The 110,122-nt window shown below is 39.1% G+C and overlaps 4 protein-coding genes across 6 annotated transcripts; 2 read left to right on the top strand and 2 right to left on the bottom strand.

Moving 5' to 3' along the window:
- The first annotated feature begins 35,887 nt into the window (after positions 1 to 35,887).
- Positions 35,888 to 48,448, top strand: LOC307119801 (uncharacterized protein). Its single transcript, XM_079806352.1, has 7 exons — positions 35,888 to 36,249; positions 37,312 to 37,356; positions 38,013 to 38,231; positions 38,309 to 38,581; positions 41,088 to 41,369; positions 45,748 to 45,987; positions 46,496 to 48,448. Exons 1-7 carry the CDS (start codon positions 36,219 to 36,221, stop codon positions 47,056 to 47,058), a joined length of 1,653 nt encoding a protein of 550 aa, XP_079662478.1. The 5' UTR covers positions 35,888 to 36,218; the 3' UTR covers positions 47,059 to 48,448.
- Positions 48,449 to 50,690: 2,242 nt separating this feature from the next.
- LOC307119806 (high affinity immunoglobulin gamma Fc receptor I-like) lies at positions 50,691 to 76,690 on the top strand. 2 transcript variants are annotated; one of them, XM_079806359.1, is made up of 8 exons: positions 50,691 to 51,386; positions 52,910 to 52,971; positions 53,654 to 53,698; positions 54,070 to 54,288; positions 54,366 to 54,635; positions 65,095 to 65,376; positions 72,448 to 72,690; positions 74,024 to 76,690. In XM_079806359.1, the coding sequence occupies exons 2-8, from the start codon at positions 52,947 to 52,949 to the stop codon at positions 74,158 to 74,160; spliced, it is 1,221 nt and encodes a 406-aa protein (XP_079662485.1). In that variant the 5' UTR covers positions 50,691 to 51,386; positions 52,910 to 52,946; the 3' UTR covers positions 74,161 to 76,690. The 2 variants fall into 2 exon arrangements, with proteins under 2 accessions (XP_079662485.1, XP_079662486.1); XM_079806360.1 differs by having other exon boundaries at positions 51,206 to 51,386; positions 72,448 to 72,687.
- LOC307119808 (uncharacterized protein) lies at positions 65,664 to 69,613 on the bottom strand. Of its 2 annotated transcripts, XM_079806364.1 has the most exons (3): positions 67,304 to 69,613; positions 66,922 to 67,065; positions 65,664 to 66,434 (listed from the first exon to the last, which is right to left on the bottom strand). In XM_079806364.1, exons 1-3 carry the CDS (start codon positions 67,853 to 67,855, stop codon positions 66,426 to 66,428), a joined length of 705 nt encoding a protein of 234 aa, XP_079662490.1. In that variant the 5' UTR covers positions 67,856 to 69,613; the 3' UTR covers positions 65,664 to 66,425. The 2 variants fall into 2 exon arrangements, with proteins under 2 accessions (XP_079662490.1, XP_079662489.1); XM_079806363.1 differs by lacking the exon at positions 65,664 to 66,434 and having other exon boundaries at positions 66,665 to 67,065.
- Positions 76,691 to 84,965: 8,275 nt separating the features above from the next.
- slc17a7b (solute carrier family 17 member 7b) lies at positions 84,966 to 105,919 on the bottom strand. The gene is made up of 13 exons (XM_079806351.1): positions 105,440 to 105,919; positions 96,634 to 96,886; positions 95,130 to 95,248; positions 94,927 to 95,041; positions 93,630 to 93,717; positions 93,233 to 93,319; positions 91,887 to 92,029; positions 91,639 to 91,788; positions 91,264 to 91,396; positions 90,988 to 91,098; positions 89,773 to 89,900; positions 88,124 to 88,193; positions 84,966 to 87,100 (listed from the first exon to the last, which is right to left on the bottom strand). Exons 1-13 carry the CDS (start codon positions 105,499 to 105,501, stop codon positions 86,802 to 86,804), a joined length of 1,758 nt encoding a protein of 585 aa, XP_079662477.1. The 5' UTR covers positions 105,502 to 105,919; the 3' UTR covers positions 84,966 to 86,801.
- Between the last annotated feature and the right edge of the window lie 4,203 nt (positions 105,920 to 110,122).

The following is a 110,122-nucleotide window of genomic DNA, read 5'->3' as shown; positions in this document are numbered from 1 at the left end:
TAACGGAAAAGTAAATATTTCGCATGTCGCGACACGAATTTGCGCCGTCAGAGCTCCAACTTTCCAAAACATTCACGGTGACAGCTGAGAAAACATGGACACTTCCTCATCCTGTGAAGACGAGCTTTTCATTTTCTTTGAAAGACCGAAAAGAAGGTTTTGGGTGCACCCAGTCTTAGGGTGTGTTCACACTTGTCATGTTTGGTTGGATTAAAAACTAACCCTGGTGCGATTGCTCGGTTAGTGCGGTTAAAGGGTTAGTTCACCCAAAAATGAAAATTCTGTCATTAATTACTCACCCTCATGTCGTTGGACACCCGTAAGTCCTCCGTTCATATTCGGAACACAAATGGAGATATTTTAGTTGAAAGCTGATGCTGAGAAAGGCTTCAATCAGGCCTCCATTGGCATTCAGTACATTGACACTTCCAAGATCCATGAAAGGCACTTAAAACGTTGTTACAAAGTCTATCTCACCACAGTGGCTCTACAATAATCTTACGATGCGACGACAATAGTTTTTGTGCGCAAAAAAAAATCAAAATAACACCTTTATCCAACTTGTTCTCGACTTCCGTGTGTGCCTCCACGACGCATGCGCGAGAATATGACGCAGATCCGGCGTTCGGACATATGACCCAGAAGCGATTTGTTTACGAGCAGAGGAAGACGCGCATGTCTAAGCTGTTGGATTCTACATTGATCGTGCTTTAGGTCTCGGCGTAGTGCTCAAAATGGGGTTAGAGTGTGCATTTCATGGATTCCCGAACGCCGGCGCTACGTCATATTCTCACGCATGCGTCATGGATGCACACACGGAAGGCAATAACAAGTTGGATAAAGGTGTTATTTTGATTTTTTTTTGCGCACAAAAACTATTGTCGTCGCATCGTAAGATTATTGTAGAGCCACTGTGGTGAGATGGACTTTGTAACGACGTTTTAAGTGCCTTTTATGGGTCTTGGAAGTGTCAATGTACTGAATGCCAATGGAGGCCTGTGTGAAGCCTTTCTCAGCATCAGCTTTCAACTAAAATATCTTCATTTGTGTTCCGAATATGAACGGAGGTCTTACGGGTGTCCAACGACATGAGGGTGAGTAATTAATGACAGAATTTTCATTTTTGGGTGAACTAACCCTTTAATTTGAACATATGTGAACGCTGCCATCTGAACCCTGGTGCACACCAAACAAGCGGACCGAGACGCTAAAAAGATGGGTCTCGGTCCGCTTCCAAACCAACTCTGGTACGGTTCGATTGATATACGAACGCAACACAGACCAAAACATGTAAACCAACCAAAAACAGGACGTGATGACACAAGATGCGACGCTACAAGTCAGCTGATTTGTCGACGCGGAAAGATCGGTGTATCCAAAATGAGTAGAGGGCAAACGTGGAGCAACGAGGAGGTAAAGTGCCTCATCAATATATGCAGATCTTCGTTTCTGGAGGAAATCCTGCTGCTGTTCTGAATGTTTTGAACATTTGATGAGCTCTTCGTGAGTTCTCAGCTGGTAAAAATAAAACCATATGTACACGCTTAAAATGATGGAGTTTAATCCAACACACAGCATTGTTTTGAATGTTCGGTAAGCAGCTCCGTCGCAAATTATACGTCACAAAAGCCGACCAATCAGGTTGTGACCGTATCCCTATGCCTTTGGTTCGGTAACTTTAGGTTCGCTGTTAAAAATGCCAGTGTGAACGCTAAGCGGACCAGGACTATATGTTTTGTTTTTGTTTTTTGGTCCGGACCAAACGAACCGAACTACAAGTGTGAACGCACCCTTAAAGAACAGTCTGAAGGGGAGTATGCTAATCTTGTACAGGAGCTAAAATTTTATCATGGCCGGTTCCGCACTTACTTTCAAATGTCCGTGAGACAATTTGAGGAGCTCCTCCAGAGACAGTACCACTGCATTTGTAAGACCCCTGAATTCGTTCCAATGACGGTAACGATAGCGATTTGGCATTTTCAACTGGGTAGAAGGGATTATTTCTAATTTATCTTTATCTGACTCCATTTTATCATAATCTCGAATTTAGGATAGAATGCCACTTCTCATTTATATTTATAGCTAGTCACACATTTAATCATTCCGTTTAACCCTTTGTTGCCATAATCTACTAGAGAATCTATTATAGAGTAAGTCAGAATAGATCGAAAATGTAACAATTTATTAACAGTCAGGTAAATGTATAATGCCAATTTCAGATTCAAAGATAGTCCATACATCACATCAAATACTCTGTAGCAAAGAATAAGATATTGATACCTGACTTCTGTATATAACATATCGCAGAGACGTGTTATGGGCTACACTGATTACAGTATCGAGCCCCTAAACCTTTTGTCACATTTACCAAGACAGAAATCTCTTTCAAATAGAAAGACAAAATCTGGTTATGGTTAAACTTAAAATAGTTATAAAATAGATGTATGAGATGTAAAAAAACTTAAACCCTTAATTGAACTCAGCATGTATAGAATGTTACCTGAGAGAGAGAGAAAAGGGAGAGAGAGAGAGAGAGAGAGAGAGAGAGAGAGAGAGAGCCAAAGAGAAGGCCCTAAACAGAGAAAGCCAGAGAAACAAAGAGAGCCCGAGCTACTGTTGTGATCTTCTTTTATCCTTTTCCCTGATGTTAACAAACTCAAACATGACCCATTCAAAACGAAACAATCAGACCAAACTTGAGACGTTCAAACTAACCAATCAGACCAAGCTTCCCCCACTGTACTAAAGGTGGGATCTCTTTGTCTTTAGGAACCTCTTTGTCTTTCCAAATGGCTCTCTGATAAAGTTAAGGTGGGGATTGACAACAGTAAAGCAAATGTCTTTGTTCAATTTCAAATATCAAACATCTTTGATTATTTTTAACCTTACACATTGCATCTGATGAGACAAACACACACTTCAGGGACCAATCGATCCGGAGCTGCTGTGTTTCCAGTTGAGTCAATGTAAACATTTTGTGCCACAGTCGTACTGACGGCAACATGTTCACTTTACAATAGTCGCAGACACAAGGTTTAGAAAAAAATAAACGAGTTTTAACTCAAAAGGTGATGTTCTCGTTGTCTGTAGCCTACAGTGGGCAAGCACAGCTGTAACTACAACTAGAGCTGTATTCTCATCAGAAATGCCATACCTGGCAAAGGTTAATGTTGATTGAATAGCTAGTGACATCAACTGGACATTTTGTGACCTTTGTCTCCGTGTATGTGGTTGGTTGAAGCCTTTTCTGTCGCTGCAAGATAAAGCGGAAGCGGAAAAAATAAACATAGTTTTTTCGCAACAGCACATTCACGTTCAGTGTGGAAGCGCTCATTACACAAACAGCTGATCAAAAAATAAAAACATCACGCAAATTATTCGCACGTCAAAATCGCGTCCAGTTTGAAAGGACCTTAAGTCCAAAACCAGCCCAGCAATCGACTCATTGTGGAATGTGCCTGTCATAGATCGGTGAAAGAGCACCTCTGCAGAAGAAGATCAACGCCGCCTTCATCATTGCAAATTTGGCCCCGCCCACTGGAGTGTTAGTGAGATGATGAGGAGAGAAGAGCGATGCACTAAAAATGGACCTTCCAAAGATCATAATGCTAGGAATGTGCTTTTTTTCAACTATGTGAATGTCTGAGCATTATTTATTTGTATTCGGTACATTTCACTGTGGATTATTTGGTAAATCAGTCACAATTTCGGCGCAGGATTTGCAAACAGACTTTTACAATATGGACTCGACAGTAATGCCACAACATATAAGTAACGGTGTTTATTCTAATGCCTGATCTGAGACCAGTGATTTCTGATATGATTCATGTACAGTCAGATGTTCTTTGTCTGTGTGTCAGTAAATCAAACCAGTGACTAAACGCTCAACCTCAACATTGTTTGTCTTAGTAGGATGAAAATAAACTGTGATTAAAGTTTATATAGAAAGCGATCAAATAACCTTGCAATCACTTGAGCGGTCAATCAAACAGCACAAGTTTATCAGTGACAGTTCTGGATTTGCACCAAAACTCCCATTATAAATCAACAATTCTCTTATTTACATTGTGTTTGCACTGTTAGTTATGATGAAAGCATTTGTTAGTGTGCAGAAGTCGAGTTGCAATGACGAGATCACAGCATTCATGAGCTCAACATGTCTGTGATCTAAATATAACACTATAATCAACACTTTCCACGATTAGTTGAGAGCTGTAATAGTAAAAACGTGCTAAACATTTTCGAGAGAATTAAACGTGTAATATTTAGCTATTTCATATGCAAAGATGTCAGCCAATCACAGCAGTGGGTGTTTCAACTGAAGTCTCACAGCAGCCAATCACAGCAGTGGGCGTTACCACTGAAGTCTCACAGCAGCCAATCACAGCAGTGGGCGTTTACACTGAAGTCTCACAGAAGCCAATCACAGCAGTGGGCGTTTACACTGAAGTCTCACAGCAGCCAATCACAGCAGTGGGCGTTTACACTGATGTCTCACAGCAGCCAATCACAGCAGTGGGCGTTTACACTGATGTCTCACAGCAGCCAATCACAGCAGTGGGTGTTTCCACTGAAGTCTCACAGCAGCCAATCACAGCAGTGGGTGTTTCCACTGATGTCTCACAGCAGCCAATCACAGCAGTGGGTGTTTACACTGAAGTCTCACAGAAGCCAATCACAGCAGTGGGCGTTTCCACTGAAGTCTCACAGAAGCCAATCACAGCAGTGGGCGTTTACACTGAAGTCTCACAGCAGCCAATCACAGCAGTGGGCGTTTACACTGAAGTCTCACAGAAGCCAATCACAGCAGTGGGCGTTTACACTGATGTCTCACAGCAGCCAATCACAGCAGTGGGCGTTTACACTGAAGTCTCACAGAAGCCAATCACAACAGTGGGCGTTACCACTGAAGTCTCACAGCAGCCAATCACAGCAGTGGGCGTTACCACTGAAGTCTCACAGCAGCCAATCACAGCAGTGGGCGTTTACACTGAAGTCTCACAGCAGCCAATCACAGCAGTGGGCGTTTACACTGATGTCTCACAGCAGCCAATCACAGCAGTGGGCGTTTACACTGAAGTCTCACAGCAGCCAATCACAGCAGTGGGCGTTTACACTGAAGTCTCACAGCAGCCAATCACAGCAGTGGGCGTAACCACTGAAGTCTCACAGAAGCCAATCACAGCAGTGGGCGTTTACACTGAAGTCTCACAGCAGCCAATCACAGCAGTGGGCGTTTACACTGAAGTCTCACAGCAGCCAATCACAGCAGTGGGCGTTTACACTGATGTCTCACAGCAGCCAATCACAGCAGTGGGCGTTACCACTGAAGTCTCACAGCAGCCAATCACAGCAGTGGGCGTTTACACTGATGTCTCACAGCAGCCAATCACAGCAGTGGGCGTTTACACTGATGTCTCACAGCAGCCAATCACAGCAGTGGGCGTTTACACTGAAGTCTCACAGCAGCCAATCACAGCAGTGGGCGTTTACACTGATGTCTCACAGCAGCCAATCACAGCAGTGGGCGTTACCACTGAAGTCTCACAGCAGCCAATCACAGCAGTGGGCATTTACACTGAAGTCTCACAGCAGCCAATCACAGCAGTGGGCGTTTACACTGATGTCTCACAGCAGCCAATCACAGCAGTGGGTGTTTCCACTGATGTCTCACAGCAGCCAATCACAGCAGTGGGCGTTACCACTGAAGTCTCACAGCAGCCAATCACAGCAGTGGGCGTTTACACTGATGTCTCACAGCAGCCAATTACAGCAGTGGGATGTTTACACTGTAGTCTCACAGAAGCCAATCACAGCAGTGGGCGTTTACACTGAAGTCTCACAGCAGCCAATCACAGCAGTGGGCGTAACCACTGAAGTCTCACAGAAGCCAATCACAGCAGTGGGCGTTTACACTGAAGTCTCACAGCAGCCAATCACAGCAGTGGGCGTTTACACTGATGTCTCACAGCAGCCAATCACAGCAGTGGGTGTTTCCACTGATGTCTCACAGCAGCCAATCACAGCAGTGGGCGTTTACACTGATGTCTCACAGCAGCCAATCACAGCAGTGGGCGTTTACACTGATGTCTCACAGCAGCCAATCACAGCAGTGGGCGTTTACACTGAAGTCTCACAGCAGCCAATCACAGCAGTGGGCGTTTACACTGTAGTCTCACAGAAGCCAATCACAGCAGTGGGCGTTTACACTGAAGTCTCACAGCAGCCAATCACAGCAGTGGGCGTTACCACTGAAGTCTCACAGCAGCCAATCACAGCAGTGGGTGTTTCCACTGATGTCTCACAGAAGCCAATCACAGCAGTGGGCGTTACCACTGAAGTCTCACAGCAGCCAATCACAGCAGTGGGTGTTTCCACTGATGTCTCACAGAAGCCAATCACAGCAGTGGGCGTTACCACTGAAGTCTCACAGCAGCCAATCACAGCAGTGGGCGTTTACACTGAAGTCTCACAGCAGCCAATCACAGCAGTGGGCGTTTACACTGATGTCTCACAGCAGCCAATCACAGCAGTGGGCGTTTACACTGAAGTCTCACAGCAGCCAATCACAGCAGTGGGCGTTTACACTGAAGTCTCACAGCAGCCAATCACAGCAGTGGGCGTTTACACTGAAGTCTCACAGCAGCCAATCACAGCAGTGGGCGTTTACACTGAAGTCTCACAGCAGCCAATCACAGCAGTGGGTGTTTCCACTGAAGTCTCACAGCAGCCAATCACAGCAGTGGGTGTTTCCACTGAAGTCTCACAGAAGCCAATCACAGCAGTGGGCGTTTACACTGAAGTCTCACAGCAGCCAATCACAGCAGTGGGCGTTTACACTGAAGTCACACAGCAGCCAATCACAGCAGTGGGCGTTTACACTGAAGTCTCACAGCAGCCAATCACAGCAGTGGGTGTTTCCACTGAAGTCTCACAGAAGCCAATCACAGCAGTGGGCGTTTACACTGAATTCTCAGAGACAAGCCCCTTCAAACAGAGCATTCAAATGAAAGGCTAAAATCAGGGTAGGAAAAATGCCTTTTATTTCTAAATTATGACCATTTTTGATGTAAAAATGATACTAACACTATAAGTGCACCACAAGAAACATTTTAAAACAATAAAACAATGTAGTTCATGAACCCTTTAATACTAAATTACTGAATATCTCCAGTTAGTTATCAGGAATAAACAGAGTTTAAGTGGGACCAAAAGGGTATAAAACAGGTTAAATCCTGTTCACTAAAATATATTGATTAGTAATCAAAAATAGTTACTTCAATGAAATAATGCTCATTGCCTATCTTAAAGATTCAAATTTTCAATTTAATCAGCTTTTATTGCGAATGCTCAAACTTCATAGTCATTGTAGAATGTGTTAAACTGTCTGTCAAGCATGTTAACTTTTACCCACAAACACTTTTTTTAACCTTACATTTTAATTCAAACACTCCAGAACTTTAGACAGTGAAACAAACAACTACATTCAAGAAAGAAAAAAGCGTTAAACCACAAAGTTCTTCAGTGATGGAAGATGTTTAGCGCTCTGTGAAATCTGCTATACAAATGCCTTGGCTTGCAGATTGCACTGAGCGTGTGATTCAGGTCATTGACGTGTAATTGTGAAGCATCAGCTCGCTGCATTTGCTGATTGTATTGTTGTTTAATTGCACACAGAGGGACACTGACTCACTGAATTTGTTTTTATCATCTTTCAGTCAGCATAATTGGTCTCTGCTTTACATTACTAAAGAACATAACTGCGGACACATCTCCACCTCGGTCTCAATGCCTGTCATCTGGACAGTAAACGCTGTAAATATAAAACTGACTTCCACATTAAGAAACTGTCCTGTAAACCTCCAGAGACCTCCGTCGTCACCTCATTACTGCTTCACCCGTTCACAGCTTTAGATGGTTATTTACTTTAAATATCACAACCTGTTTGTAGTTCATCAAGTGCTCATACTGCAGTAGCTCCTCTTGTTATTGGAGTACTATTTATGAATCAGCCCGGTATTTTGACCTCTCTATTTGCAATGAGCATTTTACTAATGCCTATTATCACTCTATTTGGGTTTTTAATAATTTGGTTTTGGACTGTTTGATTAATCTTCATATTTTAGATTTTATTGATCGTTTCTTTAAAAAATGATAAACACACCACATGCTTCATATTCTTTGAAAAGCCAGAAAATGCATGAATTTTCACTTCCCTCTGTTTTTAATGTGTGATTTATCTGAAATAGATCTCCCACAATAATAGACTACGGATGCAACGATATGAACATTTTGGCTGCTAACAGTTCATTCTTTATTTTTGAAAGCAGATTACCGATATATGGGTTGATAAATCTAAATCAACTTTGAGAGCCTGATTACAAAAAAAAGGCTCATCATTAAAAGCCATGTCCCAAAAACTTGTCAACAAAAATCAAACATATACAATACAACAGCCTAGTTTGAACCAGTGTAAGATTCCTTAACTTTTAAAGTTAATTTTACACTCCTATGTCTAACTTACTTTAATACAAAACAAAACACTTTACATTAAGGCTTCATTTTTTGTTAGCATTAGTTAACATGAACCAACTAAGGATGAACAATACTTCTACAGGATTTATTAATCTTAGGTCACGTTAATCTCATGATCCAAAGTTGCATCTTTTAACATTATGTAATTCACTGTGAACTAACATGAACACAAAAATTTTATTACAAACATAACCAAAGTTATGCAATAAAATAAGGTTATTGCTCTCGGATAGTTCATGTTAGTTAAATGCATTAATAAATGAGACCTCATTGTAAAGTGTTACCAAAAATGATATTGCCTAAAAAAAATAATAATAATACATATACATATACAATAATAATAATAAAAATAATAAAGTCATTGGACAACATTACTTATTGTTGATGAAAATAATAAAAGAACAATAAAAGTGCTAGTTATTAATAATAACACTTCAACATTTTTGAAAAAAAGAACCATGTTTAATATTACTGTAATAGTAAAAATCTTTAATATTAGGCTATTGTTTCAAATGAAATCACTGCTGTTAGAGCAGCTGAAGCTGAAGAGAATGAACAGTGCTTAGAACGAAATGCATCATATATGAGAATAATCAGATATTTATAATATCTTGAATATATCCGCCAAATTTTCTTATCGGATCGATAACATAAAAAATGAGCATTTATTGGCTGATAATGATAATTGGCCGATATATCGTGCATCCCTATAATAGACTAGTGTCGTGAAATGGAACCGTAAATTATGCCTTGGCTGTTTCTATGAACGGTTATACAAAAAACACCACAAAATAAGCAAAACTCTGAATATCTTGCAAAGATTTGATGCCATTAACCTGGTAAACGTTGGCAAATCCAGTGATAATTCATCCTCAAAAGCACCTGATAAATCAACCCCAGAACCTTGTAAACACAACTTTCTTTCTGATTAAAAATATTATATACATCAGACGGTCAGCAAGAGACGTCTAATGACATTGAGACTAATATCATATCGACTGTTTAAAACAGGCTGTTAGGAAACTTGACTAGTTACACGGGTGCCAATTCAAGGGTGAACCAGGCCAATAAGACACAGATGGTCTCGTTCACAAACCCTCCAAATCAATTGCTCATTTCATTTCTAAAAATACAGTGATGTCAAAATCAAGTTGAGTTTTTAATAGGCTTTGGATGGATGGATGGATGGATGGATGGATGGATGGATTGAATTCCATATGGATCGAAATATCAGTAATTCCATATGTATATGTGGAATTAATGAGAAAAAATGTTATTAAAATATTTTAAAATGTATTTAAAAAAATTTAAAAAGACACTGCGAGAGCTTGACAAAATACTAACAAAGTTTATAGACGATTAAAAAAATCTAGAAATAAATGGAAGCTAGTTTCTGTCTCACATTGTAAGATTAAAAGATTAAAAGTCACAGTTGTGAAAATTAATCTCAATTACAAGAGTTTAAAAAGTTAATTGTGACTTTCTCAACTGCATCTTTATAGCACAACAATTAAAAAAAATTACAGGTTTCGCTAGAAAGAATATTGACTAAAAGGAAACAAAATAGACTAATTTGCTAAAGATATTTTTTGTCAAATCACAAAAACGATTTAACAAAACTAAACAAAACTAAACAAAACCACAGTATCCAAAATACAACACGCTGGTCTTTCCAGCAGCGTTTGTCTTTAATGCATGTAGAAATCCAGCTGTGCTTTGTTGTACTGGACTATTTTGCACATCCACATATGACACGTAATGGCCCGTTCACACCAAGAACGGTAACAATAAAAATAACCATATCAGAACCTGATTTCACCAAATGTAAAATGTTCAAAGATCAACATTTGTTGATCCTCTAACAACATTTCTATCAACCAATCAGATTTGAGTGACAAGTTTACGCTTAAAACTAGGCTTAGGTGCTTCAACATCAGTGTGATTCACCTATCATTTCCCTCTGATTTTAGGGATAACTTATGGGTAGGGTTAGGTTTAGAGGTATGGATATGGTTAGAATAAGATTTTCAGACAGGAACGTTGTCCCAGGATCAACAAAATGTTGACTCACAAACATGTATAACTCTGCACTATTTTTATTCTAAGCACCCGCTGCAGTTTATGTCGTCTGTTGCTTAAACCCCTTACCTGTCACCCCCCTTTATGAGAATACACTATCCAAACTTAAAGGGCTGTAATTCAAGAATGCTTTGGAATATAGACCTAAGTTTGGTCTTGTTTTAAAGCAGATTATTCCTGAAGTGAAAGCAATTCAAAATATGAAAGTAATGGAAGTTTAAATGTACTGTAAATAAAAAATACTGTATTAAATATTTTTTATTTTATATAATATATATTTCATAAAAATGTTTTACTATAAAATTACTATAAAATCAAAGCCATATGTCTAACCAAGTTGTGTTCCAAATTTGAAGTTGATACCACAAAAATTAAAGTACCCATGAGATTTTGTTTAGGCGCTATACCAAAAATAGCCACCGCGTGTCATTCAAATTCCTCTGATAGTTTTTTTGATGCATTTTCCTGTAAATTTCTGTTGACATATCAATTCCATCACAAAACAGTCACCAAATATGGAACCTTGAGACTAAGACCTTTCCGACGATATGTGTTTTGTCAAGATTAGAAAAGATTTTAATTATGAAGTATTTAAAATAAAATTTGTAATATGAAACCGCCCACTAGGGGAGGAGCATGCTAGAAGAATTTAGAGTACCGTTTCCATGGTAATGCAACGTCCAGTTTTCACAGAATGAATTTTGAGTTTGTAAGCTTTCGAATGATACCTAATTTATGATGATTACTAAAAGATACGATACGAAAAAAAGGTGAGAAAAAAAGAGCGCCAGATATAGGTGACAGATAAAGGGTTAAATGCTCGGGCCCTTTAAATTGATTGGTCTGCCGATTTTATCGGCTGATCTGTGATATGAGCCTGTCGCAGATATATCTGCATTGGCATATACGCCACAGATATGATAACAGCGCACGAATATTCACAAACAATTATGTCAAAATGCCTGTCTATCAGGACCACTATCGTCAAAGATGATTGGCAGTTAGCATATAATTTGGATTGGCGGTATGGTTCTGTTCTGGACAGCCTAGCATGGATAAGAGCAGGGATAGCAGCTATAAACCCCCCTTAGAGTAAACAGAACAGAACAAACAATGTATGCAGATTTCATTAATATCAATATTAAAAGTACAACATCATTTGGGAATTTAGTCTGATTCAAGGGGAATCAGAATACCAAATCCTGACTGGACGAGAGGAGGAGCTGGGGAATGAGGAGGGTAAATGAGCTCCGGAGAACGCGATCGCTGCTGATATACTGAAGGAGCTTATATATGTATGCTGCGATAGACGTGGTATTCCTATATGTACACGTGATCAGCTGACTAAGCTTGACTAACATGACCTGTCAGAACTAATGCTACGCTTGATTCAGTTATGTCAGTGTAAGTGAACGTAACCATAAAATTTCATCACCTACGCTTTTTATATCAAAAGAATATATCTGTCCTATTCTAGCTTCATGCATTCTTTTTTCCAGTAACATTAGAATGTGGGTACGTTTCATGAAACAAGCAACTGAGCAAAAAGCTGAAATAAAATTTTTTGACTACATACAGACCCCCAAAGCTTCACAGCATCTGCTTATAGGAGATCGCTCGTTTCTGCGTCTTCTTCGCCTGTGTTTTGATCAGAAGATTCTGCACTCGTTCAGGAGATGTGTTTGTCTGTCTATATCACCAGACCAAGCTAAATTTAAGATTGAACATTGGTCTGGGGAGTATGCCCTGTATTTTCTACTGCAGAAGAGGCGTGATAAACGAGCATAATTCAAATGACTCTGCACGCAATTGGTCTTAGTCTTTCAACCAATCAGACCACAAGAGGCGTGATCAACGGGCATCGATCCATCGCTTCTCTATCCGTCGTTGAGTTAACCCCGCCAATAGCGTGCCAGGTGGATAAGCCAGTCTGTGATTGGTTCCCGCAAAAGTGTGACAGAAGCAGTAGAAATGAATGTAATCGCCGGCAGATCAGGCTGGGTTTACCCAGTTTAGAGATGTGTAATAGCGCCCCCAACTGTATAACAGCGAAAACATGGAAAGCCGGAAAGTCTCGTCAATGGTTCTCTCATAAAAGACGAGATAACAAAAGACTGAATAACTTTAATAAGGGTTAATCTATTTATACAGTGAAGACTATAAAGTCATATTTGATCACTATTTGGTTTAGACCTATGAAAAACCTGAAAAGAACTGTTTTACATTTGTATGTTTGTTCGGTTGTATGTACAGTATATTATGTATATACTGTATTATATATACAGTACCAGTCAAAAGTTTGGACACACCAATGGGAAAGTGTGTCCAAACTTTTGACTGGTACTGTACAATAATATACACAAAGAATAATCGGCCAATATTTCGATATATTTTTTAACTCCCTAATATCAGTATCGGCCCCCAAAAACCCATATCATTCGGGCTCTAGTTTTTATCCGTTATCAGCTGGAAAACGTTTTGAAAGTGATTCCAACAATTTAGTTCCTCTTTGCATTCATCTTTATAGTGGATTCTGCTATTCTTTTAGTTAGAACCATATCTTTATCATTATCGTTACAGTATACAGTTAGTGTGAACATGCATTTAGAAATACACATCGAACACATGCATGAATCCTCTCTGCTAATAAAACAGGACCAATGAGAATGCAGAGAAGTGTTTCTCCCTCGTCTGATTAGCTCTCCGCCGTATAATTGGCAGTTGACTGGGGCAGGTGGGGAAAAATAGAGCACTGGCCTCATTTCGCTCTCTAGAGAGAGTAACGCAGGCGCCACACAGAAACCAGCAGCCCAAGGACAAAGCAAGAAGAGCGCTGCTATGAGACCAGGTCATGAAAACGGCAAAAAAGCCTGCAGAAACCAGTCTGTCAGGACACCGGACTTGAGACAAGCCCTGTTAAACGACCCTAGAATCACAGAGGAACAGATGCAATTTAGTTAGCAGTCCAATAAAACCAGTATTGGGTCACATAAATAACTAAATGCAGCACCTACAAGGCTTTTCCGCTTGCGCTTCCACACTTAATCCATCACGTCCGAGTGTCCATTCAGCTCGCTCAGTTTTTGCATGAAGAAACCCTTTTACACACACCTCCTATCGTATTGTACTTCATTCTCTCACATGCATAGCGCACCACCCCCCTCCTATGTAGGACAGGGTGAATATAGATATATTTCCAGTGAATCGGTCCCCAGAAACTTTAATTGGAGAACTGCCATGGAACAGACTGTCCCACTTTTATAACCCGTTAAAAAGAAGTGGAGCAACCAGGTCCGGCATTGGTTCCTTCCTCTCGCTCACGCTCTTTGTGTCTCTCGCCGGCCATCGCTCCATTCGAAAAGAATGACAGCGCAGATAACGGACAATTAAACCGTGTTGGTGTTTCCCTGGAGCTCAGAGGGAGATTGTGCCATTGAGAAAAGCACAAAACCACTTTCTGTTTCCATAATGAACCTGCTAGTGTTCATGGTGCAATGATGCTTTAAAACTCCAGGGATCACGAATGAGTGACGAAGAGTTTGCAGGTGATAGAAGCGTTACATGGGAGATCATAAGAGATTTACTATGAATAATAGGGAGTTGGGAAACAACCGAACAATATACACCTCCATTCAAAGTCGGAAAGAAGTCTCTTCTGCTCACCAAGCCTGCATTTATTTGATGAAAAATACTGTATAATGTAAAACAGCTGTTTTCTATGTGAATATGTATCAAATGTAATTTATTCCTGTGATCAAAGCTGAATTTATCATCATTACTCCAGTCTTCAGTGTCACATGATCCTTCAGAAATCATTCTAATATGATTTGATGCTCAAGAAACATTTGTGATTATTATCAATGTTCAAAAATTGGGTTTTTTTGTGGAAACTATGATATATTTGTTTTTTTAGGATTGTTTGCTGAATAAAAAAGTTTAAAAGAACAGCCTGTGTTGACGTTTTATTGTCACTTTTGATCAATTTAATGCATCCTTGCTGAATAAAATCTTACTTACTTACCAGTAATGAATACTATATCCTAATTTACATATTAACGAAAGGAACTATTTAAACTAGGAGTTTATATTTCCACTCATTCCATTTTCATTTATAAGCAAACCTCTTGTCTATTCAAAAAAGCCAAATAATCCTAATAAACTACTAGGGATGGGCACTTTTGTCAATTTCTCATTTCGATCATCGATAGGTCTCAAAAACGAGTACTCGAGTACTCGGGGGCGGGGCATGTGCAGGGGGCGTGGCATGTCCGTCATTGAGATAATGAAAATACTGTTATGAAAATGGTTGTTGACAAATACAAACGTGACATGAAAACAGGTATATGAAAACATGAACATTTAAAACAAAAAATAACTGCTAGATTATGATGCATAAATGTCTTTGAAAAAGAAACATCTTTATAAAATGACCGTCTCAAATAACCAAGTCAATAATATCGAGCATTGCCTTTGAGCTGAAACTGTGAAATAACACCACCCTGTAGAGCTTGCTAGCTGGTTAATAAACTCAACCAAACGCACCCTATATCAATATTAATATGAAGATTAATATGAACCTACAACTTAAATCAACACAAAAGGACGTGAATGCGCACGTGAACTTCAGCGTGCTAGATTTTACAGGCGAAGGGTTTGAAACGGAACATTTTGAATGCGCTCTTCCCTTAACAACGCTGATACACGGACAACAAAAGCACACAAAAACATCATTTTATTAAACTCCTGTTCTCATTATAATGCTTTGACAGATTGACTCTGCACATCATGCACTTAATTTTATTATTCATGATCGAAGTGTTTACAGACATCACTGCGCGTTTTCGAACTCATAACGAAAAACAACTTTAAATAAACTAGGTCTACTGTTAAAAAATACGAGAACAGCATAGGCGTCGATTTCGGGGGGGACGGGGGGGACGCGTACCCACCAGATTTCGTCATGAGTCCTTTTGTACCCACCACTTTTTTTTTTTTTTTTTTTAAACCTCGAGTTCAATTTTGCGGTGAAGCATTGCTGACACACACATATTTTTTCCACTCAATTGTGTCGTAATAACGATATCTTATGTCGTTTTAACTACATCTTTTCTCATAATAACGAGATCTTATGTAGTTTTAACGACATCTTTTGTTGTAAAAACGTTTGAAAAGCAGAAGCAAGCTCCGTAAAATAGGCTCTTCCGCTGCCTGTATCAGTGGCAGTGCCCATAACACGAAATTGTTGTAATGGATTGATGTAGCCTATACAGTTCTTAACAGCCATGGGTAGCAGGTGCCATGGACCGCTCATGATTTAGCGTAATGACGGACCCCGGTGCAGCCACAAATATCATAATTATCTATAGGCTAGGCCTACTGTAATTGAGACATTCAAGAAATGTATTAAAAAGAAAGACGCTTTCAGCCTTACTCAAAGTAGAGCCCTACATTTCTGCCCGAGCCCGACGGGCCCCAACTTTTTTACGCCCTAGGGCCGGGCTTCGGGCCAATTTTCCAGTCATAGCCTACCTCAGACGCGGACCGGGCTTCGAGCTTTTTTAGGCTATAGGACGGCGCTATGCAACACGCATCGCCGCAAATGAGTAAAGCAAGCCAACACGCAAACTGCCACAAGTGAAACTGAAAATAAGCTAAGTTTTAGATGCTCAAAAGCACAATCATCTTCATTAAAATTAATGAGACTAAATGCTCTTACCAGTGTTTAGGTCGCTCGTTCTCATAATGCGGTCTTTGATGTTGAAAAGAGCTGATGAATAAAATACTCATATCGGTTGATTTCGTTGACATGAACTCCGTTAAATGTGCATATAGCACGGGAATTGAAGATCGGATATATATTCATTTCACGGAGAGGTGTAGCCTAAGGTAAGACAACCAGCATGTTTTTTATTTTTAATTATTTGTTTAGATTGTGTAGCCCGTTTTGTTTGCGCGCGCCGTTGCGATCTGCCTGCCTCATCTTGTCAAAAATGCCTTTTTACTGTGATGGTGGTGATAATAGGCTAAACGTTTAAACGATGCTTTAAGTGTTTTTTATGGATTTAATAAGCAAGACAAGTCAAGTGTTGATTTCAGAGGCTAAAGTGTTGGGTTAACTCACTGTCGGCCGCTGGCCGCTTGGTCGTCACTTTAAAAAGCAAAAACTTTAGTTTAACAAACATTAAATGCTTTAAACATTTTTCTAAATTAACTTAATAAAGAAACAAAACGAAATATATCTACTTTGACATTAAAAACAAAACTGAACTATTTTAATGGCTGTAACTAATGTGTAATAGGGAGGATAAAAAAAACACGGGCTCCAGTGGGACTCTGATAATGAAGTGGTAAAAAAAATTGCAAAAATGAAAAATATTAAAGAATTCGCGGGGCGCTTTCGTCGGCATGAGTAAGATAGGCTATAAGACCCGCAATATGTCTCTCATCTGACATTTTTATTTATTTACATTAGTAAGCTGCAGGACATAGTCTTTCAAAACATGACCTGCGCGAAAGAGAAAAAAAAATGTACCCAGCACTTCTGAAAATGCACTTCTGAATGCGTCTCTGTCCCCAGCACATTTCAAACCAAACTGACGCCCATGGAGAACAGTATAGCACTGCTGCATTACTAATGTCAATGATTGTGAGAAAGAAATAGCCTATCTAAAAAGAATATGACTGTCTCTAAACCATCATGTCGAGCATTAATGCGTTTGAGCTGAAACTGAAGAGAATGAACAACAGCTGGTATAACGGCAGCGCTTTGCTAGCTTATTAAGCTCAACCAAACGCTTCTTATATTAGATTAATCAGATAGAGACAAGATAAAAGTAATCTTACAACGTGCATCTGCAGAAAAGGACGCAAATGGGCACATGAACTTCACGCGCTAGTCTGAGTGTTCTCGCTAGTTTCTCTGTGGATCAGCTGATACACGGGGAACTAAGCACAGAGAATTTACAGCTTTCTATTTCCATCGTGTTCTCATTATAATGCTATATAGGCTATGACAGATTAGCGCTGCACATCTTGCACTAAACATTTCATGATCACAGTGATTCCAGACATCACTGCAGGCAGGCCTCAGTTTCACTTTATTTCGCTGTGGTCTGGAGGTGTGCTGTATAACGCTAACCAATCAGACCTCCGGTACCGCGCAAAATGACGCAATAACCAATAAAAAAGAGAGATATATATATATTTTTTAAAGTCAGGGCGATCATCGTTCTCATGATCGATGATCGCTGTCACGTTCGAGTACGATTACTCGACCACTGTTGCCCATCCCTATAAACTACGTCACATTCAGGAACAGCCTTTACAGAGCTGTGTGTCGTTGCAGAATCGTCATCAGCCACCATCTTACGCCCAGTAATTTAGTGTAAAACATCTCCCGCTGCTATAACCAAAGTCAGACTTTAAATTTGTCAAAACAAGAGGACGTGAGGACGCATATCAGAAAAATACAGGTGCATGTTACAGTATTTATCAACCTGAACAGAAAGGCACTAAAGAGACCAGTGTTGCTAAAATTAACACACCATGTTGTCCTACAAAAACCACACCAGCACATGTGAATCAGATAGATCTCCTGCAGTGAGCAAATATACATTCTCTACTGTATGTAAGAGGACAATCATGAAAAGGCTTTTCCAAGTTACCCTGGCTCATGAAGCTCTGATTCAGAGTTAGTTAGGCCTGCTTTAAGAGTATTCAAGCAACACACAACCAAACATTAACCATTAACGCTTACTGAATCATTGCTTATGACGTATTTATGCTCTGTTTAGTTTCAGCACCAAACAAATCATAATTAAAAACAACGGGTCAACTCTCCAGCGTGCATTTCCTTCTATTTTTTGAGAACCAAAGATAACTAGAGTGGATTTACATGCCAAAATGTAAATGTAAAACTACTATATCATGTATTATATCATATATTAATGTTTAAACATCCTAAAACGAGCAACAAAAAATGATAATGTTATGTCAGGGATTATGAAACTACAGTGTAAAACCTCAAAACTGGCAATGAATGATTAACCCAGATGAATGTATGAACAGTCTGAAACTGGTACTAGATAACCCAGAGTGATGTTGACATGGGGAAATACGTGTGAACAGCCCAGATAATGAGCAGAAGCTTTACAGAAGAAACCAAACGGGGAGGAAACCCACAGCCGTGACCTCGTTCAACAACATTCTGGAGGTCAGCGCTCTAGAAGAGAGGAGGAGTACGAGAGAAAACTGGGACGAGGAGAGACAGAATGCAAAAAAACGAGTGTAAGAGCTGGAGGAGAAAAAAAAAACACCAAACCAAGAGAAACTCCACTAAAACACAACAATTAGTCTGTCCTCAGCTCATAAACGTCACAGACTGAGGATGCTGCTCTCATACAGAAAGCAAAACGAACAAACTAGAACAAACGAGCAAAGGATAGATAGAACAAATGAACGATAGATAGAACAAGCAAATGAACAAACGATAGAAATAATGAACGAATGATAGATAGAACAAGCAAATGAACAAACGATAGAAAGAATGAACAAACGATAGATAGAACAAGCAAACGGTAGAAAGAATGAACGAACGATAAAACTAACAAGCGAATGAACAAACGATAGAAAGAATGAACGAACGATAGAACGAACAAGTGAATGAACAAACGATAGAAAGAATGAACAAACGATAGAATGAACAAATGATAGAATGAACAAACGATAGTGAATGAAACAAACAAATAATAGAACGAACAAACTAACAAACAAATGAACGAACGATAGAACGAAACAAAAGAACGATAGATCAAACGAACAAACAATAGAGTGAACGAAACAAACAAATGATAGAACAAACAAATGAACAAACGATAGAACGAACAAAAGAGCGATAGATAAAACGAACAAACGATAAAGCGAATGAACAAACAACAGAACGAACAAATGAACAATAGAACAAACTAATTATATAACGAACAAACGATAGTGAACGAAAAAAAAATGATAGAATGAACAAACTAACAAACGAACAAACGATAGAACGAACAAAAGAAGGAAAGATAAAATGAACAAACGATAAAACGAATGATAGAACGAACGAAAAAATTAACAATAGAACAAACAAATGATAGAACGAACAAACGACAGAGTGAACTAAACAAAAGATAGAATGAACAAACAAATAAACGAATGATAGAACGAACAAAAGAACGATAGATAAAACGAACAAAATATAAAACGAATGAACGAACGATAGAATGAACGAACAAATGAACAAACAAATAATAGAATTAACAAACGATAGAGTGAACGACACAAACACTATGATAGAACGAACAAACGAACAAACAAACGATAGAACGATAGATGAAACGAACAAACGATAAAACAAATGAACGAACGATAGAACGAAGGAACAAATTAACAATAGAACAAACAAATTATAGAATGAACAAACGATAGAGTGAACCAAACAAACACTATGATAGAACGAACAAACGAACAAACAAATGAACGAACGATAGAACGAACAAAAGAACGATAGATGAAACGAACAAACGAATGAACCAACGATAGAACGAACAAACCAACGATAGAACTAACAAACAAACTATAGGTAGATAGAACGAACAAAAGGCAGAACGAACAAGCGATAGAACGGACAAACGATAGAACAAATGACCGATAGAATGAACAAACAAATAGAACTAAACAAACTAACGATAGAATGAAACAAACAAACTAAACAAACTAAAACGATAGAACGAACGAAACAAACAAACGATAGAACAAACAATAGAATGAACCAAACAAATGATAGTACAAACAAAACACAAATAAAAGAACAAACGATAGAACGAACGAACGAACAATATATAGAGCAGATGGACGGACAGATGTGCTGTTTTATGACCACGTGACAAAGAGGGATGATCTTCCAAAATGAAACCAGGTTTTGACCATAAAAATAATGTCTTTCCAATATCATACGACTTCCATTTGACTTCTGAAGCCATGACGCTTTGCAAGAGAAGCAGACCAGAGAGATTATTACTGAACACATGTGGGTTTGTTCCTCACACAGCGCTATCAGATGACGTGCAATTGGAAAGTAGCCATGGACTACTTAACAGCTGCTTTTGGATCTCAACAGTCGCAGCTTCTTTAAGAAACAAAAAGCATGAACGTAATGAATATACACAGCAAGAACGCACATCATACACAGCTCGAGATCACAACGCACGGCGCGCTCACACAAAACACAGTTAAATCGAACAGATAACGCTTTAAACACACAGATTCTCTCTCACTATATAGATTTCCTAGATAAGTGTTTGAGTGCATAATTATGCTCTCTGCGTGCAGTGACCTACCTTTGCTCTCAGCAGGCCTCTCACACCAGGAAAACAGCACACACACACACACACACACACATACTCACCCACTCGCTACCAGCGCAATTTAGAGCAAAAGTCAAAAGTGCTGCATTCGCAACTACTGCAGTTCAACTGCATGTGCGCAAAGCAACACTTTCTCAAAAGTCATCTATCGAGCATCCCGGGAGTCACATGCATGCACTACTATATCTCTAAGCATCATAACCTATGCACTATCCAAGTGGGAATTCATACCTGAAGGTCCAGCCCGAGCTTCCTCATTCCAGCCCAGAAGAGCGGCTTTGCTCCAGAGACGTGGTCAGAACAGGGTCCAGCGCAAACAGCCACAAAAACGGCACATCCAGGCGTCGCGTCCACGCAGGATCACCTCCAGCGCTGGAACAATCTCTCTTCTGAGATCTCTCCCATCCCGCTGTCATGCACTCAAACACTCCTCCCTCCAGCCTCGCTCTCCACACACATACACACACACGGCCTCTCGGATGCTAAGAGCAGATCAAACTGGCTCGCATCTGAGGCTTGGGTTTCGTCCGGATCTTCTGTGGCTTTGTGGGAAGAAGTCGTCTGTTGCGTTCTGAAACCCACACAGGAAAACATACAGTTTCACATGTATAAAGCAAGACGTAAGCATGTGTGAGTGTGTGAGCTAATGACATACTGTGACACTCGCACACACTCTTGAACATAAGTGGGTCATGGACGGAGAAATGAAAGGAGAAATTAGCCTGACTGCATGAGGCGAATTAGAGAACGGATCACCTGTCCTCATCACGCTGAGATCAATCGCCGTCTCTCTCGCCCACAAGCTCTCTCACTCAAGAAACACCTAACACACAAAAGCAGTTCGACAGAATGCCTGGCCTTCATCAGACAGAATAAATGAAGAAACCTGACACAGAAGAGCTTCAGAAGAGACCGTCTGTGCACTTTTAAATTCTTATTAGTGGCGTTTACTTAGTCAAGCATCACTAGTACTGTCCTCGTCACTATTGTAGTGTCCTGCAGAGTTTGTGCTCCTATCACTATTTTAGCATTATTTATACACTGTAACATGCATTTATCAATATTTAGTATTACAATTTTTGTAATTTTATGTGCTTTTATCTATGTATACACTCACCTAAAGGATTATTAGGAACGCCTGTTCAGTTTCTCATTAATGCAATTATCTAATCAACCAATCACATGGCAGTTGCTTCAATGCATTTAGGGGTGTGGTCCTGGTCAAGACAATCTCCTGAACTCCAAACTGAATGTCCGAATGGGAAAGAAAGGTGATTTAAGCAATTTTGAGCGTGGCATGGTTGTTGGTGCCAGACGGGCCGGTCTGAGTATTTCACAATCTGCTCAGTTACTGGGATTTTCACGCACAACCATTTCTAGGGTTTACAAAGAATGGTGTGAAAAGGGAAAAACGTCCAGTATGCGGCAGTCCTGTGGGCAAAATGCCTTGTTGATGCTAGAGGTCAGAGGAGAATGGGCCGACTGATTCAAGCTGATAGAAGAGCAACTTTGACTGAAATAACCACTCGTTACAACTGAGGTATGCAGCAAAGCATTTGTGAAGCCACAACACGCACAACCTTGAGGCGGATGGGCTACAACAGCAGAAGACCCCACCGGGTACCACTCATCTCCACTACAAATAGGAAAAAGAGGCTACAATTTGCACAAGCTCATAAAAATTGGACAGTTGAAGACTGGAAAAATGTTGCCTGGTCTGATGAGTCTCGATTTCTGTTGAGATATTCAGATGGTAGAGTCAGAATTTGGCGTAAACAGAATGAGAACATGGATCCATCATGCCTTGTTACCACTGTGCAGGCTGGTGGTGGTGGTGTAATGGTGTGGGGGATGTTTTCTTGACACACTTCAGGCCCCTTAGTGCCAATTGGGCAATGTTTAAATGCCACGGCATACCTGAGCATTGTTTCTGACCATGTCCATGTCCTTTATGACCAGCATGTCCCCATCCTCTGATGGCTACTTTCAGCAGGATAATGCTCCATGTCACACACACAAAGCTCCAATCATTTCAAATTGGAACCTGACTATACTGGTTTCACGGATCAGACACACTGTCTTCACCTGCTGGACCATTAAAACAGTGAAAAACGATGGACCTGAACAACATCTACCACACATAGCAACACCCTGGCAACCACCCACTTTAGAGTGCAACAGTGCCCGCCCCCTTTTTCAGCAGAGCATGGCTGAATCCAAAATCGCCCCCTAAACCCTCAATCACTATTCCCTACGTTATTCCACTAATATAGTTCACTTGAAGGAGTGAATGAAAACGAGTGAGTGAAGTTGGACAGCCGTTGTGTGTACATCGGTGGTGCATTGTGGGATTGAATGAGTGCATTCAACAACGTCCACTATGGTTTCGGACACCCCTAAAAATGGATGTCCCCTCAAATAATGCCCTATTGGCCTATGGTGATTTTGAATCCAGCCCTAGTTCCGAATTTTTTTTTTTTTTTCATGAATTTTTCCCATAAGTATTTTAAAATAGTCTTTGTTTAAGAGTTGTAGGGTGGGTTGCACCAACAAGGATTAAATTAAACTCAGTTTAGAGCTAATCTAGGATTTGTTGATCTAGGCTTTATTTTAAATCGAGTTGTGTTGCACCCCTTAATTTTAAACCCAGATTAACAAATCGGTGATTAGAATTTAACCTACAATTAAAACCTCCATTCACGATTAATTTCCGCCGCCATGATGGATTCGCCATTGACAGCAACAATACTAATAATCAATTTCCTTCTTTATTGACCACCAGAAACTCTCCCTCTGACATAAGTAGCCTAGAGAGACTTTCACACTTTAACGGCTCAATTCGCTTTATTTTTCATTTTTAGTAATAAACACCTCTCTGAGACCTGACAACACACCCACCGTTTCTACATCTGTTCATTCATCGGCATAGTTTAATTGTAGGTGCACTTTACTTTATTTAAACCTCCTCACATGCAAGTTAATAAAATTAAGTTGCGAGGTGGGGCCTCCACGGATCGGATTTATTTGTTCAGGGCTGCTTTTCCCGATAACGTTGTCTCTTATGGTGTGTTCACAACGGATTCGAATGAAGCGTTTCGCGCGAGTGATTTACATGTTAAGTCAATGCAAAGACACGAATAGACATTCTGCGGCGCGATTCGCACCAATGACACTGCGCGAATTGAGCGTTTGACGCGTGATTCGCGCGAATGACGTGAAATCGCCAGAGTTGAAAAATCTGAACTTTGCCGGAAATTCGCGCCGCATTAACCAATCAGGAGCTTGCTCTAGTAGTGACAACAATGAGGAGAAAATCTGGTTTATATTAATCATATATGAATATCTGGTTCAGACAAGTGTGCATATCCTATCACTGTGATAACATTAAATGACATGAAACACAACCCAATCTCTTTTTGTTTATTGCAAGTTTATGTATGATCAATAATACAAAAGTATAAGTAAAAGGTATAATAAGCTATACATGAAATAAAGCAAACAATTCAGTCAAACATTCAAAGTCAGTGCTAGTCGGCTACAACTGTAACGTAAAGTTATAGCCTAAAAATAAAAAAGTAATGAAACTTCCCTTTGCCCTCAGCCTAAACGATTTGCCAGGGAACAAATTATAAATCCATGAGACCAAAGATCGGCTGTTACATCTACACAAGACGAATTATAGCTCGAGACACACCACAGAGACATCAGAGCCAGCGGCAAATGTCAGAAGGACTGGCCGAGGAAAGGCTGCTCTCGCCGGGGTAAACGAGCGCCGCTGATCCACTGGAGCTCACAACTCTGAAAACGCCAGATCAAATGTTCAAATAGGCGCTCCATTTATAAATAAACCACAGTTTTGAGCTTTAAACAACTACATTATTGCCTGAAAAAGTCTTAAAACTAAGTTGTCACACATTAACAGTAGTATTTTTCAAAAAAGAAACACAAACACAGCCCATGTCAGCCATTTCTCAACGAGATGAGCCGGCTGGCAGAAGTCCCTCCCATGACACGAATTCACATCCGTTGTGAAGTGAATGTCATGTGCAAATGAAGTGAGTAAACTCAAAATGTTAAAGTGCCCAACTTCGCACCCGGTGTGAACGCACCATTAGCGTGCTACGAAGACTCTAAAGGTATAACTTAACTAAAGGTACACCATTTCTAGGCGTGTTCCCCGAACTATACCTTAGGAGGTTGCTTAAAGGACAACTCTGGTGAAAAATGAACCTAGGGGTAATGAACACATGGTTACCGAGTAGATCGTTCTCTGGGATGCATTTTCATGAAAATTGAATGTAAAGAGTTTTATCTCTAAAAACAGATTAGCTTATAACGCTAGTATATGGGGCATAGAATAAGTCAAATTAAATCGCTAGTTAATACCACTAACAAGGCTCAAAATAGTCTCACACTAACATGGTAGCATAATGAGGGTGCCTACATGCAAACCGAAGCATTGAGAAGTTTAATACAGTTTAATAAGAAGATACTTTATAGAGACAGTACATTACGCGTACACAGACAGGAGCCATCTTGGAAAACAGTCTCGACAAGTCGAGCCATGAACGCGGTGTTAAGTGATGAACTCTGACTTGGAATCTCATATGGTCCGTTGTTTCCAGAAGAAAACACTGAACGCAACAGAGATTTTTTTTTTTAGCAAAAAAAAGTGCTTCCAAAGGATACACACTAAAGAGACGGCGGATTATTCAACCGTGGCTCGACTTGTCCAGACTGTTTTCCAAGATGGCTCCTGTCTGTATACGCGTAATGTTAGTGTGAGGCTATTTTGAGCCTTGTTAGTGGTATTAACTAGCGATTTAATTTTACTTATTCTATGCCCCATATACTAGCGTTATAAGCTAATCTGTTTTTAGAGATAAAACTCTTTACATTCGATTTTCACCGGCAGCAGCTGAATTTCGGGGCGCTCTTGACAAAGTCGTACTTACAAGATCTAAAAGCTGCTGAATTTGCTGCCGTGGCAGACATTATTTATTTTGAATCGCAGCTTCTGACATGGCAGCCAGGGGACTAAAGTTTTCACAGATGAAATAGTGCACATAGAAATGTCTCTGCGGACGGCACCATCTTTTATTTAGCACAACTATTCGCTGTCTCGCTGCCATAGTTTGACCAAACTCCCACAATCATTCCCTTTAAATACACTCCATAATGGTTCGACAGGACAAAACGTTCACTTGCTGCCTAATATAGCCTATCCCACCCACTAACAGGTGATGAAGAGATAATCAGTGTTATTCACTTGTCCTGTCAGTGGTCACAATGTTATGCCCGATTGGTGCATATATATATATATATATATATATATATATATATATATATATATATATATATATATATATATATATATATATATATATATATATATATATATATATATATATATATATATATATATATATATATATATATATATATATATATATATATATATATATATATATATTGGGCATAACATTGTGACCACTGACATGTACACATACACAGACACGCACAAACACACACACAGACATATGATATATATTAATTTACACATACTAATGTAAACACAAACTTTTATGTTAGATGTGATTAATGGATTTGATCTATCTATCATTCCTGTCTGTCTTTCTCTGGGCATGAATAGTTTTGGTGAATTGGTTTACGGAGTCCTCGAGTACTTCTCTATTTTCAGGCGTCTGTAAGTAGGTCTGACACAGTGTTGGAGTCACACACTAACAGTCCTGCTGCCTAATTACTAATATATGTTTTTCTTCAGTCACCCCCTTCCAAACAGAGCTGATCGTGGCCCGTTTGCACCCAGCGTTAGGCTGTGTGTTGCTCCCCACCGCTGTCCTGTTTTCTGACCTTTCAAAACGGACCCAAGTCCCACCCCGTCCTCTCACTGTAACATCAAAGCTCAGCGTCCTTCAATTAGAACCACGATGAAGCCGATAAACACATCAGTCCTAGTGTATGCATTACGATCAAATGAGCTGACGACGTGTGTGTTTGAATTTGCTTTACTAAGACAGTAGAGCTTAAACCACTTACATACGGGTCTAGTTTACGGTCAATGTTTTGCTTGATTAGCAAAATCAAGATCGTGTGCAACCAAAACAGCAACATCTTGAGTATAAATTAATCACATTATCCATAAGGATACATCATTTATTCATGTCATTCTCAAAGCTGTATTGCACTTATCTGGTCGTCCAATTACTGTGCCTTTATGCTTAATTCAATGTAAATCTGTGGGATTTAATGCAAGTTTAATGCCCATTTTAATGTCCAACAGGCAAAAAATCATAACCAACACGCCTCAAGACGACACACGATTTAGGAATTATTCATGTGGAGCACAAACGCTGCTGGACATCACTAACTATAAGCTATAGTAATAGTGATACTTCATTTAAGCCTATACTAGTCAGCAAAAACAAAACCCCTACTAAGGTTCGGACTGTTTTAACATTAAATTCATATTACTGAAATGATGAAGCATATAATGACTTTTAGAGAAGACCTGTACTCTGTTCTTCTTAGAGACGAATGCAAATAACCTCAAATTCCCGACATGACTGTCCCTCGGACCGTAATGTACTATATTACTCTTTCATTAGATATTAGTCATTCATGCCATTTTTATTCCAGGGCTGATCATCTGTAAAAAGCAACATAAAGAAAAACACTTTCAGTTTTGGAATGAGACGGGTCTCAACTGACCTTCAGTTCTTTCAAAATAAAATTAAAAATCTCAACTGACCTTCAGTTCTTTCAAAATAAAATTAAAAATCTCAACTGACCTTCAGTTCTTTTAAAATAAAATAAAAAATCTCAACTGACCTTCAGTTCTTTCAAAATAAAATTAAAAATCTCAACTGACCTTCAGTTCTTTCAAAATAAAATTAAAAATCTCAACTGACCTGCAGTTCTTTTAAAATAAAATTAAAAATCTCAACTGACCTTCAGTTCTTTCAAAATAAAATTAAAAATCTCAACTGACCTGCAGTTCTTTTAAAATAAAATAAAATATCTCAACTGACCTTCAGTTCTTTTAAAATAAAATACAATTTTAAAGTCTCAACTGACCTTCAGTTATTTCAAAATAAAATAAAATATCTCAACTGACCTTCAGTTCTTTCAAAATAAAATAAAATAAAATTTTAAAGTCTCAACTGACCTTCAGTTATTTCAAAATAAAATTAAATATCTCAACTGACCTTCAGTTCTTTCAAAATAAAATAAAATTAAATTAAAAAGTCTCAACTGACCTTCAGTTATTTCAAAATAAAATTAAATATCTCAACTGACCTTCAGTTCTTTCAAAATAAAATAAAATTAAATTAAAAAGTCTCAACTGACCTTCAGTTATTTCAAAATAAAATTAAATATCTCAACTGACCTTCAGTTCTTTCAAAATAAAATAAAATAAAATTTAAAAATCTCAACTGACCTTCAGTTCTTTCAAAATAAAATAAAATAAAATTTAAGTCTCAACTGACCTTCAGTTCTTTCAAAATAAAGTCTCAAATGACCTTCAGTTCTTTCAAAATAAAATAAAATTAAATTAAATTAAAAAGTCTCAACTGACCTTCAGTTCTTTCAAAATAAAATAATATAAATTTAAGTCTCAACTGACCTTCAGTTCTTTTAAAACAAAATTAAATAAAAGTCTCAACTGACCTTCAATTCTTTCAAAATACAATAAAATAAAACAGAGCAATGCCAATAGGGTCCTCAAACCGATGGTGCTCGGGCCCTAAAAATAATAAAATAAGCCCTTAAATAATAGAGTCAGAGAGAGCGAGTGGAAAATAGTCAATAAAAGCTATAGTATGTTTACAAATAAAATAAAAATGATGTTGCTTGGCTCAACATCCTTATTGGTCCTGGAACAACATTTACTGTATGTGTACTGTATGTCTTTACATATGACAACCAACATTATTAGGTTAGGCCCTGTAGTTTAAGGGTCAGACTATGGTTAGATAAAAGTATCTACTAGATGCATGAATGTAAATGAGATGAATACATAATTACAATTATTTATGAAAAAAAAAAATTACAGTAAAATGCAACATTATGCAGGTTTCATAGAAAGTGCTGCTATATAAAGTCATATTTTACCCGAAATGACCCCTAGATTTTTTGCCCATTATTTTACCGAAGTTCATTTCTGAACAACTCTACGTTCACACTTTTTCAACATGTGAAAATGTTCCTGTGTGTGTCTAAACAGGGTGTGGGTACACATTGTGAACTCTACCAAATTCAACCAACATGCACTCTAAAAAATGCTGGGTTAAAAACAACCCAAGTTGGGTTGAAAATGGACTAACCGACCTATTAACCGTTAAAACGACCCATTCACTGGGTTAAAACAACCCAATTGCTTTTTTAGAGTGTATTTAATAAAAAAATGCTAAATCTATTTAATCTAAAATATAAAAGAATTAAAGTGCTGACTAATCGGTATGCGTCTCTTCATAAGGACACCATCATTGGGTATTCTGGGAAATGCACAGGAAGGTAACACACACACACACACACACACACACCAAAGCAAGTTCCTCTTGCGCAAATAGAACAAAGAATTAGAACAGAATAGAAATGACTAAGAAAGCTTGAGACACATTGTGACACTGAAGAGGAAGATAATAAAGACATTTCCTGTCACTAAAGTAGTGCATGCGACTTTACAGTGGTGGAAACACGAAGCACATTTACATGAATATATATCTTAAATATTTCTGTTTTGCAATAGAACTCAATTGTTCGTTTGACATTCATTGGTCACATTGCAGAGTGTGAAGTGTGCAGCTTTTTCTCAAACGTACTCACTAATAAGGCATTGAGATCGGTTGTCAGATGTCATCTTTTCTCTCCTGTGGACGCCACTGACATGCAAGACCTCCTGACAGAAATAAATTAAACATAGTGAAATCATAATCAAGACCACATATAGTACCGCACAACGGCCCAGATGCATCAGAATGACTCACTGAGCGTTCATTTTACACCATGTATCTGCTTTTATGCACTAGTGCACTAAGTAAATACAAAAAAATTGCAGCGCCTCTGCCCTTAACACTAATAAACAGCTCTCACTAAACATCCGAGGTGTTTAAAACACTAAAAATACACAAACCTCCAGAGTTAACAGAGGATCTGCAAACAGGCGATGCTGTCTGTGCAGAGAATAAGCCTTAGTAACCCAGGGTCATTTCAGGTCAACTAGCAAGCAGTTCAAATATTAATATTAATATTATTAATTAACAGGTCAGCACACAGATATTTGTGCTGGTTTCTGTGAAAGGCATCGCTTCTCTCATAAAATTACTTTGAATTGTACATGCATAACCTGAAAATATTTAAATATACAACAGAAGTTATGAAGTAAACAATGAACCAGTTAAAGGGGCATAACACACACAGTTCATGTTAATCTTGAGGATCTATAGAGTAGTGTTGCATCCTTCATATCTCTGAAGAAGAGTCTTTAGTTTTATTAGATTTATAAAAGATAGATACACTGTACCGATTCTTTCAGAAAACAGCCAAGCTCGTGGAGGCTTGCAGTGAGCGGAGCTAAAGAGTCACACACACACACACACACACACACACACACACACACACACACACAATATATCATTGCATTATCCCTGGATGACTTTCGATTCACTATACGTTCGTGTTGTTCACATTATATTCACTTACGCGCCGATTGCCAACAAAAACACACATTTGATGCAGTTTCTCTCACCGCCTGCGGTTTCAATCCGGGAACAACAATCCGGTCTCATGACCGGGAACAAACACACACACTCGCAGAACTCCAGAAAAACAAACTGCATCCACTGTTTAACACTGGGTTATTTGGGAAGCTGAACAAGGTGATCTTTCTCTCACAACCAGAAACACACTTCTTTAGTGACATTGTTGATTTTATGGTCTAAAAACAAAATGGCAGCGCTGCCGACGACTCCCGTAAACGAACGAAGCTCGTTGGCGGGCGGCTCTTGCTCTCGCTCTGGTTGATGTGCACACGCTCATCCGGGAGAAGTGCCCATACAAGCAATTCCGCCCTTTATGACGCCATACTCGGAAAAAACTCAGAAACTTGTTAAAATCCTGAAGGAGTGTATTTGGCACGGAAATACTCCGTCATATGTCAAAACTTTGGCATCTGGGAGTCATCTTATTAAGCCTGGATTTATTTTCCATTCTTCTAACTTTTGCTGTAATTACCTGCTACATTTAAATTTACATTTACATTGATGCATTTGGCAGACGCTTTTATCCAAAGCGACTTACATTGCATTCAAGGTACACATTTTACATATTTGTTAGTTCTTGCTTTCCCTGGGAATCGAACCCATGACCTTGGCGTTGCTAGCGCCATGCTCTACTGTTTGAGCTACAGGAAAGCTGTAATAATTGTTCTATTATTACAGCAACCATCCACACGTTTCATGAACATTATGAAATGAAATCATGTTTTGGAGGCAAAAAAGGTCAATATTTTCAGATCTGTCAGGTGTTCTAATAATTTTGGCCACCACTATAGCAAAAATCCAGAAAATCACATTGTATGATTTTTAAATAATTCATTTGCATTTTATTGCATGACATAAGTATTTGATCACCTACCAACCAGTAAGAATTCCGGCCTGTTAGTTTTTCTTCAAGAAGCCCTCCTGTTCTCCACTCATTACCTGTTTGAGCTACAGGAAAGCATTTGGGGCGAGTTGGAAAATAAACTGGACAGATCTATTATACATTCAAAGGAAATGGGATAACATTAGTGTTGGAGTTCTCAGAGGAAATATATTGACACTGTGCCAGAGAGATAATTATAATAATAATAATAATAATAATAATTTATTACATTTATATAGCGCTTTTCTAGGCACTCACTCAAAGCGCTTTTACATAGAAGGGGGGAATCTCCTCAACCACCACCAATGTGAAGCATCCACCTGGATGATGCGACGGCAGCCATATTGCGCCAGAACGCCCACCACACACCAGCTGATTGGTGGAGAGGAGACTGAGGGATGATACCAATCGTGTATATATATATATATATATATATATGGGGATGATTAGGAGGCCATGATGGACAGGGGCCAATGGGCAAACTTTGGCCAGGATGCCGGCGTTACACCCCTACTCTTTATCGAAGGACATCCTGGGATTTTTAATGACCACAGAGAGTCAGGACCTCGGTTTAACGTCTCATCCGAAGGACGGATTTGCTGCTGTAATCACTGTAAAAGGTGGACATTAGGGATGCACCGATACCGATACCAGTACTCAGGTGTCGGTCCGATACTGTTGTCAAGTACTCGTACTCGTAAAACTGCCCCGATACAACCGCACCCGATACCACTTTATGGCAACGCATCTTCGGATGCGGAGCCGCGCGGAAAGTTACATAATTCGCCGTGCACACCCGCACACCGCGGCAATTTATTGGCTTTCCTGTAGCTCAAACAGTAGAGCATGGCGCTAGCAACGCCAAGGTCATGGGTTCGATTCCCAGGGAAAGCAAGAACTGACAAAATGTAAAATGTGTGCCTTAAATGCAATGTAAGTCACTTTGGATAAAAGTGTCTGCCAAATGCATAAATGTAAATGTAAATGTAAGTAGTTGGTCTGAAAAAAAGTGGTATCGGTGCATCCCTAGTGGACATACCAAATATTAAAGTTAAAAGTGGATAAAAACAGTTGGACTCACTTCATCTGATATTTGATGGTCAGAGCAACCATCCACACTGTTCTCCACTCATTACCTGTATAAAAGACACCTGTCCACACACTCAATCAAACAGACTCCAACCTCTCCACAATGGCCAAGACCAGAGAGCTGTGCAAGGACATCAGGGATAAAAGTGTAGACCTGCACAAGGCTGGGATGGGCTACAGGACAATAGGCAAGCAGCTTGGCGAGAAGGCAACTGTTGGCGCTTTTATTAGAAAATGGAAGAAGATCAAGATGACGGTCAATCTCCCTCGGTCTGGGGCACCATGCAAGATCTCACCTCGTGGGGCATCAATGATCATGAGGAAGGTGAGGGATCAGCCCAGAACTACACGGCAGGACCTGGTCAATGACCTGAAGAGAGGCGGGACCACAGTCTCAAAGAAAACCATTAGTAACACACTACGCCGTCATGGATTAAAATCCTGCAGCGCACGCAAGGTCCCCCAGCTCAAGCCAGCGCATGTCCAGGCCAGGGTTTTTCCTGCATTGAAATTTTAAAGCCAAAGCGGCCGCCAAAAAAAATGTTTGTCCCGCCAAAGCCTTATTTGATCAGTTATTGCGATTTATGATAGGGGCGGGCGCATGTTAACTGTGACAGAGAGAACGAGCAGAGAGCCTTTCTTAAGCACTGTCTTAGCTTTCTAATATTTCACATGTTACGTTAATCAAAATCAAATGGTCGGAAGACCGAATCCATATTACACGTGGCGCATTCTGACATTTTTTTTCCTTGAATTACCGTTGGGTGTGAATTGCGCTCAAAAAACGTTGACTCTTCTCTGACCAGCTGACATAAACCATACTTTCAATAAACAGAAAACAAATCCTATCCAGTTATGAAGTGTTTTCTGTGTGTTGACATCTTTTGCGATGTTCTAACAGACGGGATTCGCGCACAACGCGCCTGCTAATGTCCGATTCGCCACCTAATGACTCCTTTGAACCGAATCATTTTAACGACTGGTTAGAACAACTGATCTGTCCAACACTGAACTCACGAATCAGTTTAATCATTTACTCAGAACACCTCTGAAAGGAGAACACAAGTGTGCTTACCCAAATTAGCAAGAGTGGTTAGTAAGAATTAGTTTTAGTCTTTCAGCTTATTTATGTTGACAATGTGTAGTAAAATAAATAGCCTAAAATAATTGAGTTTAGACTGGAGTGAGGTGAAACCAGAACAAAGTTGTTGTTAGCTAGCTGATCATTTTACTAAATTGTAGGCCTATATGGCAGAAAATTAGGCTATTTGTTCATTTTTTTAATACTACTTTTTAATATTGATGATTATATACTAAAACAAATATCTGTAAATAGTGTAAAAAAAATGAGGAACAAAAACAAACATCAAGGTATCAAAATAAGATAAGCAAAAATTACAAACTGCTTCTTTGAATTTATTGTCAGTATTGCGCTTGCAGATCACGTGGGTAGGGTACTTTTTATTGTGCGCGCGTGCGTGTGTGTGTGTGTGTGTGTGTGTGTGTGTGTGTTAGTGTGTGTGTGTGTGTGTGTGTGTGTGTGTGTGTGTGTGTGTGTGTGTGTGTGTGTGTGTGTGTGTGTGTGTGTGTGTGTGTGTGTGTGTGTGTGTGTGTGTGTGTGTGTGTGTGTGTGTGTGTGTGTGTGTGTGTGTGTGTGTGTGTGTGTGGATGACCATGTCTGTCAGCCACCACCGAAGACCATTTTTGACCCAGGAAAAACCCTGCAGGCCCGAATGAAGTTTGCCAATGACCATCTGGATGATCCAGAGGAGGAATGGGAGAAGGTCATGTGGTCTGATGAGACAAAAATAGAGCTTGTTTTGTCTAAACTCCACTCTGCGTGTTTGGAGGAAGAAGAAGGATGAGTAAAACCCCAAGAACACCATCCCAACCGTGAAGCATGGAGGTGGAAACTTCATTCTTTGGGGATGCTTTTCTGCAAAGGGGACAGGGCGACTGCACCGTATTGAGGGGAGGATGGATATATCGCCTTGGCCAACAACCTCCTTCCCTCAGTAAGAGCATTGAAGATGGGTCGTGGCTGGGTCTTCCAGCATGACAACGACCCGAAACACACAACCAGGGCAACTAAGGAGTGGTTCCGTAAGAAGCATCTCAAGGTCCTGGAGTGGCCTAGCCCGTCTCCAGACCTGAACCCAATAGAAAATCTTTGGAGGGAGCTGAAAGTCCGTATTGCCCAGCGACAGCCCCGAAACCTGAAGGATCTGGAGAAGGTCTGTGTGGAGTAGTGGGCCAAAATCCCTCCTGCAGTGTGTGCAAACCTGGTCAAGAACTACAGGAAACGTATGATCTCTGTAATTGCAAACAAAGGTTTCTGTACCAAATATTAAGTTCTGCATTTCTGATGTATCAAATACTTATATCATGCAATAAAATGCAAATTAATTACTTAAAAATCATACAATGTGATTTTCTGGATTTTTGTTTTAGATTCTGTCACTCACAGTTAAAATGATCCTACGATAAAAATGACAGACTTCTACATGCTTTGTAAGTGGGCAAACCTGCAAAATCGGCAGTGTATCAAATACTTCTTCTCCCCACTGTAGATATAATTCTATCATTACAGAATTTGAGACCAGTCCATTTATGGCCACTTTCCAGGTGAAGGCACCTGTTCATACCGGAGTAGCCTTTTGAGCACTTTCTCCTAGACAAAGAAAGACTGCTATCCAAGAAGCGCACAGCCACACACACACACACACACACACACACACACACACACACACACACACACACACACACACACACACACACACACACACACACACACACACACACACACACACACACAGAGTGTATGTTCAAAAATAACTTCTCTTCTCCACTCGAACACTTTACAGACCGAAGAAAAAGAAAACAAAGACAGAAAAGTCAGGCTGATAAGATTTATCTTTCAGTTGTATTATAGTCTATAGACTAATTAGACAAAATATATTTATCTTAATTAGAAAAATGTACTTGAGTCATGCATCTTTCTTTCTTTCATGCCTATTTTTGGTTTGAGCCTCCCAGTTGTTCTTGTTCACTGACCATACATGACCACGACTTTACACGTTCTGTAAATAGCAATGCCTGATAATAACCAAATCGCACATTGAGAGCAACATTGCATTCTACAACACAAACACGCAGCTGAAATGAGCTGGTAAAAAACCCACAGCTGACTCAGCGTGACTGAAGGGTGTGGCGGCCGCTCTAATCACCAAAAGAGAAAGAAAAAAACATTGTCAGACTGAACGAAAAACTATGGAAACGTGCACACACACACACACACACACACATACTCAGCTGAGCTTGAATGCGATAGTGCTGATAAACCACTTTCGCCACTTCCCCAAATTTCTACAAGTGGCTCATCTTTCTGTCCTTTAAGTCATATTTCTCTTTCTGACCGACGGGCAGCGTGGCTCGGCTCCGCTGATGGACATGAGGTCTCTGCTTACACTGTCAGGTAAAAACACAAGAGTTTATGCAGCAGCATCTTATTGTCTGATTCTGTGTAATGGGATGTTCGGACAAATTCTTCAAGTAAGATGTTGAAGTTTAATTCAAATCAGACGGGAACGCAAATTATTTTATGCGCTTTGTTTGTCTGGTTAACATATTGGCATTAAATGATGATAAATGTACATTTCATTGCAAACTTGACAGAATTAATTATTTAATTATATGATTTTGGTGATGTTTTGTAACCTTGATTTGCATTGCACTGCCACAAACATTCTTTTTTTGTGATAAAGATATTTTGAAAGATATGGAAAAACTAACTTTTATAGCCAATTTTGTTTTGTTTCATTTATGATGCGCAATATCGGCATAACATTTCAAAATAAGTTCTGAAGGAAGTCACTAAAAGTATTAAATACCGATAAATAAATGAATGCTAAAAATTATACATAAACATGTATTTAAAGTCAGAGAATAAATATAATAAAATGCTTTTTCGCATTATTTTCTAATGTAATACTTTTCATAAATTACAAAATATTTATTTATATTTAAATTGCATATATACAATCATTCTAAAAAATGTATGAGGACTCTCCATAGGCGTAATGGTTTTTATACTGTACAAACTATATATTCTATCCACCCACACTAACTTTCAGCATTTTTACATTTTTCATAAAACAATCATTTAGTATGTTTATATTGCATCACATCAGCATGTCCTCATAATGTAGGTCAAACCACACACACACATATATATATACAGAAATGCATCATAACTTTGCCAATTATAATAACTGCGACGTTCGTGGATCAATAGTTCTGTGTTGGTAATTTTAATATTTATTTATTTTTCTGCGGGCAGACATGCAGTTGTTTAACACCTAAACATTTTTATTCCGATTGAGGTGTTTATATGGAGCATTTTCATTCGGATTGGACTTTTAAACCGATTACAGTGCTCCATGTAAACGCACCTACTGTCAAAGAAGCTGCAAATTAAAATGTGTAAGATGTAGCTTCTTAGTCCAGAAATAATCTGATTCATCTTTTTATCTCACAGTGTTGTTGGCTCTCATAAGAGAAGACAACGGGCAAAAACCAACAGGTAAATACACACATTTTCATCACTTCACCCAACCAGTATCCTGATGTTTCTAGTGTCATGTTTAAAATGTCTAACGTGTATGAAGTACCTCACTGAGGGCCATTTATAGTGTACAACCTTGTCCAAAGTAGTTTGTGTCCGGGTTCCTCGAGAAGGTCCAAGTAAACACCGCAGGGTGTGTCCGCTGAAGACCGAACAGCCTGACTCCTACATAATAATAAAACCCATCAGATCATTTTCTAAGATCTGCAGATCGTCCTGAGGAATCACAATGTTAGAAACCAGCAGCTCAAGTTTATTTTTAACAAGATCCTGATCACTTGTGACATATTTCACATCGATTAGGCAGTCTAAAACTCGGCAGAATACCTGAAAAAACTGTTAATTTATTTAAAGCAACAAAAAAATCTTACAAGAATCTGATAGAGCAAAAATTAAAAGGCATGCTTATAAAAAATGCATTAATTATGCACCTTTTACAGTTCATTTCAAACTTTTTCAATTACTCTAATTAATCTACTTGTTGAGTAGACAGCACCAAATCACCATGGTTTTCAATTATTGTCAATTAATAAATCAATCAATCCTATTTCACAATAGTAATCCACCTGGCATTACAGAAGACGTGTCTCTTGTGTCTGTTTTCCTTCTCTCAGTGTCTCTGCTGCCGAAGTACCCAGATGTGTTTGTTGGAGATGACGTCACTCTGATCTGTAATGGAGGGGGTGAACCGATAAAATGGTTCTTTAATGGAGATCAACAATCACATAATACATCTTTAATGCTTCTAACATCAGTGACATCCAAAAACAACGGGATGTATCAATGTGAGCGGGCCGGATCGAAGAGCGACCCGTACACACTCACTGTCCTGGGTATGAACACGACACTAAACATTCCCTCACGATCATCTGTTCCTCCTGCTGTTCATCATAATCTCTCTCTCTCTCAGAGCTGGAGCCTCACGCTCAGCTCTCTCCATCTGTAGGTGGCACTGTGGTGAGTAAAGGTGGAGGAAGAAACATGGAGCTGCAGGTGGAGGATGATCTGAAGGGCTGGAAGTGTTATGTGTTGCGGGGAGAGAGCGGCTCCAGACTACAACTCACTCGTGTTGAGACGGAGAAGAAAGCTGTTATGTTTGCAGAATTGAAAGAGGCAAAAAGAGCCACTTTCTGGTGCAAGAAGGACACACAACGAAGCAACGCAGTGACGCTGAAAATGACAGGTGACGCCTTCCTCCTTTTCCTGTTGTATTTCAGATCACCCGTGTAGTTAAAGAGATAACTCAGCCAAAAATACAAAATTCTGGTATTAAATATTCACTTTCATGAGATTACAAAACTGTTTTATTTGCTTTTTTCTGTGGAAGACAAAAGGCGATATTTTGAAGGATGTTTTGACTTTTTGTGTCCATTCAATGAAAGTCAATGAGGTCCAAAACAGCACCAGACTCCGCTGACTATAAATGTATGGACAAACAAACTCTGAGACATTGTGTGCTCCACAGAAGAACAAACATCTAAAAGAGTTTTACATTAATCATACGATTATCATAACATTAGTACACTCTAAAAAATGCTGGGTTAAAAATAACCCAAGTTGGTTTGAAAATGGACTAACCCAGCGATTGGGTTGTTTTAACCCAGCAATTGGGTTGTTTTAAGCAAATATTTACACCATGGTGTGATGGTGGGACAGTGGGTTAAACCATGGAACTGATACGCAGAAGGTTGCTGGTTCGATCCCAGCGGTCACCACCAGTGTGTCCTTGAGCAAGGCACTCTACTCCATGTTGCTCCAGAGGGATTGTCCCTGTATTAAGGGCACTGTAAGTCGCTTTGGATAAAAGTGTCTGCCAAATGCATAAATGTAAATTTAACCCAACCGCTGGGTTAAAACAACCCAATCGCTGAGTTAGTCCATTTTCAACCCAATCGCTGAGTTAGTCCATTTTCAACCCAACTTGGGTTATTTTTAACCCAGCATTTTTTCGAGTTTAATTCTGCTAAAACTGAGTGAAACACATTTGCAAAAGAATGAATATTACACATTATGACGCATTTGCAGTCCACTTCTCTATGCAGACTGCTGTCTTTCCTAAAAAAAACCGTTTCCGACCACAAGTTGTCAGCTAGTTCCCATCAGTCTTACTGGTCCTTAAACATGTTAAGCAAGTGATGTTAGAGTATATGGTTGCATGAGGGACTCATTCTAGAAAGCATTTGACTGGACAGAAATTTGAATACAGCTCGTCGTGCAACATCAGTAAATGAATTCAAAGCCATCTTTAATTTTAAAACAGAAGGTTGCTGGTTCGATCCCAGCGGTCACCACCAGTGTGTCCTTGAGCAAGGCACTTTACTCCATGTTCCTACAGGGGGATTGTCTCTGTATTAAAGGATTAGTTCACTTTTAAATAAACTTTTGCTGATAATTTCCTCACCCCCATGTCATCCAAGCTGTCCATGTCTTTCTTTCTGCAGTCAAAAAGAAATTAAGGTTTTGGATGAAAACAGTCCAGGGGTTTCCTCCATATAATGGACTTCAGTGGGCTCCAAACGGTTCAAGGTCCAAATGACAGTTTCAGTGCAGCTTCAAAGGGCTTTAAACAATACCAGACTATGAATAAGGGTCTTATCTAGCGAAACAATCAGTTTCTGCGAGAAACCGAGCAGTATTTATGCTATTATTTAACCTCCTTAACAGGAGAAACGCTCCGCCATTACTTCCGGCAAGTAAGGTAAAATTTGATCGTGGTCATAGATATATCGATAGTTGATGCCTCATTCTACTGATCCGTGCAGGCGCTAATGAGGCATCTATGTATACTTCTATGACCACGATCTAATTTGACCTTACTTGCCGGAAGTAATGGCGGAGCTCAGAGACGATCGCGTTTCTCCTGTTAAGAGGTAAAATAATATCATAAATACTGCTCGGTTTCTCGCAGAAACAGATCGTTTCGCTAGATAAGACCCTTATTCATCGTCTGGTGTCGTTTAAAGCCCTTTGAAGCTGCACTGAAACTGTCATTTGGACCTTGAACCGTTAGGAGCCCACCGAAGTCCATTATATGGAGAAAAACCCTGGACTGTTTTCATCCAAAACCTTCATTTCTTTTTGACTGCAGAAAGAAAGACATGGACAGCTTGGATGACATGGGGGTGAGTAAATTATCAGCAAAAGTTTATTTAAAAGTGAACTAATCCTTTAAGGGCACTGTAAGTCGCTTTGTATAAAAGCGTCTGCCAAATGCATAAATGTAAATGTAAATTTAACCCAACCGCTGGGTTAAAACAACCCAATCGCTGGGTTAGTCCATTTTCAACCCAACTTGGGTTATTTTTAACCCAGCATTTTTTAGAGTGTAATTCTGCTAAAACTGAGTGAAACACATTTGCAAAAGTATTACTATTACACATTTTGACGCATTTGCAGTCCACTTCTCTATGCAGACTGCTGTCTTTCCTAAAAAAAACTTTTCCGACCACAAGTTGTCAGCTAGTTCCCATCAGTCTTACTGGTGCAAGTGATGTTAGAGTATATGGTTGCATGAGGGACTCATTCTAGAAAGCATTTGACTGGACAGAAGTTTGAATACACCTCGTAGTGCAACATCAGTAAATGAATTCAAAGCCATCTTTAATTTGATGGGATCTTTAAATGAAGCATGAGTGTCTTGCAGCAGTGGGTGATGGATGTGCAGTCTGACCTGTCTCTCTGTCTCTCAGAGCTCAAGGTGATGTTGGAGCCTCCAGATGTTCCTGCACTGATGGGGGAGCGTGTGGCTCTCAGGTGTGCAGTCTGGGGTGGAGGGAAAGTGAAAACAGCTAAGTTCTATAGGAATCAAAAGCTAATCAAAACCATAACAGAAGACACATACATCATCGACAAAGCCACACAAGATCATACCGGATTGTACAGCTGCCACGCCACCTTCAGGTACAGCCACATCAGTGCAGAGGCTGCCGAGCAGAAAGGAGATTCTGATACCCAGGAGTTAAAAGTTATAGGTAAACACTACAATAACTGCCTTACCTGACCGCTTCATTTATAGAGGGTATGCACGTGACTTCACAGACGGCTGGAGTGACTGCGGTTACGCCCACTGAGTGGCAAAAAGACTGCATTGGTCACAAACACAAAAAACTCATCTAAAGCGGGAAAGAGCTTTGAGATATAACATTGATCGCCGGGATTTAGTCCTACCTATATTGTATTTATATATAAAGCATTCAAATTTTCTTTTCCCCGGCGTTGAAATCACTCACATATAAATGTCAGGAAACACAATTAAATATATATCCATGACTCACTGGATCTTTGGGTAGTTGTAAGGAACACTATATCAAGTCCAATCTTTATTTTAAACTGATAATTGTTTGTTTTACTCGCGTTTTCGCAGTTTAAATCTATTCATGCAGCAGATCTTCTGCCACTCAGTCCGGCTGACATCAGTGTATACTCTCTATTAGAGATGTTAACGATTAATCGACGATCGATTAATAGTCGATAATACATTGAATCAATAAAACGTATCGATCATCATTTAAGCAGGGTCATGCTGCTCAACTGCGAAACGTGCAGCAGACACAAGGATAAATTAAGCGAGGGTGCCGGAGTTATGTTTGGGACCATTTTACAACCCCAAATCAGAAAAAGTTGGGACAGTATGGAAAACGCAAAAAAAAAAAAAATGAAGTGATTTCTAAATTTACTTTGACTTGTACTTCATTGCAGACAATATGAATACAAAATATTTCATGTTTTGTCTGGTCAACTTCATGTCATTTGTAAATATGCATCCTTTCCTGTCATTCAGACCTGAAACACATTTCAAAAAAAGTTGGGACAGGAGCAATTTAGGGCTAGTAATGAGGTAAAATGGTTAAATAATGATGTGATTTGAAACAGGTGATGTCAACAGGTGATTGTAATTATGATTTGGTACAAAAGCAGCATCCAAGAAAGGTCTAATCCTTTAGGAGCAAAGATGGGCCGAGGATCGCCAGTTTGCCAACAAATACGTGAGAAAATTATTGAAATGTTTAAAAACAATGTTCCTCAAAGAAAGATAGGAAGAGATTTGGATATTTCACATTCAACAGTGCATAACATAATTAAAAGATTCAAGGAATCTGGAGGAATTTCAGTGCGTAAAGGACAAGGGCGCAAGCCTAAGCTGAACAACCGTGATCTCCGATCCCTCAGGCGGCACTGCATCAAGAATCGTCATTCATCTATAAGCGATATCACCACATGGGCTCAGGACTACTTTGGCAAACCTTTGTCAAGTACCACAAGACGTAGTTACATCCACAAATGCCAGTTGAAACTGTCCTGTGCCAAAAGGAAGCCCTATGTTAACAGTGTCCAGAAGCGCCGTCGACTTCTCTGGGCTCGGAGGCATCTGGGATGGACCATCACACAGTGGAAACGTGTACTGTGGTCAGATGAAGCAGTATTTCAGGTATTTTTTGGGAGGAATGGACGCTGTGCGCTCTGGACCAAAGAAGAAAAGGATCATCCAGACTGTTACCAGCAACAAGTCCAAAAGCCAGGGTCTGTCATGGTATGGGGTTGTGTCAGGGCCCTTGGCAAAGGTAACTTGCACTTCTGTGAAGGCACCATTAATGCTGTAAAGTACATAGAGATTTTGGAGCATAATATGCTGCCTTCAAGAAGACATCTTTTCCAGGGACGTCCATGCATATTTCAAAAAGACAATGCAAAACCACATTCTGCACACATTACAAAGTCCTGGCTGCGGAGGAAGAGGGTACGGGTACTTGACTGGCCTGCCTGCAGTCCCGACCTGTCTCCAATAGAGAATGTGTGGCTAGACATGTGCCGGTAAACGGTAATACAATATACCGCAATAATGAACATGCACAATATTGTTATCGTGGGCACTTCAAAATACCGTGAATAATTATTTATTACGAATTATTCAGATTTTTAGAATTAATTTTAAGAATACTTTACCCATCAACCGTTTAAAATGAAAAACACGTCAAAGAGGAACGCGCACTGATGTAAATAGACCGTGCATGAGCCGAGCACATGGCGGAATGAGGAGACACGCTGAAGTGCACATTCATTCTTCGACAGCAGAGGGCGCTGACGCAACAGCAGAAATGCAGCCGTTTCTCCAGTAATCACATAACCTAATACATAATACATAATACTTAAAGACTTAAGGCTATTCATTTTCAAACTTGCATTTTATATTTTAATCTGGACTAAATTACATGCCCTTGAATATGTTCTGACTGTTGTTCAATCACACACTTTACAAGGCTCCAGTATTTAACATTAGTTCCTTCATTAACAAACTGACAATGAAAAATACTTCTAAAGAATGAATTAATCTTAGTTAAATGTACATTTCAGCATACCTATTGTTCTTTATAATTCTTTTGCACTTTAATCTGTTTTAAATATTTGTTTACTTTATACATTTTTGTGTATTGCTTTATTGTATTTAAATGTTTGGTTCTTTTGTTATAAGAAAGTGATTTAACCTGTTATAGTATGACAACACTTTTTTTGCAACTTATTTCAATATCGTGATAATACCGTATACCGTGATAAAAGCTTCAGCAATTAATCGCAACATGAAAATTTGATACCGGCACATGCCTATGTGTGGCGCATTTTGAAGCGCAAAATGCGACAACGAAGACCCCGTACTGTTGCCCACCTTAAGACTTGTTTGCAGGAAGAATGGGACAAAATTACACCTGAAACACTTCATCACTTGGTGTCTTCAGTCCCTAAACGTCTTTTAAGTGTTGTGAAAAGGAATGGCAACATTACAAAGTGGTAAATGCTTTACCGTCCCAACTTTTTTTGAAATGTGTTGCAGGTCTGAATGACAGGAAAGGATGCATATTTACAAATGACATGAAGTTGACCAGACAAAACATGAAATATTTTGTGTTCATATTGTCTGCAATGAAATACAAGTCAAAGTATATTTAGAAATCACTTCTTTTTTTTTTTTTTTTTGCGTTTTCCATACTGTCCCAACTTTTTCTGATTTGGGGTTGTACAACTTACATGTGCATTCACAGCCTTTTGTTTTGTGCAAATGTAAGTTGTAGTATTGTGTTTATTTTGCGTAAGCCTATATATATATATATGATTTCTCATATGTAGGATGCATTTGGTTAAGAATTAACGCGGTGATCCGCTTCAGCACATGCAGCTCAAACAGCAATGCATGACTAATAATAACTATGATTGGGACTGTCCTATTACATAACATTAATGGGAACACTCTTTTAATAAACGGCTGTGAATTCATTGGGTTTAGTTGCCGTGTGCAGCGCGTTGTTCCAGGAAGAGTGTGAAATTAAGTGTTATGTTCATTATGTTGAAATTATGTGTAATTATTATTATTATTATGCACCGATAGCGATACCAGTTTCCAAGCTCATGTACTTGAATTAATAAAAATACCCCCGTTACCAAAGACCAATAACTGACAGAAGCAGACACAATGTCAGCCTCAGGGGTGTGGAAATACTTCAAAATTAATGACAACAACCCACACATTGCGAACTGCATGCTTTTTTTAATTTTTATTATGACAATGGCAATTATGCCCTTTTAAGGTTATTGGACACTGAAGTTTGTGATAAGCACATAAAAATATAGCTTTTTTCATGCGAAAAATAATAAAGTAATAATAAAGAAGCTATCCTAATTTCATTAGTCTCACTGTGTTGTGCTTGGGGAAACTGCCACATCACCGAGAAAAGAAAAAAGAAAAGAGAAAATAAATTAATAAATGTATCGGCTTTCGGCGAGTACCAGAAAAAAAATGATCAGTACTTGTACTCAGTCCTTAAAAAATGAATGATAATAATAATGATGATGAAAATAATATAATATAACACATGATAATACATTAAAGCACAAGATTTATAAACTAGTATACACATTATATATGTATAATGATAACAGTTAATAGCGAGATAATAGTTCACTGTTTGCGAGTAAGATAAAGTAAGCTAAAATAATAAAAGCAACCCAGATATTTCTCTTTCGTTGTTTTCACTGACTGCACGCAAAAGCAAGCACACCGCTTCACGTTTTTAAAGCAAGCACACCGCTTCACCAGCATAGCCCGATTAATGAACAAATGACTCAATAATGAGTCAGTTCTTTTAATAAATCCGTCAGAACGACTCGCACATTATCATTTTGAAACAGTCTAACGAATTACTCACTGAATCTGCGGCTTATGTATTTGTCAGATGCTTTTATCCTAATCAGGTGCGCATTCACTGGGAATTTAACCCATGAACTTCGCTAACGTTTTTAATACCAACTGAGTTACAGGAACAACCACTGAATGAAGTCATATTTGTGTGTGTGGCACAGGTGGACCTCCTGCTACTACAGTGAATTCAACGTCTCCTAATAGTCTGCGGTGTTCCTGCAGTCACTGTCCTGTCGACTGCACGTCCTACCGCTGGTATCACACACCCCACAACTCATTTGTACGCCAAACACTAGCTGAAATCACAGAGGATATTACCATCGAGGAAGTAGGACGGTACAGCTGCCGGAAGGACTGTGGGAAAGGTTTCTCCCGTTTCAGCAACATTTACATCTACAAAGGTAATCAAACACACACATACACACTCCTTAGACACTCACTCCTTGTCCATAAGCCAGTTTTAGTATCATTCAAATTATGTTGTAGCTTTTATTATTCATATTTTAAATTGGTTTTTAGGTTTATATTTATATTTTATTTAAATGTTAAAGTTTTAGTAATTTTATAGTGTTTTTCTCATTTTTAAAATGTTGCTTTGGCAACTTATTGAAATACGTTTTTTACATTTTAATTTCAGTTGACATTTATTAAGTTAATAACTTTATTTTTAAAAGGGACGAGTTTAAATTATTTTCTGTGGTAATCAACTGCAGAAACGGTTCTCAAAGCGTCTGCGACACCTAAAAGTTTCACACCAAAACAGACGCACGCAGAGCTGTGTGAACACTTTCGTTTTCCGTGTACTGGTGTATAAATTGATGCACTATTCTTTCACTTCTCACTTCACGATTGTGCACTTGTCATATGTTTTATTTTAGCATGAAAATGTCTCTTCTCTCTTTCTTGTAGACAAACCAGTGCCATCGTCTGGAAATGGCATCATGGTGGCTGGAATTCTGTTGGTCGTCGGGGTGTTGATCGTGGTGGTGCTGGTCGCGTTGAAGCGCAGAAGAAGTGGAGCAAACAGTGTTCAGGCGACCGCACGGGATAAAGACAAAACGACAGGTGGAGACTATGAGCAAATCCAACTCACCGATCAGGCGGTTTACCACACACTAGGTGAGGGTACGGATAAGGACAAGGTCGGGGCAGAGGGGGGTTACGAAGCCCTAAAAAAGAGGCAGGAGGAGGCGGTGTACCACACACTAGGAGCTGAAGGTGGTCAAGGTCAGGGTGAAGGTCAGGGCGAAGGTCAAGGTGGGTACGAGGCTCTTAAGGGCGTGAAAGCCGAGGTGTACCAAACACTGAGTTCAGCCGACTCAAAAACACCAGCAGGAGAATCAGAGGGAAAGTATGAGCAGCTTCCTCAGAAAGACAAAGATAATGAGGCCGTGACAGTAGAAGAAAATCCATATGAAGAACTGAAGGCCGGACAACAGGATAAGAAAGAGATGAGCAAAGAGAAAGAATGAAGGAACCATCACAATAATGTTAACCAATAGTCAAATGGCTAATTAGTTTGAAAGCTTGTTCCACCCAGGAATAAACCCTTTTAAAGGATAATCGCGACTTTTTATCTATCTATATAAACTCGCAATTGACCGTTCGCAAAGACCCCTTTTGTCCACCAAAGTGTTTTTTCACGCTACTGGCTGGCGTATTCAATTGTTTTTAATGGGAGCGCCGCGTTTTTAGAGCGTCATGAGCGTAACGAGGCGCTGAGCGAGTATCTCAGCGTTTTTTTAATGGTCGCAGAGAGTTGAAGAATGTTCAACTTTAAAACATAAAACGTAGCGCTCATCACTGTCACTTTTCACCCAGCCATCCAATCACAGTGGAGGAGGGGCGGGACAAATACAACACCGACCAACTGCAACTTTCTGCTTGTACAACGTCAACTGATGAAAACAAGCAGCATATTAATTTAAAACAAGAGCCAGAGCAAAATACTTTACATTGTATCTGCATTTTTATATAGAATCAATACAGAAACAAACTATCTGTGAAATGAGATGCTAGTAACACTTCCGCGGATATTCCTTATCATAACCAGAAAAGAAAAGAAAAGAAAAGAAAAGAAAAACGCTGCCAAAACGCTCAAGTGCCCACAGCGAGATGTTTTCAGCTGGCTAAAAACGCTTTGGTGGACACGCGGCCTTTCGTAAATCTACGAACTCTCCTGACTGCTTTGTCGGACAAAATGGCGGATTCGGCAGATTATGATTGGTCAGATCGTCTGTCAATCAAACTCACAGCAAAGGGTGAATTGCGAGTTATATCCACTGATCTATAGAGAATTAATTTAAATAGATCAGTGGTTATACCAAAGTCTCTTTAACAATAGTATACATGTATATAAAGTCTTTGGTTATATAGTCCAATTCTGAGGGGGACATTTTTTTTTCTCAGAATTGCGAGCTCATATCTCGCAATTGCGCGTTATGAAGCCAGAATTGCAAGATATAAACTCGCAATTCTGAGAAAAAAACTTGTTTTGTTTGTTTTTACAATTACCTTTTTTATTTTGTATTCTTTTCTTGTCTTTGTATTTTCTGTGGCGGAAACAAGTTGCCATAAATTAGTCATTGACGGTAATAACTTTGCCAGTTAATTGAATGCAGGGATACTCAACCCCAAAATTTTAAATAATTTACTCACTTTAATGTTGTCCCAGAAGTATAGCTTTCTTTCTTCAGAGGAACATGACGACTTTAAGAAAAACAAGTCCATGGGACCTCCAAATCTGACCCTTCAAAAACTACAAAGTAAACACGGCGGTGGTCCAAACGACGCCAGCTGATGAATCAATGTCTTCCGACACGAACGATAGGCGTCTGAGAAGTTTTTTTTTTTACTTTTAAACTAATATTTAACTAATAAATAGCACACAGTCATAGCACGTTGTGCAAGTAGTGCCGCGAAAACACGCCGACCGTTACTTCTTTTCTGGGGTGGGATATCTTTTTAATACAATGGAGGTAATAAAAATAAAATGTATTGAACACAGAATGATACATGAAGATGCTCTTGAGACTGAAGGTGACTTTTAACCTCCACTTTCCAGTCAAAAACCTTCTCAAAAGTTTTTTTTTTAATTCATTTTTCTTTTCTTTTTTTATTGAACAGAACTCAAGTACAAACATTTATGGCATACTTCAATAATCATACAAATAAAAATAAAAAATAAAAATAATAGAAAAAAAGGGGGGGTGAGGGACCTGACCTATTCTAGTAATATAAAGTCCACTTCCTCAAAAGTGTGTTTCAGAAAATCCCAGACAATCCGCTGCAAACTCAGAGATGGAATGAAACCATAAGGTCCTTGCACACTGAGCCGATAAAATAAATATATAATATGAAAACACAAGCATATAAATATACAGTTAACACAGCAAACAAGATTACAGTTACATCCACATTCACTGTTTTAGACATTATCCTATAGGCCAACGCAACTGTATAACAGGAGGAATTGTATATAAGTTAGTTTTGTGCAATAAAGCTGAAGGATTGAAAGCACTGAAATGTAAAGTCTGTAAATGTAAATAGGCCCAATGAATAAGCATTATATAGATTCACCTTAGGCAATTATACTAACAAATAACAGAATCAGTTATTGTGAAAATCTGTGTGAAGTTTTAGTTATTGATTGTACAGTTTATGCTATTAAAGTTTATCTGTGGTGTTGAAGAGCATTAACACATTATAAGCAAATGTGCCAAATTCTGAGCTTTTTAATAATTACACTGGTTTAACAATAAATGTATTAGCCTATATAAGCAATGATATTTCAAGAAATTAGCTTCATAAATGCATTTGGATTATATCCCTCTATCATCATGTTTATTGTCAGATCTTAATTATAGTTTTACTAGATCTTAATTTTGTTTTTCATGCACGTTGTTTTGTATGTTGTTTTTATACATTTATATTAAAAAGCATTTTATGTTTCATTGAAAATGTATATCAAAAATGACCACAGCTGTATAACAATGTGATTTATGCAATAATAAACTTGTATTGCAATACAACTGTAGTTCAGTGTTTCTCCACTAAAGGGCAAACTGGTGCCATTAGCAAATTTAAGTTTGTCAGCCACAAGAGGTCACTGCAGGATTGATTTGGTTTCCTGGTTTCAGTCACTGGTTACACATTTTGATTCTTCCAGTGATTACTGTGAATAAACTAAGCCATGGTCAGTTTTCTCTGGTGTAACCTGATACGGATTCATTGCTTTTTCCTGACTATAGAAGCTACTCGCTGACGTCTGCATATTTAGTTTGAGCATCATTTATGGATCACAGAAACTGATCCCTTCATAACTGCACTTCTGATGCATTACCACCACAATAACACACCAGAAATGATCAATGTGGCTCCCAAATATAGCTCAAGAACTCTCTGTAAAAACACATTCACAAAAATATTATTATAATTTTCTAATAACCATTAACTATTTAATATACATTAAATAATGCATGTATAAATATAATTAATTTATATTATAAATAATCATATAGCAGTAGTTCTAAGCCCTTAAAGGTGCTGTATGTAGGAAAAGCAGCTAGTGGTTGAAATGGGAACTGCAGTCCAAATTCAAAATATTGTTTGCTCCGCCCCCTCCTGGTTGCCAGTTTGAGGACAAAAGGAAGGAGCGTAATTGACAATGGAAGGCGAGAAGACTTACACACACTGTAAGTTGATGAGTTGATTTATCCGTGTTTTAATATGTTCTCATTCATAGAGATTTTTATATGGATGCCAAGGCTTTTTAGGTCGGGTAGAGTCTGTGATCTCGGGTTGTTTTAAGCAAATATTTAACCCAACTGCTGGGTTAAAACAAGCCAATTGCTGTGTTTTTCCATTTTCAACCCAACCTGGGTTGTTTTTAACCCAGCACTTTGTAAAATAACGTATTAGCATTGTTTTTCAGAGAAACGAGTATGTGAACTCAGCATGTTTCCTAAATATCTGCAAACATATTATGGTATTTTTATGCTTTAGTAGTCAAAAACTTACATACAGCACCTTTAAGCCCTGAAGGTATTTTAAGAGTTGTTTTTTCTGAGTGACATACACAAAAGACCCATAACTCCAAACTTATAGGTTGGTATCATTTGATAGAAAACGTTTTAAATGAAAGAAGAAAAAAAATAGATTTACATTTGGACATTCTCAAGCTGTGTGTCTGCAGACGTCAGTGCTGCACATGTGCTCTAATTTGCACATTTTTCTAATTGACATGCAATAACTCAGGAAGGAAATAAGGTAGGAGGACAATCATTTTTTGGTGAAGTTCCTCTAAATGTAGTGATAGCATAAAGTAATCAAAGTTACAGCATTTTACATGGTAGAAAAAAAGCAAATAACTCAGCACTGTTACAAGAATGTTTCATCATAAGTGACTAGATTATCTTAATTATTCAGAGAGAACCACAGAAATATCACTTCATATGGGATCTGCCTGATTTATATCACACAGAATTAGGCTAAATTGTTTCATCATTCGCTCGATTGAAAGTCTAGAAAGCCAAAAGAAATCCCATTTGACTGAGCTGGTTTTAATTTGTTGGGTTTTACCCAAGTCTTCATCGAGGGACTGAACTGTAACAAACTGGAGACTGTTGGACAAGCTAACTGATCTGCAGGAGGAAGCAAGCGCACTTCTGAGGAAAGAACACCTCTTCCTTTATTTATTCCATGGACGTTTGTGGAGTATCACTGCATCGTAGGGGAGCAGCAGCACGAAGACGCCACTATTTCTTCATCTACGGACTGCACAAGCGGTGGAACATTAAAGGTAGATTGTTTTTGAATTATTATGAAGCTCGAGTTACCACCAAACAGACTTGACAAATTTACACAGCCATTTAAAAAAGTTGTGTGCTGTCCACACTCTAAAAAAGAGAATTATTTGTTATAGTTTATTTATTCATGTTTATAATGTGTGACGATGTGTTAAGTTTGTGTCTATGATGTAGACAAGCTGTAGAAAGCGTTTAATGAAGCATAAAAATAACAGATGAAAGTGAAACTCATGGTTCCTAACTGACTAAAAATAATTGTTGCTTGAACGCGATATTTTGCAAGTTTGAAAAGCATCTTAAAAAGAGAATGATACTGAAAACCCCAGTGCAAAGAGACAAAATAATCCCTATTGTTATTACCCATGAAGAGAGAAAACCATGAAACATGGTTTAAAGCCAAATCGCTGTGGGTAGAGGAAGTTCAAGGAGTGGCTGAAACAAAATTAAGAGAAGCAATCCAGATGGTCAAAGATCTGGCTGCTCTTTGTCTCAAATACAGACAAATCCCATCTGACAAAGTGGGACAGCAACAGCTGTGTGATAGCAACAATCCATTCCAAAGCAAGACAATCATATAAAATCAGTGAGCTTGGAACTCCTAATGCAAAGGGCTCTGGGCAGAGCCGGTCCTCCCTATAGAGGGTGTGCACGTGACACCACCGTCGGCCGGAGTGGCTAAAAGACTGAGAGGCATCGTTGGTTTTCAGTGTGAATGCTGCAAAAAACACACAAAACCAGGCCTGGAGCCAGAGGGGGGTCGGGGGGAGGCTTGTCCACGGACCCCATGGACATCCCTGTGCCCCTCTCCGGACCGAGGGAGACAGACTTCATAATAGCGTGTAATTTCCTCACTCAAACCACAGCCGCCTGCTTCTGCTACTGATTGCTCTTAGAGAGAAAAACTGCTCATAACTGCTGGTCTAGGATCTGTTTTCTTTGTAATAATAGCCAAAAAGAGTTGGCAAAAGTGCATATCTGTATTCAAATCATCAAATGATTCAGTTTCCAATGTGCTTTCGCTTCAGCGAGTAATGTAGCCAATCACAGACATGTTTGTTGATTTCTCGAACGTAATGGCCAATCACAGGTGTTTATGTTAGAATCCACTCACGCTCGAGTGTTTGTCCAGTGCGGAGTTCTGCACATGCGCTAATCCTCTCTAAGTGTGGATATTATGTAAATAAGAGATTCATTGTGTCATCAGCTTCACTGATTAATATACGGTAACAGAACTGTATGACGTTCATTGAATGAGTGACAGCTTTTAGTGATTATAAAGGGAGGCCACTTTGTGCGCTCTCTCTAGGCGATATTAAAAAAAATTATTTATAGGCCTATAATATATTCAGAATTTACTTTTGTTTTCCATTCTTGACAAGCGGCCGCATATTGTGCCACCCCTCAGAACAGAACTTCAGCTTCATTTCAAGGAATCGTGTTTTTGGACTGTTTTGAAATTGTAAACACCTGAAATATTGATTTATTGTTGAAGTCCACTTCCTCTCCACTTCCCCAGATTTCTCTATCAGACAGCTGGACAGCGCGTCGTGGACATGAGGTCTCTGCTGACACTGTCAGGTAAAAACACAAGAGTTAATGCAGCATCATATTGTCTGATTCTGTTGATATTTGCTACATTCATGTTGAAGTTTAATTCAAACCATCCAGTTTGCAGTTTTCACGTAACAGAAGAGGCAAATTATTTAATGAGCTTTGTTTGTCTGGTTAACATATTCACATTAAATGATAATAAATGTTGAGAATTATTAGCCTGACAAGCCAGACCCACACTAATTGTTTGCACTAATTTGGACATTTTGTTACACAGATTTGCATTACACAACCATTTATTACAAAGATATTTTGAAAAGCCCCAGGAGGGGGCTCGTGATTGGGGGAACCTGAACTTTTCCTGGTCGGCCAATCGCCAAAACCCCCCCCCCACGCCCCAATCGGCACAAACACCAGGAAAATAGCCTTCATTTGACTGCAATTACAGAATGGCCAGAAAGCGGACTATCTGGAATGTTTATATGGTCGTCAGTGCATAGGACACTACATATGATGTTGGTTTTAATAAGATTTTCCCAATAAATAGGCAAGAATAAACCTGGTGTCCACATTGATTACTGTTCATTCCGACAACAAAGCACTTGAATGCAACAAACTCGTAATCACGACTTCTAAAGTGGGAATTTCTGATAGCATGTGAAGGCAGCATAAGTCCAGAAATAATCAGATTCATCTTTTTATCTCACAGTGTTGTTGGCTCTCATAAGAGAAGACAACGGGCAAAAACCAACAGGTAAATACACACATTTTCTTTGTGCATAAGACCAGAGCAGCTGAAATAAGACCAGTGCCTAAATATAAGCAGATCAGCGAAAATGAAAAGTTATATTATAACTTTTTAAATAAAGCACAAAAAAAAACTAAATTTAATTCATTCTGACATTGTCATCCTGGAATATGGCCATGATGTGTCTTTTACATGGTTGTTTGGTGCTACACACTCCATCAATGAGGGTTAGAAGAACTGTTGCCAAACATATAACATGCTAGAAACAATTACTGCAATAATGAGACATTATGTATGTACAATAATGTATTTCACAATAATCAGATCACCTGGCGTTACAGAAGACGTGTCTCTTGTGTCTGTTTTCCTTCTCTCAGTGTCTCTGCTGCCGAAGTTCCCAGATGTGTTTGTTGGAGATGACATCACTCTGATCTGTAATGGAGGGGGTGAACCGATACAATGGTTCATTAATGGAGATCAACAATCACATAATACATCTTTAATGCTTCTAACATCAGTGACATCCAAAAACAACGGGATGTATCGATGTGAGCGGGCCGGATCGAAGAGCGACCCGTACACACTCACTGTCCTGGGTATGAACACGACACTAAACATTCCCTCACGATCATCTGCTCCTCCTGCTGTTCATCATAATCTCTCTCTCTCTCAGAGCTGGAGCCTCACGCTCAGCTCTCTCCATCTGTAGGTGGCACTGTGGTGAGTAAAGGTGGAGGAAGAAACATGGAGCTGCAGGTGGAGGATGATCTGAAGGGCTGGAAGTGTTATGTGTTGCGGGGAGAGAGCGGCTCCAGACTACAACTCACTCGTGTTGAGGAGAACAAAGCTGTTATGTATGCAGAATTGATGGAGGCAAAAAGAGCCACTTTCTGGTGCAAGAAGGACACACAACGAAGCAACGCAGTGACGCTGAAAATGACAGGTGACGCCTTCCTCCTTTTCCTGTTGTATTTCAGATCACCTGTGTAGTTAAAGGGACAATTCAAACCAAACTGTCATTATTAACTCTTTCATGTAGTTCCATACCTGTATGACTTTCTTTTTCAGTGGAAAACAAAAGGAGATAGAGGATGTTCTGATTGTTTGTCCATGCAATGAAATTCAATGGGGTCCAAAACAGCACTGAATCCCATCGACTTTCCTTGAAGTTGTCAGCCAGTTCCCATCAGTCTTACATGCCAATAGACATGTTAAGCAAGTGATGTTAAAATATATTGAATTTGAAACTTGTTAGCCGAGGTGAAACTCATATTGTCGGCAAGCTGATACAACCACTGCCACCTTGTGTCGGAGAGTCACAACTACCGATACTTCCTAAAGTCGATGAGCTGCCTCCACAAGGTGTCGGATGGATGGTTGTGTTGTGAACTTCTGTTGTTTCTTGAAGTAGAGACCAGGAGAACTTGGATAGGTTTTTCAGCAAGATTCTTTATTGAGAAAAAACGTGCTGTCTTTCCGCTGAGGTTCCAAGTCTGACTAAAGCCAGTTGAACATTGTATTTTATATACATTTCAAGGGGAGGGATTATACAGCAGGGGAGGAGACACTCTAAATAGGGACACACCCCAAACATTCCTGTCTCATCAGCCGTAATTCAATCAGCATAACAGTGCCAGTCAAATGCATAGATGCTAATCCAATCACTCAGGCAGTATTGCTCTAAACTTGTCATGGTAAATAGTCAGGAAGTGCATAAAGACAAAACACTTAATGTCTCAACCACTTACACAGCCTGACGTAATCTCTTTAGAATTTCCTCAAGTTTACTTCAAAATGTAATGTTTTCAGTTATATTCTATTACATCGGAACCTAGATATAACAATGTATACATTTGTAATCCCACAATTGTTATACAGTTAACCTGAGTTGTAATGTCATTTTCTCCCAGTCAGGCCCAGATAGAGAGGGAATGAGTTAAGTACAAAGTAGGCAATCACTAAAGTCCAAGTCATTTTATTCTGACAGCTGTCTAATCACACGTGCTCCAAATAAAGTTCAAAATAAACAAAAAAAATAAATGGACAAAACATAAAAATAAAACCAGGCATCAGATCTAACCTCGAGGAACAAGCCTCTGACAATGACATGTCACATCAGTGTCAGGGTACTGGGAGTGAGGACCCAGATGCAGAATGAGCAGGGGGTGAAATTTATTAACAATATAGGACGCAGGACAAGAATGATGAAACATGAACAAAGTCCAAACAATAGGAGCAGGACACAATGGGAGAACTGGCTGGTCAGGGTAGAGATAGCAAGGATGTGATGGCCAACGATGGAGACAAGGAAGCGGCTCAGGGAACCAAAATCAACACTAGAGAAATCCAAAAGATAAGGCTAGGGAAAATAAAGCAAAGGACTATAACTAGGCTCTCAATTCTTATTTGTGCATCCTCGTTTCCTTTCCTCGCCTCCTTTCCTCGCGTCTTAGCTCCACCCCTTTAGGATGCGAGGGAAGGATGCAAGGAAAAGACGTGAGGACGGAGGAATTTAATCCAGTGAAATGATATATCCTCGCTCCCTTTAGCGTCACTTCAAAGCGTAAAATAAAAAAAATACTCTACACCACTGGATTTAGTTTGCACATCGGGATTCTTGAAGATTTGAGATAACTATTTATATTGTAATAGTTTCAACCCCTACAAAATACCACATTTGTCCATATTTTATTTAATATTACCAGTTAATAATAACAACTATTTATTCCCAGTTATTAACTGTTGTTAATAGTATTACAGTTTGTTTCTTTCATTTTCTTGTGCTTTGATATGATTCTGCAACTGTGAGTTGTTCTTATTTGACATACATTTGTGTCAATAAACTGTGGCAAGATGTGAAGGGGGAGGAGAATTAATACGTGCCTCACGTTTGGTTGATAAAACACTTCCTCAAAGAATACAACCGTGTATCCTCGCTCATGACTCCTCAGGAAGCCTCCTCACTCCTCGATCCTCGCCTCCTCGCGGTGCAATTAGAGAATTGAGATGTCCTACAAGATGGCTGAGCTCGGACGGTTTCCGGGTCATAGGATGGAGGACGGAGGAGCGAGGAAACGAGGAGGGATATTGAGAAGCACCCTGGGAATAGCTTAGCTAGACACGGCATAAAACAAATGCACACAACGAACCAGCAAGGACAAGAGGGAAAGGAGCTCAATATAAAGGGAAGAGCACATGAGGATCAGGTGAGCACAATTAAGCAAACAAGGACTAAACAAGGGAGCAGGCACGTGCAGAGGGGGGGGGGCTTTGGGTGCTCGAGCCCCAGCCCTTTTTCAAAATGAATCAAAAGTGCCCCTTCTCAGACAAATATCAATGATAATATCGTGGTCAATAAAATTAAATAAATGTGATTATTATAACATGACAATGTATACAGTAGTAACGAACGGCTCAAAAGTCGGACAATTTCTGTTGAGGCGTTACCATAACGCGTTGCTATGGGTCGCGTGCGTTTTGATTGACAGCTGACTTTCCACTGTTCGGAAGCGGCTCTCGAGCCAAATATGGTCCTTTCAGGGAGTGTGTGGCCCAATATTTTTTTTTTCATCCATAATCAGAGCTAATGTGTTGATTTAATTACAAATCTATATATTATATATTTTAAAGTATTACGCAATTCACCAATGCCCGTTTGTCATGTAAATACACCAACCAATCGTGATCTGGCAAAGCAAGTTCAAATTCCATTGGGCGATGTGAAGTGGAGCGGTAATTTTCTGTTCTTATTCATAAATCGGTTGAAAATTACATGGACAGACGAACTAACGTTTGTGGAACGATTTCCTGCGGTTTGTCTCCTTTTATAAATTGCATCACTGACAAAATGGATTTTAACTGACAACAAACAAATCCCTGCACAAACCACAGCAGCAGCAGCAAAAGTCGCATTAATGGTAAGTGTTAAATTCACTTGTATTTATGTATATTGATACACCGTTTACTATTTCATGAAACTATCAAAGTTAACAAAAACCAAGTGCCACCGGCACCTACAGGCCTATTATGTGAAGTGTAGGCTGGCGAAATGGTTACGTGAAAGGACTTTATTATATTACCATTTTTGAATATTATGCAGCATTATGAAAGTCTCTTATGTTCATCAAGCCTGCATTTATTTGATAAAAAAACAGCAATATTGTGAAATATTATTAAAATAATGGTTTTCTATTTTAAAATAATTTAAAATATAATTTATTCCTGTGATCACAGCTGGATTTTCAGCATCATTACTCCACTCTTCAATGTCACATGATCATTCAGAAATCATTCTAATATGAGGATTTAATGTCAATGATGGAAACTGTGATACTCTTTTCAAAATTCTTTGATTAATAAAAAGTTAAAAAGAACATAATGTAATAAAATTTCACAATATCAGGCTACTGTTTTTTTCTGTATTTTTGATTAAATAAATGCAGGCTTGATGAGCATAAGGAGATATATATATATATATATATATATATATATATATATATATATATATATATATATATATATATATATATATATATATTTACATATTGCCCCTTTTTTACATTTGAGCCCCTGCCCCTGAAGAACTCTCTGCAGGCCCTGCAAGGGGGTGTGGTAAAGGCAAAACAAGGAGGTGGGACAAGAGGAGCACATGGCCAACACAAACAAAGACAGAGCCATGTGGTCATACACAAGACAAACAAAGAAACATTGAACAGAGACAAGACAGACAAGGCTGTCAGGGCAGGACCCTGACAATCAGACATTCACATATTACAGCATTTTGGCTTCACAATCTTCAGCTCTCAGACCCCCCCTCCCCAGACCCAGACACACACACACACACACACACACACACACACACACACACTCTGGCTTGTATATGCAATCTTCCTGCCAAACACTAGCGGATCATACCAACTATAGACCTTTCTCACAAATTTCGTATTTGCGACCGGAAATACGCAATCATCGTGATAATCTTCTTCCTCCCAGGCAGGGCTACATGTAAACAAATGGTGCAAGCAACGAGCAAGTGTGATTGTAGCTTACCGGGCTGTTCTTGTTATTCCCTAAAGCAGCCATATCTGTCGTTTCATTCCTTCCCTGTTGATGGTGGAGTTTGACGGAAATGGATTCAGGCTATCCAGCGGGATGAAGGACCAAACTTTCCTGCTCGTGTCCTACAAGCCTTTCAACGCAAAGCGGCTTATGACGCACCTCTGTGGGGAAATATAAAACAAATATTTTTTTTCAACTAATATTTAACTTATATATATTATTAACCATTATTAACTGAAATCTATTTAAATGTTTCTCAGGCTGTAGTATTGTTTCACTGACGGAACTACTAAAATAAACATGCATGCTTAAATGGACGTTGCCTCGTGAGTCGTGTATATATTTTTTATTTTCAAAATGTATATTTAATATATATAAAATTCACTTCTGCAAAATGCCTCCATACATATTGTGAATTTATTTTGTTTTAAAACATAACGTGATGTTAATCAACATTATTTTTATTATTGTAAACATATAGATTGGGAACAGTCATTATAGATTGTCTTTTAAAATAAAAACATATCTATAATTTTATTAAAAGTATTATGTTGTATGTTAAAAAATAGAATTGTGCACACTGCGTGATGTTTAAACTATTTTGAACTGTAGCCAAAGTACGGACAAACAAGATTATCTTGGTCAAGGAAGACGTGTCATGTAACGCTGGTTCTTTATGAGACTTATGTAAATATGCCTAATTGTTCATTTCCATCAAATGTAATTATTTGGCAAATCCGTTAGCGAAGTTGTGTAGAATCGCTGATCCATTTTCTCTTGGCCGGGTATACTTTTCTGATGTGTTGACGCTTGACAGGAACTCCGTTTACGCAACGATTGCGTATTTCCGAAAGAAAGGTCAATAGGGGACGGTTAACACCCATAACATAGAATACACATTTAGCTCCGCACCAGTGCTATCACACTGTCTCTATACACTTATCAAATCTAAATATACAAAGGCCACAATCTTGTTTACACAATAATTAAATCTGAATGTAATGGTCAAGTAATTTCTGAATCCTTCAATCAGGTCCTCCTCAGAAATGACAAACAATATCTTCCCAATCTAAATGGTTTCCATGAACAGCCATGAGAGCAAATGGATTTTTTTTGCTTTGCATTGCGTGAGGCTGCATCCTAGTCATGTCTAAAAGCTGATATGTGACAAAGTGTACAGCAAACAAGCTAAAAAACACAGAAATAAGTTTTTATAAGCTGCCGACCCAAAAAAAAACCGAGGTAGTAAAACAGCTTCAGCAGGAAGAATGGGTAAATTTTGGGATCCTGACACTCAGTATGCCTATGTGTGCAGTAAACATTTTGTCACTGTTAAGTCAAATATCCAAATGTCAGGTTTATATGTTATATTTCCTGTCGCTGATTACGTTCCCCTGTAGTGGGTGTACTTGTAATATGTTGTTGTAATATAACGTGTCGCGCTCTGTCTCAATGGCCTGTATCCACTTTTTTGTCCTTAAACGCTCGTTTTTTTTGGGTCAACAGCTTATAAAAACTTCTGGGTTTTTGGTTGTGGGTTTTGTTTAGCTTGTTTGCTGTACACTTTGTCACATATCCGCTTTTAGACATTGTTCTGTTTTTTTGTTATAAGTCCGAAATGACAAGGAGGCCGCTTCACGCAATACAAAGTCAATGGAGAGCGTTCGATTGTTTCCCCCCCCCGGTGGGCGTGGCCTTCAGATTAGGATGTGTGTCGCTCTGTCTCTATAGGTTGATGAGTCTGGAACTGGAAATTGAAGGTGTGATGTTGAATGTTGTTAGTGCCTATGCTCCACAAGTAGGTTGTAAGCAAGAGGAGAAAGACATATTCTGGAGTGAGTTGGAGGAAGTGATGCAGACTGTTCCCAGAAGTGAGAGAGTGGTGATAGGGGCAGATTTCAATGGACATGTTGGTGAAGGGAATAGTGGGGACGAGGAAGTGATGGGCAGGTTTGGTCTTCAGGAAAGGAACCCAGAAGGACAGAGGTTGGTAGACTTTGCTAAAAGTACGGAGATGGCTGTGGTGAACACGTACTTTCAGAAGAGGCAGGAAGACAGGGTGACAAATAAGAGTGGTGGCAGGAGCATACAGGTGGACTATAGTTTATGTAGACGCTGTAATCTGATGGAGATTAGCGATTGTAAAGTAGTGGTAGGTGAGAGTGTAGCTAGACAGCATAGGATCGGGGTGTGTAAGATGACTCTGGTGGTGAGGAAGATGAAAAGAGCAAAGGCAGAGCAGAAGACAAAGTGGTGGAAGCTGGAAAAGGAAGAGTGCTGTGTGATTTTCTGGGAGGAGTTGAGACAAGCTTTAGGTGGTCAGGAGGTGCTTCCAGATGACTGGACTGCTACAGCCAAAGTGATCACGGAGACAGGTAGGAAGGTGCTAGGTGTGTCATCTGGAAGTAGGAAAGAATGAGACTTGGAATGAGGAAGTCCAGGAGAGTATCCAGAGGAAGAGGTTAGCTAGGAAGAAGTGGGACAGTGAGAGGACGGAGGATAGTAGACAGGAATATAGGGCGATGCAGCGTGAGGTTAAGATAGAGGTGGCAAAGGCCAAACAGAAAGCTTATGAGGACATGTATGCAAGGTTAGAAATTAAGGAAGGTGAGAGGGATGTGTATCGGTTGGCGAGGGAGAGTGATAGAGATGGAAAGGATGTGCAGCAGGTTAGAGGGATTAAAGATAGAGATGGAAATGTGTTGACAGGTGACAGCAGGGTGAGGGAAAGATGGAAGGAGTACTTTGAGGAACTGATGAATGAGGAAAATGACAGGGAGAGAAGAGTTGTAGAGGCAAATATTGTTGAGCAGTAAGTAGAAAGGATTAGCAAGGGTGAAGTTAGGAGAGCTTTGAAGAGGATGAAGAGAGGAAAGGCAGTTGGTCCTAATGACATACCAGTGGAGGTATGGAAGTGTCTAGGAGAGATGGCAGTAGAGTTTTTAACTAGGTTGTGCAACAAGGTCTTAGAGAGTGAGAGGATGCCTGAGGAATGGAGGAGAAGTGTTTTGGTGCCGATTTTTAAGAACAAGGGAGATGTGCAGAGTTGTGGAAGCTACAGAGGTATTAAGCTGATGAGCCATACAATAAAGTTGTGGGGAAGAGTAGTGGAAGCAAGGCAAAGGGGAGAATGTGAGCAGCAGTATGGTTTCATGCCAAGAAAGAGCACCACAGATGCATTATTTGCTTTGAGAAAGTTTATGGAGAAGTACAGAGAGGGTCAGAAAGAGCTGCATTGTGTCTTTGTAGATTTAGAGAAAGCATATGACAGGTTGCCAAGAGAGGAGCTGTGGTATTGTATGAGGAGGTCTGGAAGGCAGAGAAGCATGTTAAGAGTAGTGAAAGATATATATGAGAGCAGTAGGACAGTGGTAAGGTGTGCCTTAGGTGAGAAAGAGGACTTCATGGTGAAGGTGGGACTGCATCAAGGATCGGCTCTGAGCCCCTTCTTGTTTGCGGTGATGATGGACAGGCTGACAGATGAGGTCAGACAGGAATCTCCATGGACTATGATGTTTGCGGATGACATTGTGATCTGTAGTGAGATTAGGGAGCAGGTGGAGGAAAGTCTTGAGAGGTGGAGGTTTGCTCTGGAGAGAGGAGGAATGAAGGTTAGTTGCAGCAAGACAGAATACATGCGTGTGAATGAGAGGGAACCAAGTGGAACAGTGAGGTTACAGGGAGAAGAGGTAAAGAAGGTGCAGGATTTTAAGTACTTAGGGTCAACAGTCCAGAGCAATGGGGAGTGAGGAAAAGAGGCGAAGAAGCGTGTGCAGGTAGGTTGGAATGGGTGGAGAAAAGTGTCAGGTCTGTTGTGTGATAAAAGAGTACCAGCAAGAATGAAAGGAAAGGTGTACAGGACAGTAGTGAGACCAGCGATGTTGAATGGTTTGGAGACAGTTGAACTGAGGAAAAGACAGGAGGAAGAGCTAGAGGTAGCAGAGCTGAAGATGTTGAGGTTCTCTTTGGGAGTGACGAGGATGGATAGGATCAGGAATGAGTACATCAGAGGGACAGCACATGTGAGATGTTTTGTAGACCAGGTTGAGATGGTTTGGACATGTTCAGAGGAGGGAGAGTGAATATATTGCTAAAAGGATGCTGAGGTTAGAGCTGCCAGGCAGGAGGTCAAGAGGAAGACCAAAGAGGAGGTTTATGGATGTAGTGAAGGAGGACATGAAGGTAGTCAGTCTGAGAGAAGAGGATGCAGGGGATAGGGCTAGATGGAGGCAGAGGATTCGCTGTGGCGATCCCTGAAGGGAACGCCCGAAAGGAAAAGAAGAAGAAGAAGATGATGATGTCATCAGTATATTTTGGTCTGTTTTCCTGGAACAAAAAGACTGTACATTTAAATCTGTATAGCTGCTAAAAGTTTGTCTTAATTTACTCTCATTCTAGAAAGCATTTGACTGTAAAGAAATTTGAATACACCTCGTAGTGCATATCAATATACAGGTGTTGGTTTTCCTGCTGGACATCACTGCCTGACGCACCTCATCCAGTGCCTTTTGATCTGGTGTACCGTGACACCACACTGAACACTTCCGTGAGCCTGAACGGGTCATCAGCTGGGGACCACCACTCATCGACGTTTCGCTCCTTTAACCCCAGTACGTCTCGTGGTGGCGGAGCGATGGCAGGGATCTCTCCCTGCCGTTGCCCTAGGTGTTTGTCCCCCAACACTTCTCCTTCCTCCTTAGCCACAGCCAGAAACTGCCTTTCTCTGCCTCCTCTGCCAACTCTTTCATTGCTTTCCGATGTCTCGCTCCTGTACATCCCATGTCGCGAAGTAGGCGAGCAGATGAGGAACCTACAAAGCCCCTACACCCCACTTACACAGGGCAGATAAAGGCTTTCCAGCCCGCCTCACTGCACTGTCACCAGATCAGAGTACTTGGCTCGCTTCCGCTCATACACAGCCTCCACACCTCCCTCCCATGGTACAGTGAGTTCCACCAGGAAGACGGTCTTGCAAGCTTCTGACCACATGACGAGGTCTGGCCGCAGGGATGTTTCCACTATCTCCCTGGGGAACTGGAGCTGCTTTCCCAAGTCGACCCTCATGGTCCACTCACTTCCCGATGAGAGGAGCCTTGCTGTATCTCTCTGGCGGGAGGGTATGACACTCTCTCCAGCCCTTGCGAACTGGATGGAATGTTGTCCACGAGCGGAAGGTCTGCTGTTTGCCTCCTTTCTGCATGACTCTACCACCTCTGCCAGCTTCTTCAGTACTTGGTCATGCCGCCACCTATAGCGGCCTTGGGACAATGCTGTCGTGCAGCCCGACAAAATGTGCTGGAGGCTTGTGTTGCTGGTGTTACAAAGGGAACAGATCTCTTCGGCACCAAACCATTGGTGGAGGTTTCGGGGACAAGGCAAGGTGTCATAGGTTGCTCTGATCAGGAAGCTGAGCCTAGCTTGGGGGATCTTCCATAGGTCGGACCATGACATGGACCTGTCAATGAGGCCTTCCCATGCCGTCCAACGTCCTTGCTGGCCCTGGGACACCGCTTTGATGTTAAGGCGTTCGTGCTCAGCTCTTGCCACTTCCGCCACCACCATGGCTTTTCGGTCTTCTTTGGAAGCCTTTGACCAGAACAAGGGAATATCGCCCCTCCCAAGGCCTGCCCGACCCTCCGGGACTCTGCCGACCACCTCGCGGTGCTTCAGCCTGCCGATTGCCATGTCGACCTCTTCTTGGGCTTTCCACTTTCTTTCCGTTCTTATCTGGGTGCCCGCTGCTTTCACCAGCTGGTCAGTGGTTTCCCTCAGCTCCAGCACCAGCCGAGCCTTCTCTTGCTTGTATCCCACGATGATGGATCGCAGTGGTAGTTGTAAAGTGTTTGTAACGAGAGTGAATATATTGCTAAAAGGAGGCTGAGGTTAGAGCTGCCAGGCAGGAGGTCAAGAGGAAGACCAAAGAGGAGGTTTATGGATGTAGTGAAGGAGGACATGAAGGTAGTCAGTCTGAGAGAAGAGGATGCAGGGGATAGGGCTAGATGGGGGCAGATGATTCGCTGTGGCGACCCCTGAAGGGAACGCCCAAAAGGAAAAGAAGAAGAAGAAGAAGAAGAAGATGATTATGTCATCAATATATTTTGGTCTGTTTTCCTGGAACAAAAAGACTGTACATTTAAATCTGTATACCTGCTAAAAGTTTGTCTTAATTTACTCTCATTCTAGAAAGCATTTGACTGGACAGAAATTTGAATACACCTCGTAGTGCAACATCAGTAAATGAATTCAAAGCCATCTTTAATTTGATGGGATCTTTAAATGAAGCATGAGTGTCTTGCAGCAGTGGGTGATGGATGTGCAGTCTGACCTGTCTCTCTGTCTCTCAGAGCTCAAGGTGATGTTGGAGCCTCCGGATGTTCCTGCACTGATGGGGGAGCGTGTGGCTCTCAGGTGTGCAGTCTGGGGTGGAGGGAAAGTGGAAACGGCTGAGTTCTATAGGAATCATGTGCTAATCAAAACCATAAGAGAAGACACATACATCATCGACAAAGCCACACAAGAACATACCGGAGAGTACAGCTGCCACGCCACCTACAGGTACAGCCACATCGGTGCAGATCGTGATCAGGAGGAAGGAGATTCTGATGCCCAGGAGTTAAAAGTTATAGGTAAACACTACTTAAATAACTGCCTTACCTCACCCCTTCATTTATACATGACCACTACTATTGCATGTACTAACACAAAAATAGTACTACAAAATATTTTACCATGGCATTCCTTAACACACTGTATGTAAGGGTACCATGCTGTATATAATCAGGGTACCCCCAGGATCCTCCAAATGAAATTCAATGCCAACTTCGTACTCATTCTGACAGAAGTATGAGGGGAAAATGTCAAATCTGTATAAATTTTGAACCCTAGAAAATAATTATGTACAAGTAGGCTACTTGAATTAATACAACATTTTATTTAAATGATCAGTTATATTTAATACATACGCAACAGCGTAACACATTTGATTTGTAATAAACAAATCGATTTGATCTTGGTGTTGAACACTACAGCCTTCGCAGCTCTGCTGCCTTGGTTGCAATTTTTTCGCCCAGGCTCTCAAGTTCTGTCAACTTCTGCTTGTAGCTTCTTCTCAACGCGTTTGACTTGGCAATTAGCTCTGCCATTTTGCTGCCTTGTTTGCCCTCAGCCTCCTCTGCCATCTTGTCTGCATCCCTCCTCAGATGCTCCGCAACTTCCTGGATGGTCTGTCTTGTCTTTTTTAGCTGCTCCAACTCCTCTTCAATCATTATTCTTCTTTGACTATGTGCTTGAGATTCTTTTTTCTTTTGTTCACTTTCAAGATGCATCCTGTACCTCACCCTTGCTGATGTGACTGAAGACAGGAGCTCTGGTGAGAGGGGCACCTTGGTAACACCCCCATGCATGGACACGTAATCGCACACAACTCTTTGTGCAATGACAGTGTCCTCTTGGATATTACAAGTTTCTACTTGTTTATTGATAGAGAAGCCCCTCTCCACCGTAGCCTGCCCATGGGAGAGGAGCAGAAGGTTTCTGATGAAAGCCCAGAGCTGTGGGTAGGGCTGACTTATATAAGGATGGAGAAACACATCCAGCCTCTTCTCGAGGGGCTTGAAAGACAGGAACTTCTCATTCCTCACCTCCAGGGACAACAATTGTGAAAATTGCTGAATGATCAGATCACCTAAAGAAAGAGTGAAAGAAAAAGCACTCACATCAAATGTACACGTGTTTCTTTTGTAAATTGTATGCCTAACGTCAGGACTTAATCTTATGTACCTGTAGCAACCCCATCTAACTGCTTGTCTTGAAGAAACCTTTTGACTAGACACTTCATCTGGCCCTGACACAATTCTGGACTTGAATACATCACAGCTGGGTTAAGACAAGTCATTTGCCTTACAGTCTGGAATTTCAAAGGGCTCTTCTCTTGAATCTTCTTCACAATTTTGGACAGACCCTCCATGCATTCCTTTCTGAACTGGAGGACAGAAAGCTCCTCAGTGGATCTACTCTGCTGCTGACGTTCCTAAGAATGAATGGGGACTAAATTAAGTAAATAGCTTCCTCTCCCTCCTCTTTCCTTCTATCCAGTGAGGGGCTGAGTAGACGGGTCTAACAACAGGGACACCAGGAGCAGTCTGGTCACACATTATGTATTTCCTAAATACCTTTATTGCAGCTTCAGCTCCAATGCCAATATCAACAGCTCTTAGATGAACCCTGGACTGCATGTCACTAACATCAAGCCGGACCAAATGCTGAGGTGTGGCATCATTGAGAAGTTCTTGTTTGATGAATCGCCTCAGCAAACTCTATGAAAAGACAAAAATATACATATTTGAGAATACAAAATATTTTACAATACAAAATAAGCACTCTGACTTTACAATGTTTCTTTTCTCCAGTATTATTAAATGAGCCTAATTTATCTGACTATTCAAAATATTTGCATTTTCAATTAATTCAGTCTTAGCTGTAGTCTTAGCGTAACTGTGAACGAGAGGAGATTTTAAAATCACTATGACAATAAAATGAGAAGATTCACCTCACCTTCAGCAGTTCAGCCAAGTCATTACCAATGAAAGGCAGCACAGGCTCATTGGTCTGGTATCTGGTGAGGAAAGGTGTTACACTTCGACACACTGCCATGAAAAAGTGAAGCTTTGCCAGAATGAGAGGGTCTTTGGTTGCCGCCGCAATTGTATCATAGGAGGACGTCCCAGGGTTAGGAAGCTTTTTGGTGCTAACAGCCTCAACATACTTCATCATGTCTGGCCAGATGACAAGGGCCCTCTCCACCACAGGGAGGTTCTCGACCCAACGATGACCACAAAAAGGCAAAGCGAAGATTTTGGACTTTGTGAGATTACAGAAATCCTCCCTTCTTGCTGGCACATTGTGAAAAATTGTATGCAGAGCTCTTAGGAACTTCTCCATATGCCAGTCGGTGAATCCACATTTGACAGCATTATGGAGAGTATGCAGGCCACAACTCCCCACCACTGCCAGCTGAGCACCCCCAAAATGCTCTGCATGCTCCTGCTGCAGCATCTCAAAAAAACGCCAATTAACATTGGGTCCATCCATAGACACAGAGACCATCTTCCTCAAGTCAAGGTCACATACACACTCCTAAAAGACATGAAAAGCACATTTTAAACAAAGACATTATATAGCCTACATAATAGCTAGTGTGATGAGTTTTTATAATAATGTTACAATACATTTTTAATGACACAATATGTTTCTACTTTTTAAATAATGTCTGTCATAAATAAATACAATTTATTTTGAAGCAATATTCTCATCAGACTTTACATACTTAAATCTGCATAATTGTGATTTTTACACCAGGGCGTTATTTACTTTTATAAGGACAGTTTTTAAACCTTACTATATATATGCACTCTTTCCTGTCAAATTCTTAGATTTGATCAAATTCAGTTTTAATAATAATGCTGCCGTTATCAATCAAATTAAGTCATTTACACTGCAAAATTGCAACTGTAATAAATAATTTTATGAGATTGATATTTAAACAAATAATATAAAAAAAACAATGATGCCTTTAAACAATAAACCAATAGGTGGCAGCAAGTGACCGTCTTAATAAATGAATCATTGAGTCATTCATTAAAACGGTTTGTTCAAAATGCTGAATCATTCAATAACAAAACACAGCACTTTAGTGTTGCTTTTCTTTTGTAACTATTTTCGTCGTTGAAATAGAACGATAAAATAAATAAAACGATATTGCGTCTAAATTGTAAGTGACTACATATTAGCTAGGCTACTTGTTTATTAAACTATACATTCAATGTAACATTTGCAATCGTGATATTATTGAACAGCTCACTTGCTCGTGTTTTGTTACTTTACTATATCATATATTATTTATAAATAAAAAAACTCAACATTTTTAAAATTCAGAATAAAAACTTACTTTGAAATGTTTGAGCAAGTCCACCGCCGTTGCATGCCCCATGAACTGCGAGCCGAAGTATCGTGACTGGACGTGGTCTTCCACCCAGTAGCGAATATGAAGGTCCAACTGCTTACTTTTCGTCATCTTATTGAGACTCTCGTCAAACATGATCACAAACCCGTTGGACATATTGACATGGTCAGTCAGTTCTTTCGTTATAAAGGGAGCTAATCCGAATTTAGTAATATATGCCGTTTTGTTGCTTCCACACGAGAATGTAGCTGCAACCTCGGAGTCAGGAAACATGATTTTAAAAATCTCTGTAACGTTTTCATTTGAAGTGTAAGAGTGGTGCTCAGAGACTGTTTTAAGGACCCACATCACCTCTGCCCGCAGAGTTGGTGTCGAGCCACAGTACGATAGAATGTTCCTTGGCTGTGGTGGAATTTCTATTGTAGAAATGTCTTCATTATTGATAGTCAGAGCTGTTTCAGTAACCGAAGAGATCTGCGGTGCACAGAACGGGCCAATAGGTGGTTGGCGCTGGCGAGCAGTGCTACACGCGGTGTGTTTGGCACCCTTCATATGGGAGTCCAGGGCCGTAACACCCATTGTCGCTAGCTTAAAAGATTTCCTGCACCAACAGCAATAGGCCTCGCGGTCATTTCCTGGCACAGGTTTGACCCAAACGTAATTCGGATTCCTTGTCCACAGCGGATTAAACCGAAACTTTCCCATTTTAGCCGACAAACTAGGCTAGCTACTATCTTTTTCTGTAATTTACCTCACTTGCCTAGTAACCATAGTAACGGGTGCACGAGCTTTCGCGCTTACTGCTGTGACGTGGAGCGCGAGGTGCACTCAACATTACGCTGCATGAATTTTTAATTATCCCACACTAGTAACAGTTCATTTTGTTACGGTATGAACTTAATCCTAGGAAAAGTAAAAAAATAAAATAAAAAATAAGACCTTTGTAACGAAATCCAAGACTTTGTATACCAAATTCAAGGCTATTAAGACCTTAATTTTAGATTATCAAATTTAAGACTTTTTCAATGCTTTTAAAGAGCACCTATCATGGCATTTAAAATGTTCCAAATATTGTTTTAGAAGTCCCCAACAACAGTTTTGCATGCATGCAATGACAAAAAAGACTTTAGTTTTCTTATAATATGCATTTATTTTTACCTGTTTTGACAGCGATTCTCAAATGATTCCTTTAGTGATTCACTTTTCAAAACTCCGCCTTTACGTGACGCTAATCTGCGGTGATTGGTCCGATGACCCAGTCATTTGTGATTGGTTTAGTCTGTGCAGATATTTTCGGAAACGGAACGCCCATCAAAGTCTTATAGTGACAGTAATTTGTTAATATGTGTCAGGAGTTATGAATATGAAAACCTCATCGGTACCGTTTGATTGTAATATGAGCCTCAGCTGATCTCATTCATAAAAAAACTCCTCTATTCTCCTCACGAAGACTCGCGACGTATCAACATCCCTCAGGGCTTTTAGTTCAAAAGTGTGCAGATGAGGAGACATATTGATAGATTCTCATATGTCTGTGTCAAATTTCTAAACAGAGGAGTATTTTTTATTCAATACTTCCTCAAAATGGGCAGTTATAGCCTAATCATGAGCGATTTTGTCTCTTATGTGTTGTTTTCAATTCATCCTGGCAGCCGGAGGGCGCTCTGTGCACATGTAGTCCATATATGATACAGACAGACGAAGAAGAACCATGTGCCATAATAGAAGTCCATAATAAAAGCTTCCTGAGATCGCGAAACATACATTTGACGACTAATAAACACACAATCGCGACGATGTATGGTTTGTCTTCAAGCCACTTAGTCTTCAAATGCTCATCCTTGGGCAGATGAAAGAAGTTTGCTTTTGAGTGGCACTTCAGAACACAGCGTCTCGTCGCCATGATGTTTTCTAGTTTTCACTGGCGTCTTGGAGCGCAATAAGTGGGCGTATCGTATTCAAATAACTTGACAAGTTGACGTCATCTAGTCAGAGAAAAAGCCTCGGTCTTCTAACGATTCTTAAAAATGACTCCGAGTCGACTCTTACTTTTGAAAGAAAATAACTATATATACGGTGCACTGTCATATTTCAAGCTATCACATGATGTTTTTGTTCACTTAGATCTATGTTACACACTACATGAAAGTTAAATTTCAAAATTCCATGATAGGTGCTCTTTAAGACCCCGCGGGTACCCTGATAATAAAAAATAATACTAAGCTTTTCTAAGGATTATGTTAATAATAATAACAATAATAATAATATAGCTGCAAGCAGCCATTAAGGGGCCAAGCACAAAGAAGGCACAATAAGTCTTGCCTCCATGGCTGGGAGGGTCAGATGAATTGCAACAATGAGCAATTAAAGGCAAATTAAGATGATTTGAGGCAAAATGCTATTAGCAATTTATTTTGTTTTTTTTACTACTGGGTGGCGCTGTCTTGAAACTTTTTGAGTACCTTCAGGGCAGGGTGACGATGGCACACACATAGTTTAGTAATGATACACAAATGCATTTGTAAAATATAGCAAATTACATCATAATACTGTATTGTAGTAGCAATTTCTTGTTTTGTTAAATTATAGCACCACCAATTTTTTGTGATCTCAGAGTGCGCCCAAACATAAGCGTGTCACATTTGGTGAAAATATCTAATTATGTTTAGGAGTTATAGACATTTATGTTTATGAAAAACATTACCCATGCACAACTTTGATTGCATGTTTTTGCCACTTAATATCAAAATTACTTTTTGTCGGCATGGTCTGTAGATGATCTGTGTCAATTTTAAATCGGATCAATGGCCAAGGAGGATTTCGAAAAAAGTATGTTTTTGTGCATGATTAATAAATATTTGTTCCAATAACCTGTATGTGTTTCTTTCTTCTGCTGAACACAAAGGAAGATATTTTGAAGAATGTGGGTAACCAAACAGTTGATGGACCCCACTGACTTCCACAATATGGAGGGGGGAAAAAAAATACATGGAAGTCAATGGGTCCCATCAATTGAGAAGAAAGAAACGCATACAGGTTATTGGAACAACTTGAGGGTGAGTAAAGAATTAAAATATTTTGGATGAACTATCACTTTAAAGTTTGTCGCTCATGTGCATTCAATTTGCACGGACCTTTCGTTGCGCACTGGGTACACGCAGTCATCAGGCATTCACACTTCAGAAGATCTAATAGCTAAATTTGACTAAGTCTGCAAGGTTTGTGAAACTACATTTTTATTAGATATTCAAAGACTTGAATTATATAAATGTGTATTTGCTGAATGCTGACAGTACATGATAAAGTATTATATTGGTTGCATTTATATTACTGATAATGTAAAAGCAAATGCTATAATACTTCGTATACAATTTACTTTTTTTGTTCAACAGTTCTATATAATAACTCACAAATGCGCTTCTAGAAGAATGGTCAATTTCCCATAAACACACTCCTAAACCTTGTGGAAAGCCTTCCCAGAATAATTGAAGCTGTTAGAGCTGCAAAGGGTGGGCCAACTCCACATTAAACCCTACGGATTAAGATTGGGATGTCATACGAGTTCATATGCATGTAAAGGCAGACGTCCCAAAACTTTTGGCAATATAGTGTATCAGCCTTGGCGATATATCGGTCAACCACTTTTTTAACCTTAGCTAATGTTGCTAACTCCATATGCTATCAGTTGAGTTACAGGAACAACCACTGAATGAAGTCATATTTGTGTGTGACACAGGTGGACCTCCTGCTACTACAGTGAATTCAACGTCTCCTAATAGTCTGCGGTGTTCCTGCAGTCACTGTCCTGTCGACTGCACGTCCTACCGCTGGTATCACACACCCAATAACTCATTTGTACGCCAAACACTAGCTGAAAACACAGAGGATATTACCGTAGAGGAAGTAGGACGGTACAGCTGCCGGAAGGACTGTGGGAAAGGTTTCTCCCGTTTCAGCAACATTTACATCTACAATGGAGGTACTCAAACACACACACACACACACACACACACACACACACACGCTACTTAGACTTCATGTCCATGAGCCAGTGTTATTTCGGTATAATTAATATTCTGTTACAGTTTTTATTAATATTTTTAAATATTTTTATTTTATATTTTCTTTTGTCATTTCAATTTTAAAGTTTTAGTAATTAAGTTAATTATTCAGGGTTTTTTAAATGTCTGAATTGATTCAATTTTAGTACTTCAACTGAAACAAAGAAGCGTTGCTTTGGCATAATTAGTAACTAATTGAAATAAATTTGATAAGTAATTTAATTAAATTTAATGTAATTTATTTTATTTCAGCTAACATTTAGTTTATTTTAAAGGCTCAATGTACAATTTTTAGATTAAAATATCCCAAAACCACTAGAGCAATGTTATATATTGTGTTGACCTGTGTAGTTAAATTATCCCAAATGTTTCCAAGAATGTTTAAATAAGCAATTTTAAACAGGACTCGTGTCCGTGCATCGCCTATCAATGACATCATACCCGTGTTACCCTCGATTTTGTAGAAACCATGGAAACACCAGACACTTTAATATCTGATGTGTTTTATTAGACAGGAGAGCAACTGTTTGGATCATTGATGGACAGAAACTGATCATTGTTCTCCAGGTCAACACAGTTAGTCTTATTGTTTAAATCTGGTGTTCTTGATTTACCGCACAGAGGAGGCTACCATGTTTTATCGCCTAATATCGATCTCTTACTGCAGTGCGCCAAGTGAGCGCAAAGTGTAGCATTATAACATAACTTTAACACACTCATATGTGTGTAATATGATAAAACAACGCTGCGTCCCCCCACACACACATGACCGGAAGAAGCGGAAGCATGGCAGAATAAAATCGTCTGTGGCAGAATAAAAGCTCCGCGAAATCCAGGCGTCATCAAGCCACGCCTTTGTTTTGAATAAGCGACCTCTAAAAATGACACATTGTGGTTTTAATTAACAATTTTAAAATAAACATTTAGTTTCTTTTAAGTAACAATTTTTTATGGTTTTAGTTTAACGATAATAACCAGCCAAAAAAAAACATTTGTTTGCTATTGTAAGATGAGGGACGAGTTTAAATTATTTTCTGTGGTAATCAACAGCAGAAACGGTTCTCAAAGTGTTGGCTACACCCAAGTTTCAGGGCAAAAAACACATGCACACAGAACTGCATGAACACTTACGCTTTCCGTGCATTTACATGTTGACTGTACTGATAATGAACTACAGTCACTTACAATTCTTATTATTCTTATTGTACAATACAATCACTCTACAATTCTCATCCTCTCTCTTTCTCGTAGAACAACCAGAGTCAAAGTCTTTATATGTGGCCATCATGGTGGCTGCTATTCTGATGTTTGTCGTGGTGTTGACCGTGGTGGTGATGTGCAGAAGATGTGGAGGAAGCCGTTTTCAAGTAGTGAAATGTCGTTCATGAATGTTCATTATGTGTTGACTGCGCATGCGCAACATCCCATATGTTCTGTACAGAAAACAGAATTGATTAGTTAATCTCTTGTATCGGGTTTGAGTCATTCGTTCATCGGGTGGGGGGGTATATATATATATATATATGCCACGTATACGTATATATACATATATATATATATGTTCACCATCACCCGAAAGGTATATTTTTTTTAACCTAGTTTTTTTGTAATCCTAAAGGTGTCTAGCAAAAGGAATTGTGATGTTCCCTACGCAAATGATTGTCTCATATGTGACTTTTTTGTATCATCTTTTGTGTCCGTGCTTGATTTTCGCTGTGAAAAATGAAAACTTTCAATCTACATAGAATACATTCTACAAACACAATCCACTCCATTTTCTCTTCACCTTTGCATGAGGAATTGATAGATATGAGGATTGTCATCATTAGATGATGTATGGTGTATAACAACTCAAATAAACACCAAAAAATGTATTTTAAAAAATGGTGACATTGGATCACTGGAACTCCTCCCCTATATGGTCCCTATTGATATATGTTTTCTAACTTTTGAATTTTTACAGTCTGTAAGATATCTAATAAATAAATGTTGAATAGGTGTCTGATAAACATATTCCCCACTTCAAAATATTGTGCCATGTTTTTAATTTAGATTTGAATCAATTTGAAACTCGAAAGTCAATAACACTGAAGGCCATCAGAAAGTCCAGACTTAGCAAGCCCAAAATACAAAAAAAAAGCTGTTTGGAGAAATCTAGTGCCACACGGTATCAGTGCCGGCCCATCTTCCCACCTTCTCTACTAACAGCAAACATTGATGACAATCTGGGAAACGGAAAATGATTGATGATAATCTGGGAAATTAAAATTGATGCAAACTAATCATCCTCAAAAAAGAGAAGGGAGATTTCGATGGTGAGTCTGAAAAATATACTCCTCTACCAAGTTTGAAGCTGCCTTGAAGACATTAGGGAAAAAGAAAGTCAACACTCTTATACTATAATAGCTAATTGGCTCGTTGGTGATCATTGCTAATCATGTCAAAGAAAATGATAGTGAGTCTGAAGTTCAATCCTGCTACAAAGAAATCCAAGAGAGATGATGGTGTCTAAAATCAAAAGACCATGGTCCTGAAAATGTTATTATACATGTACATGGCTTTGAGCATGCAGATTTCACACCACTTAGTAAAATGAAAGGGTCTGCTACTGACAAGCTGGCTCTGCTACACAGCATTCGTGATAGACATCTCCAAGAAGCTCTTGATTCGCCGTTTCGCATGGATGACGTCTGTAATCTCATTCTAGAGAGTCTTGTAGGAGCCAATTTAGAAACAACTGGCTATCATCGAGCCTGCTACCAAAAGGCTACAAAGAACCAGGGACGCTTACAGGAAAGACCTACTGTGACATCTCAGCAAGCTTCAACATCACGCTCACCATGTAAATGCTGGTCCTCCTCAGCTAAGCAGCTGTTCCCCCCAGAGTGTATCTTCTGTGGAAAGCTGGAAGTGAAAGTATTGGGAAAGACTGAACGATGCATCAAGTTCCCAGTATATAAGGCTAAGGACGGAGCATTGAAGGAGCCTACATGGAAACAGATTACGCCTCAAGCCTTAGAACTTGGACTTCACCGTGAGGACCTTTTTGCGAGAGAAGTAAATTACCATCAGTCATGTCGCAAGTCATTCTACCTGCAAGTCGCAAGTCATTCAATAAGCAAAGCATATCACATCCCGAGGTAAAGCCCTAGCTACCAACCCTGTCAGTGAAGCAGAGCAGACTACCATGTCAGATGTCATTAATGCTGTGCTTGATGTTATTCAAGATCAAGTGATAAGACCGAGATTGTGCGAGGCTTGCATCACTGCGTCTTGTCTACACCCAAGAGTTGTAGAGAAATGGCTTCCCCAATCCCGAGTGCAGAAGTGAAAAACTGAAGAGAAAACGTGAGAAGCATGAGGGGATTGGCATTTCTATGGTCACAGCAGATTTGAAGGGTTGTATCACCCATAGCTTGATATTCAGTGCTAGCTTATCAAGAACTTGATGAAAACTTATCAAGTTTGAGCCAATCAAGAAGCTGAAGCTGAAGACTATGGATGCCTCAAACAAAACAGTCAAGCTTCCATGCCTTGATGAACCTTCCACCAACGTTCGAGGGAATTTGTCTCCAGTCCCTTGACCATATGGTGGCTAAGAAGCATTTTGTCTTCTCAACGGACTCCTACCATGATGATTCTGTCAAAGCTCAGGAGAGATTGCGTCATGCAGTCAATAATCCGACTGTAACGTATATGTTGCGAGACACTGAACAGGGAGGCGGCCAGTGAAAAAAGAACGAACGACTCGAACGAGAAGACTCGAGAGATGAACTAATCAATTCTGTTTCCGGACGCATGTATTACATATGAGGCTGTCACGGCCCAGATCAGACATGATGACCGAACTAACGGCTCATACCCGAAGACACGAGAGGTGAACTAAACTTTTCAGGGAACAGACTTGATTAAATTTGAAGTGACAAAAGAAAGAACAATTTGGATCGGGAGGTGAGGTGAACTAACATACATAGCCTGAAGACCCAGCTTAAGCAATTCATTCATCTTTTCTCAAACTTTTCTCAAAGTTTGGCCATGGCTGCTTTAGCTTATAGTTTATTTTTTATTCCAAAAGTACTAAATGTGTTGAAAAATGTAGCATGTAACATTTTAATTAGATTCTGCTGAAATGAACGAAATGACCCATTAAAAAGATTTGTTCATTTTGCTGAACGAGATTCAAAGATCCGAGGCAGTAAAATGATCCGAACTTCCCACTACTATTTTCAAGCAAACGACAGGTGAAGACTTGGTTGGGCGGTTTACGACATGCTATATATATAAATATATATTGGATTTTTGTGTGCATACACTTAAAGCGGCAGACAGAAATGAGGCCGCATCATCGGTAACGAATTATCTAATGGTTTACACTTGGACTGTCAAATAAATTCACATACATCATGTCAAAATGCAAGTCTGATGGAGTATTCATGTAAACACAGTCGGTTATGTCTTAAGTAAATGTAAACAGTTAATCGTCAATATAGCAGTCCAATAAACCTGCTGCTGTAATGTTAATCAAACAACAAAAGACAAAGAGAAAATCACTCACTCGCTCACTCTACTGCTGACTAACTTTAGTACATTTAATAAGAATCACTGTACATGTAATACAGTGAAGTTTGTTTTATATTACATTTATTTGTTTTATTCAATTTCTATAGTATTTATTCTTACTTGAATAATCCTACTTGAGAAAACATATCATTGTCGTGAAATAAGATCTTAGTATCGCCCACCCCTAAACATTAGCATCTGAATAAATGAAATACAATAAAACAGGTTAATTTGTGTTTTTCATGCATTTGTAATAATAAAAGTTATATCATATATATATACACATGTCCATTCTATTCTTTGGAACGATTTTTGATTGGAAACTAGTTGAGGTTCTGTTGACCAAAAGAAATGTTAAAAGGCAATGTAATAGTGGTAGTTTTGTTCAATTTTATATTGCCATTGGTTTAATGGGTTGAAAGGTTAAAATATTAATAGAAGGTAAAGATGTACAATAGCAATTTCTAATCTTTTTTCAATTTAATTACTTTCTGGACTCGGCCAATAAGAACTCAGACTTGAGTCCAACTCGGCCCCTTTTGGATTCGGACTTGGACTTGATTGTTTAAGACTTGGTCTTGACTCAAACTCGACAAAGGTGGACTCGGACCCAACACTAGGCAACAGCCTCCTTACCTGTGTGTTTTGCTGCGGGCGGGGGGTTAGTTAGATGTTGGTCCCCATTCCTCTTCTTCCAAATTAAATGACGGAACAGCAACTTCTTTCAGTTTTTCCCCTCCATCTGTCCTAAAATTTGGCAGGAGAATCAGAGAGAGGGTATGAGCAGCTTTTCCAGAAAGCCAGAGATTATGAGGCCGTGACAGTGGAGAAAAATCCATATGAAGAACTTAATGCCGGTGTTACTCCAAATTGTGTGGCCCATCGAATTAGAGAGGCTGCTCACTGCAGAGCCAATGGGTGGAGCTTGACGTCCAGCTTCCCCTTGCAGGACACAATGGGTGGAGCTAGATGGTCCAACCGCACCCTACCCATGACCCTATTGCTAAACATAACTCCACCCATTTGATCCACAGAGGTGGAGCTGGACTTCATTTGGCTCCGCAGGGAGCACCACTTGTCGAATTATGTGACCGTACACTCTAAAAAAAAAAAAAGGTTCTATATGGCACTAAAAGTGGTTCTTCGTCATAATCACAGAGGAACCACTTTTGGTGCTATATAGCACCATATCTTAACATGTTCTGTAGGGGTGTGCATTGGGACTGCCCTCACAATGCGATTCGATTACGATTCACCAGGTAACGATTCGATTCAATTCGATTCTACGATGCATCAAAATTCTACTGCACACAACAAGGCAAATTTTGTATCAGTCATGAGGCAATACAAGCAGTCAGATATTGAACAGATTTTATTGGCTGCTATGTGTGTATTATCACTCTCCTGTATCTTTGACATAAATGTCATTAAATAAAATAAAATTGAATGGTACAGGGTATTGGATATGGCATTTTCAAACCTGAAAAAGAAAACATAAATCACTGCTTTCAGTGCTTTGAATGAGAAATGTTTCTCTTCTCTGCTTCAGAACCATTTGAAATTAAATAGAGCAATAATAACAGCCAACTTTTTCCAGCAGTGAACATAAGTGTTTTAATTAATCAGTAATCTCCCTCCGCCTCAGCCATCTTGATTGTTGTTGTTGTTATGACCCCGGAAGTAATTGAAACTTCACAACTTTATTGTCCAACTCAAGGCCAGAAAATAAACGATGACATAATCGATTATGGCACTTTGCCGCATCGATGCTGGATCGTGCATGCCCCGCATTGCCGAATCGATTATTGTTAACACAACTAATGTTCTGTATATGGTAGCGGTGCTATATAGCACCTTAGTCAGTGGTGCTATATAGCACCTTAGCTGAAGAACCGCTGAAGAACCACTGAATCACCAAAATTGGTGCTATACAGCACTTAAAAAGGTTCCCCTATGATTACGAGCCAAAAACCAACTTTAGTGCCATATAGAACTTTTTTTTTTTTTTTTGAGTGTATATGTATAGTAGGATTTTTAGGGTTAGTGTTGGGATTAGGGCTAGGGTGACAACACTGTCCACTACTGTCACATGATCCGATGGGTCACAGAATTTGGTGCAACACTGGAAAACAGTAGAAGAAACAAACAAGCAAATAACAAGAATGAAAGAACCTGGAAGAAAAAGCACCACATTACTATTAACCAATAATCAATTTTCGTTTTGTCTAATGATATGTTACATATGTTTCAATGTTTCAAAACATAGGGGGGCAGACTTCAACATATCGAGCGGCAGCGCTGAGCTCACGTGAACTGATCATCTCTCTTTACTAGTTATAGCTTAAACATGAATGATCAGAAGGTATGTTGAAAGATACAGTACAATCAACCACAGGAAGCAGCTTGTAATATATCAACTTAAATTTACCTGAGAAAAGCCATTCAGTGTCCATAGGAAAAAAATAACAACAGAAAGGAGCATTTTGCTAAATATGTTTTTAAAAAATTATTTTTACTCAACCTCTTCTTCAATATTTAATCATGTTTGAATAAAGCAAGTTATAATAGCATCCGTTTAATCGTTTATATTAAAGTCTCTCCAAAATCCTCATGTTGTCCAGGATGCATGATTTTCTTTCTTCAGGTGTAATCTAAAGATTTTTAGATGAATAATACATCTATCTGAGACCATACAATACATGGACCTCCAAAGTTGACCTAAAAAAAACACACAACGGTAATCCAAACGACCCAAGCTGGCGAATCAATGTCTTCTGAAGCTAAACTATAGGTGTGTGAGAGAAAATTATAAATGTTTTAAACTATAATTTTTTTTACTATAAACCACCCCTTCCGGCAAATGGCCACAACCCGGTTAATGAGATCACGAATCATCAGAGCGTTTTTTAAGGGAAAGTGCGCTGGGACGTCATAAATCATGAGAATTTTAATATCTTCCCTTTAATATAATGAATCTTATGATTATAATATCAATTATTGTCACCTTTGGGATACGTAGAAATGCTCTGTAGAGTGAACGCCACTTTCAGAAAGAGATTCTGATTTATTTGCATTTGCACTGTTGTTTATTCATGTTTCATGTTATTTTTTATCATAAAGAATGTTTAAGAACTTGTGCAGTCTATTAAAAAGCAATGCATTTTTTGCTTGTTTACCTGAATATGCAAATAAAAAATGTATAATAAAAATTAGTATAACTGTATGCAATAATAAACTTGTATTGCAATACAACTGTAGTTCAGTGTTTCTCCACTAAAGGGCAAACTGGTGCCATTAGCAAATTTAAGTTTGTCAGCCACAAGAGTAGCCTGGATGCCAGCCGAACTTAGCCCCGCCCACAACATTTTTACTCGGGCAGTTCGGTCTGGACTTGATCCGTAGAGAAGTAATTATGCCCGAACAGAAACTGTTCGGACCAATGAAATCGTCAGGGCGGGCTTTAGACGATGATGGACAGATGATCAACAGTAACGTAATCATCCACGTCATCAAAGGCGCTTGGGTTGAATTTGTTCTAATCCTAAACGGAGAACTTGTTCGTATATGCATTCACCTTTACTATTTCTCTCAGAAATGATGATCGTGTTGGTAAGTACTCTGTGTCTCCTTAAATTCTTTTTTTACAACACCGGCAAAGATCATTTACACTCATCTTTTTCTTCTATCGTTAGACTACTTATTCCAGCGTGCGTGCAGACGGAGTTGCCAAGTTTTTACAACAAAACCCACCCAATTGCTAACGTTACTCAAAACTAGCAAAAAACAAGCCCAATAACTTTCCGGGCTTGTTCTCCGGGAAAAAAAGGCATTTGGGGGGTAAAATATGTGTTATTTTGGCAGGGCTGGCAGCTAAAATTCGCATTTCTGGGTCTGTAAATCACATAATTGGGGTCGCTTCAACCCGCGGACATGACAACACAGTGCAGTTGAGTTCTGTTGACATTTGATAACTAACGTTATGCGTCGCTCCGTTGCTCTGATTGGTTGTAGGTCTATCCAATTAAGGTCTTTCCTGGTTCGGTTGAAACACACCCCATAATCACAGCCCAACGGAGCAGAATCAGACTCATATTCTGACTAGAATTGAGTATGACGACGTCAGGCTACCACAAGAGGTCACTGCAGGATAGATTTGGTTTCCTGGTTTCAGTCACTGGTTACACATTTTGATTCTTCCAGTGATTAAACACGGTTTATTCCTGTTACTTGTATAGTATCTTTTGTAATTCTGAGAGTCCAAATTAAACTGTGAATAAACTAAGCCATGGTCAGTTTTCTCTGGTGTAACCTGATACGGATTCATTGCTTTTTCCTGACTATAGAAGCTACTCGCTGACGTCTGCATATTTAGTTTGAGCATCATTTATGGATCGCAGAAACTGATCCCTTCATAACTGCACTTCTGATGCATTACCACCACAATAACACACCAGAAATAATCAATATGTCCCAAAATATAGCTCAAGAACTCCCAGAATACCTCCCACTGTAAATACACACTCACAAAAATATTATTTGGATTATCTAAAAACTATCAACTATTTAATATAAATGAATAATGTATGTAGAAATAAATATGTAGAAATACATTTACATTACAAATTAGTTTTAGTATGCTGTAGATTGAATTTAGGATTTTGACCGTTTGAACAACTGCAGCGATGATAATAATAATCACAATAAAAAAGTTTAATCGTACAAGTTGCTTTATCACAAGTTTTTTTTTTTTTTTACACATTCACTTCACAACATAGAACAAGTACGTAGGAAACAAACCCCAAGAAACAAAAAGAAAGGAAAAGACACAAACCGCAGTGATGTGTTACAAGAATGTCCTTCTACAGAGAGATTTCATCATAAGTGACTATATTATCCTAATTATTCAGAGAGAACCACAGAAATATCACTTCATTTCTATGGGATCTGCTTGATTTATATTAAGGGAATAGTTCACCCAAAAATGTCAATTGTATCATCATTTACTCACACTCATGTCGTTCCAAACCTGAATGATTTACTTTCTTCTATGGATCACAAAAGACGGTCATTTGAATAGAAACCCTAAAGCATCATAACAGCAGGTCATGTGACTCGCACACCATATTCAAAGACTTATGGGCCTGGTTTCACAGACAGGGCTTAGATTAAGGTCTTAGGTCTTAGTTCAATTAAGACATTTAAGTAGCTTTTATAAACGTGCCTTAGAAAAACACATTGCTGGTGTACATCTTGAGACAAAACAGTGGCAGTGACATATTTGAAGACATGTCAGTGCAAGCTGCGTTCAGTTAAAACAGCTCAAACATGCATTGGACTATAGGTTTAGTAGCCTGGATGCCAGCCAAATTAGCCCCGCCCACAACATTTGAGGTCAGGAAGTTCGGTCTGGACTTGATCCGTTGTGGAGCAACTATGCTGGAACCAGAGCTGTTCGGACCAATCAAATTGTCAGAGCGGGCTTTATACGATGATGGACAGATGATCAACAGTAACGTCACCAAAGAGCGTTTGGGTTGAACTCGTTTACTAAACGCAGAACTTGTTGGTATATGCATTCACCTTTACTATTTCTCTCAGAAATGATGATCGTGTTGGTACATACGTCATTTACTCCTTTGCGCAATTTGCTTAATTTAAAAATTAATTAATACAATTATATCTATAGCATGGTAGGAATTAATTAATGCTGATTTTAATGTTTTTAAAGTTACAATGGTTATTATTGCAAAATATATATATAAATTAATCAAATTTAAAAATATATTAAGGTCAATGACAAATAAGAAAAATAAAAAAAAATTGTAAGATAAAAAAATAATAATTTTAAGCAAAAGAGTTTTAAAATGCATTTTTATATCCAAAATATTTATGGTGTTGATTCATATTGGTTTTACAGCTTTTAAGACAGCATTAATTCATTATTAAAGGGGTGGTAAACCACGATTTCACTATTCTAACTTTAGCTAGCGTGTAATGTTGCTGCTTGAGCATAAACAACATCTGCAAAGTCACAACGTTCAAAGTTTAAAGCAAAGGGAGATATTTGCTTTTAAAGAAATCAGTTTCTTAGGACTACAGCAAACGGCCAGTAGGCGACTACAGACATTCTTCCAGGGCTTGCTGACATCACCAGGCCCAATATTTACATAAACCCCTCCTCCGAGAATATTAACTAAGGGGGGTTGAGGCCATTTTGTATCGCGGCGCTGTTGTGGTATAAGTTAGTTAGGCTGGAGTGTTGTTGCTGCGATGCCAAGGAAACGCTGTTATTTTCATCCGGATTGCAGGTCTGGGGCACTTGCTCTGTTCAGCCTTCCTTGTGGGACGGGGGTGCGTTGCAGAGCGTTTAACACACAGCATGTTATATGCACGTGTGTTTGAGTCAGCGGGGAATCAGGCGCGCGCAGGGCTTCCTGCAGCACAACAGAGGAAAACATCTAAACATCCACCGTCTTCGCGATTTCAATGCCAGATTTGCACAACGTCAGCTGCGTGAAAAAAACACTGCCGGTGCTTGGATGCACGACGCGCGCGCTGCACATTTCACGGAGGACAACACAAACTTCCACAAACTTTGCGAGTTCAATACAGGATATGCACAACGGCTTGTCCTGAAAGCTGGATTTACAAACAGAAGCTGTTCACGGGCCACAACCTGTAAGTCTGATTTATTTTTCATCGATGTGTTTTCCTGTAATATGTTGTAGCAAGGAAGTAAACAGATGACAACGCTGTTCGCAAACCAGTCTGTTAAATGCTCATTCATACTTAACGTTATCCGACGAACACCTAACGTTACAAACACTAACGTTTAAATCTCAACAGCGAACCTGACATTAGTGGAAATTATTCTTTGATTAGAGCTTTTATGTATTGTTTATCTTCAGGCATGCTAAACATGGTTCTGTGTGTGATTTGGCTAACTTACTAGTTAAAGCCAGTGCTTAGTGTTCGTTTTGGGTTAGTTCTTGCGACAGATATTTGGCTATAATCGTTCTAAAAATACAAAAGTTAAAGTGCCATTCAGTAGCGATCATTATAGATCCGCAGTCTTTACTCTTGAGGACTGAACAGGTTCTGCTCGATCATCTTCACTCAAATGTTCTGGGTCTGATTCGGGCTCAGATTGGTATGGTTTTATTGACGCCGTTGTTTCACTGACCAAAGCACAGTCTACCGGTGAAGGGAAGGGGCGTGACGTTTCCGACATACGTGCACTAGGCGTTTAGCGAATCACAACACACTGGGCCAGCTAACCAATCAGAGCCCACTGCGTATTTTTGAGGGACTGGCTTCATACAACCCGGAAAGCATCAGACCGTTTTACAAGGAGGGACAGAGCAGTGTAGAATAAAGGTCAAATATATGAAAAATAAGGCAATTTTTTTTTAAACGAAGCATGAACACATGTTACAGTGCACCCCACAAACACAGTCAAGCCTTCAAAAGAATGTGGTTTACCACCCCTTTAAACAAGATCTCTGATTTTACCACCCAGAAAATGTCAGGTGGTGCGACCATACATTTATTTAAAATAATATACATATACAATATAGCCTACATATGAATCATTGTAAAATGCATATCACATGGTAAATTCCCTTTTCCTTTTCTATGTATTGCCCATTTAGTCCAATTCATATATATGGACACTTTTCTATGTGTTCAGAACACAATTTTCCATAAGGAGTTATGTTGTTTTTTTAATTTTTATTATTTGTATACATTATATAATGGTTTACATTTAGATTTCTTACTTCATTTTGCAATTGCAGTGGAAATTGATACTTTTAAATGTAAATTTGCTGGTCGCACCACCTGACATTTTAGGTCTTTGAAACACCACAACTCAAAAAGACAAATTAAATGAGAATTAAAAAAAAATTAAATGAGTATCTTTTAAAGGAAATATTGTAGATCAATTTGATATGTGACATGTATTTATTTTTTTAGGAAAATAATGAATTCGAACACAAAAAATACATGTCATGTCATTGACCCATTAACCAAATGTTGTTAATTTCCTTATATTTTTATTATTTCTCATATTTTTTACATTTTTATTAATGTAAAATCAAGGTTTGATTTTAATTTTGGGATTAAAAAAATGACCCATACATTTTGTCATAAGATTCAACCCTGCCACAGAAGAAATAATGTAATTTAGGTTAGGGACGACATAATGAGAGTCCGTAAATGATGACAAAACTTTCATTTTTGTGTGAACTTTCCCTTTAATATGCTGATGTGTGAGTAAATAAGAGTATATTGAAAATGTCAAGTGCCATGCTGGAGAGAGAGAGAGGAAGTGCCGATAATTTCTATTAAACTGTGTTATTTATTTTCAACCATATGCTGTAACTAACCTGCTCATCTCATCTTCTCTACTAACATTTTCTGGTCCCTCTCTCGTCTATATGTGCAATCTTTCCATAGCATGTTGTTCATGTTGCCGAGTGGAAGCCCTCCACGCAAACGGTCAGCGCTTGGCATCGCTTTTGTCCGACTTAGAACAAAAAAGTAAAGGCTGAATATGATGTTTTCATTAAACAAATTAGAAAGGAATGTTTTTGTTTCAATAAAAAAAATCTCTATTGACAACGTTTGTGGGATAATGTGAATTACCACAGAAAAATGTCCGTGCTAATCGTTATTATGCCACAAACGCTGTTGATAGAGACTTTTATTGAATGCTGAAAATTCCTTCAACAGAATAAATGACTACAACTTTAATATGGCTACAGATTAAATATATTAAAAAAATAAAAATTAAAGACCAAAAATGTAATCGTTAAAGAGAATTAGCTATCAATGTCAACACTGCTATACGTTTATCCATATAGTTCATATCACTAGCCTTTAAAAGTGTGTTTGTCTACATGAGACTCTCGTTGAAAAGGGACCAATACTAAACGCACCTCACAGTATTGGCACATGAGATCAATTCTCTAAATCTTGTTTTTAATTGGAATTATACTTTAGTTGTTCTGCAAAAGTGGATTTGAACATCTATTTCATGTGTGAGTATCACCATTTACACGCAGTTTCATGATTGTCACAATTTAGGCAGAATGGCAGTAACATCTCATAACAGTAATACTGTCAAAACCTTGATGATCACTTGCTAAAATACATGATCGGACAGTCAAAAGTATGGACACACTTGACGTCCACACGTTCGATTGATCATGTAGATCAGCCGGTTTTAGGCTTTCGTATCCTGGTAAACGCCCACATGCACTCAAACTGACACACACACACACACACTCTCACACTTCTGCTGAATCTATGTGATATGACTAGAAAGGTTTGATGTTAATTACGATGTTCTTTAGTTTGGGTCAAAACCACTTCCTCCGTCCCAGTCAGTTTCTGCACGGGAGGAATATTCGGTCCTTGTTTTCCACCCACCCGTCGTCTTGATCTCTGAGCCCAGAATCCTTCAAAATCATTCGGTCAGCCCCCTGTCCTCCTCTCCTCCGTACTGGAAGCTATTCGTGCCAACAGGCTGGACGTATTCCTCTGTTTTGTCCCAGTCTGAGACCCAGCTTCCTCCGGCTCCGCCCCCTCCAGTCCCCGCCCCATTGGGGTCACCTGATTGGGTAGTTGCTCCGTAGCCGCCGCCCGATGTGCGGTACAGCTCTTCCGTTTCATCCGCCAGCTCGTCTTCTCCCAATATACCGCATTTCTCCTCACTCATGTTCTCTGGCTCCGCCCACGGCTGCTGCTCTCCCGACGCAAAAATACCTGAAATGCATCAGCAGTGACATCATCACTATGAATCACCCACCCCGAAATCCAAAGAAAAAAATGGTCTAAATATTTATTTTTTGGACTGCACAAAAAAAAATTATGTCACGATTTTTTTTTTTAATACTTTTTATTATGTTTGTTTAATCATTTTTTATACCTCCTATAATTCTAAAACACAGTATATATATCAATTAAATACAATTATTAAAATTACATTTGTTAAATTCATGATAATTTAAAAAAAATAAACATGACATTAGGATTGAATAAATAACAGAAAACAAAATAAATGTAATCAAATAAAAAAATATTAATAATAGTTTTATTTTAAATTTACATTTTCTTTATGCAAAATGAAATTAAGATTAGATTCAGCCTTTTATCCAAAGTGCCACAGATATTACACACAAAGAAATACACCAAAATGAATTTGATCAATAACAATAACAATAATAATAATAATAATCAATAAATATTTATTTTTAGGACTGCACAAACATTTTTAATGTCATTATTTTTTTATATACTTTTTTATTATTTTTGTTTAATAATTTGTTATACCTCCTATAATTTTAAAACACTGTATTTATTTAATTTATACTAATATATATATATATATATACACACACATACATACATACAATATTATATATAATTGGTATTATATATAACTAATTAATATAATTACTAAAATTGCAGTTGTTAAATTCATACTAATTTCAATAAAATTAAACATGACATTAGAATTTTTATATAAATAAATAACAGAAAACAATGAAAATAAATGTTTTTTTTTATCAAATTACAAATATTTACAATTATTTTATTTTACGAAAATATTTTAATACATTTATGCAAAATTAAGTTAAGTCAGATTAGATTAAGCCTTTCATCCAAAGTGCCACAGATATCACACACCCAAAAATACACCAAAATGAATTTTGATCAATAACTATAAATATTACATAAGGACAATTATACATAAATGGATGGAAGGAAATGGACAGAAATATTCACCGTAGAAGATAACTCCACCATAATGAACAAGTGAAGCAATGAGAAACACATATTGCCACTCCTCCCGCGTCTACAGAGAGAAATACACAGGACAAGAATGTGTGTTTATGTGTGTGTAGAGTCTGTATAGAGATATCTATGCATGTGTCACCATAACATTCCAGATAGTGTATGTGCAAGTGGGCAGTTGACAAATAAGCAGTGAAAAAGCTTTTTTTGTAAAACTCCACTTTTGAAGAAAAATTGCATTGAGTTTGAGAAAATATAAGGGGTCACTTTATCACTTTAACTTTATCAATTCTTTCAGTGTTTTTGAACCTTTTTACTGAAATGTGTCCTATGGTGTTACTGAAAGAATTAAGAATATAGCACCAAAGGACAACAGAAATCAACACTTTTATATTGTTTCCAAAAGAGTTAAATATTTGAACAATTCTGAGTCTAAATCTTACCATGTGCACATGTCAAGGGCTTCACAGTAACATGGCCTTGAATGGGGTCCTTCAACTAATTAAAAGGTATCAGTGGAATTGCCTGATTTAAAATCAGGATATGGTGTCACACCGGAGGACATGGTTTTCAGTGACAAAATGTATCAAGTTCCTACACTTTTAGAAATATATGGATGAAAAAAAAATGGTTTTCATTTACTAAAATTATGCCTGAGGCATTTATTAATAGTTGTATGCTTTCCTTTTAAATGTATAAAAGTTGTAATTTATTGAACCATAAGACAGTCCCACCATACACGGGTTTCCTGTTTACAAACATTACAGGGTGCGTGCGCATCCTGGAGGCAGAAAGACAGATCGCTGAGCTGGTCCGCTACTGCAACAACCTTAAGTATTGAAGCTTTCCTTATTGTTTGTATATAACTGCTGACTCAATAAAACGTGATTTTAGTTGGATCTGTTTGTTTGTCTTTAATTTTGCAGTGTTGCTGTGATACATGTAATAACAAAAATATTTTTTTGGCAAACGCATGCTTCCCCCTAGGTATGTTAAACATCAGGCACCCAGCACTGGCTCTGTTGGTACAATTAACCACGCAGCAACTCCTTGGCATTTTGACTTACAGACACGCCGCTAGTAACCTATAACACGAGAGGTTTCTTCTTTCTGCCTCTCGGGTGCGTGCGCAAGCAGTGATGACGTCGCCGAGAAATCCATGTATAGGACAATTTGGAGATTTGGTTCAAAACTTTAAAAACTCTAAAGACAAAGCAGTTTTTATATCAACAGGTCTATGTAAGACAAAGACAAGTTTAACCATTTACTGCATTTTAAATGAGGTCAATACTAATTATATTCAGTTTTATCTTGTGTCATAGTGAAAATGCCATGTCACGTCAACAACCCAATATTCAGATAATATGTGCAACCTAACCTAACCCTAATGTGAGAGAAATAAAGGCAAGAAGAGAAGGGATGATGTGCATGAACAAAATGTGATGGAACAGAAAAGAGAAGAAAACGAGAAAAGGAGCTGTTATATAATGACAGGAAACCAGAGAGATGAGAAAATGACACATGATCTCTATAAATGTTATAAGGAAAAGCATGAGTCGGCTGTAGACACAAACAGATTGTCAGCAAATCCAGCACAACAAACTCTCTTTTCCTCTGTGTCTATGGTTTAAGGTCAATACCTTGTTTTTGGTCATGGCACCAACAATCAGAGGGCACACCATGCCAGAGAGCGTGCCCACGCCGTTAGAGATGCCCATCAGAATACTAGCGTAGCGAGGAGCGATGTCCAAATGATTTACATTGAATCCTGAAGGTTGAAAAGAAAAGAGTGAAAAATCGGGGTTGGGAAGATTTTTTTATATTTTAGAAAGAAGTGTCTTCTGCTCACCACCAAAAATACAGTACAAATTTAAATATTATTGCATGTTTTCTATGTGAATATATATAGTAAAGTGTATATCAAAGCTGAATTTATCATCATTACTCCAGACTTCAGTGTCACACGATCCTTCAGAAATCATTCTAATATGATGATTTGCTGCTCAAGAAACATTTATGATTATTATCAGTGTTGAAAACCGGCTAACAATTTTGCGGAAACCATGATACATCAATTTTTTCAGTATTCTTTGAAAGGAAGTTCAAAAGAATGGCATTTATTTGACATAGAAATGATTTTTTAACATTATAAATGTCTTTATGTACTGTCACATTTGATCAATTTAACTTTATTTCTTTTCCTTAACTTTCACAAAGACATGTGAAGAAGAAGCAGAAACAAGCGATCTCATATGTTATCATATGCATATGTAAAATTACGCCATCACCAACATTAAACATCATATAAATCAAAACTGCATAATGTTTCTGAATGAAGTGTCACCCCAGGACGAGCTCTAGGACTTAAGCTTTGGGGTGTTGATGGCCTCCATCTAATCCAGATTTTCTGAACAAATAAGCTTTCCATTGATGTATGGTTTGTTAGGATAGGACTACAGCTATTTGAAAATCTGGAATCTGAGGGTGCAAAAATAAATAAATATTGAGAAAATCACCTTTAAAGTTGTCCAAATGAAGTCCTTAGCAATGCAAATGACTAATAACAGTACATTTCATATATATGTATGGTAGGATATTTACAAAACATCTTCGTGGAACATAATCTTTACTTAATATCCTAAAGATTTTTGACATAAAAGAAAAGTTGATCATTTTGATCCATACAATGTATTGTTGGCTATTGACACAAATACGTACACCCGTGTGACTTATGACTGGTTTTGTGGTTCAGGGTCACAAATATTCTGGGGGCCATGAAACTTTTGTGAAAATGATAAAAAATGCTGGCAGTGGATGGCAAATGAAAACAAAATGCTGCCAATGTGTGTTCTTACCTGAGATGGCAAAACCACTAAAACCGACAGCAAGGACAAGAAACGAGATGGCGACACCCTTAGTGTGAGAGAAACCCACCACCAGAAGAAACGTGGCCTCCATCCCGAAACCTAAACACACACATAAGATGCATCTGTCAGCCAATCAGACTCCAGACTGATCAGTCACATGGCATTTGTGTCTCATTTATAGCAGCATCCAAACTGTGTCCTTTATTCATTGAAAAGATAGATGGATAATTCTATCATTCCTCTAGATGAATGCACAGGCTTTACCTCCACAGTTCATGAGTTTCCTGACGTTTGTGGTGGTCATGAGGTTGTGAGTCCTCAGGTAGTCGGCCAGCTGTCCTCCGATCGGCACAACGATGGTCATCACCAGATGAGGAAGAGCAGAGACGATACCAACCTAAAGACAGAGAGCAGGAATGTGTTTCAATTATCAACTGTCTCAGATGCTTCTCCTGAAATTCCTTTGCAGTCACTAGCCGTCATCCATGAGTACAGAGCTATGACATGAATGTAGAGCAGCTCAGATCATTTGATGAGTTCATATAACAACAAAAACAATATTATCATCTCTGTATAACCAACACTGACTAATCAAAATATCTCAAAATATGAACAATATTCTTCTTGTATGAATCTCACCTTGCTGATCTCAAACTTAAACACCTCCTCAAAATACGCAGGTTGACTGATGAGCAGCAGGTAAAACGTCCAGCTCCTGCAGAAATTGGCCACGATGATGGCGTAAACGGGCATCGATGTGAAAAAGTGACGCCATGGAGTGTTGAATTTCTGCATGAGAGGTAAAGAGAGGAGAGTTTCGTCCTGGTTCTTACGCTGCATTCGTCTCTAGAATCAGTATTTAAACATACACACGTGTGTGTTCATACCGTCAGTGGGTTCATGAGTCCAGCCGATTCCCCAATGGCATCTTCGATGTACTTCCTTTCCTCCGGGGTGATTGTCGGATGAGCCGCCGGGCTCTCGTATGACACCAGAATCCAGAACAAATACCAGCAGATCCCAAAACTACCTGCAGCCAGAGAGACGGAGAGAAGACATCAGATGAGCATCATGCATCAGTCATTAGTGTGTGTGTGAGTGTGTGTGTGTGTGTGTGTGTGTGTGTGTGTGTGTGTGTGTGTGTGTGTGTGTGTGTGTGTGTGTGTGTGTGTGTGTGTGTGTGTGTGTGTGTGTGTGTGTGTGTGTGTGTGTGTGTGTGTGTGTGTGTGTGTGTGTGTGTGTGTGTGGACTGGTAATCCCTACGTTATGGGGACAAAATGTCCCCACAAAGATGGCAATATCCGAAATCCTCATCCTTGTGGGGACATTTTTAGGTCCCCATGAGGAAAACATCTTATAAATCAGACTAAGTGATGTTTTTTGAAAATGTAAAATTGCAGAATGTCTCCTGTGAGGGTTAGGTTTAGGGGCAGGGGCAGTGTAGGGGGATAGAATATACGGTATGTACGGTATAAAAACCATTACGCCTATGGAAAGTCCCCATAAAAGATGAAAACACTACATATGTGTGTGTGTGTGTGTGTGTGTGTGTGTGTGTGTGTGTGTGTGTGTGTGTGTGTGTGTGTGTGTGTGTGTGTGTGTGTGTGTGTGTGTGTGTGTGTGTGTGTGTGTGTGTGTGTGTGTGTGTGTGTGTGTGTGTGTGTGTGTGTGTGTGTGTGTGTGTGTGTGTGTGTGTTGAATGGTAATCCTTACGTTATGGGGACAAAATGTCCCCACAAAGATAGCAATATCCGAAATCCTCATCCTTGTGGGGACATTTTTAGGTCCCCATGAGGAAAACATCTTATAAATCAGTGATGTTTTTTGAAAATGTAAAAATGCAGAATGTCTCCTGTGATGGGTAGGTTTAGGGGCAGGGGCAGTGTGTGTGTGTGTGTGTGTGTGTGTGTGTGTGTGTGTGTGTGTGTGTGTGTGTGTGTGTGTGTGTGTGTGTGTGTGTGTGTGTGTGTGTGTGTGTGTGTGTGTGTGTGTGTGTGTGTGTGTGTGTGTGTGTGTGTGTGTGTGTGTGTGTGTGTGTGATGGTTAGGTTTAGGGGCAGGGGCAGTGTAGGGGGATAGAATATACGGTATTTACGGTATAAAAACCATTACGCCGATGGAAAGTCCCCATAAAACATGAAAACCCAACGTGTGTGTGTGTGTGTGTGTGTGTGTGTGTGTGTGTGTGTGTGTGTGTGTGTGTGTGTGTGTGTGTGTGTGTTGGGGTCTCTCACCATATACGTAGAAGACTGAGGGCCAGCCTGAGTACTGAACGAGAATTCCAGCTAATGGCATGGCTATCACAGCGCCTGCATATGAGCCTGAGAAACACAACAAATCACACACACTCTATGCAAACTATACATTTATTCATAAAAAAAATAAAATACTAAATTAATATTATAATTAAAATAAAGCAACAACAATATGAATGATAATAATAATATTTTTTGTTTATTTATTTATTTATTTTAACACTGAACCACCGCGGCCAAAACAAAATAACAATAATATTATTATTGTTGTTATTATTACTATTATAATATTATTATTATTATTATCAAAATGATTAAAGGTCACTGACAATTTACCACAGATATTAAACTGCTCAGCAAAAAATAAGGACCTCACCACAGAACGCTGTTGTGGCCAATCGGCTTCTTTCCAGTGGCGGGGCCCATTTAGCCCAGATCCCGTGGCATGCTGGGTAAGACACACCCTGAGTAAAAATGACAATGACAGTAGATGAAGTCATAGATTATAATCAGAGCACTACTGTGCTTTAGTCATGCAATACCCAGGTGACCTAAGCTACTATATTGTCAAAACATGCAGAAGTCAGTATGTAACTGTTGGGAGATATTATATTATATTATACACTATATTGCCAAAAGTTTGTACATGTTTGTACATGTACAAGGCCTGGCTCGCAGTCTCCACTCTAATTCATCCCAAAGCTGTTCTATCGGGTCGAGGTCAGGACTCTGTGCAGGCCAGTCCAGTTCCTCCACACCAAACTCGCTCATCCATGTCTTTATGGGCCGCCGCTTTGTGCACTGGAGCGCAGTCATGCTGGGACAGGAAGGGGCCGTCCCCAAACTGTTCCAACTAAGTTGGGAGCATGAAATTGTCCAAAATGTCTTGGTATGCTGAAGCATTAAGAGTTCCTTTCACTGGAACTAAGGGGCCAAGCCCAACCCCTGAAAAACAACCCCCACACCATAATCCCCCCTCCCCCAAACTTTACACTTGGCACAATGCAGTCAGGCAAATCCCGTTCTCCTGGCAACCGCCAAACCCAAACTCATCCATCTGATTGCCAGACAGAGAAGCGTGATTGGTCACTCAGAGAACACGTCTCCACTGCTCTAGAGTCCAGTGGCGGCGCGCTTTACCCCACTGCATCCCACGCTTTGCATTGCACTCTGTGATGTAAGGCTTGGATGAGCTGCTCGGCCATGGAAACCCATTCCATGAAGCTCTACTAGCACTGTTCTTGAGCTCATCTGAAGTTTGGAGGTCTGTAGCGATTGACTCTGCATAAAGTTGGTGACTTCTGCACACTGCGACCCTCAGCATGTGCTGACCCCGCTCTGTGGTTTTACGTGCCCTAACACTTTGTGGCTAAGTTGCTGTTGTTCCCAATTGCTTGTTCCCACTAACAGTTGAGCGTGGAATATTTAGTAGTGAGGAAATGTCCTGAATGGACTTATTGCACAGGTGGAAACCGATCACGGCCCCACACTTGAGTTCTCTGAGCTCCTGAGAGCGGCCCATTCTCTCACTAAAGTGTGTAGAAGCGTCTGCACTAGCGCTTGATTTATACACCTGTGGCCGTGAAGTGATTGAACACCTGAATTGAATTATTTGGAGGGGTGTCCCAATACTTTTGGCAAATAGTGTATAATGTTTTTGTTTTGTTTTTTACCTCCACCAGCCCCTGCAGTATCCTCACTAAAATCACACAGCCGAAGTGCATCCGTGCTGCAGTGGGAATCATCATATTCAGGATAGACGTGGACACGACTGCAAATCCAAAAACTCTGAGAAACAGAGAGAGAGAAACATCCACTGCATCAACAGTGTTTGTACTCATTCTGTTCAGTGTGAATTAATGACTGCATGACTGACCTGTTGGCGGCAAATTTCTGACAGATAAAACCTCCAGGAATCTGAGTGACAATATATCCCCAAAAAAATGATCCGTGAATCATTCCTACGGTCTCTGGATCCCAGGTGAACTGAGCTTTCTGAAACACAGAGACTTTCTTCACTTAATATAATGAACAAATTACAATACAAAACTAAATATATATATATATATAAATACATAAAACAATACAGAAATCCTCCAAGCATCATTGCATTAGTTTAAATTGTAATGTTGCTTTTTTGCTAAATAAAATGCAAAATAACTAGTTGAGTCATGTGACAATATTGCAGTGTAACACTGTTTGAAATGCTTATTGTTGCATGATTTTTCACATACTACTTTATGCAGTGAGTAAATACTGCACAGTATGCAACACTGTTGAGAAATGTTACTTTTAAAATTAGCATATTGTAATATACTCAACATTTACATTGCTGCAAATAACAAGCCCAGTTGGTTTTTCGTTTACCAGCAGTGTCTTGAAGATCTTGCATTGCCTCAAGTATGCTTCAATTGCATCAAAAAACCAATGTGCTCTGCAGCATGATTTAAAGAATAAAAGGTCATCAGCTACGATTTTATGCCAAACAATTCAAAGATTATGAGCAGAATCAGTCCTTGTTTACAACTTACAAGTTAGGTGGCGGATAAATGTTTTTATGTGATTAGAAGACATGCACATAAACTACAAGTTCTGTTTATTACATTTACAGAAATGTAATGTTTATTACATTTACAGAATAAATCCCTCGATGCACAACAGAAAACCCACATGACATTGCCTCAACAGAGGATGTGATTGGACAACTGGACCAAACCAGCGGACAAATCGCATCACCTTTAAGAAAAGTAATTTCATTCGGCGGCCATCTTTGAAACGCCTCTCTGGGCATGCAAGTGCAGCTCCTACCTCTTTGAATGGGGAAACATCAAATTCTCCGAAACTGTAGCCAAGCTTGCGATTAAATTTCATGTTTGAAATCACCAATGAAATCTGACAACAACTGTCTCATAAATTTTGTTTCTAAATGCTCGAATCATGTTGCTTTGGTCATTCTGAAACGCCTGAGCCAAAGTCTGTCATCAAAATGACTTGTTTTAATTACGTCCAAAAACATGATTGCGTTCCCAAACCGCAGCATCCGATGCAAGATAACATGACAGAGTTTATTGCGTTTTGTCTGCGCCCTTGGAGACGCAAGTCATTTATGAAGGAGGAAAAAAGAGCCACGGTGGCTCAGTCAATTGCAGCAACTTCCATTTTTATCACATGTATTTTGCGGCAATTTCCGAGAAAGTGACGATTTTGTTCTCTTGAAAACATGGGATGGAAACGCTGCTTAATTCGCAAATGTTTTATGTGATATTCCAATTTTGCAAGTTAAATCCACAACTGTGAATGGAATTATAGTGACACTAAAGGGTTTGAGAATAAAGCGTTGATGGAGTCTGAATTTTGGTCGCACATGAAATCAAACTTACCACATTGTATGGCTTTCCTTCTCTATAGATGGTGTGGTTGTTCACCATGCTAACGACGGCAACACCGAGATTACAGCGGATACCGAACGAGATACAGAATCCCAGGCCTGACAATATAGCGATGATGTACCGCCGCGGCAGGCCGAAACACGTGCAGTCCACCACAGGAAGCTCCTTCTCCTCCTGCAGCTCCGGACGGCCCTCCGCTGATAACTCGATCGTCTCTCCATTCTCCTGACGCTTCTCTAGAACCCTGCCAAACACACACACACATACACATTTGGGTCTTTAAACTGTTTCATGCACCACTAAAGCCTTCAAACTTCAGAATCAGCTGCCTGTGGGAAAGAAAACTGAGAAAAATCTCTTTAATATCTCAATTAGTTCTCCCTAGACAGCAATGAGAGAGCTGGAGGTTCTCCTGAGAAACAAACCTTAATAAAGTCTTAACGTGCTCTTAACGTTCTTCCAAAACACACAATCTGCTCCACACTCAATTATGGCTGAATTTAAGATTTACTGTAGTTCAAGTTCAAACTTTATTATCATATGCACAGTCCCTGTACAATGAAATTCTTACTCTGCTTTTCCGCCATGAGATGTTGTAAAAATAATAATAAAACAGGATTTCATGTAATTTCACAATTTCCATCCATTTGTATTACACAGTTTTAGCACAAACTAATGCATCAGTCATACATAACATAAATGAAAAGAGTATGAAACAGGTCAGATTACTGTAATAGTGCTAATAAACTGTTAAATATGCAAGGACCGAGTTCATATTATTATTATTAATCAATCGAATCAGTCCAATCTCATACATTTTAACTAATTGAATATTCCACAGCTATCCATATTTTAACCATGTTCATATTTTTGAACACCATGAACACTTTTATGCTGATTCTAAGCAATTTGAAAAAATGCATTCTGAAAATGTTATATAATTTGAGTGCAGAAATCTTACGTTTCATTTATGTATGACTGACAAATATGCATAACATTAAGGCTGCGTTCGAAAACCTAGGCAGCTGACAATGGCTTGTAAGGCAGTGTTTGTGGATGAAGGCACCTCACGAAACTGATTTCGGATCAGTTTAATGATCTACAGCAAAATAGAGAGAGCTTTGGTGAGAACAAAACAAATATTCAACTACTACATTAGTCATTTCTCGCTAGAAATTACATCAGTAAGTGGAAAATGTTGGTAAAAAACGTACATTTACACACAAACTGACCAGCAAACGCAACTTTCGGACGCCATCTTTTTTTTCCAGCTCAACTGTCACAGAATGGAACGCACAGGATTGTGGGATATCAAAGGCAGTGAAGGATACAAATATGCTACCTTCAAAAATTGATCAGATGAAGGTCTCTCAGGAGACAGGAAGTGAAGCTAACATTAGATTCGGACGTGCCTTGGTGCCTTCCTTCCTGCCTTGAAATGAGTCCTCCGAAGGCAGCATTTTCCAGGTTTCGGACGCAGCCTAAATGTATTAGTTTATGTATGATAAACTGTGTAATCCAAATGGATGGAAATATTATATGCATTTCAAATGCATACATCTTAAACGGAAGCCTAAATATTTTTGAGTGCACATTAATAATTAATTTGCATAGCAATAATTAATGTATAGCTCTAAACTCTATAACAATGTTTGTATGCATGTTTTTATTTCTGCTAAGGGATTTTAGGAGAAACATCTGAGTTCAGCTTTTAAATGGTGTAAATTGTCATTTAAAAAAAACAAGTTTTGGATGCTCACTGGTCCTCATGAAGCAAAAATGAGGCTGAATTGAAACGCTTCCCAGTTCACATTCATAATGAACCGATGTGTCACATCTAATCCAGATTAAACACACAATAACATGCCATGAGAGCAGCAGATTCCTTTGGCCACAAACATCACAGAATCACATTAAAAATCTTCTGAAAAATATGCGAGTGGCGTTTGACGTTACAAAACTCCCAGTTTGCATACGCACTATTCTATGACTATGTTTTGTAGTATAAATAGTGCGAGTTGTGTGTTCACACGGCATATTCCAAATAGAAAGAGTGATGATGCACTTAAATAACTGTAAAAACCAGCCCAGGGCTGCGTTTCCCAAAAGCATCGTAAGCCTAAGTTGATCGTACGAGTGATCTTAATATTACGGTCTGTTTCCCAAAAGCATCTTAACTTAAGTAGCACTTGAAAATGATCGTAGATCTACGAGTGCTCTGGAGTAATCGTAAAGCTCTAAGTGTATCGTAAGAAGACAGAGTTATGAGGTCACCTACAGGACAACCGGCAGATTACACCTTTAACTTTATTCAACTGCATTGTGATAATACTATAAGGTTTTGATTGTACTTTATTGTACACTTTTGTTTATTATTATTTTAATTTTAATATTCTCATTATTATCCATGTTGATTAAAAAAAACAGTTCTGCTGCTTAATATTTTTGTGGAAACTTACTTGGTGATCACTGGATTATATTTTTATTTTTTATGAGGGCAGGTAACAAACAAAAAAATTATGAATACACATCTGAATTAAATGAGGATATTTATTTTGTCTTTTTGAAAGGTATCTTTTCTTGTTTTTTTTGTTCAGCCATTTTGTCAGTGCCTCAGCCTGTAGGTAGTTGCTTTATATAGACGTGTTTTGATTGCTAATCCACATCAGATGACAATTATTAGGTTATATTTCAGCACTTTGCAAATGGACAGCGACTCTTAAGTAGAGCGCGTTCTCGCGCGTTCATGTTAAGTACATTTTTGGGAAACGCACGTGGAATTGCTGCGAATGATCGTAACTTCGCTCGTAGAACATGCTCTTTAGAGCTAAGATACATCGTTATTGGGAAACCCGGCCCAGGCTCATTAGAAAAACGTACCCGTGGGAACATTTTTGCAAAACAAAAATACGTAGCGTCAATTTCAAAGTGATTTGTCCAGCATGTTCAACTTTTTTACGAAACATATAAACGTGAATATGGTAAATTTTTATTACGTCAGTTTTATCACTGCAGTTCTGGTTTGAAATGTCCGGTGAGTGGCGCTAAAAGCTTGCTCCATTACGTTTTAAAATAACGTTCCACCAACACTACACCTAAACCTACCCGATAGTGTTAACAAAAGCAAATGTGACATAAAAACACTTTCATATTCATTCCATTTTAGCTTGTTTTCATTTTTGTTCTCTCGTCTTTGAGCTCTTTTATCGTGAGTCATGCTCTCCACATCCCAAGTACAATTCTGTACCAGCTGAGCTACCGAGGAAGAAAAGCGAAACGTGTGGATCTGGTTAAGCGATGCAAAGTCCAAAATGTATTCGTTTACAAAGCATGCACTATTAAGGGTTTTGAGATCATAATATGATATTGTGCAACGACTCAACGAGATGTGAAAACAAGCCTTTATTAATCGAAAAGGATTAAAAGTGCTTGCTGTTTTACTACCTCTAGTGTTCATTTCTGTTGGAAACTGCAGTAATATGTACGTATTGGTACGAATTTTGCGTTTTGCTCAAGCGGCAACCTCCCGCAGTTTCTCTTGAAGCCGATACGGAAGTGACTAAAACTGCAGTTCATGGACTGGCCACTAGAGACTGACTCCAGAAGGAGCAGAATGTCATTGAGCTCATGTTAAAATGCCCAACTTTACAGCAGAAGAACACATGTTTACAGTCTGGGACACATTGTGAGTTTTGTTTATACGGCTAATTTTGCCCTTCATGACGATTGTGAAGGGGGTGAATTATTTTATAACTCATTCGTTTACATTATATAAAGCCTTAAAGTTCTGCATAATTAAGGGCGTGGCCACTTTGAGTGACAGGTGAATTGTCGTTTATCTGCTGTCTGTTAGTCATCGCGTCACCTCAGCTCCGCCCACGTCCCGCCTCTTTGCCCATTTTCTGTTATCCGGGAGTTAAGCGCGATGACAAGATGGCGACGGCCAGCTCGACCCTACTTCACGCTTCAAAACGGCTCTTCAGAATCCTATGGGTGACGTCACGGACACTACGTCCATATTTTTTTACAGTCTATGGTTTTGCTACATAGTGGAGAGGGAGAGGCATCAGATTCTGATCTTGAATGACAGAACAACCTTATAAAATTCCTACATTATACAGTTGAATAGTGCGACATTTGGGACACAACTTTGATTTCATGTTTGGATCACAAACACTGCAGGATGATGCACGCAATCAACGTTAGAGGTTTGAGCACATCAGTAACTCTAAATATGAGCCGAGTGTAATAAGCTTGACTTGAAGACCACAAAATAAATTGTGCTGCAAAATCTGATGTCAGAGATCTGGCCTAAAGTACTGAATGTCCATCTGAATCTCTCGTCACTGTTAAGTACAGACAGCACGACGCACTCTTACCGTCAGGTTACAGCACCACTGCAGCTGATGAAATAATAATGTTCCTCAGAGCCTGAATTATTGATCAAACCTTCTATTTTAGTCTTTTTCTGCCTCTCTTCCCCCTCCCCCTTCATCCATCCATTCTTCCCTTCTGTTCTCCTAAATCAGTTCATCCGCTTCAACCCATCCCATGTACACTGAAAAAAATACTTTACACTCAGAAATTGCAAGTAAATTTCACAAATAATTACAAAGAAACGGACGTTGAATTAAACATTACATTTTCAAATAGAAAGACTGAAAGTGCTCTCTTGTAAAACGCACTCCAATAACTTATAACATTTTTACAGTGTGTTTATGGAGGTAAATTGAGATTTGTATATATTTGACTCAGATGAGATGTATTGAAAATAAAATAAAATAAAATAAAATAAAATAAAATAAAATAAAATAAAATAAAATAAAATAAAATAAAATAAAATAAAATAAAATAAAATAAAATAAAATAAAATAAAATAAAATAAAATAAAATAAAATAAAATAAAATAAAATAAATAAATAAAATAAATAAATAAATAAAATAAAAAATAAAAAAAAGTAGAAATGTTACTCAGGCAACAAACCAAAATAAATTTAAGCTGAAGCACTAAAATAAAAAATAAAAAAATTAGACCTAAATAGCAAAAAATAAAAGCACATATAACACAAATACTAAAAATTAAACTAAACACTGAAAATATAAAAAAGTAAATTAATTGAAAATAGTAATAAAAGTGATAAATAATACTAAAAAGAGGAACTATGTAGGGAATATATTTTCTCTTAGAATTTTTCTTAATAATTTTGGGTCGACAGAAATTCTCAATTCTTACACCTTTCAGTGTTATTTCAGATTTACCTGCTATTAATTGCCACAAAAAAACCTAGTCCCACACAGAAAGACCCTGTAAGCTAATGTGACTTCAGAACGCTTACGCTACGCCCGACATCATCATTGCGCCAGTTACGCTTTTTCCGTCAGTTGAATACAGAAGGCGGTCGCTCAGAATATGAGTCTGCTCCTGCTCCATTGGGCTGTGATTATGGGGTGTGTTTCCACCGAACCAGGAAAGAAAAGGCACTCAATTGACCGTTCGCAAAGCCCCGCCCCCTTTAGATACTGTTGCTATGTCCGACAAGCCATGGCGCTCTCACACCACACACGTTCTCACGTAGAGAAAACACATGGCGGAGCAAAGAGGAAACTGACAACACGCCGACAGACAGGACAGAGCAGGTTACTTTTGATATGAAACAAAGTCTCAACTTTGAAATTTAAACAATAAATAGCGTTTTGTGGCTCTTTAATGTGTCATGATCGCTGTAATGTGTCAGTTAAAGCTGCTCGTGAACCGATCGTCTCTTCCTACTAGTCCATTGATAAGCATGACATAAACATGAATAAACACTAAAAGAAATGTTGTTTCAATCACGGAAAGACGTCAGTACACACCGTTTTTCCAAGTTCAAGTCCACCGACGTTAATCTACTAACTCTCCTGACTGCTTTGTCGGACAGAGCGGCAGATTCGGCGATGTGATTGGTCAGATCGCCTGTCAATCAAACTTGCGGCGAAGGTTGAATTGGATAGACCTACAGCCAATCAGAGCAACGGAGTAAGTGACGTATGTTGAGCGACGCATAGTTGTCAACAGAACTTCCCGACCTCAAATGTTGTGGGCGGGGCTAAGTCCGGCTGGCATCCAGGTTAAGAAGGCGGTCCAACGGAAGCTAGATATTTTACTTTATAACGTGTTAAATATGGATATTTTTCTTACACAGACCCATTGATTCTTTCCTTTATTAACACCCCAGAGCCGTGTGGAGCACTTTTATAATGGATGGATGCACTTTTTTGGGCTTCAGATTTTGAGCTGCCATTATAAAGCTTGGAAGAGCCATGACATTTTTAATATAACTCTCATTGTATTCGTCTGAAAGAATAAAGTCATATACACCTATAGGATGGCTTGAGGGTGAGTAAATCATGGGCTAATTTTCCTTTTTGGATGAACTATCCCTTTAAGTCGCTTCGCTTCAGAAGGCCTTTATTAAAGGGGCTATATGCGTTTTTCTGAAATTTAAACTCGCAACTGACACCTGTGGCCAAAAAACAGAACTGCTCTCATTTTCTGCTCGCTCTCGCAGCGGTGGTGACGTCACATCCGCAGACAGCGCGGGAAAAGACGACCCGCCAGAAAATAGGAAAAATAGGATACAGGCTTATAGGTGCACCCACTGTGAGCGGACAAGGTGTCAGTATGCTCATCAGGAGATGTTTGAGTCATAAATGGTAAAATAAAAAGGCTATTGTTACGTTTATTTTGGGGAAAAAGTTGCATATAGCCCCTTTAAAGGTTCAACTTGAAATTCACCGCACTCCCTCTCGCTATGTCACGTCCGGTTTTGCCATTTATAGATGCGGAAGTAAAATTTTCTCACAAAAACGAATAGCGTATTTATAAGTATATTTTATAGAAAATCTAGTTCCTACATTATTTTTCTATACATTGACTCACTGGAGTCTCTAACCTGCAATATGCCCTTTAAGGCTCGCACAGCACAAAACATACAAGTCTCAACCACAATGGCGAAAAGACAAAGCGTAAAAGCCACACATGCCCGGCATCATCAAAAGAGCACACGTTTCTATCGCAGCCGAGGAGAGTGTTTTGGCCAATATAATAACCTGTTGATCCCAGTTGATCTGATTACAGAGGAATCGATACTCAAGTAAGAGAATGGAGCTTTTAAATGGCCGTTTGTACGTAACAACATCCTCACATTGTCCAGGAAGAACTAACAGTTTAATGACACTCCAGTAATAGCAGCCGTGACGTGGAAAACCGTGATGGCTTGTGGGGCTTTCCAGGAGAGAGAGAGAGAGAGAGAGAGAGAGAGAGAGAGAGAGAGAGAGAGAGAGAGAGAGAGAGAGAGAGAGAGAGAGAGAGAGAGAGAGAGAGAGAGAGAGGATTTAACTAGCAGCAGGTTAGTTGGGGATCTATTTCAGGACTGGATTTACACGTTAAAGACCGCTCAAAATCCAGAGAAACAGACCCTGTGTGCTAATGTGGATGTGATCCTAAACACTGATTAAAAATGAATAACATATTCATCTGCTTGTATCATCATTTAAACACGAAGGCGTTTTGCCCTTGGGTATAAAAAAGAGCAGCGTTCTTCACTTCATCAATCTTTAAACACCAGAACCTCCGGCACAAAACTACAAATGCATCAAACGCCTTCAATATTCCTGTAATTATTCCATTGACATTGAAGAATCGATTATAATATTAAATATTGAATGTCATTAAGTATTAACCGAGCCATTAATACTTTAGCCGGTGTTAATTACAAAACAATACCTGACAATTTACTGCTAAAGCAAAAGTCAAACTTGCTTGTTTTAGAACAAGCCCGTTCATTATCTTTTTGCTTTATCTAACAATATCCATGTTAATAAATCTTTTACGATCTAAAATCTGCTATTACAAATGCCTTATTTATAGTTCTTTTGCACCACATCATTTTCCAATACATGATTTTCCATTGTGAGGAAAGTAGTATATTATTAATTTAAAATAATTGAATATTCTCAGTCTCAGAATTAAGTTTAGCTGCCAAAAAAATAAGGTAAAAATCCTAAAATCCTAAAAGTGCAGCTTTAAAAGCTGAAAATAGTTGAACAATGTTATATACACTAAATAACACTGTAAAGGGTATAATAAAAATGCCATAGATACTGTAAAATTCATCATGCAAGGTCAAATATGTCTTGAATAGTACTCAGATGCACAACACATGTTACCGGGGAGTGTTTTAAATGATCATTATACGCTTAAATATCAGGTGTACTTTTCGAAATCTGGACATCTTTACATGATGCAGAACGGAAGTGGTCACATGACAGGTGAAATGTGACGACACAAACCTGACAAGAGTTGCTATTAATAGAGTCCAGTCGAGTTAATCTGGTCGCGTTAATAAAGTCACACACACACACACATACACACACACACACACACACACACTAGACAAACAACTACACAAATGAGGATCTCTTCAACTTGTGATGACACCGAAAGCACCGAAAGACTGACTTAAATCATGTCTTAATCTTCTTTATGTCTGTATATTGTGTGTTTGCGGTCATGTCCAGCAGCTCACCTGCTCTAATCCCACCGGCTCCATATACACACTCATCTTATTTTCAATATATGTTCTGATAAACTGCACGTTAAAAGCTAAATATTTTTTTTAAATCAGAATTAGACCTCACTCAGCTCTATTTTAACGCTTTAACCACCGAATTAGACATCCCACTGTTAATACGAACACATAAACCGGCTTTGGCATTTCTTTAAAAGTTGAATTAAGTTTTTTTATTTGTGTCTTACCGGTTTATCCTTCCAAGTGTCTTCGCCGCTGCTGCTTTAAACCGATCAGGTCGGACCTCCATCCTCTACAACTCCACCGCGGGACCGACCGGGACTCTGCGCGCTCCTGCTCTCCTGCACACAAGCACTCACCCACCCCCTTCCACACACACACACACACACACACACACTAATACTCTCCCTCACACAGACACGCGGGCGCGCATTCACCCATACACACACACATACATAAACTTCAGATGTTTAACGGCCCCCTCACGCCAACGACGATAACTATCGGTTTAACGATAACTTCAAATGTTTTAACAATTGTTCTAATTCTAAGTCCACACCACGACGATAACGACACAAAGGAACGATATTACTTTCAGAACGATCTTTTTCCAGGTATTGAACGATTATAAAACACAGAAAAACAGACCGAGCGCGAGCATTTAAAGTGGCGGACGACAAAACTACAGCGCGCGCATTTCACAGACTGATGACGCGTTTTAACGGTCATCAGCGTCGTAAATCCTGCAAAGTTTTTTATATTTAAATTTTTTTTTAATGTATGAACATTTATTACACTATACTTTGTATTACATTGGCTTTTCATCAAAAATAAAAAGAAGAAAAAAGTTAACGCTGATGTGAGGGTGTTTCTAATAAAACGCCTATGGGAGTGACGGTAAAATTGACATCTTTCACACATCTTTCAATATCTCTCTATTTTTAAAGGTGTGGAGTTTTTATTTTGAGCTGTTTGAGCACATTGGAACACAAAAAAAATGTATATTTATGAATGTGAAAAGGGTCAATAAACATAACAGTATCGTGCGTTGGTGTGGGCGCTTGACTTTCTTGATGTGAACGGGCCTTTACGACAATGATACAAATTTGTATTTGGAAAAAATCATTCTAAATTTTAAAGAATAGTCTACGCCACAACTTTTATGATAACTACACACAGGAACAATATCGTTGGCAAAACCTTCAGAACAACTTTTTTTTCCAGCCAATAATAGCCAATCAGAATCTTCATACCTGCAGCACGCTTATAATAAACAACATAATGCGTTGTGTGGCTGCTAATATTATCAATATAGTTATCGTTCTTGGTGTGAAAGTGCCTTGATTCTATGAGGATAATGAAGTCCACACCACAACGATAAGAACACAAAGAAACAATATCATTTTTTACCGTACAATTCTTTCCCGTTTATGAACGATAAAAAAATCATTTACAGCCAATCAGAAGCATTTAAAGTGGCAGACAACAAAACCAATACATTGCTCTGTTTTCTGTCGATGAATGTCTCCGAACAGTTGCTCATCTGTCTAATAAAACATATAATATATTAAAGCGTCTTTGGTGTTTCCATGGTTTCTACAAACTTAAAATCGCTTATTTCTCTGGATTTAAACATTCCTGGAAACATTTGAGATAATGTAAGAACACAAGTTAACAAAATACATAACATTGTTCTAGGGGTTTTTGGATATTTTACATATTGTGCCTTTAAATATTATTCCTGGAATGACACTCCAAAAGGAATACCGGTGGATCCATGCTTGGACAAAAGCCAGGGCTAAGACAATGAAAACTAGCATTAGTGCGTCTAAACAACTTTATTTAGCGAGTTACATCAACGAAATGTTGTTATAGATTCAGAGATACAGTTGAACTAGTTTAGTGGCGTTTTAGACACACTGTGGTTGTGTTTCGGGGCTGTAATGATTAATGAACATGGATGGAGGTCTGGTGTCCATGTGTGTCACTGTCCAAGGTGCTGAAATGAGATTAGAGTAAATCTGCAAGAGTGAAGAGCCGGCGTGCTCACATGACTTAAACCCTCCCTGTGTGTGTGTGTGTGTGTGTGTGTGTGTGTGTGTGTGTGTGATCGGGCCCCGATCCCTAACCCTTGCATACATGCACGCTAGCTGTCTATTTTTAATCCACAAGGCAAATAAGATGCGAGACACTTAGTGGGCACATGTATACCACTACAAACAACAACTCAAGAACCCGAGCTGTGAATGTGCCAAGTAGGGCTTGATGTTTTGTTGGTCCTGGAACAACATTTCTATCAAACATATTTAATCATTAACCAACCCTGAACCAAGACAACAAACATTGTCCCTAAAATTTGATTGTCTGATATGTTAATGCAGTGACACGTTATTTATGGTTAAAATATAGTCACTATTGACTATTCCTGCGCAAACAATGATAGTTTTACATTTACTGAGTTATTACAAGTAAACAAAACAGGTTGACAAAACCAGAGAACTGATCTACTACACCGATCAGGCACAACATTATGACCACTGAAAGGTGAAGTGATTAACACTGATTATCTCTTCATCACGGCTCCTGTTAGTGGGTGGGATATATTAGGCAGCAAGTGAACATTTTGTCCTCAGAGTTGATGTGTTAGAAGCAGGAAAAATGGGCAAGCGTAAGGATTTGAGCGAGTTTGACAAGGGCCAGATTGTGATGGCTAGACGACTGGGTCAGAGCATCTCCAAAACTGCAGCTCTTGTGGGCTGTTCCCGGTCTGCAGTGGTCAGTCTCTATCAAAAGTGCTCCAAGGAAGGACCAGTGGAGAACCGGCCACAGGCTCATGGGCGGCCGAGGCTCATTGATGCACGTGTGGAGCGAAGGTTGGCCTGTGTGGTCCGATCAAACAGACGAGCTACTGGAGCTCAAACTGCTCAAGAAGTTAATGCTGGTTCTGATAGAAAGGTGTCAGAATACACAGAGCATCTCAGTTTGTTGTGTATGGGGCGGCACAGCCGCTGACCCGTCAGGGAGCCCATGCTGACCCCTGACCCCACCCAAAGCACCAACAGTGGCCCGTGAGCATCAGAACTGGACCACGGAGCAATGGAAGAAGGTGGCCTGGTCTGAGGAATCTCGTGTTCTTCTACATCATGTGGATGGCCGGGTGTGTGCGCGTCGCTTACCTGGGGAACACATGGCACCAGGTGCACTATGGGAAGAAGGCAAGCCGGCGGAGGCAGTTGTTGCTTTGGCCAATGTTCTGCTGGGAAACCTTGGGTCCTCCATCCATGTGGATGTAACTTTGACACGTCCCACCTACCTAAGCATTGCAGACCATGTCCAGCCTTTCATGGAAACGGTATTCCCTGGTGGCTGTGGCTCTTTCAGCAGATAATGCGCCGCCACAAAGCACAAATGCTTCAGGAATGGTTTGAGGAGCACAATAATGAGTTTGAGGTGTTGACTTGGCCTCCAAATTCCCCAGATCTCAATCCAATCGAGCGTCTGTGGGATGTGCTGAACAAACAAGTCCAATCCATGGAGGTCCCACCTCAAAACTTACAGGACTTAAATGATCTGCTGCTAACATCTTGGTGCCAGATATCACAGCACACCTTCAGGGGTCTAGTGGAGTCCATGCCTCGACGGGTCAGGGCTGTTTTGGCAGCAAAAGAGGGACCAACACAATATTATGTTATAATGTTATGCTTGATTGGTGTAGATCATAATTGAAGCTAGCTTTATTTTTCTCAAATAAATAAATAAAACAGCTAGACAAAGATGACCCAATTTCTTTGTAAAGAAAGTGATACTTTTATTCTGAAAGGACATTAAATTAATGATAAATAATAATGTATAATAATAAAAAATCATACAGACTGCAAATGTTAGTGTATATTTTCATCCACTGATTGTTCATTTATTTCAAAATACATCAATGCTAATTGTACAACATTTATTAAATATTAACCTTTATATTTATATTAATTAATAAATGCTGCAGATTCCATAATGCCTAATGCATTAACTATAATCAAATGAACCTTATTGCAAAGTGTTACTAAATATTGTCCACAACAAGAGCAGATGCCGCTGAGCTATACAGTATCATTTGGAATTTATTTACATATTTATTGATTGTGATTTTTAAAATTCCATTCTGTTCCAGTTCATGCTATTCAAATAATTAAATCTTTAAAGAATAGAACTTTACAAATCACCAAATATTGAAATATTCTGTATATTAATAGCAAATAAAATGAATATAACCGGATAGAAAACAACAGAACAGAAATGAATAGAATATACTAGACTAGAGAGAAAATAAATGAACAGAACAGAAAGAAGGGGGGAACAACAGAAGAGGATAGCAAACATAAAATCATAAAATCTTTCAGCAATGTTACATTTTCCATATTAATGGCAAAGAAAATAAATAAAAAAGAACTAACAGAAAGCAACAGAACAAAAAAGAAATGGACAGAGCATACAGAGAAGTCAACAATAGAATAGAATAGAGCACTGGGGTCATTCAGAATCAGCTCAATAACAGCAGCCCTGCATTGAAATCTGGAGAGGTTAGTCAAGTTTAAATGTTTGCAGGAGAGATTATAAAAGCCGTATAATATGTCAGAGGTCACTTTTGCATACAGCTGTAAATTGAAACCTCTCTCTCTCACACACACACACACACACACACACACACACACACACAGGAAGAGTCACAGCGGGTGTGTGTGTGGCCGGTCTCAGAGGAAGCTCTTCTCCAGATCCTGGGCTGAAATAGTTCTGAGAGGCGGCGGTCTGGAGCGAGAGAGCGAGTGAAAGGGAGACGCTCGCTGAGGAGGTGAAAGAGGAGGAGGGAGAGTGATTATTGAAGGAGTGTCAGAGAGAGAGCCGTAACTCCCTACGCCTTT

The sequence above is a fragment of the Gobio gobio genome (genome assembly GCF_949357685.1).
Source record: "Gobio gobio genome assembly, chromosome: 23".
NCBI lineage: Eukaryota > Metazoa > Chordata > Actinopteri > Cypriniformes > Gobionidae > Gobio > Gobio gobio.
The sequence above is the reverse complement of the archived record's forward strand: the minus strand, read 5'-3'. Positions and strand labels throughout refer to the sequence as shown.

Bases quoted from the DNA above. Each gene is read 5' to 3' on its own strand.
- LOC307119801 (XM_079806352.1), top strand. From the start codon at position 36,219: ATGGACATGAGGTCTCTGCTTACACTGTCAG. The intron at 37,357-38,012 runs GTAAATACACAC...TCCTTCTCTCAG, and splicing joins CAACGGGCAAAAACCAACAG to TGTCTCTGCTGCCGAAGTAC. The intron at 38,582-41,087 runs GTGACGCCTTCC...TCTGTCTCTCAG, and splicing joins AGTGACGCTGAAAATGACAG to AGCTCAAGGTGATGTTGGAG.
- LOC307119806 (XM_079806359.1), top strand. From the start codon at position 52,947: ATGAGGTCTCTGCTGACACTGTCAG. The intron at 54,289-54,365 runs GTATGAACACGA...TCTCTCTCTCAG, and splicing joins GTACACACTCACTGTCCTGG to AGCTGGAGCCTCACGCTCAG. The intron at 65,377-72,447 runs GTAAACACTACT...TGTGTGACACAG, and splicing joins CCAGGAGTTAAAAGTTATAG to GTGGACCTCCTGCTACTACA.
- LOC307119808 (XM_079806363.1), bottom strand. From the start codon at position 67,855: ATGGTCTCTGTGTCTATGGATGGACCCAATGTTAATTGGCGTTTTTTT. The intron at 67,066-67,303 runs GTGAGGTGAATC...GTCTTTTCATAG, and splicing joins ACTTGGCTGAACTGCTGAAG to AGTTTGCTGAGGCGATTCAT.
- slc17a7b (XM_079806351.1), bottom strand. From the start codon at position 105,501: ATGGAGGTCCGACCTGATCGGTTTAAAGCAGCAGCGGCGAAGACACTT. The intron at 95,042-95,129 runs GTCAGTCATGCA...TCTGTTTCTCAG, and splicing joins CAGAAATTTGCCGCCAACAG to AGTTTTTGGATTTGCAGTCG. The intron at 91,397-91,638 runs GTGAGATTCATA...CTCTGTCTTTAG, and splicing joins TTAAGTTTGAGATCAGCAAG to GTTGGTATCGTCTCTGCTCT.